The sequence below is a fragment of the Dermacentor variabilis genome, chromosome 8 (genome assembly GCF_050947875.1).
Source record: "Dermacentor variabilis isolate Ectoservices chromosome 8, ASM5094787v1, whole genome shotgun sequence".
In the NCBI taxonomy this organism is placed as follows: Eukaryota; Metazoa; Arthropoda; class Arachnida; order Ixodida; family Ixodidae; genus Dermacentor; species Dermacentor variabilis.
The window spans coordinates 76,147,027-76,267,718 of NC_134575.1; the positions used below are offsets into that span (position 1 = coordinate 76,147,027).

Sequence of the window (120,692 nt, forward strand, 5' to 3'; positions counted from 1 at the left end):
ACATTAAAGAGACAAGAACAGGGGGAGACACGGGATCATTTGCTGCTAGTGGGTAGGCCAAAAACAGTACTGGAATAGCTGTTAGCAGTGAGCAAATTTTATGAAATTGTTTTGCACGAAACTGGATTTTGGTGTCTCCGTATTGTAGGCCGATGAGTCGTGAACGCGTAAACGTTTTGCCACCTGCGTAATTGAGGGCCACCAACACGCATAGCGCAAGTAAAGAACTGCTCAGCACTGGGATTCGAACATGCCATCAGTAAGCGAATATGCACACTTCCGCAGTTACACGGGGCTTCCTCTTTTTTTGTGGGATTATTTCCACACCCCTTGTAGCAATCAGCCATGTGACGACAACCTTCGTGACGAGACGAGATGCACTGAACGTCCCCTGAATAATTCTTAACTGCCCGTTTGGGTAGCCAACCGGGCGAGATCTTCGTTATCATCCGTGCCTTTCCTTCTGGGTTATCTCTCTCGCTTAACTGTCAGGTTGCACGAATATATAGTGTTCCTGTTTATTTAGCAGTTATCACTGTTCTTGCAATTTACGCTGCTCTATTCTGCTCCTGTTCCTCCTCTTCCTGGAGCCTTCTCCATAAGCTTTCTCAAATTGATACTGGGGTACCTCTCCACACTTTATATGCTATTTTTTTGGCCTCAAATGTATCAGTGTCATGGAAGCGTTACAGCATATCAATAAGGCAATGTCAAATAGAAGTCACTCATGTAAAAAGATTTGCCTCTATTACACTAGTGTCTGCAATATACGTAGTACTTAGCAATTAGTATTCACTATGACTGTGCTTGAGATTGATGAAGCCAGAGAATAGCGTTAAAATTACAATTATTTTATATTGTAGTCCTCTCCGTATGTGCATCCTTAATAAGTCTGAGGAATATAAATCCCATCTGTGAACTGCTGAAACAGGGGCCCCGTACTGTAAAGCTATGCCATTCTGACATTTTTTTTTCTGATTTCCGGACGTCAAATTTACGTAATCGCCAATGAAAGCATCGGCTGGTTACCCGCAGTGCTGTTCGAACAGGCCTACAAAACGCTCTTCTCGTTTATAGAGGTCACTTTCGTTTCCTTTCAAAGATTATAGCATTTCGTATCTAGACAGTTGCTTGGCTGACTAGAGGCAGGTAGCAAGCATAAGTGGAGAAGATTTCGATGGGGCTGGGCAACACCGCTGGGACAGGCCGAGCTAGCGCAGTGTAAGTAGATAACCGGGTTAAGAGAGTGGGTGACGGCGTCTGGCGATTGGTGTTTGACCCTTTGCTTTGCTTTCAGTGGCTGGTCAAAAACCGTGGTGGTGTGAAACGGTGACCCGTAAACGACACTAAAACGGATCTTCACCTAAGAACTGTTGGCAAAGGTAGGACGTACACGTGCCTCACAGGTTCGACAACGTTTCGCTGCGGCACACAATTCGTATTATATGCAAATAAATTCATTTTCGCCAGTGGATGCGCGTAGCCAGTTCCAGACTGGTCGGGGGGCAGTCATCTATTGTTCGTTTTGGAACGGGCAGTCTTTCAGGCTATTACATAAGTTTTCTTCGCCACATTGTTCCAGCTTTACTGCGTACACTTCAATTGGTGGGCTGAGTCTTTTGTTGTATTGTGACGTCACATGACAGAGAGGCGAAGCGGGTGGAACTCGAAATATCTTTTGGAAGAGCCGAGAGCTCATTTTGAAAAAAGGTTAGAATCGGAAATAATTTGTTTATTTTGTTTGGCCTAATCATGCATAATTAGTCTCCACACGTCATATCAGATAGATAATTTTCGCAGTTGTAGCGACATCGTCTGTCAGGCTGGCGAAGTGGCCCGGGCCCGGAAATTTGTGATCAATCCGGAAGGCAGAACGGCACAAACAGAGTAGAAACAGATTGGAATAGCTTTACTTTATAGCACACAAGGTTACGAAAATGTATCTGATTTTATAAGCATGTAAGCAGTCATGGTACCTCAACTATGCAGTTGCTATGCAGCTTAGGGAAATAGTGAGTCACAGCGCAACGAAGCAAAACATATTTTCGCAACCAAAAGGAAGTACTGCTAATACGAGGCTGCGTTTTTTATTATCTGAATCAATCCAAGAAGAATGGTGGCAGTGCTCTATTGTTGAATAGGAATGACCTGCAGTGTGAAGTGTTAAGTGTTATTCCTAATATAATTGCTGATTTTGAACTTTGGACTGTTTTTCATGTTCGTATCATTTGTTTTTTGTTGTATTGACCACCAAAAGGAAATGTGGTTAGTTTTATAAGTACATTGATAACCAGTCATCCAGTGTTAACGCTAACGAATTCATTTTAGTTTTGGGTGACAATATACATAAAAACATGTTGCACGATAGCGCACTTCGCAGGGACGTATTGTGCAAAGTTGAAGAAAGTGCGTGTATTAGTACAATTACTAGCCCTACTCGTATTCAAATTGTCTGAGAAAGTTTATTCGATGTTGTCATCGTGAATTTCGACGCACGATACATTGAGTCAGGTTTAGTCACTACTAACGCCAGTGATCACTAAACTATTTTTACTTACTATAATCAGTGTTCTTGTAGATATTATTCATTCATATTTCAACACATTAGCCCATTAAACTTTATAAATTTTGCTATAAAATATGTCGGATAAACCGGCAAAATGTGTATGACATCAAATACTGTCACAAGGCATATGAGTGTTTTTATCAAGCTTTAAACGCTCTTACGCAGTTTTTTAAACGCAAGAAAAAAATGAAAGAAAGAATCCTTGGATAACTCACAATACGTTGAATTTGGTAAAAAGAAAAAATGCTTTTGTAAAAGCCAAATTGAGGCACATGGGATGCAATGAATTTAGCATATTTTTAAAAAATTCGCGAATTAAGTTAATAGCCTTCTAAAGCTTGTAGAAACGCAGTATATTGAGAAGTTATTAATTGTGTAAATGATTATACGAAGCGATAATATTTTGAAAATCTAAAGTTTGCTTGGCTTTAGTAAGCAGCCTGGGGGAGCTTAAAAGTTAGTAATAATTAATGATTAAGCCTTTATCAGGCGATCATCGCATCGAGTCTGGCATGTGTGCTACGCAGGATAAGCGGACAGAACGTTTCACGACATTTTTCTGTATTGTAGTGTAGTAACCGCCCATCATAGCAGTGTCCCCGCTTCTCGGAAAGCCGGTTCCTCTTGCATTGGGGGTCATTTCCTTCTGCTCTTTCTTGGGACTGAGGCAGCTCCCCCGCTAGCAAGCATACACAGCCACTCGGCAAACCTACTTTTGTTCTTGATTACAGCAAGTCGACTCCCCATTCTCAAGCTGTCAAAACATGTATTCTTTGCCTACGTTATCCCAACAAGTGGTAACACAGGGCATTTACATTTTCTTTCGAACACTAGCCATGGACGACGCTGCGCGTACTCCTTCAGACAGAGAGGACGCCCCGATTACGTCTCTTGTAATCATCGCAGAGCTTCAGCTTCCCAGCTTTTGGCCCAAGGATCGGAGAATTTCGTTTATGCAAGTAGAGGCCTGTTTTCAATTCTGGTTCATCACTCCACAGACAGCAAATTACGCCCACGTAGTCGCCACGCTACGTTACGACATCATCAATGGTATAGGCGACTTGCTAGCGGACGACGTGAAACGCACGGTCCTGCAGCGTCTCAAGCCTTGGAATAGAGTTGGCTCCAATAGCTCCTCTCTGAGGAAATCGGCGACCAATGACCGTCAGAACTCCTACACCGGTTGCCTCAGTTACTGGGTGAGCACTCCGCAAACGAGAGTCAGCTTCCAATTTCGCACGAGTTGTTCATGCAACGGCTCCCACAGTCCGCGCGCATGGTACCAGCGGCTTCCGACGAGATGGAGTCTTGATCGGCTAGCTGCACTCGCTTACCACATTTGCGACTGTTTGCCTCGGACACAGCTACCTAGCGCCGTTGCGAGAACCTCAAAGCCAGGAGAACGACTTTCGCGCCTGCAGAAAAGAGTCGACTGCCCTACCAGTGCACTATTATTGTTACCAAAACAAAAGGTGTGCTTTTTCAGTAAAATAACAAGAACCATAGCATCGATATGCATATCAAAGTAGAAACTTCCATGGTTGAGATAATAGCATCAAATAAAAGCTTAGATGTAATTTTACAAGGGAACATGTTTGAAGCTCGCTGGAGTTTGAAGGTTTTATTGAAAAATATTTGGATACAGGAAAGCATATGGTAAATATTAGTACAGAAGTAGGTCCCAGAGTTTTAACTGCCCAGGGAACCTCCTGTGCTAAGTACAAGAAATAACAGAATACAGACAGGCAGTGGTGTTGCATATCAGTGAAACAGTATTAGCAAAACATAAAAACGAGAATACATAACTTCATTAGAACATCATTATACAGAGAAATATACATAAAACAAATTAAGTACCAGACGGTGACGCCTAATGTAAAGTATAAAATGCAAAACACGGTTCGTTGTGAATAAAGGTCATTTATTACTAACAGACAGTTGAACACAACTGAATTTTCAATTCTTTATGAAATAAGTGCTCAGCATGGACGCACTTGATGAACATGGGCAATGAATTCCAAAATATTATTCCCGAAAAGAGTGCTGCCTTCTTGCCGTAATTTTTGCGTCCTTTATGTAATAACATATTATTTTGTTCCGAGAATCTTGTAATATTACGATTGAGTAGTTGGGGGGCCGAAATATTATTAATGCCAGTACCTTGACTTCGGATGCGATAAATTAAAACACCAAGTTTCAGCGGTAACCAGTAAGTGAGCGGAAGGATCTTTATTTTCTGGTGAACTGGATGAAAAGTGTTGGAATAATAACAAGACTACGCTTCCTGTTGCCATTAAAAGTAAAGCTCATACTTCATATTTGTCTTTTTTATTTCCTGTACAGTATTGTCATCTCGTATGGAGCAACCGTCTAACGACAACATTCTTTTTTATTGGAAATAGAAAGCCGTCCACGCAATGCCAAACTGTTTATTCGAAGCACCCACTGATCCTCTATTTTGTAGATTACATATAATGCTGATAAAGTTGTTCTATTTTACAATTTTAAATAAATTTCTTTAACAGCAAGAACAAGCAGCGTTAGTTCTCTCGAGTACCTGTGAAAACTAACGTCAAATACAAACAGTCACAATGCAAGGCACGTAGGGACTTTGCATGTTCCACATTCACGAACAAGCTATGGAAATCAATATCTTCAGCATGCTTCAATATCATTATTAACCAGATTGGCTATGCTTTGAATTATGTATCCTGACTTGTGAATTCTTTTATTTGCGTGAGTGCTCTTGCGTTTTTGCTTGTGTTTTGTTTTATGAACGTGGATGTTCAGCTGTGACTGCACCTCCGTTTAAACGAAAAGTGATTTTTATTTTGTATTTACGTGTTTTTTCTGCAACTTGCATGAAACGCGTGTATCTGAATTGATGTCAGTGTTGACTACTGTGCGAAAATTACGTTAAACATGCAAATTTGTTTAATACACATATTTTATAAGCAATAACATTAAATTATGGGGTTTTAGTGCCGAAACCGCGATTTGATTATGAGGCACGCCGTAGGGGGGACTCCGCAAATTTAGACCACCTGGGGCTTTTTCATGTGCACCTAAATCTACCTACACGGGTGTTCTCGCATTTGTTCAATTCTTTAATTTTGTATTAAAGTAGCCGCCTTTTCCTAAGGGACTACTTGCTCGTACAACCAAACATCATTCGCGGCATCAATGTAACATGTTATGCTAGATAGCACAAAACTAAGCTCGATTTTCGAAGGAAGCAGAAAAACAGAAATAGCAAGCGAAAGGTGGAGCAAGAACATGGCGCCATGACTGACCGCACAGCATTTATTTAAATTTGCACGTATAACCGTGACACCTATATTCTTTGTTCAAATTGCCAAGTCAACAAGGGACACAAAGTAGTGGATTGTGAAGGAACGATTCCACGAAAAAGTAATATGCAACCCACTAAGAAAGTGTCTAAGCTCGAAAACAGGAATATTTTCGTGATACCTATTGGCTGTTCCACGTTCTAGAAAGTCGGCTGCTCCGCGCACAAGGTTCGCTTTTAAGCAGAATGGACACAGGTGTCCGCGCGGACTTCGAACTTATGCGCATTGCTTACGGGCAATCACTAAAAAAAGCAAACCGAAGCGCGCGGGGAAAGTCTGTTTCACATGATGCGATTCTCGTCGCACCGGAAGTGCGATTTCCGTCGTTTGCGACGAAAATTGTGGTCGCAGTGCCGACCCCCCGATTTTCGGCTGTGACCAAGCGGTTAGTCGCACATTCGCACCGTCGCAGCAATTGCTGCGATTTTCCGTCAAAATTGCGCGGAGAGCTATCATGAAGCTATTTTGCCGGTTTGTTTTTGAAAATGCCGTATCGCACAACAGGTGCAATGCGCGAAGACGTGAATTGCCGAATTCTGTACGCACGCGAAGGGAGAATAAAAAAAACTTGTAACGCAGATTCCATTCTCCGATTTCTATGCGTTTGTGGACGCGCTATACAGCAAATGAAGTGCATTTTCACGTTTGCTTCGTACGCCTTTGCGAGTTGGCATTACTAGGTGTTCGATCCCCACCAGACGAAGAGGTAGTTACAATTTTCTTTTGTTGAGTAGCATGCAAAAATTGCGCTTACGGAGCAGCTTGAATTATTTCAACGTCGGCAAGGCCAAATGACCAGACAGCAAAGTACCCGAAGTTTCAACGTTGTTCATGAATGAATAGAAATATGTGCAGGAAGGTAAATAAGTATAGAGTTAATTATCATGTTAATGCAAATTTTTCATTTAAGAATTTTCGATTGCTCGTAGAAGTCTACGCCATCTATTAATGCTTATCAAGGGTAAGAATTATCGTATCTGCCGCAGGCACTTTCTCTTTTATTTGCTGCATGTGAAAGAATTCACCAATATATTGAGAGAAACGACAAGAAATTGCGAGATCATCAAGAGAGACTGAGAGACTGAGAGAGATAAAGGCAAAGAAAAAATGGGGTGACTAAGTAGAGAAAATCTCCGGTTGGTCACCTTGTACCAGGGAAGAAGGAAATGGGTGTGAAAGACGAAAGAATATTTAGAAAATAAAAAAAACATATACAAAAAACTTTGCAGCCACAGTCTCAGTCTGCCAAGGGGATACATAGTCATACACAGGGACTACGTTCCATTAATACATTTCACATCACAGAGAGCACAGTGCACATTCACAACTTGACAGACAGTCCGGCATCTCTTGAATAAAGCAAGAACGCTTTTACAGCGTCTCCTGCTGATGTTCCTGTAGGCCAGTTTCCAAGGGCTTTAATATTCAGGAGTGGGTATTGTCCAGCTTGTATAGTGTGGCTGAGAGAGCCTGCTCTTTGTAGCTTGAAACGAGGGCACTCGCGAAGTAGGTGCGCGATCGTTTCGTTGCGGCTGCAGAATTCAAGAAGTGGGCTATAGGCCATTTCAATTATAATGCAGTACTCATTTGAAAATGCAAACTCGAAGTAATTAGCGGGCTTGAAGTGTGCAGTCACGACGGACAGAATGCGGAGGTTTAAGCTAGGATTCAGGGTATGAAGTCGGGCACTTATGAAGTCGGACGAACTCCGTTGGTCTACTGTTACGTTACGCGCAAGTGTGTGAAGTATTCTGTGGGCGTACTCGCTCAAAATAGGAATGGCAACGCAGTTGCCTTTCCTCTAGGTAGATCGGGCAGCTGCGTCCGATTGATCATCGCGATGTATCCCGCAATGACTAGGCAGCTCTTGAAATCTAACACGCGCTATTTGATCGCGCACATGCGTGATCATTGCGATGATCTTCTCACGTGATCCATGACGTAGTGCGGAGAGTGTACTCTACAGGGCTGCCTTGGAGTCACAGAAGATTGACCATGAATGGAGTGGCTTCTCCTGAATGAAACGGACAGCCGTACGGACGGCTACCAGTTCAGCAGCTTTCTTTATTATTTCATGTTACGCTTTACGCCTTTATTTTGACGGATCCTGCTCGAATCACCACCACGGCAGCTGAACTTGTATGCGTGACTGGTCCATCGGTGTAAACATGCACGTGGTCACTGTGCCCCTCTTATAAAAGTCCTAATGCGGCCCGTTTGAGGGCAAACGATGGAAATTTGCCTTTCTTTGTGATTCCTGGGAGGGTGAGGCCTAGTTCTGGTCTGTGCAGGGCACCAAAAAGGCGAGGATGGTCTTACTGCAAGTATGTAGTTTGATGGTAACCAGGTACAATTGGCCGATGTTAGACGACTGAACATTGTGTGTGGGCTTAAACCAGATGGTGATATGATAGTCGGAAAGAATGTAATATGCGCCCAGGGTATGTCGGCGGCTATGGTATCGCGTGATCTCGTTCTACGACAATCATTGCCGCTGTAAGCGCACACTTTGCAAGACCAAGACACATCCTCAAGGCCTGAGCTTGCATTCTCTGAAATGAAGGCAACTTTTGTTTAGCAGGTGTACACTGGAAAGGGTTCTAGCAAAACCGAAAACGAAAGAATTTTAAAGCTGCAACACGGACGGTACCGATCAGGCCATGATTTTCTGCCGGGAAATTTAAGTACGTGCGTTATAGTAGACAACTTACTCTTTAAAGATATGAAACCTGCGGACTCCATGATAGGTCGCGGTAAGTAATTAACCCTAAAAGGCGGTGTTCCCATGGCCTTGCAATGCTTGCCCATTCACATGTACATGGTTAGGCCTCATTACCTTGCGTGATAATAAAACAAGACAGCATTTCTCTGAAGACGGGTTAATCTTGTGGCATGAATGCCCCTTGGTGTCCAGATATTTGCTATCGCAATAATTTAAGAGCAATCGGCGACTGAGCTTCCCGCAGCTCATTACTTTCTGCAAAAGAAGTAACAAAATCAAACTTTCACTATGCGACAATTCGTTGCGCCGCAACAATGTCTTTTCTTCTTTTGTGGGGCGGGGGCACCGAATTGAACATACCCGAAAGAAAGCATGTTGGTCAGAATCGAATGCCTACTTCAAGCACCTAATTTGGCTACCGAAGGAATATCGAAGAAAACGGGAGACGCTTGGTCCACAGAGAACCATACGCATACTGCTCGATATCCTGCACCGGTAAGACGGGACTTTCTGGAGAGGTTGCGCTCAAGCGAGCTTGTTGCAATCCGTTTTGTCCCCACAGTGATGGCGGCGAGCGGCCATTGCTCCCTTTTGTCGTACCCTAGCCGAAAAGCGTCTAAAACTCTGCCAGGTGAGAATCCACTCGGCCAGAGAAAACTGAACGCGCACCAAAGTGGCCGCGTGGTGGTCGGGGCAAGACGAGGAAAATGTATGCGCTCTTGCTGTCTTTGACAGCCCGCTGGTAGCGAGAACAAGAAAATTGAAGAGGCTCAATGTTGTCCTCGCAAATAAAAGTCAAACTACAAAAAATAATAAGAACGTAGTTACCTTTGCTGGCTTTAGTGTCTTGACATGGATGCTTTGGCGTAGGTGAAAAAAATATTGATATTCTTTTCTGTGACACGACGGCACAAATGAGCCACCGCAACGCTTCGTCTCATCGGACCTCGCTGAGTGCTTTTGTCAATTTGTCTGATAGTGTGTTGATTTGGCTTGTCTCTTTGTATGGTACGATGTACGACTTTCGAAAACTCAATGCACTTTTGGCGTGAAATGTGTATGAAGACATTAAAGCCGCAAAGTTCGGGAATTTAAAATCTAAAGCACGACTTTGGAAATGTGAATGCGCCTTTTACATCAAAAACCACATTTAAAAAATGCTTGACTGTACTCCCTTGATCCCACATTAAGCCTTCGAGTGCCATCACAGCTTTGCCGTGGAGACGCGCCGCTTTTGTATCGACTGTGGTTGGGCGTTGCTTTTACCAAAGACTATGCGTTCCGCTTTCCGATCGCTCAAGGTTGCTCTTGAGCGATCGAAAGCGCGTTTTCCACCCTTGGCCGGCGGAGAGGGGAGATTTCGTTCCGGCCGCGAAGCTCTCTACATCTCAGTAAGGTGCCTGGTGGTGGTCTCGTGCTGACGATGCCCTCTCAGTGAGCGCATATTTCCCCCCTCATCTTTTAAGAGATTCAATACATACAAGCTTTTGTCTCGCAAACCAGATTTATTTCAAGGGAATTTTCCACGTCTCAATAATTTCTCTCGTCGTATACGAGTGCTGATTGCCGTGTTATAGTTTGTTAACGAAGCTTCCCCTCAAGTCTAAATATTTTAAGGCAGTTTTCCTAGTCTATAAAGCCGCTCGAGTTCACGCTGCTCCTCTGGCGGCCATTTTTCCAAGAAATTATGCCTTCCAACCACTCAGAATGCCGGTGACAACTTCACGTTTGATCAATTCTGGATATTGTAAATAGTAAACAGCTACTTTTGCTTACATGATCGGCCATGACATTGAAATTGCTGATACAACGGAAAGCATTGCACCGGATGCACGTATATAGAGCTGTGTATGTTGAGTGAGATAAGAGCTGCACAATAGGCATCGCAGGCAGTTTTAATTGGAGGCAAACTTGGCAAGTGCGCCTCGAATGATAAATTGCTTTGTCTAAACCGAAACAGCGCGAATTGGTAGGCTGCATGAAAGAGAGACATTTTTATTGAATGACAGGAAGTTATTCGGCATATATCTGGCGATCACTCAGGAAATGGTTGTTGTGGAACGACGAGTCAGTTCTGATGTACGTCGCTATAAAAACGCGCGAGATAGTGTCGAGCAGCCTATATTGGCTTTTGTGTGTGTATATATATATCAATTCTAAATATTGTAAGGCAGTTTGTCGTGTGCGTATCATGGACACGCATGCTTATATCGCCTTCCGTTTCCCTACCACGGTTGCGCTGTCGACTGTCGCGGACATCATCAGTCCCTTTCCACATAAGTATGAGGCTTGGAGCAGGAGCTTTGGCGCTTGAAAGTAACCGTTGGCTTGACGAACCAACCGACTGAGCTACCTTTCCGGGCAACATTGAAGGATCACGAGTTCAAATCACATGTTATGTTCCTTTTTTTCCCTTTTTTTCTTTCTTTTAATGTATTTTCCTTCCTTTTATCACTGTACGGAAACCCTCCTAAAAAAATTATATATCCTCAATTATGTGTGGCCACACATGTGCAGGTCATAAATACCAGGTTCACTAGCCGAGTGCCATCCATGCGGTATAACCGAGCTCAGATTGGTCCACCTTGACTGATCAAATAGGGCACCACTGTAGGTTAAATGAGGCGTACAACTCCTGCGGGACCCGCTGTGGTTGCTCAGTGGTTATGCTGTTAGACTGCTGAGCACGAGGTCGCGGGATCGGACCCCGGCCACGGCGGCCGCATTTCGATGGGGGCGAAATGCGAAAACACCCGTGTACTTAGAATTTGGTGCACGTTAAAGTACCCCAGGTGGTCGAAATTTTCGGAGTCCTCCACTACGGCGTGCATAATCAGAAAGTGGTTTTTGTCACGCAAAACACCATAATTCAATCTTTAATTTAACTCCTGCGGGGACGGTAGAGTATCCGTCTCCAGTGCAAGAGGACCGTGATTCAAATCCCGGTGTCGCGCAATTCTCCACCGGAAAATACAAAAAAAAACCGTGTGTTGAGAAAATTGCACAAACAGGCCTGGAGTGCGGCCTGATCCCGGTGACCAGAACCGGTAACGCACTCTCTCACCAGAGCAGCATTGGCCACCCTGGTGCAGTACTTGGCCACAACCTCCTATATGAATACAACAATCAAACCCCGGCCCTCAGTCCCCAGCAGCCGCGAAGCAACTGACCACGGCGGCGGTCAGATCTGTGACGCTGCAGAGGGTGCTAAGAATACCTGGCTACGGACAGGCCGCCATTGGAATCTGAACCTGGCAACGTTTAACGTTAGAACGCTATCTAGTGAGGCGAGTCTAGCAGTGTTATTGGAGGAATTAGAGGGTAGTAAATGGGATATAATAGGGCTCAGTGAGGTTAGGAGGACAAAAGAAGCATATACAGTGCTATAAAGCGGGCATGTACTGTGTTACCGGGGCTTAGCGGAGAGACGAGAACTAGGAGTCGGATTCCTGATTAATAAGGAAAGAGCTGGTAACATACAGGAATTCTATAGCAATAACCAGAGGGTAGCATTTCTTGTTGTGAAACTCAATAAGAGGTACAAAATGAAGGTTGTACAGGTCTATGCCCCCACATGCAGTCATGATGACCAGGAAGTCGAAAGCTTTTATGAAGACGTGGTATCGGCGATGGGTAAAGTCAAAACAAAATACACTATACTGATGGGCGACTTCAATGCCAGGGTAGGCAAGAAGCAGGCTGGAGACAAGTCAGTGGGGGAATATGGCATAGGCTCTAGGAATAGCAGAGGAGAATTATTAGTAGAGTTTGCAGAACAGAATAATATGCGGATAATGAACACCTTTTTCCGCAAGCGGGTTAGTCGAAAGTGGACGTGGAGGAGCCCGAATGGTGAGACTAGAAATGAAATCGACTTCATACTCTGCGCGAACCCTGGCATCATACAAGATGTAGACGTGCTCGGCAAGGTACGCTGCAGTGACCATAGGATGGTAAGAACTCGAATTAGCCTAGACTTGAGGAGGGAACGGAAGAAACTGGTACACAAGAAGCCAATCAATGAGTTAGCGGTAAGAGGGAAACTAGAGGAATTCCGGATCAAGCTACAGGACAGGTATTCGGCTTTAACTCAGGAAGAGGACCTTAGTGTTGAAGCAATGAACGACTATCTCATGGGCACCATTAAGGAGTGCGCAATAGAAGTCGGTGGTAACTCCGTTAGACAGGAAACCAGTAAGCTATCGCAGGAGACGAAAGATCTTATCGAGAAACGGCAATGTATGAAAGCCTCTAACCCTACAGCTAGAATAGAACTGGCAGAACTTTCTAAGTTAATCAACAAGCGTAAGACAGCGGACATCAGGAACTATAATATGGATAGAATTGAACAGGCTCTCAGGAACGGAGGAAGCCTAAGAACAGTGAAGAAGAAACTAGGAATAGGCAAGAATCAGATGTGTGCGTTAAGAGACAAAGCCGGCAATATCGTTACTAATATGGATGAGATAGTTCAAGTGGCTGAGGGGTTCTATAGAGATTTATACAGTACCAGTGGCACCCACGACGATAGTGGAAGAGAGAATAGCCTAGAGGAATTCGAAATCCCACAGGTAAGGCCAGAAGAAGTAAAGAAAGCCTTAGGAGCTATGCAAAGGGGGAAGGCAGCTGGGGAGGATCAGGTAACAGCAGATTTGTTGAAGGATGGTGGTCAGATTGTTCTAGAGAAACTGGCCACCCTGTATACGCAATGCCTCATAACCTCGAGCGTACCGGAATCTTGGAAGAACGCTAACATAATCCTAATCCATAAGAAAGGGGACGCCAAAGACTTGAAAAATTATAGACCGATCAGCTTACTGTCCGTTGCCTACAAGGTATTTACTAAGGTAATCGCAAATTGAATCAGGAACACCTTAGACTTCTGTCAACCAAAGGACCAGGCAGGATTCCGTAAAGGCTACTCAACAGTAGACCATATTCACACTATCAATCAAGTGATAGAGATATGCGCAGAATATAACCAACCCTTATATATAGCTTTCATTGATTACGAGAAAGCGTTTGATTCAGTCGAAACCTCAGCAGTCATGGAGGCATTACGGAATCATGGTGTAGATGAGCCATATGTAAAGATACTGGAAGATATCTATAGCGGCTCCACAGCCACCGTAGTCCAAAGAAAGCAACACAATCCCTATAAAGAAAGGCGTCAGAGAGGGAGATACGATATCTCCAATGCTATTCACAGCATGTTTACAGGAGGTATTCAGAGGCCTGGAGTAGGAAGAATTGGGGATAAAAGTTGATTGAGAATACCTTAGCAACTTGCGATTCGCTGATGATATTGCCTTGCTTAGTAACTCAGGAGACCAATTGCAATGCATGCTCACTGACCTGGAGAGGCAAAGCAGAAGGGTGGGTCTGAAAATTAATCTGCAGAAAACTAAAGTATATTTTAACAGGCTCGGAAAAGAACAGCAGTTTACGATAGGTAGCGAAGCACTGGAAGGGGTAAAGGAATACATCTACTTAGGGCAGGTAGTGACCACGGATCCGGATCATGAGACTGAAATATCCAGAAGAATAAGAATGGGCTGGGGTGCGTTTGGCAGGCATTCTCAAATCATGAACAGCAGGTTGCCACTATACCTCAAAAGGAAAGTGTATAACAGCTGTGTGTTACCAGTACTCACATATGGGGCAGAAACCTGGAGGCTTACGAAAAGGGTTCTGCTGAAATTGAGGTCGACGCAACGAGCTATGGAAAGAAGAATGATGGGTGTGACGTTAAGGGATAAGAAAAGAGCAGATTGGGTGAGGCAACAAACGCGGGTAAACGAAATCTTAGTTGAAATCAAGGAAAAGAAATGGGCATGGGCCGGACATGTAATGAGGAGGGAAGATAACCGATGGTCACTAAGGGTTACGGACTGGATTCTAAGGGAAGGGATGCGTAGCAGGGGGCGGCAGAAAGTTAGGTGGGCGGATGACATTAAGACGTTTGCAGGGACAACATGGCCACAATTAGTACATGACCGGGGTAGTTGGAGAAGTATGGGAGAGGCCTTTGCCCTGCAGTGGGCGTAACTAGGCTGATGATGATGATCATGATGCGTTCCGCATGGGCATGACCGATACCGCAACCTATGACCACTGCGGTCATGACGAATCGATTGACCATATTTTGTGCGCCTGCCCGCACTACAGTCCATAGAGGGAATGCCTTCGCCACGAACTCGACCAGCTGGACGAACAACCACTATCGAAAAACAATTCTGCACCATAGAAAGGACCTAACGTCACAGAAGAAGGCCGTGCAAGCGCTAGTGCGCATTTTGCTATCTACTGGCCTTTGTCAACGTCTTTAACTGGAACGCCTTTTGTGTGTCTGTGTCTCCGTGTGTGCGTTTTTTTAACGCTTTCATCTCTGTCCTCTTTCTAACCCCTATCTGCCATCTCCAGCGTAGGGCAGCAAACTGGAGACTGATATCTGGTTGACCTCCCTGCATTCCCACTACATCTCTATCTATCTCTATCTCTACAACAGGGCTAAGGTAACTGCTTTTTGTAGCCTTGCTCGAACCTCGTGTCTTGTCAAGGAAGACGTTCGCAAATGTCATTAGCATGGCTCGATAATTAGACTGTGTTGAGCAAGCATCGGACAAGGTTTAATGGTGTGGTACTCAATACAGCACCTTGGGGTTGTGCACGGTATGTTTTGTAGCAAGTCGTGGCGCCATCCTCGGTCTTCACAAAGAAATGTCTGTCAATCGAATCCCTGTATAGCCACTGAAAAGTACCGCCACCGATTCCGCCTTTAATGAGAGTCTGCAAAATGGCAAAATGCGCTACATTGTCGCTACACCTTGTATTCAAAAACAATGCAGCAGTGAGTCATTTGAGATGTTTTTGATTGTGAACAAACACGACCAGATTGTTTACATTATCTATGATTGAACCCCCACGCTGGATGCCAGCCGTTGCATCTGGATAGACGTTGTCACTTTCCGGGTACCATTTCAAATGGGTCAGCACTCTTTTCATTATCTTTTTATATATCTGCCAAAACGGTGGGGTTCTATGATGATCTAGCGGCATTTTACAAGGTATAGAACATAAACGAAGCGGCTGCCATTTTCGTTCACGTCGAAACAAACCGTTGGGTGAAGACTCGTTGTACTGGTTCTGAAGCACGTGTCGTGCTTTCTGCCCAAGATTGCCGCGAACCGCACAAGTAATTCCGTCACCCCCGGGTGACAACTAACGAGTGCGAATCACCAGCGCCGCTTGAAGCCCCTTCACAGAAGACATTGGATCCATACGTTAGTCCTGTGACACAAGAGTCACACGTGGTGTCAGTGCGCGTTGGGACTGCAAGCCAGGAAGCCTTGAAAAAATTCCTCAGCAATCTCAATCTCTCGTTCACCTTGGTGCAGAGCGAGACGTTTGCAAGGAACACGCTATTTCTTGGAAGCCCAAAGACTACATGCGGTTCTCCACATCTCGGGTAAGCGTTGACGCGGATTCAACTCACAGCATTGTTTCCATGTTTCAGATTGTTGCGCACCCATGCTGCGCTGAATGTTTTGCGTCCGTGTTGCCTCTGAGACCACGAATTAATTTAGTAAACCTTTACGTTCTCACAGCCTGCCACCGAAAAACTCGTAGTCGCTGCAGTTCAGCTTCAATGTCTTCAACTTTCAGGAAAACTTGAGCACTTTGCTTTCTACAAATACTTGTCTTTTTCTTTCTTCGTCTCTTGTGTTAGCGCTGTGTATTGTTTGCCATGTACTGAAGGCACTGGTCATGGTGCTAGTGAATAGAAAGACGACGAGGAGTGCTTGCTTCCCCGTTTCGATATAGCGCCGACCTGTTTAAGCCTACCGCTGCAACCTAGAACTAGTGCTGCTGGGCGAACACCCCCGTTGCATTTGGTGGAGCTGCTGGGTTTCTCTTAGACATGCTGGAACTCCGCAGTCGGACGCTACCACAAGCTGTTGCAATGGATGAACCGAACCAGGCGGCTGCTCCCGTGCCCCAGGCCATCGTCGGCTCTGGCGTCATCCGCCAGTGCGATCCGGCTATATTTAGCGGCACAGACGACCATGACGTGGAAGACTGGCTCGCAGAATATGACCGCGTAAGCGCCTATAATAAGTGAAATGACCGCGCCAAGATAACAAATATCATATTTTACTTGACTGACGTGGTCTACCTATAGTTCCGCAATCATGAAGCCGATTTTACCACCTGGTCGGCATTCACGACAACTTTGGCTGAGGTCTTAGGCCGTTCGGCAGTTCGCGGGCTTCGCGCGGAGCAGCGCTTGCGTGGTCGAGTTCAACGCCAGGACGAGACCTTCACAGCTATATTAAAGACGTGCTCTCGCTCTGCAAGCGCGTCAACTCATCTATGGACGAAGCTGACAGGATCAAACACGTCATGAAAGGCATCGATGTCCATGCCTTCCAAATGCTCGTCGCGAAGAGTCTCCGGACAATTGCCGAGGTCATACAGCTTTGTCAGCAGTACGACGAGCTGCGCCAAGCAGCGTGCATCAACACGCGCTGCTCAGCCGGACACTGCGGATCTATCTCCGTTGGACATCTCTACTTTATAGCCGGAGATACAGCAGTTCATCCGTCAGGAAGTCGCACGCCAAATCTCTCTGGCGAATAGCGCACCCGAGCCGTCAACAACCCTGGCTCCTTCGCTTCGTCACGTCATTCAGACGCAAGTTGCCGCGGCGCTGCCATCTGCCCCTCCTCCGCAGCCTGCAGCTGGACCGCTGACGTACGCTGACGTTGTCGCCCGGCCTTACGATCCTCCGGCTCCTGATGCCTACCGGGCCACCGGCACCTTCCATGTGCCACCGCCACCTTCGCGTCCGATTGTCGTCCTTTACTCGACCGCTGGAGCCCTTGTCCTCAACCCCTGCCGAACACCTGATAATCTGCAAATATGTTATCCGTACCATTCTCTGGGCCACGTAGCACGATTTTCCGCCGTCGCAGCCCCCGTTTACCTGACAGTGGGGGCGCGTCAAGCTACTGGCCTGCTCGACTTCCGCGTCAGGACCAATCTAACCTTCCTCCGGACTCGCCTTACAGTCGCCACCCCTTCGATTCACGCTGGTCGCCTTCCCCACGTCCCCGATCCATTTCTCTGATGGTTAGCCCACCTAGCCCAGCCCGAGAGGAAAACTCACAGTCGCAGTTCCAGAAGCAAGAACTGTGTTTACGTCGAATATTTCAAGTTCTCATTCTGCACCGGCGAATGAAATTGAACTTTCCCTGGACGGCGTCACCGTACACGCATTTATCGACACCGGAGCCGCCGTTTCTATTATTAGTAAGAAGCTCTGCCGCAATTTGAACAAAGTGACCATTCCCCTTACCCAACTTTCGCTGGGTACGGCAACCTCGCATCGCAGTCAGCCTTCAGCGTTGTGCAGAGCCCGGGTTATCATTCAAAGCGTTAAGCATATTATCGAATTTGTCGTCCTACCTCGTTCCTCGCACGACGTTATTCTTGGATGGAATTTCCTATCTGTCAATCAAGCTCTTATCGACCGCGCTCATTGCGAACTCACGTTATCAGTGCCGTGTTTTGACCCTGATGACCATTATTCTCCTGAAGTTGTTGCCGCCTCTGACATCGACATCGCACATTTCTCCGCCGCTCTGGTTCCTGTGTTATGTAGCTCTGCTGCGAACTCATCTGTTCTATTTAAGGCGTCGGCCGCTTGTGCGCGCCTCCGGAACTTTCTGCTTCTGTTGGCTGTCGTCACTTTTTGCGATGGTTCTGCTGCTCTTAACGTGTGCAGTCCGTCCGCCTGCCTATCATCCCTACTCCACGGCGAATGCCTCGGTACCTCAGAAGCTTTCGATTGCGTTCTCCCGGCAACGACGTCTGGTGATACCGCATCACTTCCGATTTGTGCCGTCACTCCTCCCGCCACGACCAATGCCCCTGTAGACGTCTTCGCTCGTGCCGTCGACGCAGAACTCACAGCTGCGCAGCACACCGAAATCATCAAGCTCCTCCAGCGTTTTCGTGCCACATTTGCCATTGGTCAACCATCCTTGCTTGTAGGCAACGGCTTACTGTCCGTTGCCTACAAAGTATTTACTAAGGTAATTGCAAATAGAATCAAGAACACCTTAGATTTCCGTCAACCAAAGGACCAGGCAGGATTCCATAAAGGCCACTCAACAATAGGCCATATTCACACTATCAGTCAGGTGATAGAAAAATTTGCGGAATACAACCAACCTTCATATATAGCTTTCAATGATTACGAGAAAGCATTTCATTCAGTCGAAACCTCAGCAGTCATAGAGGCATTGCGGAATCAGGGTGTAGACGAGCCATATGAAAAAACACTGAAAGATATCTATAGCGGCTCCACAGCTACCGTAGTCCTTCATAAAGAAAGCAACAATATCACAATAAGGAAAGGCGTCAGGGAGGCAGATACGATCTCTTCATTGCTATTCACAGCGTGTTTACAGGTGGTATTCAGAGACCTGGATTGGGAAGAATTGGCGATAAGATATAATGGAGAATACCTTAGTAACTTGTGATTCGCTGATGATATTGCCTTGCGTAGTAACTCAGGGGACCAACTGCAATGCATGCTCACTGACCTGGAGAGGCAAAGCCGAAGGGTGGGTCTAAAAATTAAAACTAAAGTAATGTTTAGTTTTAATTTAAGTTTAGAAAACTAAAGTAATGTTTAACAGTCTCGGAAGAGAACATCAGTTTACGGTAGGTAGTGAGGTACTGGAAGTGGTAAGGGAATACATTTACTTAGGACAGGTAGTGACAGCGGATCCGGATCATGAGACTAAATAATCAGAATAAGAATGGGCTGGGGTGCGTTTGGCAGGCATTCTAAGATCATGAACAGCAGTTTGCCATCATCCCTCAAGAGAAAAGCTTATAAGAGCTGTGTCTTACCAGTAATCACGTACGGAGCAGAAACCTGGAGGCTTACGAAAAGGGTTCTACTTAAATTGAGGACGACGCAACGAGCTATGGAAAGAAGAATGATAGGTGTAAAGTTAAGGGATAAGAAAAGAGCAGATTGGGTGAGGGAACAAACGCGAGTTAATGATATCTTACTTGAAATCAAGAAAAAGAAATGGGGGGGCATGGGCAGGACACGTAATGAGGAGGGAAGATAACCGATGGTCATTAACAGTTACGGAATGGATTCCAAGGGAAGGGAAGCGTAGCAGAGGGCGGCAAAAAGTTAGGTGGGCGGATGAGATTAAGAAGTGTGCAGGGACAACATGGCCACAATTAGCACATTGCCGGGGTAGTTGGAGAAGTATGGGAGAGGCCTTTGCCCTACAGTGGGAGTAACCAGGCTGATGATGATGATGATGAACCATCCTTGGGCCCGGCGTCCGCAGTCGTTCACCGTGTCGACACCGGCGAACAAACACCATTGCGCCAGCGTCCGTATCGTGTGTCGGCCGCTGAACGCCATGTCATCGACCAGCACGTTGACGACATGCTGGAGCGTGGCATCATCCAGCCCTCTAACAGTCCCTGGGCATCTCCGGTTGTCCTCGTTAAAAAAATATGGCTCCATTCGGTTCTGCGTCGAGTATCGCCGCCTTAACCGAATAACGCGCATAGATGTCTATCCTCTGCCGCACATCGACGATGCCTTGGACAGTCTGCAGGGAGCGGAATTCTTTTCCTCGCTGGATCTACGCTCCGGGTACTGGCAAGTGCCAGTGGCAGAGGCCGATCACCAAAAGACAGCCTTTGTAACTGCTGATGGACTATATGAATTCACCGTCATGCCGTTCGGCCTCTGCAACGCGCCTGCCACTTTCGAGCGAATGATGGATACCATCCTTCGAGGGCTGAAGTGGAAAACGTGCCTCTGTTATTTAGATGACATTGTGGTTTTTTCCACTGACTTTTCGTCGCACCTCAGCCGCTTCGAGCAAGTCATTGCGTGCCTCTCCACTGCAGCACTGCAACTAAATTTTAAGAAATCCCACTTCGGCGCTCGCACGCTTACTATTCTCGGCCATGTAGTTTCAAAAGAAGGTATCCTCCCGGACCCCACAAAATTTAGCGCCGTATGCGAGTTCCCTAAACCAACCACCATGAATGAGCTTCGCAGTTTCATCGGCTTGTGCTCATATTTCCTACGCTTCATCCGTAACTTTGCCTCTATCATCGCTTCCTTGACACAGCTTCTCACCGGCAGTTCTGACCTATCAGCCTGGTCCCCAGCGTGCGACGACACACACCAAGAAGTGCGACGCGTTCTCACCTCTCCTCCAGTACTGCGACACTTCGATCCCTCTGCACCAACTGAGATCCATACGGACGCTAGCGGTGTCGGGCTCGGCGCTGTTCTTGCACAACGCAAGGATGGCTTCGAAGAGTACGTCGTCGCGTATGCCAGCCTCACCCTTACCATAGCCGAGGCGAACTACTCGGTTACTGAGAAGGAATGTCTGGCCATCATTTGGACAATCGGAAAATTTCGTCCTTATGTGTACGGGCGTCGATTTGATATCGGGACCGACTATCATGCCCTATGCTGGTTATCTTCATTAGGACATCCAACTGGTCGGGTCGCCCGTTGGGCATTGCGTCTATAAGAGTACGACATCCGCGTTGTTTATCGCTCCGGCCGAAAGCATTCAGACGCAGACGCTCTATTCCGGTCACCCCTGCTCTCCGGTCGTGTCCACAAGTCTATTTCGACCTATTGAGCCTTCGCCCTCAACATTTCCGACATGCCATCAGAGCAGCGCAAAGATCCATGGATCTCTTCGCTTATTGACTTCCTGTCTAGGCAGTCGCCAGCGCCGATTTCTCGGACGCTCCGTCGTCAATCCGCGCACTTTCATTCGCGCGCATCATTCGGGATAACCTGCTGTACCGCCGCAACTACAATTCGAGCGGTCGCAAGTGGTTGCTTGTTATACCCCCACACCTGCGCCCCGACATCTGCGCCACGTTCCACGACGACCCCCAATGCGGCCACGCTGGTGTATTAAAGATATATTCACGCCTCCAGCTTCGGTACTACTGGCGCGGTATGTATCGCTTATCGTATCGCTGTATCGTATGACGCAAGACGCCACCTCAACATGCTACCGGCCCCTTGCAACCTTTACCATGCCCCGCGCGCGTGTTCGACCGCGTCGGCATTGACCTATACAGTCCACTTCCCAACACTCCAAGCGGCAACCACTGGGTTATTGTTGCTATCGACCACTTCACGCGGTACGCCGAAACTTCAGCCCTAGCATCTGGCACAGCAAAAGACGTCGCCAGTTTTATCCTCCAAAACCTGATTTTACGCCATGGAGCACCTCGAGAATAAGTGAGCGACCGCGGTCGCGTTTTTCTCTCAGACGTCATTGCAGCGTGTTTAAAGGAGTGTCGCGTCCTTCACCTCACTACCACGGCATATCATCCTCAAACTAATGGGATGACAGAGCGTTTCAACCGCACCCTTGGCGACATGTTGGCCATGTATGTTTCCTCTGACCACTTGAATTGGAATCGCATCCTGCCTTTCGTCACCTACGCTTGCAATATCGCCACGCAAAGTACCACTGGGTTCTCCCCTTTCTTTCTCCTTTACGGACACGAACCTTCATGCGCTATGGACACGATTCTGCCTTACCGACCAGATGCTTCGGAGTGCACGACTGTTTCTACAGCTGCTGCTTACGCCGAAGAATGTCGCCAGCTCGCTCGTTCGTTCACATCCCAGGACCAGTGGCGCCAAAAGCATCGCCACGATTCATCTACTGCGGCTACGTGCTTTGCTCCTGGCTCGCTGGTCTGGTTGTGGGTGCCGTCTACTCCTCCAGGCCCTTCCTCTAAGCTGCTCTCCAAGCACCACAGTCCTTATCGGGTACTGAAACAAACGTCCGCGGTCAACTACCTCATCGAGCCAACGGAAGCGCCTTCCGACCAGTATCGTCGCGGCCAGGAAATTGTCCACGTCTCCCGGCTCAACCTGTGCCACGACCCCCCTGTGTTTTCCTGTGCTTAGGTCGCCAGGATGGCTACTCTTTCGGTGGGGAGTGATTGAACTGAAGGCACTGGGCAGTGGTGGGCATAGTGCTAGTGAATGAGAAGACGACGAGGAGTGCTTGCTTCCCCGTTTCAATATAACGCCGACCTGTTTAAGCCTACCGCTGCAACCTAGAACTAGTGCTGCTAGGCGAACGCCCCCTTTGCAGCCATAAGGAATACCCCCCCCCCCCTCCCGCTAGTCTAATTTCCAGTCCTGTCATGTTCCACCGAAGCCACTGAAAACTGCTCTGCAAGCTTTATTGCTACAATGCAACTACACCTGAACTGACAGCGTCACTGTTATTACCATTTCCCTTGATTTCTCTCGTTAATAACCTAGAAGAAGCATTGACAGACAATGCCTGCTCTACAAATATAGTTCTCCATTCCGGAGTTCAGAATACATCTTTTTGACGCCCTTCACAAATTTCTTCGCGCATGGATCACCACCTTAGGTCCAAGTACCAAGTTATCCCACAAACATATTCGCCAGCTTATATGTGCATGTGACTGCCTCTGACTGGAACATATTCCCGCATTCACTGCCAGCAATACTCACCAAGTTTCTTTGAACCCGCTATTGCGATTATTCTATAATTTGCATGTACGTTGTATGGGACTATTTTTACCGTTCATAACCACCCTATATGTTATGTCAAGAAGACCAGACCGTATTTAAATAAATAAATAAATTATGCTGCGCCTGTTAGAGCGTGATCAGTGTCCTGCGTGTGAACTCGCCGGCTATTTCCTTGGCAGAAAAATTCGTTTCATGTTAGTGGGCGCGCGTTAAATCGCGGACCACAAGTGCTAAACGCACCTGCATTTTACTCTACGGCCGTAGAATTTTACCGCCACATACAACAGGTATGTCCGTTCTCGGAAACCATGTCGTAGGTATGCCGCGCACGTTCCAATAATGTATCGTGGGGTGCACTAACGGCGTCATTTCTCACTGGCCACCTAACGCGAACTCATGTGGCGTCTAGTGTGGCAAGCGCTGCGACCGTGTGACAGGATAGAGCGGTGGGCCACAGTCCATATTCGCTGTTTCGCAAGTGCCCCCTTCAAGAATACAATAAACATGTGCTGCTTCAAAGCGTCGGTGCCACGGTATTTTGGAAGGCCGTGCATGCTGCTTTCCGTGGCTTTAGAGTTATCTGCGTTATTACACCTGGTCGCTGCTCACGTGGCCGCTTTGCCCAATTTTTAATTGCTGGGATGCCTTTATTTGTCTATGACCTAACCGGTGCGGGGCAGTTGCCGCGGGAGATCGTCGCCGCGGTCTTTTTCCACTTTTGGAGAGGCTCTACTCTGAGCTACTGTTCTTTTTGTTCGAGAAGTTGTTCTTACATTAGGGAAGAAGAGTTCCTTCGAAAGTGGTCATGCCGTTTCCTGTCTGTGGCTGATGGACGCGCCTAGCTTAATTTTCGACCAGCCTGGTCATTGTAGCCAGACCATCAAAAGTGCATTAGGTAGGCCTATTTTCCAAGAGCTGCAGGAAATCTGGGAGAGGCACAGTTGATGTCGATCTAATCAAACACGGCAAGAACTGCCGTGTAACGTAGATTGGGTGCAGGTTAAAAAACCTCAAGGGATTCAAATTTATGCGGACCTTACAATAAAGCAGCGAGCCTCATAATAATGTTGCGTCTTAAGCACATAAAACATAAAAATAAATAAATATAGCACGAGTTTGAATCATGTGATCTGAAAATAGACTTAATGCTGGTTTTCTCCCAATTTTATGCAATGCTTAACGTGTGTAGTGGGGGCTGTGCGGTTTTCTCAGTGAACTGTGCTAGACGGGCTGTTTATATTTCCATATAGAGGAAACATGTTATCGGTGACATTTGACAATGATTATTTCTTGTGAAATATTTGCCAGCTTTGTAAAAAGTAGTATTCTGTTGTTCGAAAGCGTCGTACTGTAGTTATCAGCATTGTTTTCGAGAGCTCTAAAATAACTAACTATATATGGCTCGAAATTTCTTTAGAAGAAAGAAAAAATTGTCATCCGTCCGACTCCAGCGCGAAGCTACAAGGGAAGCTTGCACGAATCTCTTAGATATACCCTGAAGAGGACAAATTTTCCTTTAGTTGGAAAGTTCACTTTTTGATAAACCCGTACAGGTTTTTTTGTAGCTTTCGCCGTAGAGTCGGAGCAGGAAAACGAAAGAAGATCGGAGAACAACAAGAAATAATGATGTCTTCGATTGTAGTGCCTTGTACAATAAAGATACACTAAATACACTAAGATACACTAAAACCTTCCAGTAGCCAAATAGAGCTGCCGTAAAGCTGTACCATAACTATGAAAAGGCACTGTAAGATAATATTGTTTTTTTTTCATAAGCGGAGATCCGAAACGGTAGAGACAACTCGACCATTTGAAAAATCATTGCCATTGACACAGATGCGTGCACAATACTACTTCGAGCTACAATAAAACAAGCCACAGAAAAGAGGTTTTTGGTTCAGACTAGAAAGGGCTGCGCAAAATAGTGTGCATTGTCAGCGACCTCAGTTTCAGGAAATATGCATGTTCGCTTCTATTTTGTAGCCAAAATGTACATAACACCGTACACTCAAAGCATGTGCGCCTGTGAGCTGAACGATGAACAATACTAAGAAGAAGAGATTTACGTAAGTCGCAGCAGAACGGTGAGAGTTGAGCTAGAGAAATGAACATATAGGTCACGGCCAGAGAAATGCAGCGCAAAGGATTATAAGTAGCGAAGAAAATTTCAATACTGCGCGAATGAAGAACACATTTCACGAAATTTCAAATGAAAAAAAAAATGCCTCAACAATTTCTAAATACAGAAAAAGCAACAGGAGACTTGAAAAAACAAAGACCGACAAGCGCCAGTACTGGCTGCCGGTGGTGAATTTCTTTTTGCTGAGCTATGCTGAATAAAAAACAACGTTAAATTCCTGTAGTGTTTTAGCGCTGAGTATACCGTATACAATCCGTTGCTCACCTACAAACATTATTGCCCTCTTGTGGCGTATCCATTTCGATGATTGAGGTATTACCATGTGCATTTTATTTCGTTGTTAAGACAGAAGATTTACAGCGGAAAACAAAGCTAAGGTACCTCATTCTTCTTGCTCGTCATGCTACATTGCACGGCTACTTCATGCTTAAATTTCTGGCTGTAGCTTACTGAAGGACTTAGAGGTTTCGCAAAGACATTTTTGCAATCACTAGTTTATAGAAAGTAGCCGTTATATTTTTAGGGCTAAATATTTCCCGAAAGCTAGGCTCTTGCCTGTGGTTCTCTTGCGATTATCGATAGAGGATCGCGGTTTTCAGCGAATTTTTTTACGCAATTATGGCTGCCGAGAAATCACCTTCTCGTGGAATGTGCTCAAAGACCTCTAGATCTCTAACGATCTCTACACCAGCGTATTTTTCTGTATGTTCATCTAGGTTGATACATTGCTAATTTTACTTCACTGCAAGTTTATCCTTGAATACTGCTGTCTCGTATACGCCTATACACACTTCCTTCGGCTAGGTTTATATTTAATTTCGTGTCTTTCTATATTAAGGTACCTGAATATGGCCACAGGTTTCTTTGTATTAAAGTGGTTTATAGTTGTTACTTCCGCTTGGGTCGACATCGTTTATTAATGTCTGTTTGTGGATTCTTGGATAATGCTTGCTTCTGTTTAGGTAAGCTCATAATACGCACCAGAAGAAGCAGAGACACTGAATAACTTTGTAAGGTGTTGGCAATTCGCAATGAGCGCTTGCCTCGCACAGACTACGTCGCTTTTTGTGAGGTGCCTACGCCACTAACGTTTCAGGAAGCCTTTAGTGGGCTTTCTCAAGAACCATGTGACAATTTCTAAGAAATTTCTCATGGCCTCAACTTTAGTTCTGTACGGACTCCTTAAAATTCAACTCAGCCTAACTAACGCGGACTGAAACCCACCCAAAATTCTAATAAAGCGGAGCTTGCTGTGACTCACATTTAGCGAAATTCCACGAAGCCAAACTTGCTCTGGCTCATATTCACCAAAGTTCTACTCAGCCTAGCTTGCTTCCCATCATATTCACCAAAAATCCATCAAAATTCCACCCAGCCGAGCTTGCACTGACTCATATACATCAAACTTCTACTCAGCCGAGCTTGATCTTATATTCACCAAAATTCTAGTCGTACTGGCTCACACGGACTAAGCTGTACGCGTAGGTTCAAGTAGCGAGCTGACGTTTGAGTGAGTTCACCTGGCTATGTATATGTTACATTACCTTAAACGTGTGACCTGTGTGGTGCATAGGAAAATATTGCGCAGCATACCGTGTTGCATCGGGATGAAAATCAAGACAATTCTACACATTGCAGTTTATATCATAAAATTTAATTGAGTGCTGCGTGAAAGCCTCCCCTCATGCCGATTCCAACAAGTGCGATGGTTCTGCAAGATATTTTTGCCTGTGCTGATGGCTGTCTCGGCCCTTACTCAGTGATCACTTTTTGTGCATTCCAATAAAAACTTCAACAAATGCCTGTGGTGTAATACATTTAACGCTTAAACCACTACAAGTACCACAATCAGAACACAATAGAAATACATGCTCATAATTCGGAAAACGCGAATTCTAGGGCTCCATAACGTAAAGCAATTCCAAAATTTTCTATTCCAATTCTGCAATCAGCCCTCCTTTATTGATCGAAAACTTTTTTGGACCACTCCCACTTTGCCTGTCTGTCACGCGGTGTCACGAGGACCGAGATATGTCCCCATCTGATATGACGTGTACACACTGATTATGCATGATTTGACCGAACAAAAAAAATTATTATTTCTGATTCGACGCCTTTTCAACATTAGCCCTCGGCTATTTGTAAAGAGTTTTCAAGCTGCACCCACTTCATCTGCCTGTCACGCGACGCCACCAAACCGCAAAAACTCACCGCGTCAAAGTGACGTGTACGTGTTAAGGATGCATTATTATGCCGAACAAAACTGAATATTCTTCTGAATGGCCGCAGGCTGCCCCTTTCCGAAAGCAATTAAAGGTGGCTGCCGCGAATCCCTCAGGCACTGGCTACTTGCACCTGCCGAAGAGCACGTGTTTATTTGCGTGTAAAAATACTTTTTGCGTGGCCGTGTAACGTTTTCGAGCACTTTCGGCACGTTTACGACCTCGTTCTGCCAACGCTTCTTTGTTGAGGATCCGTTGTAGTGTCATTCTGAAGCTTCCGTTGCATGCCGCCGCAATTTTCTACCAGCCACCGCAAACTAAGTGAGGGAAAGCGGACCAATCGCAGGCACCGGCGCCACCGTCTTCACTCGGTTATCGATTTTCAGTGCAGTGGCTCGGCCCCATCCAATCCCTCTCCTCTTTGGACTGCACCTCGTCTCTCGTCAGCCAATTAGGTACGACAAGCCGCTCAATGTAGGCAATGTTATTCGTTTTTCAAGCAAACAAAAGGGACCTCCTATGATCGAGGAGAGCGTTTGATTGGTCTGTTCGGACAACACTGTGGGTCACTGCCCTATGCTTGCGTCGGCAGTTACGCAAGTTTGACGTCAGGAGATTGAAAAAAAAAGCATATTGGAATAGTTTTACGTTATAGGGCCCCTATACACATGTACAGACGGAATCGCACATCGGCCACATTGGCCGCCATCTATTAAAAAAAAGAGAGCAAAGGCGAACACTGCATTCCGACCACACATGATCATACCGTTTGCCGAGTTCATGAGCCTTGGGAGAAACATACGTGGAACCTAGCAGATACCTCGAGTTAGCAACTACGGATGCTGTTGCAATGTGCAGCCTCCCACTCAACCATTCAAACGCGTTAAGCCTGTACTTCTACTTAGGCGCACTTTTATTGTATACATTTAAAACATTTAATGTAGAGTGTCCTCAAATAGTCTACACTGTTTAGATTCAGAAACGTGCAATGACAAAAAGTTTCACTTAATTGTTGTTCATGCTCATTAAGCGCTTAGAGATATTGTCAACATTGAAAATTTCTCTCGGAGCAATGTGTACTCTGATACTGGCATTCTAGCAGCTTTTCAGCAGGAAAAAAGAAAGAAATCGGTTCTCCGCTGTTCTTGAGCATTGAGCTAAAGCAGTCAATTCACTCAGTCATAAATTTTGCAAATACAAACGGTTGTAGAATACCAGATTACATTTCACCTTGACGCTTTGCGCTTTCTTATTTTGGCTCAGTAGTCTATTTGGAAATGGCTGCTATTAACATGCACTAATATTGGTTCAATACAGCTTAAGCACATGAATTCTTGATTTAATTTCTAGTGAATGAACCGTAACACCTGCTCTAGTTGCATAGGCTTTTGTTGTGTTTCAGGACCCATTTGAAGATAGTGTGCTGAACAAGGTTGAATCACAAGCATGTCAAAGAGATCGGCCGATAGATAGACTAGCTTCCTAATTCACGCTTGCCACTACGAATACAAAACTACAGCGCTTGATTGTATTATAAAACAAACAAATATACTTCTAGCAATGTATTAAGTGCTTGCTGTGGGGCTATTCCGCCGCTCTACGTACTGCAGCTTATTGATTTAAGCTTCTTTATGCAGATTCACAAAGGCTAACAGCCCGAGACGCAGGACGAGAAAGTGGACGACACCCATGCCTGTTCGAATGCTACGATGATGCGTACACAGGTGACTGCGCCTCCTAAAAGATTGTGGTTTTGGCGTTTACGCCTTTCGAAATACTCAGAAGACTTCTATATACAATTACAGCACACGCGCCACGATGGATAAGCCAGCCTAGTGCTAAGAATAAAATTCACAATACAAATTCTAACGCACATTCAGCAATCACACATGGATCATTTGAGGCTTCCTTCAGGGCCAGATGTGAGCTTTCGGGTTGGTGACTGCTGCTAATTTTGGTGCAACAATATGGCTACGAGAAGGAACTGCTTGTGAACAATTACGAGCAGTATACGCACATGCTTTGTTCAGAAGCTGACGTTAAACACGGGTGGCGCGAGGGTGTCTAAGCCCTGACATGACTACTTCGTTGCAGCCGAATTCTGAATATTGCTATGCGATGAGGATAGCTATAGGGGGTTGTTGATAGGTCCTCTTGTAATTTCTTGTAGCGCAGGCAGAAGAACGCTCACACTGAAGGCAGACGTGACAACACACATCACTGAACGAGCAGTTGCGAACAGCTGTTTACGCGAACCTTATCTCCTTGCACTTCAGAAACCACTGTTGCGCACTACTAAACAAACATAAACTTCGAAGGGTACTTAAATTGCAAAACAGGCGTATTATTTTCTCATAATAAAGAGTGGTCGACAGTATTTTAACGAACAGGTTCTACAGCGAAGCTGTTAGCCTCTAGTTCGTTGCGATTTTTCGTGGGGTCCCGCCTAGCGGCCGCAACCACTCAGGCAACCTCAAACGGCTTTGTGTTGAAGTGTCCACGAAACAAAATTATGTTCCCGGCAACTGAAGTACAATGTCGCATAACCGAGTTACAAACCCATGCTACCGTGTCTACAGGTTGTGCCGTACTTTACGAACTTTCTGATGCACATTACTTTCAGAAATACAGTTAAGTCAAGAGAAAAGGATGCATAGAAAGGCAGGGAGGTTAACGAGAGGCAGTTCCAATCTACTTGCGCTAGGCGGAAGGCCCACAAAAATGAGGATGCATGCTTTGCTTCCCCAAACGTGCGCGCACGCGTGACGAAAGCATGCACACAATGTAGCTATCCATGATGCTTGGGTGCTCTGCCCATTCCATCTGTCGCAGAGCTTGTGCTGCGACCGTAACGGACATTATGCCAAACACTGTCCAAGATAGAGTGCTGCAGCTAGTGGCCGCGGCCACTGAGACACACATAAAACGGCAGCTGGAAAAGGGTTTGTCTTTCAGTTCCCGCTAAAAAATATATCTTTTCTAGCATATTCGTATTGAGATCCTCGGCTATCACGTCTGCAGCTGATATGTACGACGCACTTCGCGCATTTTTCTAAGCAATTTATTTTTAAACATTCATTAGCAAAACTAGAACAAGGTAAAAGCGGGAGCCGGCGTTTCCACAAGTGGACCCCCTTGCCTTTGAGAAAAGACAAGTCCTCTTGGATCTCGCATCGTGTTGAATTTTCATCTCCCGTCTTCCTCGTGTTTTCCCTGCATTTAGTTCTGTAAGTCAGGTGTTTTTGGTTAGAGGGCCTGGAAGAATGGGGATAAAGGCTGCACTGCCACACACGTGCGTGCGCCCGTGACGCATGCCGCTTGTGATGGTGGTCCTTGTGTGACGTTGTCTAACGTCAATTGGGGTGGCGGTGCTTCTGTAACATCGATTGTGTTTGTCTCACGTCGGCAACAGCTTCGCTGTACATCCCCTATCATAAGGTGAAATGAAGGGATAATTTTTTTTCATTACATTTGAAAAAATTATGCGGGGTGTGCCACAAAATCTGGCACCAAGCAACCCTGGACATTGCTCCAGCCGCGTTGTTGAAATCGCGGTCGTGTAAAATGGGTCCTATGAAAAATCGTATTAGGGTGAGCGCGATCATGCCGATAATTTATTTCCGCTCCAGTCGCAGCACATGCAACAGCCGTCACCAGGCTCACTATATTTGTAAATACCTACCAAGGTTGGGAAGCACCTACCTCTCGGTCTGTGCTGGTCTTCAATGAATTCACTTGATGCCAACTTCCCTCACGGGGTATGTGCCAGAAGGTGTGTGCTGCTCTTGAATGGACGTTTTTGACGCCAACTTGTGCAACGAGGTAGTAACCGCTGGAATTGTTCCCCTCTACAGTGACGAAAAAAAATCCCTAAATTTATCCGATGCTGAACGGAATCGAGCCCACTTTACAAGGGTTTCTCAAAGGCGGTAACCCGATGCCTCAACAGGCACCGCCACCCTTGTACTGAGTATGCGCTGCTTTTCAATAAACCCTTTTTGCGTCAATGCTCTAGCGAGAATCGCCATGAACTTACTACGTGCGTGCCGTTTTTTAGTGAACCTCTCGCCTAGTTGGGTCACTGAGTAAGAGTCATTGGTTTTGCTGCAAGCGACGAAACAATTCTGAACGTTCGCAGGCACCGGCGGGCCACGTTTCTCGTCTCGTAGATCACGCGTGGTCTACTAGACAGCGCCACTAGATGGCGCAGCGTGTATACCAAAAAACGAGACAGGACCCCACTTGCTGCATGACGCATTTGTAAACGTTCGCGCAAACCAGCGTGCCATGCATTTCGGATGCTACGCGCAGGCTTCGCGGTGGCGACGTTAGATGATGTTGTTTGTTAAGGAAGCGCGAAAGAAGAGTGCCACTGCAGTATACGCCTCATACGGTACTAGTTTTGGTGGTGTAAATACGTGATGTTGCTATGTTGATTCGATGCTAAACGCATTACCGTCTGGACAACCAGCGTGAGAAGGGCTCTGCCGAATCTTTCTTAATGAGAATGCACAGCTTGTAGAAAACGTGCATACATAAGTGTAACGCAGAATCAATCATCTCCTCAAGAATTCGTCTTTCTCAAATGGCTATCCATTTCAAACCAGGGTAAGCACGGGGAAGGCAGTAGATCAAAATTCAAGAAGATGATCAAAACGAGAACAATGTAAAAACGGGAGCCAACGTTTCGACAAGTGGACTTGGCAAAACGTTGGCGCGCGCTTTTACCTTGATCTCGTTTTGCTTATTGTCCATTTAAAAAATCTTTATGATGAATGTGACAATACACCTGATTGATACCGCATCTCGATCAGGTGCTTATCCTTGCCTGCCGTCTAGTGAAGAGTATTATTTTGAAGAGCACCTCGGAAGTGTGAACATGGTGTTTCTTTTTGACACTTAAGGGTGTGTAATAATATCTAGTGCGCTTTCTTCGAGTAGTTCCCACATGAGGGGATGGCATCATTCTGTCATAGTATTGATAAATATGGATATCAGTAGTTTCTGTATGAGGTGATGCTTCTTCATGACACTGTGTAACTGTAACAAATACGAAAAAAAAGAATCGTTTCTGACCTAATAGAGCATCGGGCAGCTGCGCTGGCGTGCAGCGTTAAAATCCCACCGTCGGATTCGGTTCTGTCTGTCTTAAAGAGTGACATTCAAGTTACTCGACAGGAACTCGACCATTGACAAACCGACCTAGGCGAAACAATGGGATGGTTGCCAAACAATGTTCCGCTTTAATAAAAGGTTCCGACATAATCGTTAGAGCAATGGGCTGAGGTGTTTGGGGCCGAGGTTGAAAAACCGTGGCTGGACGTTCTTTCTTTTTCTTTTTTTAATGCTAAGGAGCAAGTTTCTAAGCGAAAACCCACTCAGTGAGAGACCGACCAAGCAGCCTCGGAGGAACGACAGGATGGTACGCATAGAAAGCTTCGCTTTAAAATAAAAAAAAAATAACTACAACGTAATCTGATGGTTGTCGCATTTCGTTACATGGGAACGGGAGACCATATGCGCACGCGTACGTTTCCTGTAAGCCAGAGACGCAGCAATGACATATGCAAGTTCACAGCATTTCATTACCTACTTTACGAAAGTTTTGCTTCACAGATTCTGCATTATCTTTCTGGGAAGAAAATTTGCGAATATTCACGGGGCCACTTCGCTGTTATTTTTTCCATAGGCATTGGCGTCTAGTAAGAAATGTGCACCTGTGCAGAATGTACAATGCAATAAATTTTTCTTTTCTCGCTGTTTTCTTGTTTTTCATTTGTGTTCGCTCGTCCTGCCCATCCAACAATAGCCGGCCTACCCTATATATTACCGCTTGCACAGAAGATGCATTCCATAAATATTATTCGTGGCACTAAGCATACACGGTGCAAGGTTTTCCTGATGAGAAGTACCAGGTGCGTGGTGTTCCTCATGTCTATTGCCCTGAGTTACTTTCTTCGTTCCATATTATTATTCAAAGATTACTCACGACAAGGTCCACATATACAGTTCCTAATCAAAGGAATCTCTAAACGCGGATCTCATAATATATTAGTACAGTATTTTCGGGCTTCTGATATTTGTCTAAATGACATATTTCGGCTAGCCCAATCTTTAGTACATCTCGGTCTGAGCTGCTGGAATTTGGCGGTCGCGGAAGCGAGACGAGATAGATGCATCAGATGCGAAGAGAATTCAGATTCGCCTTTTCTTTATTGGTTTTCAGCCCCAGCCTTCTTCTTTCTCACCTCTGTCGGACTTTTTAATGTCCTTGCCTTGTCACTGTATACCGTGCAACTTAAGACTCGTCTCGCTATAAATCTTCGAAATGCTTGCAAGAATGCCTGTGTTGTCTTGTTCGCAACTTCGAGATGTAGAGCTCGCGTATTAGCATATACAAATATTGTAACAAGCTGTCTTGTAGTGCCTTTCATCGCGTCTTTTATAAGCACCAGATCCGCTAAATCCACACGGAGCAGTTCAAATTGCTGTCGCTCGTTGACTCTGTAAGCAGAAACTGGGGCTGTTTCTTGGTGCAGCAGTTCTGCATCAAATAGTTGGCTATTTAGACATCCATGAAATACATTCTTCCCCAGCTGTCTTCCTTCTATTATCCGGTACTTAGTTCGAAGTTGCGCTAATGTGGCGCTTTTTATTTCCTCCATGATGACTGCATTGGTGAATATGGCGTACGAACAGCTTTGTACCATTCGTGCTATTTTGTAGCACAATAGAATGTCTTTCGTTTTATGTTGATATGTTTTCAAATAGGCTAACTTTGGATCTTATGAGACCTCGCGCGTCTTCAAGGACATTCGTAGCATGAAGAAACATACTTGATGTATTTGTGGGATATGTTCTCGCACGTGTTCTTCCAGATTTATCATTGTCGTCTCTGCATTCTTCCCTTTCTCAAAACTCAGGTCTCCGATGATCCGCCTCTATTTTGGTGTAGGGCAGATGTACATGAGAGCCCAAGCTGTCACTCTGGGTAATCTTATGTATGTGCCATTTCTCCGCATCAATCAATGCCACAGTTAACGTGCATGTATTAGCGTGCATAACTTTCACCCATCTCGGTATCGTCCCCTTCGGATTACTCTGTCGTTTTCTTTTTCACAACAAACCATTTTGGAACGTGCCACCAAGTTATGAATGTATCAAACGCTCGGCGCTCACAATTCTAGTCGTCAAATCAGCTGGGTTTTCTTCAATTTGCAACGCATTTCCAGCCTCACAGTTTGCTTTTCCTTGTATGGTCTTCACTATGTTTTTGGCAAAGATGGCTCGTTTCTTTTTTCCGCGTGAAGAACGTAGAACAACGATCGAGTCTGTCCAATATCTTATGTCATTTCGTTTTCTTATAAATCCACTGATAATTCATTTTGAGAGCAGTGCAGATAGCGTTGCAGCCATAAGCTAGAGTTTTAGCAACGACATTTATTTCATTCGAGCTATCCGTCTTCTTGCGATGAGTAGCTCAGCGTGCTTTTGGTTCTCGTAGGTATTTATCAAGTAGGCTGCTGCCTCGTAGCGTATGGGCTTGCAACGGAAAGTAAATGAAGGTGCCACAGGGAAGCGTACTCAGCCCCTTCCTTTTTAACTGCGTCATGGCTGATTTAACGCGAAGACTGCCATCACAGTTAAAGTTTTCTCTGTATGCAGATGATGTGTGTATTTGGACATCTGGATCTAATGCTCAGCTACTCCAGATGGCATTGCAAGACGGCATAAATATCATCAACCAATTTTTGAGAGAAAGAGGAATGGTACTATCACACGCAAAGACTGCTGTATTGCCCTTCACTCGGAGGCAGTTAAAAAATTTCACTCTTAATCTGGAAGGACACCCTCTAATGATTGTCACGCAGCATCGATTTCTTGGCATAATACTTGATAGGCAGCTATCCTGGGCACCCCACATAAAAAAACTCGAAAACGAGGTCAATGCCACAGTGACTGTACTTCGCAGACTTGCAGGCACATCATGGGGCGGATCAGTCTCGTCCATGCTGACTGTTTACAATGCATTAATACGACAAAAAATTGCATATTCCGCGCCCATCTTACACGGACTTTCCCACACGTCAGAAGAGAGACTTCAAAGACTTTTAGCTAGAGGACTACGCCTATGTCTAGGAGTTCCACGAGCGACTTCGAGTTCTCTTGTAATAGCTGAGGCTCGCCAAACACCATTTCCAGTTATGCGAACTACAGAAACATGCCGGCATTATTTCCGTCTTCAAACCCAGCATAAAAACCACCCATTGGCTCTAGACATAATGAAACGAGATAGAAGTTATGTTCATATCGAAATTCAAAAAAATCTTCACATATTGCCAGGAAATGAATTTTGGAACTCAGAAATTGAATATCCTCCATGGCTGCTTACAGTTCCAAAAATCGAATTGTCAGTAGAAGGAATATTCAGCAAAAGAGACATGTTCATTCAAGCTGCTCAACAACTAGCACTATACCAGATATATATGCGGTATTCAGGATACACACACGTCTATACAGACGGCTCCAGTACAGCAACCTCTTCAACTTCATCATTCATTATACCGCACCTCAACAAACAAGAATCATTTAAGTTATCTCGTGCGACTTCGTCCACAACGGCTGAACTGTTCGCAATCCTATGTGCGGTAAAATTTATATTGTCAGTAACAGAAGCGCAAAATTGGGTAATTTTCAGCGATTCACAGGCGGCTCTAACATCACTCTGCAGCACAAAGGGGAAAACATTCAGCGACGGTATCATATATGAAACACTTAAAAACCTCACAAAGGCAAGGGAAGCGAAACATGCAATAGCATTCCAGTGGATACCAGGGCATTGCAACATTCCTGGCAACACAGCAGCCGATGAAGCAGCACGACAAGCGCACCTGAAAGATGATACGGCTGCGCTCCCAATATCAAAAAATGAATTACGCTGCATGATAAGGACAACGTCTTTCAACATGTCTAGAAACACTTGGTTTGACCAGAATTCTAAGAGCTCTGACTTATATCATATTGATCCATTTATTGAATTCAAATTTTCATTGTCATTAGATAGAACTATGGAAACGCTTATTCATCGATTAAGGCTAGGCACTGCCTACACAAAGCATTTCTTACACAGAATTGGCCGAGCGGAAACCCTCGAATGTGATTGTGGATTTGTAGATGAAGATATATATCACCTCCTTCTAGATTGCCCACATTACGACACACCAAGATGCCGACTTAAATCAGCGCTAAGTAAATTAGACCGCAGACCTTTCAGTTTAAGGAAACTTTTGGGCCCTTAGCCAACAACGGCCTTGCAGAAGAGCGCTTTAAAAGCACTAAAGACTTTTTTTGAAGACAGCGGCATCGTTGGACGTTATTAGTGCTTTCATTGTTCTGTTCATTTGAATGTCACTCTATCTATCCATCTGTTTGGGAATTATGTTATGTTGACTGCTTTGTTGTGACTGTATGTGCTAATATATTTACACGATGTATATACCACCCGCTGACTTGACAATGTGTTATTAGGTGACGGTATCGTTTGTACTTTTGAGACTTTCGACTACATAAGTGTGGAGACATTTGCCATGTATATTGTATTGTATGTACCCGCTGACCCGCTGATTAGAAAATGTGCTATTAGGTGACAGTATCGTATGTACTTTTGAGACTTTCGACTACATAAGTGTGGAGACATGTAGAACCCTCAATGATGTATGACGGAACCACCCCAGAGACTTTCGACTACATAAGTGTGGAGACATGTAGAACCCTCAATGATGTATGACGGAACCACCCAAGAGATAAGGAGTAGCCGGCGCCTTAAATTGCGCGCCAACATCTCCTTATATCATATCAATAAAAAAAAAGGTCCATGTAAGAGGCTGGTTGCCCTCGTTTTTATAAAACCATCTATGTATGCTGAATTGTTGAATAAATTATATCTCTTGAAGACAGTTCCTCCAAGACGTCGCTTCATATCCTAGTGGCAGTGAGTCGTTCTAAGATATTCGCTTCCTTCACATGTTTTGTATTTATCGCTTAGCTGTCACTGAAAGGAGGGACGGCATGTGGATTCTATATTCCTGGTGTAAGCTGTAGCATTTGCTTCTTCATAATTTTACAGCTCGTATCTAGATCTTTTATGGGAAAAACTGAAAGTACACCGTATGTTCATTGAAATTTCATTTGATGCTAAGCCATGAGGCTTCTATGCCTGTTTTTCTCTCTTGTACGGTTATGGCTTGCTGTAATCAATGTTCCTTCGTCTTGAACTTCCTAATTTTCATTAACGCCTCTTAAAAGTATCTTTTGGCTGTTTATAACGCTTTTCGGCTTCTTCTGGTGAGTCGGTTCCAAGTATCACATCTGGAAGTGCGGGAAGGTGCCGCGACCAGGGTTACGGCTACTCCAGTTCCGACAGGCCAGAGTCCACTAGGACGATGGACTCGCCACTGAAAACGGATGAGATGAGGCCCAGGAGCGAACATACGGGACATCGACAGCAATGAGCAGCACGGACACAGAGGGGGCTTAAGCCACGAATGACGTCTAACAGCTAGAATATGTACGCGCTCACCGGTTTCCGCAGTGATTCTAGACGACTAGCGAGTTTATTTTGAAGAAGCGTAGGAAGCTGGAGACGCAAATAACAATCCTAGTGAGCGATGCAGACAAGAAACTGGAACAGAATGAAGATCCTACAGCGATATCGCTGACAACCACCCATAATAAAGGCATTGCAGATGGGCTAAAGAAAATGAACAAGGGGATGGAGCAGTTCATAAAAAACCGAAAGAGCTGACTCAAAGTTTGCAAAAATAATTAAGATTTCAAGGCAAGTGCTCTGCACAGCATAAACGCATACTTTTCTAGGCGAGAAGTGCGGGAAAAATCGAGGGAGCAACCGAACGTTAATGATGAAGGTAGACAACCACAGCAAGCAACAATAGTGAAGCGACCAAAGCTAGAAATAACGAACTTTTTTTTTATTTCTTGATACTGCTACCTTTTACAGCCGTTGAGAACAGCAAAGAGAATTCCCCAAGAAGTCATAAATCAAGTCATAAATAAATCATACGTCGAAATAAATTAATTGAAATGCAAAAATATAAGGCACAAATGCAACAGAAGGATATAATGTAGTACAAAAGATGTGAGGAAACTAGAGTTGAGTTTCAAACATTTGTAGTGGCGTTTGCGATACTGCATCATTATTAATATTATTCCAATATGTTATCGTTCATGGGAAATAGGAATGCTTATAAACGCTAATTCTTGCGTTTATGGGTGTCACTGCAAAATCGTGCCGTTGTCTTGTGCTATGTCCAGAGGAGTGCGATGTAATGTTGGATGTGCTAGAATTGTATGGACCATTGATTAATTCGAAAAAAAAAGAATTTTAAACAACAGATGTGGTTTCTATGGGAGGCAGGAATATTAAGTAGATGAGTGACAGATGAAAGGCGATATGATTTATAAGTAAAGCGTACTGCATTCTTCTGAACTCTCTCGAATTTAGCAGTAACGGCGATAAAACAAGATGGCAGAGATTTTGACGGGAATCTTAAAGAGTTGTAGACAAAAGAGCCTACTTGAACGCAAAAAAAAATTAATGCGCCTACCGTCTATCATAACTAACCAGAAAAGTGGCAGCTGCCATGCATGGAGTACAATTTTCTTGGGGCAACTATTGGAAAGGCATTGATCTACTCTCGCAGCTGTACGGAAAAATTAGGTGCTGGTAGAAATGCACATGGAAACGTTAACTAACTTGAATACAGTAGCAAGCTGCAAGGACTATGACGGTTTAAGAAAACTGTCAGAAAAGTTGCAAGGGCACCTATGGGGATTGGAAACCCTAGGCTTGACGAACGACTCCTATGCATCGATGTCACTTCCGATCCTGAAGAGTTTTGCCAGTGGATACATACGTTACATTCTAGTTCAAATAAAGAGAATTGATCAATAGAGCTTCAACAAAAAATCACGACATGGCTTCAAGTCAAGAAGATACCTTTAAGCGTTTGATAAAATATATAGATGAATTAGATTCCTCAGAAGAATTTTCGACAGAAAGGAAAGAACGCTTCAGCTACAGATCGAGAGTAAGCAATAGACATGAAAGGGTAATTTTCAATGTAATGCCGCAAACTTGTGCATATTTTGTGAGAATAGTACTCACTATGCTGAAGATTGTAGAAAAACGATACCTCATGGAGACAAGAAAACTAAGCTTAAAGTGGCAAATATTTCCACTGTAGTAGAGCCCGCCATACTGCGAAAATATGTATAGCAAGCGTTAGATGCAAAATATGTCTTAAATGGCTTGCAACGGCTATGTGTGGAAGCAAAGGATTGACAGCACTTTGTACAGGAGCTGCTCCTGGTGAAAGTGGCAACAAGAGAAAATGTCTAGTTGCCAGGATCGGTTGTTTTTCCACAAAATACAGTTGCATTAGGACAAGGTAGAAAGCGATCATGCTATTGTCCTGTTCTGTTAGATAGTGGCAGCTAAAGGTCATTCATTTTCAAAAAGCTTGTATGAAAAACGTGGCTGTAAAGTTAGAGAGAGAAAAAGACCTACGATAGACTTGTTCAGAAGCGGTCAAAAAATAGTCATGAATTCGTTTGAAGTTAAACTGAAGAGCGCTAACGGTAGTGAAGACCTGTTATTGGAAGCACAGGAGGCTGATAAATATTCAAAAGAAAGAACGGCGTTACTTCCTATCTCATTAAAAAGTATGAAGTTCATGGAGTCAAGCTGTGTGCAGCTTTTTAAGTAGAAGCACCACCTCCACAGAAGTCGGAATACTTATTGGATCAGACATGTACTGGCAAGTAACGACAGGTGATATCCGAAAACTAGGAGAGGTAGGCAGCCGCAGAAACCTAATCTGCTGGACAGTACAAGGTGGAGCGGGGATATCCGCAACAATGATGGAGATGTCAACCATAACGGTACTTCACGTTAACGTAGGAATTTCTGACAGAGACAAAACAAACACATCGTAGCAGCAAGGTGAAGCAGCATCTGCAACAAAACCACTGACACTTCATGCGCATAGGGAGAAAGCGGATAGTGTCAGCACATGGCAACAGCAACAAGCCAACGTCTGGCACAACACCACGCACACTTCTTTCGCACAAGGAAAAGGCGGAAAGTGTCAGCACATGGCAGCAGCAGGGAGGCAGCGTCTTGCACAAAACCACGCACGTTTTTAAAGCAGAAGGACGAGGCGGCACGTATCGGCACATGTGATTGGAAAGGTGAGGCACCGTCTGCCACAAAACCACGCCCATTTCTAGAGCATAAGAACAAGGCAGAAAATGTCAGCACATGGCAGCAGTAGGGAGGGAGCGTTTGGCACAAAAGATCGCACACTTCTTGTGCATAAGGACAAGGTGAAAAATGTCAGCACATGACAGCAGCAGGGAGGCAGGGTAAAACCATGCACATTCTAGCGCAGAAGGGAAGACGGCAAGTTTCAGCACATGATAACAGCAAGGAGGCAGTGTCTGGCGCCAAGCGACGCATACTTCAAGAGAAGAAGGATAAGATGGCACGTGTCAGCAGTTGGAATCAGCAAGTTCCGGCAGCGTCTACCACAAACCCGCACATACTTGCAGCGCACATGGATATGGCAGCAAGTGTCTAGACAAGGCAGCAGCAATGAGGCAACCTCTGGCACAAAAGCACGTACATTTCTGGAGCAGAAATATAAGGCGTAATGTGTCAGCACATGGCAGGAGCAGGAAGACAGCCTCTTGCACAAAACCATGCACAGTTCTAGCGCAGAAGGAGAGACGGCGAGTGTCCACAATTGGCAACAGCAAGGAGGCAGTGTCTCGCACCAAACCATTTACACTTCTAGAGCAGAAGGACAAAGCGGTGAGTATCAGCACATAGGATCAGAAAGGTGACATAGCGGCTGCCACAAAGCCACACATTTCTAGCACACAAAGACAAGGGAGCAACAGTCGGGACAAGGAATTAGCAAGGAGGTAGCTTCTAGCACAAGACCGAGCGCGCTTTTTGCGCAGAAGGACAAGGCGGGAAGTGCCAGCACATAGCAGCACCAGGGAGGCACCGTCTGCCACATAACCACGTACATTTCTAGCGCTCAAGGACAAGTCGTCAAATGTCAGAACATTTCAGCAGTGCGGATGCAGCGTCGGGTTAAAACCCTCGTGCACATCTAGCGCAGGAGGACAAGGCGACACGTGCCAACACGTGGGAGTAGGTAGGTGAGGCAGCGTCTGCCACAAAACCACACACACTTCTAAGAAAGAAGAAGAAGGCGACAAGTGTTAGCGCATGGCAGAAGCAAGTAGGCAGTGTCTACACAAAGCTACGCATACTTTTAGCGCGGAAGGACAAGGCCGAACGTGCCATGACATGGAAGTAGCAAGGTGAGGCCGTGTCTACAGCAAAACCACAAAGTTCTAGCACAGGACAAGGTGGGAAATACCATTACCTGGCAGCAGCAAGGAGTCAGCGTCTGCTTCAAAACTACACAGACTTCTAGCGCAGAAGGGTAGATTGCAACTGACAGCAAATGGCAGAAGCATGAAGAGGCAGCGTCTGGCACAAACCCACGCACACTTCTAGCGCTCAAGGACAAGGCAGCACGTGCTAGCAGCCAGGAGAGCTAGAATTTGGCACGAAATCACGCTCAGTTGTAGCACAGAAGCACAGGTCGACATGTGTCAGCACATGGTCGCAGCAAAAAAGGGGCTGCCTATGGCATGAAACCACGCATACTGCTAGAACAGAAGAACAAGGTGGTACGTGCCAGCACATGGCGGCCGCATGGTGAGGCAGCGTATGTTACAAATTCCTGCCAGTAGCAGCACAATGATATTGCCACCTGGTGTTTTGAGCCAGCGTTGCGTGCCCAGCAAAGACGGTGATTGAAGACGACGAAAACAAAGATCTCGCGCCAGCTGGAGAACCATCCTTTTGTGTCTGACATTTTCGTGTCTGGCTGCTGATACTGCTGCTTACTCTCGCCTCAGCGCGTGACAAACTGGTGGAGGTGCTGGTTAATCTAATCTATGCACCAAACCCCTCCGGGCAGCAGGAGCTCCAGCCTCGTACCAGTGGTTTCGCCTGTACACCGCGCCAGCAGAAGGATCCGTGGACAAGCCCCTGAGTTTGGACTCCTCCCAGAGAAAATGGCAGCTCCGACCACCCCAACCGGTATGGAAGGCACAACGCTACTATATCCGCGAACGCCGAATCCCTTCCACGGCGCCATACATGAGGACGTTGAAGGTTGGCTGGGGCACTATGAACGTGTTGCCGCGTTCGACAAGTGGGATGACGCAGACAAACTGAAAAACGTATATTTCAGCCTTAACGATGGTGCACGTGTTTCGTATGAGAACCGTGCAGATGCCCTAAATTCTTGTGCAGAATTGTGCATGACGCGTCTCTTTCGACGAGCGGACCCCAGCATGTCGGAAGAAAAGCAGGTGTGGTATCTGATGCGCGGAGTGAAAGAGCAGCTGTTCGGGGGTCTCGTGCGCAGTCCTCACAAGACTGTGTTAGAATTTCTTTCCGAGGCCATCACCATTGAGCAGACTCTTCGCCAGCGGACACCATCATACGAACGCCAAGTGAACACTGCCTCACCTACGGACTTCTTCGGAGCTCTCGGGGGTCACGTCAATTTCTTTCGAGAGCTCATTCGTTCCGTGATCCGCGAAGAACTCCACAACCTGCCGGTACCTTCACAGGCGACGCTCAGCTCCTTGTCCAACGTTTTCCGTGACCAAGTCCAGCATGCGCTAAGAGAACCACCCTTCGACACAGAAGTTCGACCGCTAAGAACTGACAGCCCCCGTATGCCCTATTCGCAAGCCTTGAGGCAACCTGCCCCACCTCCCTCCCCGCTTCGCGCCGCGCGCCCGGCCATGCTAGAGCCCGTCCAAGCTGCCTCATGTTACCAGGACCCCCGACAGGCCCCAAGGAAATCAGACGTGTGGCTGGTACCTGATCGCCGTCCCCTTTGTTTTCACTGTGGCGAAGCTGGGCATGTCTACCGACAGTGCTCCTATCGAGAGCTCGGACTACGCGGATTCTCAGCGAATTCGCCGCGACCTGGGTTCGGCCAGCGTCTTCCTGAAATTGAAGAGTCCGTTGCCCAGCAGCGCGGATCTCCATCAGGTCGACAACAGCCACGCTCCCCTTCGCCGCGGCGGTTTTCTCCGACTCGCCGTACGTATTCAAGCGTGGTGCAGGGTCGGTCGCCCAGCCCAGGACAGGAAAATTGACCACAGCGAACTTTGGGGGCGAGGCCGCTCAGTCTGGACGTGCTCAAGGACCCCTACTGACGCGTACGCGGACCGACGATACACCGACGACGACAGTACCTGCTGATTACGGAAGAAGAATTTCTTTGGACATTCCTGTACTGCTCGACGGACGTGGATTGACTGTTTTAGTGGACACTGGAGCGGATTATTCTATAATCAGCGAAAAACTGGCCACCCTTCTGAAGAAAGGGACCACGCCTTGGAATCAAACGCCAGTTCGTTCAGCTGGCGGGCACATCGTCACACCACTCGGCATGTGCAGGTCACAAATACAGATTCGCGGCTCTACGTTTGTTGCCAGTTTGAGCATTCTCCCTCAGTGCTCTCGAGACCTAATCATCGGCATGGACTTTCTCAGGCAGCACGGAGCTCTCATCAACATTCGACAACGCCTCGTCACTTTCCCGACAAAGAGCGCCACAGCGATGACCAACACCATCCACCCTCGAGCATCTCTTCGTGTCATCGATGACGCTGTCACGTTACCACCGCGTGCAAGTGTCGTGGTTCAAGTGGCATGTGACAGGCTCATACACGGTGAAGCGGTCGCAGAAAGCAATCGCTCTCTCCTGCTTTCTCATGGAATTTGCGTAGCAAGAAGCCTTGTCGATCTCCACGATGGCCACTGTGAGGTCCTTGTCACCAACTTCAGCTACGAAAACCGGCACCTTTGCCCCGGTACTGTCACCGCCTACGCCGACCCGATCGCCGATGTCACTGAGTGTTTTGTTTCCAAGGCAATCGGCACTGCTGAAGCACCTCTACGCAACGTCGACATTAGTCCAACGCTTCCTGAAAAGAACAGACAACCCCTGCGCGAGTTGTTGCTTGAGTTCCACTCTTTCTTCGCACGGTCGTCGAAGATACGTCAAACATCGATTACGAAACACCGTATCATCACCTATGACGACGTGCCCCCCATACGGCAACAGCCTTATCGTGTTTCCCCGACCGAGTGACATGCGATTCAAACGCAGGTAAAGGAAATGCCTTCATGCAGTCCCTGGTCATCGCCAGTCATTCTTGTTAAAAAGAAATATGGCACGCTTCGATTTTGTGTTGACTACCGGAAGCTAAACAACGTCACAAAGAAAGACGTGTACCCGTTGCCTCGTGTCGACGATTCTCTGGACAGACTAAGGCACGCGAAGTATTTCTCCTCTATCGATCTGAAAAGTGGCTTCTGGCAAATTGAAGTCGATGAGCGTGACCGCGATAAAACTGCTTTCGTAACTCCGGACGGCCTTTACGTATTTAGAGTACTCCCTTTCGGCCTCTGTTTCGCTCCAGCCACATTCCAGCGAATGATGGATACCGTTCTCGCTGACCTCAAATGAAAAATCTGCCTCGTCTATCTCGATGATGTCGTTGTCTTTTCGGAAACTTTTGACGAGCACCTTCGACGCCTTCGGAATGCACTCGAAGGAATTCGATCGGCCGACCTTACACTCAAGCCAGAGAAATGCCATTTCGGTTACGAGGAACTGAAGTTTCTTGGTCACGTCGAAAGCGCTGCAGGTGTTCGGCCGGATCCCGAGAAGACTGCTGCCGTAGCAGCTTTTCCCGCTCCAACCGATAAGAAAAGTGTCCGACGATTTTTGGGCTTGTGTGCATATTATCGACGCTTCATAGAAAACTTTTCGAAGATTGCAGATCCGCTATTTCGCCTTACGCGTGACGACACGCCATTCCTCTGGACTGATAAACAACAGACTGCCTTTGCGAAGCTACAACGTCGATTGTCTTCTCCTCCCGTGCTCGGTCATTTTGATGAGGATGCTGACACAGAAGTACGCACTGACGCCAGCAATATCGCTCTCGGAGCTATCCTGGTGCAACGGCAAGACGGGACTGAACGAGTTATCGCCTACGCGAGCCGCACTCTGTCACGCACAGAGTCCAATTATTCCACCACAGAGAAGGAGTGCCTCGCGGTTATTTGGGCTACCACAAAGTTTTGGCCGTATCTCTACGGGCGTCCATTTAAAGTTGTGACCGACCCCTTCTGGACAATTGGCACGTTGGAGTCCGAGACTCCAGGAATTTAACATCACCATCGTGTACAAGTCAGGCAGAAAACATGAAGATGCTGACACGTTATCACGAGCACCTGTTGAATCTCGGAATCCTGACGAGGAAGACGACAGCGCCTTTCTGGGAGCCCTCAGCGGGCCGGATCTGCTCGCTAAACAGCGATCGGACGCTGAGTTAAGATCCATCATCGATCACTTAGAAGGCGGCATCGCGTCCATTCCTCGCCCTATTTCGCGACAGTTGTCGTCATTTTGCCTACGAGGGGGCATCTTATACAAAAGAAACACAGGTGCCGGCGACAAACCACATCTTCTAGTAGTACCTCAAGCCTTTCGCGACGACTTCCTATTAGCCTGCCACGACGAGCCGACATCTGGTCACTTGGGCTACTCAAGGACTCTGGACAGGGTACGGCTACTGTACTACTGGCCTAGACTGACTGCTTGTGTCAAACGCTACGTGAACGGATGCCGCGAATGCCAGCGCCACAAGTCACCACCCTTCGAGCCTGCAGGCCTTCTACAACCCATCGACCCTCCGCGTACGCCGTTTCATCAAGTTGGAATGGACCTTCTTGGACTATTTCCCTTGTTTTCCTCCGGCAATAAGTGGATCATTGTCGCAACTGACTACTTGACGCGTTACGCTGAGACGAAGGCACTACCACGCGGGACAGCATCTGAAGTTGCCCAGTTTTTTATGCATCACATTGTGCTTCGGCATGGCGCACCATCATTCATCATCCCTGACCGAGGGGCGGCATTTACGGCGAACCTTCAGGACGACATCTTCAAGCTGAGTTACACGAGTCATCGAAAGGCCACTGCATACCACGCTCAGACTAACGGCTTGACAGAAAGACTAAACAAAACACTGGCAGACATGATCGCTATGTACGTGGATGTGCAGCACAAAACGTGGGACGAAATCCTACCGTACGTAACGTTTGCGTACAACACTGCCACGCAGGAAGCTACACGCTTCACGCCATTCCGCCTCGTTTATGGTCGAGATGCCCAAACTATGCTAGACGTCATGATCCCGTATAAAGGTACCAACCAGCTCGACCAGTTAGCTCCTGACGTCGAGGAGTACATTCAGCGCGGCGAGGAAGCGCGTCAACTGGCCCGTGTGCACATAAGACAGCAGCAGTGTACAGATGCAATAAGGTACAATCTTCACCATCGACAAGTTACCTATGAGCCTGGTGACCAAGTTTGGGTTTGGACACCCATTAGACGGCGAGGCCTCAGCGAGAAACTCCTGAGCAAGTACTTCGCACCATACACAGTACTAAGGCGTGTAAGCGACGTGAACTATGAAGTGATTCCGGACAGAGAACTGCCATAGCCCAAGCGTCGTTTACCACGCGCAGAGACTGTAGATATCGTCCGCCTCAAGCCGTATTTCACACGGTGAAGTGTACTAGTGAAACAACCATTCTTTTTTGCTGTCGTCGCGTCGTCCTCCAAAGAACTGCGACGCGTTTTTTTTTTGTTCCCGACCAAAGAACACATTTTTCCGTGTGCATTTCCGTATGTGTGCTAGCGCGTTTCCTTTCTTTTTTGTCTGACTTAACTTGTGTAGTTACCATGTACACTATCAATCATGTGATAGAAGAATGTGCGGAATATAACCAACCTTTATATATAGCTTTCATTGATTACGAGAAAGCGTTTGATTCAGTTGAAACCTCAGCACTCATGGAAGCATTGCGCAATCAGGGTGTAGACGAGCCGTATGTAAAACTACTGAAAGATATCTATAGCGGCTCCACAGCCACCGTAGTCCTCCATAAAGAAAGCAACAAAATCCCAATAAAGAAAGGCGTCAGGCAGGGAGATACAATCTCTCAGATGCTATTCACAGCGTGTTTACAGGAGGTATTCAGAGACCTTGATTGGGAAGAATTGGGGATAAGAGTTAATGGAGAATACCTTAGTAACTTGCGATTCGCTAATGATATTGCCTTGCTTAGTAACTCAGGGGACCAACTGCAATGCATGCTCACTGACCTGGAGAGGCAAAGCCGAAGGGTGGGTCTAAAAATTAATCTGCAGAAAACTAAAGTAATGTTTAACAGTCTCGGAAGAGAACAGCAGTTTACGATAGGTAGTGAGGCACTGGATGTGGTAAGGGAATACATCTACTTAGGACAGGTAGTGACTGCGGATCCGGATCATGAAACTGAAATAATCAGAAGAATAAGAATGGGCTGGGGTGCGTTTGGCAGGCATTCTCAGATCATGAACAGCAGATTGCCATTATCCCTCAAGAGAAAAGTATATAACAGCTGTGTCTTACCAGCACTCACGTACGGGGCAGAAACCTGGAGGCTTACGAAAAGGGTTCTACTTAAATTGAGGACGACGCAACGAGCTATGGAAATAAGAATGATAGGTGTAACGTTAAGGGATAAGAAAAGGGCAGATTGGGTGAGGGAACAAACGCGAGTTAATGATATCTTAGTTGAAATCAAGAAAAATAAATGGGCGTGGGCAGGACACCTAATGAGGAGAGAAGATAACCGATGGTCATTAAGAGTTACGGAATGGATTCCAAGGGAAGGGAAGCGTAGCAGAGGGTGGCAGGAAGTTAGGTGGGCGGATAGGATTAAGAAGTTTGCAGGGACAACATGGCCACAATTAGTACATGACCGGGGTAGTTGGAGAAGTATGGGAGAGGCCTTTGCCCTGCAATGGGCATAACCAGGCTGATGATGATGATGATGATGATGATGATGATGATGATGATGATGATGATGATGATGATGATGATGATGATGATGATGATGTACGTTTTGTGTTTGAGCATCGAGTCGATGCTCCATTGGGAGGGGGAATAATGCCACCTGGTGTTTAGAGCCAGCGTTGCGTGCCCAGCAAAAACGGCGATTGAAGACAACGAAGACAAAGATCTCGCGCCAGCTGGAGAACCATGCTTTTGTGTCTTACATTTTCGTGTCTGGCTGCTGATACTGCTGCTTACTCTCGCCTTAGTGCGTGACAATATGTAGCACAGAAACACATGGGAGCAGCGGGTATATACATGTGTCATCAAATACTACCCTAAATACTGTGAAAGCATAGCGTGGAAGGCGACGTTTATAATAAATGGGTCTTTCTATGTGCTCTAGGTGCCGCTTGTCAGCAACAGAAAGTATAGGAATTTGTCATGCATTTGCACTTTCACCGCAAATATTGTGGCCGCATAGGCCGAAGTGTTACCAAATACGATCCTGGGCTGCTGGAGGCATGCGGGCGCTCGCCGCCGCCGCTGTCGTGGTCGTCGTTGTCCGAGCAGAACTGGCTCGCAGACGGCTCATCGCTGCTAAGGTACAGATGGTGCAGTGCTGCATATGCTGCCACAATTGTTCCTGCTTTTTAGAACGATAGCTATACTACTCCAGGTACAAACCTAGCCAACGCCTGGTTCCGTAAATCTGATCTTCAAGCTCAGCTCTGGTCAGACTGGGACTACGGTTGCCAGTACCGACGGCTGCTGCGTACGCCGCGTGGGCGCCATATCTTTAATGTGATCGGCGATGTGGATAAAGTGCGCGGTCAAACGAGCCTCATCTTCAAAGCGTTCTGCGATGTGTACAAAATGCGCCTAGTGCTGGCAGCTTTGTAAGCGCTCTGCTTTCCACGGTTAGCTTGCATTGAAGGCAGACGCCGCATGAATGTCAATTCGCTCGCTGCTGCTGCCGCGCCGAGCAGCGTCTGTGTGTACTTTTAAGGTGCAACTGTAGATCCGGTAGTTGGTGAGAGCATCGATTAACGCCTCTCTTTTTCCGAAAGCAAGCGAAACCGAGCTATCTCGCAAGAAAAAAAAAACTTGGTTTAACCGCGTTCAAGCACGGCAAGTTTTGGAGCGCGGTAATGCAATGCTCGTAGACACTGCAGGAATTGGAACCGACTCTTCAAGACGCTAATGCAGCGCTCTATCACTGACCTTGTTGAAGCATGGGCGCCGGTATAATGCCCCCTCCCCCTGTGTCCCCCTGGGGTATAACGCCCTTCCTCTGGCTGAGTGGCGGGCACAGGCGTCATGAGCCCTGGCTCAAGTGGGTAAGTGCTGTCGCCTGCACACACACAAATGGCATGTAACACAATACAGGTTAACACGCACAGCCACCGCGCATTCTTTCGTTCTCGTAGCGATTTTTCTTACTGCACACCCAGCAGGTACTCCGCTTCTCCAAAGACAATGCGGGCGGTCATGAAGCGCCATGGAAGCGGCGCGTTTAGGCTCCCGTGAGCGTTCTGTCATTAGCCAGCGAAGCGGGGCTCAATGTGGATGACTCGCATGTAGAGTCGCACACCTGGGAAAGTCTTTATAGTAAAAGTGATGGTGATGCCCATGGCTGTGAATCAATTGTTGCTTCGTTATCAGATTAGTTTATCTTAAAGCTAACCACCATTCTACTGAGAGCGAATAGACCTTGCGGCATCAGTACGCTACCTTCTGCAATAAGGGAGCTTCTGGGAGACAATTTCAATGAATGTGTTGTCAACACACAAAATAATACCGCCGTGGTTGCGGTGCTGCAAGAAACCTTGCTTGTTGACGGTTCGACCATTTACGGTGCGTGGAAAGGCCACCCATAGGCGCGACTTCCCATTGAACACCAATGGCCTGTGCGACTTTTTCAGATGCGCCTGCTCACAGACGGCTGAGACAAGTAAATTGTCGCCTCGCTGCCCACTGATGACTTAAAGCTGCCTTAAGCAAAGAACCTGTGCGCAAAGAACTTGCTCCTAAATGCTCAAGTCCCGAAGTCCAGGCGCTTCAGCATGTGTACAAGCTCACTGCAAAACTGCCGAACAGAACTGTTCGTCATGCGGGAATGCCGTCGAAAAGGTTCTCCTGTTATGGCTAAAGGGTCGATGCTGGGGCGGGCATGTCGTTTCCGCCAGTGTGCGCGGAATCACGGGAGATGCGTGGTGTTCGTGGTGTTCGTGGTGCGTGTTCGTGGTGCCGCTATCGAGTTCTGTAAGACACTGTAACCGAAAACTGGCGCTTAGAAAGCGCAACACGATCCACTAGCCAATGAACACTCTACAAATTTTCCTGCTCAAATCTAAGTGCAAACTGCCTTCAAAAAGTACTATTAAGTGCCATCTTCACCACCAACCGACAGCGAAAAGGTGCATGTGTTTATTCCAAATGTGTCGGGAGCACCGAACACCGTGACGTAAAATTGAGGCAGACGGGAAATACTGGACAGCCCTATTCATTTTGCGGTCTTGGTATAACAGCCTTTAGATGCGATTCTGATGACCGAGACAATTGAATCACTGAAAGTGATCGTAGTAGAATATGTCCTCAGGATGGACTCCAGATTTACTGATGACGTGGCTCAATAACAGAAGCTCATCGTAAGGGGACCGACACTTTCCCAGCTTCAGATTTAGCTCTGATCGCTAGATGGCCTCTAGCACTGTGCGAAACTGCCTGAGGTGGTCGTGGATATTCCCGGCAAAGACAACCACGTCGATAGAGCAGACGAGACAAGTCTGCCACTTGTAGCTGGCTAACACCGTCTGCATAACGCGCTGGAACGCTGCAGCAGGTGCGAGCACAGTATGAATGGACTCATCTTGAACTCTTATAGGTAGGCCGTCCGACGTCTACAATCTTGCGGTATCGCGATCCTTTTTGTCGACATCTATTTGCCAGTAGACATTCTTTAGATTCATAGAAGAGAAATACTTAGCGTTGGAGAGCCAGTCCAATGCGTCGTCTATCCGTGGGAGCGGCTATACGTTCTTCTTTTGAATATTATTTAGCTAACAATTTTCCACGAGGAAAACGCAGGATTCCTTCATTTTCTTCACCAAGACTAGAAGAGGTGCCTACGGGCTCGGTGGCGACTCGATGATTTCGGCTCGTAGCATTGCATGGGCTTGTTGCTTTATGATTTCTCGTTCCCGCATTGAAAATTCGTATGGGCTTTAACGTAGGGGTCGAGCGCATTCTTCGGTTATTATGTGATGCTAAGAAGCTGCTGTTTGTCGAATCCTAGATGACATCGACCAATAAGCAGTCTTTGTATTATCGAATAAAAGCTTTGAGCCGTTTCTGCTTACTCCCGGGAAACTCGGATTGAAGTCGAAGGCTGGTTCGGGTACTAATCTCGTCGAGGTAGATGCGGCAGACTCCGAGAGGACAAACGCATGGCTGATTTCCAGAATTTCGTCAACGCAAGCGATCGTCCTTCCCTTGCTGAGGCGTCTCTGTATTCTTGGCGGAACTTTGTGAGCCTTACTTTCGTTTTTTCCTAAATGCAGTCGCGCGATTCCTCTAGCGGCGCAAACTTCGTGATCTAGCAGAAGATATTGGTGGTCCTCGATCACGCCTTCTATGTCTGCCGGTGTTCTTGGTTCGGAAGAAAATAATGATACTCGCGCAAGACAGGACGTTGACTTGGTCTTCGAGCACACTCATGGCGTGGAGACTCAGAATTCTCCGGCGGCATCGCTTAGGTTTCAGATACCAGTAAAAACTTGCACTCCAGGTGTACGATCACACCATGTTGGTTCAAAAAGTACATACTGAGAATAGCGTCTTACAAGCACTATTGGAGGATAACAAAGATCGCAGGGTAAGCTTGAGCAGTAATTCTTGCTCCACAGATTTCAATTGGTGTTATCAGCTGTCCTTCAGATGTCCGTATTTGAAGGCTTTCGCATGCAGTTTTTCTTAAACTTTCAACTGGGCAGCGAAGGGTCCACTCATGACGGAGTAGTCGGCTCCTGTATCCGGAAAAGCGGTGACTGCGTGACCTTCGAGAAGTACGTCGTAGTTGGTGGTTTTCGGTCTTGCATTACCCTTAGGCCACGGCGTCGGTTGACGGCTGCGTCTTCTTGTCCCAGTGACAATACGTTGGGTCGTCAGGTCTAGTTTAGGCGGCGCTTTTTTGGCTTCGAGGCTTAATTCGTGTCGCGTCATGTTGTAGCTACATCGTCGAGATCGTCTTTTCGCCATACTCGTCAGCGGCGGAGTATCTTCGAAATTTCGACGAACAGCAACTCTACCTCCATCTATTTCTGCTTTCCAGGTACGGCGGCTTTATGGATAGGTGAAAGGAACGGCCAGTGTACGGCAGACGCTATGGGGGTAGGCAGCATCCAGGTTAGGGCGGACGGGAAGGACGTCGGTGTCTTCAGTGACTGGCTGAGACGTAGCCCACGATGCCAAGAGGTCGTCAGCGTAGCTGTGAGTTCGACGCCTTTATGGGGAACCCTAGTATTCCCATTTCAAGGTACAGGTACTAGGGGTAGATGTGGCCTGCTTCTCCACAGTGGTAGCAGATCGGGTGGTGTTTGAGGCCGCGCCAAACGTCACTCTTCCTTGAAAGGATGTGCAGGGCGACGGGTTGGCGTGCTCGCGGCGGCGGCGCTGGATGACGGATCGGTGTTACGGGCTCTGGCGTGGGCGTAGAGGGGTAACATGGTGGTCGGCTACCCAGGCGTAGCTCATAGTTTCTGGTTGAGGATGTCGTGGGTGAGCAACTCGCACTGATAGCTAGGCCTCTTGGCAGACCATGCCAGCAAGTGAATCAATCTGGGGCCTAATCGCGGGGAATGTCTTTAGTAGTTCTTTGCGCACAGCTTGGAATATTGTCACCCGCTGGTCGTCGGAGCAGATGCTTTGTACTTCAGCAGAGTATGCGATCTAGCGGTGATTAAATTGTCTAGTACACATTTCCGGCGTCCCCTAAGTTGTCATGGCCTCTGACTCAAGCTCTTCTACGGTTGTCGGTGGGTTGCGCATCAATCCGGCGAAGGATTCTTGTTTTATACTGTACATAAGATACGTACTTTCTTTTCCTGAGACATTTCCGTGTCTGCGTAATGCAAACGGCAAGTCCTCTATTACTTGAATACAGCGACGTTCCAATTAGCAAGCTGCACTCGGGGTTACAGTAGATGTTCCGCCCTTTCTCTTTTGAAAATGCTTGTTATAGACGCCAGGAACTCGCTACAGAACATATGACTTGTCGCTAACGAGGACTCGATTTTCGAACCATGTTCTGGCTGTGGTTTTCCAATGAAAGAAAACGTGACGCAGCTTGTCTTCAGGGTTCCACTTGTGGGTTGACACTCTCTCAAACGCATCGAGCGAGGTCTCCGAGTCTTCAATTGAAGCTCCATGGAAGAGTGGTGGCTCACTGGGCTCTTGAAGCGTGACGGTTGATGGCGACACTGGTGATGTCATCATTGTTGCTGACTTGGCGTTGGTCTTTATCGTCTGCTCGGGTAGAAGTCCATGCTCCGAAGGCAAGTATTGTAATCTGCGGTTTGTTCCAAGGTCCGGAGTGGCGTTGAGCTGCCTTTGTGGTTCGTGCTTGGATCGTGGCTTTGCGGAGGCATCCGGCACATCAATGAACAAGCACCTCAACAAGATGTCACGTTGTAGTGACGGTGAAGAAAACACTAGCAAAATTGTGAATTAAGAAAGAACTCCTTATTTTGCAACCTGAGCCCGCAAAAACAAGTGACACTAGAAGCACGATAGCGGCGAGTCCAGTCGGCGATCGTGGAAATTTTATCAGCGGGTGAAGCTCGTCGGCTTTTATACGTCACTACTCGATGGTTCGCGCGTGATTACTGGTGCACATTTGCCTTCACGAAAGTATTACCCAATCCGCGTCGCGCATACAACCAATGTACGCAAGGTTCGGTGACAACAGACTAGGGACAGAACCATTCATACCATTTGTGAAACTTCCGTTACATACAAGTGCATCCTAGGCGGATTTGCTAGTCGGTGAAAATGCGGTCACTCGAAAAAGAATAAATAAGTAAACATGTCGATATGCTACTGCGACTTAAACGAAAATTGTCAACATAAAAAATGATGATCTAAAAAAGTAAAGAATCCGGTATCCATTTTTTTCTTATTGAATGTTTCTTTCGAATACAATACCAAGAAACATCACGAATTCATCCAAGGGAAGAGTGATTGTGTTCGAACAAAGATAGAAAATGTAAATGCAATAAGCATTGCAACCTAATGTAGTGGCTGAGACCACGCACGTTTGCTCCAAAAAAGAATGCAATTTATTTGGGCTCTACTTCATCAAGGATACTTCGTCTAATACAGGAAGCAAGCTTCCGAAAGGAATAGTCAGCTAGGAATATCGAATTGTAGTTCAGTTCTCTATTAGCGGGCGCTTAAGGTAGTTAACAGTCAGTGGGAAAGCGCGTGATTTATTCCCAGCAAATATTTATTGTGTATTTAGTGCACTTCAGTACCACAAAAAAGTAAACGAACCGATGATTCCCCCTTAGTCAGAACTTGTCGAGGCTCTCCAGTGAGAAGCTTCCGTATCCTACTGTGAGCTGCCCTCTGCTACACTGCCACAACTACCAATATTTGCTTGGTACATGACAAACGACTCCACAAAGCAATGCTTGAAGTCATCGACGAGACAAGCCTTACAGTACCGATAGAATAAATTACAAACAATATTCCTATTTGAAAGGCTTTAATTTTGGCAAAATATTTATTATACCGTTTCAGGTTTGGTTTACAACCGGGAAAGCAGACGATGATCTTGCTGGTCTTGACACTTATCCTTACGACACAACATTCATTATCAGAAATTCCTGCGCTGACATTTAAGGATGGTAAGTTCGATATCTACGTTGTCCTAATGGCTTTGAAAACACAATTTTTTCATCGAGTATGACAATCTATCTTTTTTGAGTTTAGTTGGTTGTTGGTGGTTTAGTATGCGGTTCCACACGCTGGAGGCACTTCGACTAAATGAAATTCTCCATTTGTGCTTACACTACTACAGAGAACTGAATTTCTATTTATTATAGTGACTTGGATAAAACTCACGCATATAGAGCGAAGGAAGAAATATCTCCATCGCATTAAGTATAGCTACTGCGCCGTTTTTCGCTGCTAATTGAGTTCAGTCAGAATTTCTGTCTGATTCGAGTCGCCAGTTTTTATATTCGAAATGTCGCAGTAACACACAGAGGCTTCCCAGGGCCATTGTAGCGATATGAGGCCCGATGCGAACAAATTTGAGTGACTGTGCTTGAAGAAGACGCATCGTTACCTAAATATAAATTGGCCTCCACTACTCAATTTTTCGTTACTGCCTTCCTCTAGAATCGTGCAGTCATCCCTCTGCCCCTATTGCGCCACTCCTGGGGAGAAGAGAATAAAGGCGGCGGCCAGATCTGCAATTCAGCTGTGGGTGCTAATAATATAATGAACAAAATAGGCGACCACTGAAGACTGAACGTGACTACCTTCCACACCCGAACCCTTCTGAATGAGGCTAGTTTCGCTGGGCCTCTAGATACATAAACACGGGTTACCTAGGGTATCCTCGGGCTAATAGTTAGGCGAGCTCGTGAGGCAAGAACTCACTAGCACGCACGTCTCCTGCGACAAAGACATTCGAGATGAAAGAGAACACACGGTCAGACTTTCAATTCATCAGGGCATAGCCGTAATGTTGAGAAATTTTAAAGCATAAGCAAAACAGTGGCATGCACATATTATAACAGAGATATACAGTCGATTCCCGCTCATTTGGCTTCAGTTAATTCGCCTTGTTCACTTCGGTCGCACAGAAAAGTCCATGCAAGAAACCACAGAATGCTACGGAAAAAATTGGCTGCGGCTTAGCTCACCTAACCCTGGCTCTGGTCCTGGTATCACTTGATTAACCTTTGATTTAACTGTAATTATTATACCAAAGTATATAATCATCGTTAAGCCAGGCATGCGACTGTGCCTAGGTCGGTGGCTAGACATGACTGTGATTAGGCTTGGGTAGTCACACATCTTTCGATAGTGCGACGCCTGTTGTGCCACAGAGAAAGCGCAAGTACTAGACATGCAAAGAGACGCTGCGAACATGCGCAGCATCGAAGCACAAATGAACAGGGTGCGAGTGCGGTCGCTGCCTCATTGATTTCGACGGTGCGACGCCTATTGCATTCCGGGTCTTCTCCAGTGAAGCAGTTCGCCGGGCGATATCTGCGAGGTGGTTAGACGATGGCTAAAAGCCTAGCGCGCCCGCGCTGCGCTCAGAAAAGACGGCCCAGTGTCGCTTTCATCCATGGCAAAACTCCTCTCATCCATGGCGTCGCTCCTCTTAGCCAGGTGCGCGGTGAGTCACGTGGTCAGGCGGTGACCCAGCTGCAGAGAGCGCATGCGCCAAGCCCGCAGCGGCGGCGGGGACCTGTGGTGGAGCCTACGACGCAGCTTCGGTCAAATGAAGGTCAAATAGTTGGCGGCGGCGAAACTGGGCTCAATGCGGTTAGTAAACCTTTCGCTTTAAAACAAAACTCGTCCATTTGAGCCCGATAGCATGCCGCTTCGGGTAATTTGATCTTCACTTATCCCTAATTGTGTCCCCTCAGGCGTGCAGTGGTTATTATAGCTTGAAAACAGAATATGCATAAACTTGATGAGTGATAATGTTTTCAGAAAACCCTGACAATGAGCACATAACCTTTCTGAGTGCACATAGTCGCATTAATGGCTTCACCATAAAAGGACAGAATAGTAGAATTCAGGAGAAATCTGGAGAAATTTCGGCTACTGCCCACGAAGAAAATATGAGCCAGTAGAAATGGAGAATATGAACAACACAGTTCGAATAAATACTACAATAATAAGTTATACGCCGTAAAAAAGGTGTGTACGAAGTAATAAAATCTCTAATCCTTTTAAACGTGATGTGCACATTTGCAAGCACAATTTTTCTTGTGAGATAACCAAGTAGTCGAAAGATACTTACTAACATTCTGGTGTGGGTCAATTGAACTCCTAGTTTACAAGTGTGACGCCGATTACACTCACTCTGCAGAGTATTGCTACATAGGACGACTTTCCTACAGGCACCACGATGCTTGACGGCATGCACAACTTGCCATGTTTTGTCTGCAGTGGTTAATGAATAAGTTTTCTAGCCCTCTAATATTTGTAGCCCATAATTAATCTGTACATCTTCTGTAAGGCAATAGTTCAAAACTATTTTCATACGCGGTGACTACGAGGAGTCACTACGAAAAAGCAAAATGCATCATTTTAAAATGTTTGTTTGCTTCTTATCCAATGTGAAGTACCTCGCAATATATTTATGTGCGTTCGCCCCGACCGCACCGATGCAACGAATCTCATCTGTGTCTACTGTTGTTGGCAGGTACATTCACGAAAGCTCATTCCACGCTAAAGCCTGATATTCCTGCATGGGATGCCTGCGGCTGGGAAAACATGGACACCCTACTGTACCCCCGCACTGAATTTGACACACAACTGCAAGCAATGTCTAATGCATATAGGGGATCAGATGACCGCTGACTAATCATACTACTGCAACACTGTCCCCACCAATCATTGGCCCAGAAGGCAGTGTAGGCACTTTGTGCTTGGAAACGGCTGGCTTGTGCGAGTGCGTTTCACTGTATTGTTCTGTCTGCGCAGGTGCACACATTCATCGCGTTCCCTCTCTCTTTCTCTGTGTCTGTCTCTCTCTCTCTTCTCTCTCTTCTCTCTCTCTGTCTCTCCGTTACTTATATTCCCATTTTCTCTTCCCCCAGTGTAGGGTAGCCAACAAGACATTTTTCCTGTTAACGTTCCTATCTTCTCTCTTTCATTCTTCTGTTTCTTGGCATCTTAATTGACAGTTCTTCATACTCCGTGCCCGAGGAGTTTAACGAATAAGCTTACACATTAGGTTGAATTAGGTCACTTTGAAACCTATAAAGAAGAGTAAACTAACTGGAGCTCGAATATATCCCGTTACAATACGTGAGCAATAATTAAGAAGGCATAAAATATGGAGCCAGCACCCAAGAAATTTTGCGCTGGCAGAAACAAAATTATTGCAAGAGGTGTTATATTTCTTTTGCGGTGAATTCATGTTCTTTTCCAGCAACTTTATTCAGCGTTGGTTTTATTAACCTGGAATGAAATCGATTTCAACTTGGCTTTTCCGGAATCTGCGTGCGATCTGCACGCATCGTGCGTAGGACATTGACCTGCTCCCGTAGTTGTCTACTTTTGGTCTTGTGAGAAGAAACAGTTTCACGAAGCTCGTTTCTCGGAGGCTGCCTCATATTAGGAACATACCTGGTGCATTGCTTGTTTCTCGCCGTAACCTTGGTGATGTGATGTGACCAGCTTCAAAAATCCACACTGGGATATGTGGGCACCTGAGCAGGTATTTCTATATTATTGGATATTAACTAGCTTATAGCATCTGCGCAATAGAACAGGCCAAAGTGCTCTTATTAAAAGACGGACTTTATTTTGAAAATCCAGAATCAGCGTCAGCATTCACCATTGTGAAAACAACGACAGCTTTCAAAGGCGTAATATAATAATACTTTCTGCGCTTTTACGAACAAAAGCCATGACCAGACTATGAGGCATACTGTAGTTCCAGATTCCAGGTTAATATTGAGCGCTTCGGTTTCTTTACCGTGCAGCCAGGTCTTCTTCTTTTTTGCATTCCCGTTCCATCTAAGTATGGCCACCGTGTTCGGGAAATGAACTCGCCCAGCTTTTGAACGATAGAAACACGAGCGAAGGTACTAGACAATTTCTTGTTTAGTTTAGAGATTTTTCTTTTAACTGTTGCTTGGAGCTTATGAGTCAATTCGGCTGGACAAGTAGATTAGCGGAAAAGGTGGAAATACTGCGCGCAGAGCATTGCAACGCGTAATAAGGTTAAAAAATAGTCAATATTTACTATTCAAATTACTTATTTTTCAACGTGATAGCATTGTAACATGAAAGACAAAAAGTAATGAAGTGTTGTCACCGTAGAATAAGTCCTAAAGCTATGCCTACCTTCGAAATATCTCCCATATAGTCAGTACAAACTACATTGCTATTCCAGTTAGGCTTGTCCCAAATTGCTTTACACTACTGATAGCTTCTGTTTCGCAGTTGCATGCGCTCTAAAGAGAGCACTTAAAATGCTCCATTAGAATTCTTATTCACTAGGTTGCTCTACGTTGCGAATACTCATTGGTGTAACTTCTGCTTCTTGCAGAAGTTCCCTACAGAAATCAAATAGCGCAATCTCTCAAAAGAAATAAAGATATATTTGAGCTAAATAAGAAATATTGGTGTGCTAATATAGAACGCATGGCGCCCCTTCTGCCTTTAACGAGTGCAGCGTAAACGTTTGAGCTGAAGTGCGGTAAAAGAGGGCATTTTGCGTGATATGTAAAACGTAATGAAAAGGGTAAAAAATATGCACCTGCCACTTATCAAGGAAACTAAGCAACGCTTCTACCTTTATTTGCCCTTTATTCATGCTTATATGCATTGTATAGTACGATATATTCGTAAATATCAATGCATGTCTATTGATCGGCATTCCCTCCCTTGGCTGTTGTCACGTCATCTGCGTGCAGATGCTCCTAAAGGGGCCATGAGCTGGCACGTCAGAAGAGACGATGTGCAATTCACGAAGGCGCAAACTGTCGCGCAAAGCTATAAAAACAAGATAAATGGGATGATATAGGTCAGTGCCTTTATTACTTTAGGTTTGGAGAAAGATCTTGCCATCTAACAAGGCGGATGGCACTGAATTCTGTCCGAAATTTATTTTTCGCATCGTAGTTACATTTTATGACTTACACTTCCATCGGTAAACTTATTTATTTATTTATTTGTGACGCTCTTAAGGTACATATTTGTACAACGCAGACGGGACGCGCGATAATACCCTGCAAGAGTAAAAAAAATAGTTCTGCTTGCTGGGCTATGCTGTTTATACCAAGGACCAAGAACGAGACAGGCACTTTAGGTTTGAAATGTACTGTAGGACAATCAGGTGTAGTGGTATTCAATAAAAACAGTGAAAAGACAGTGGCGATACAGGGCCAGGAAATATCTCTGGTGACAGAATATAAATACCTTGGTTTACGGATAAACCAAGGCAATAGATATATGGAAACAGACGAAAAAACAACAGCAGTTAAGAGGAAGAGAAACGCAGCCATAAAGAAGCACAGTGCGCTATTGGGATAGAATAGGCGCAAGGTGCTTCGAGGTATTTGGAAAGGTGTAATAGTTATAGGACTTAATTTTGGAAATGCGGCTGTTTGTTTTAAATCAGGGGTGCAATCAGGACTCGACGGGAGCCAAAGGTCAGTGGGTCGCCAAGAAATGGGCGCTCACGGGAAGACTACAAATGAAGCTGTCCAGGGTAATATTGGCTGGACTAGTTTTGAAGTGACGGAAGCTCCAAGTAAAATTCAGTACGAAGAACGACTGAGAAATACGGAAGAAAGTAAATGGGCTGGTAGAGTGTTGAGGTATTTTTACTGGAATACATTGACTCACAGTGGAGGAAGAGAACTAAGAAGCTTACCAGCAAATATGCGGCCTGTAGGGTGGGCAGCACAGCAACAAGGAACGTCAAGCGGAGAGTGAGCGAGGCTGAAATAATCCCACGGGTGGCGGCAATGAAAAAGAAACCTGCCATGAGTAACTACTTAAGAGGAAAAAACGAAATGAGGAAAGAAACATTTTATGATAACTCGAAAGGAAGCTCATTACTTTTCGAGGCGAGATCGGCATGCCTTAGAAGACGCTGCTATAAAGCGAGATACAAGAAGGAAGAAGACGAATGTGCTTGCTGCAGTAAAGCTGGGGAAACTATGGAGCATGTTTTATTAGAATGTGAAGACCTCTACCCAGCGGTCGATTTAGGCATCACTGGCCTCCTTGAAGCCCTTGGGCTCACCGAGAGCAGTGGAAAAGTAAACATGTTCGCTATAGGGATTAGTAAGAGGCGATCGGAGGATTGGTGGAAGAAAAGTAGGGAAACGACAAAAAAACGGAGATGTACAAAAGCACAGTTCGCAATAGGGGATCAGAAAATTTGATTGTGGAAGTTCACCATCTTTTCTTTTCTTTTCTTTTTTTATTGTTGAACTTAGGACATTAGCTAGTATAATAGCAAGAGCTTGGTGGCGCCACCCACTGCCCCATTCGTAAGGGGAAGCTCGTAACATCCATCCATCAATTCCATCCATCCATCGAAAATGAGACATCCAGCGAATCGTAGCAATTTCTACAAAGGAAGAAAAGCCTCGCAGTGGAAGAAATATTCGTCCTGGTCCGGGACTCGAAACCTGGACCATCGCCTTTATGGGGCAGCCGCTCTACCATATGAGCTAACCAGGCGGCTAGTAGGTGGGAGGGTGAAATCAAATTTATCGATAACTCGAAGCGAAGGCAAGAGTTTGACGTAATAGTTCCGCGTAAACCAGCAAGGTGGAGGGAAGTAAGTAATAAAGGGAAAATGAGACATCCACCCAATTGTAGCAATTGCTACAAAGGAAACACATACGGATTCCTCAAAAGAAAAGCCTTGCAGTTGAAGAAAAATCCATCCTGGTCCGGGACTCGAACCCGGGACCACCGCCCTTCCGGGGCAGCCAGGTTTTCTTTGTAGGAATTGCTACGATCGGGTGGATGTCTCATTTTCCCTTTATTAATTTAGTACCCTTTATTGCAGATGAGCAGGCTGGGGCAGCTTTTCTGTAAGTAGACCATTTAGCCTGGCTTTGTATCCGCCTATTTGTGCGAAAAAGACGTTTCTTTTTCTGTTAGGCGTTTCAACGGTTTAGAATACTACGAAGCATTGTTATCCGATTAAATGTGCATCGTCGGTATGAACTTGTTGACAAGATCTTTAATTCTTCCTTTGAATATATTTCAATTAGTTTCTATTGAGCACTCGGCAACCTTAGGCAGGAACGTGTCAAGAAAGAGAGCAAGTTCGTTGTTGATAGAGGTGAAGTTGCCGTTTTTATAGTCACGAATGGTTTTAAAACTGTTTTGGGACAGTAAGATTGTGAGGCTAATAGAAAAATTCCAGTAGTTGTGAAACTTAAGCCGTGTGAGTGTGTAATCTTAGGTATGATATATTGTAAGCACTACTAACGTAATTCGTAATTTTCATTTGTACATAGCCTTCATCATCTTCCCTCTTCTTCTACTTCTTCGCACATGAGCGGGGGCGTTACCTTTTATGGGATAAAAAGTGCTGGCCAGCTTGGTCGGTCTTAGGGGCACTTCACGACGGCATATCGCCTGGCCACTTAGCCTTCCACAAGACTTACGACCGCATCAAGACCCGCTGTTTCTGGCCTCGCCTATCCACAACGGTGGCCAAACACATTGCCTCCTGTGCGTCATGTCAGCACCGCAAACGCTCGACATCCCCTCCTGCCGGTTTACTGCAACCTCTCCCTAGCCTGGAGGCACCTAGTGAATTTGTTGACATTGATATATATTGTCCCTTGCCTTTGACAGCCCCCGGTCACCGTTGGATTGTCACTTCGGTCGACCATCTAACAAGATATGCCGAGACTGCCCCTGTGCGATTCCGTAACACTTCTGGAACGCTGACGTTTTCTTGTGCTCCATCGTCTTGCGCCACGGGGCTCCTCGCGTTCTTCTCAGTGACCGTGGCAAGGCGTTTATTTCCCAAGTTCTCGAGGAAGTTCCTCCGGACGCTGATACCGTCCACAGTTCTATTTCTACCTATGAGCTGCCAACCAATGGCCTTACTGAGCGCTTCGACCGTTTCCTGTCTGACATGATTTCCATGTACATCCACCCTGACCACACTGACTGGGATAAAATTCTTATTTTTGTGACATTCGCATATAATACTGCTATTCAACGGACGGCCGGCTACAGCCCTTTCTTCCTTGTGTATTCACGATCTCTTTCCACCATATTCGACAGAGAATTCTTTTTGGCACCTTCTTCGCCTAACGTGTTCCTTCCACAAGATTTTGCTGCCCGAGTTGAACACTGCCGTCAAATCGACCGGCAAAGCACAGAAGCTACCCAAGCTGAGCGCAAACGTCGCGGCGACAACAAACGCCGTGACCTCTGTTTTACCCTGCAGACCAAGTCATGATTTGAACTCCAGTCCACACACCAGGCCTCTGCGAGAAGTTCCTTGAACGCTACATTTGCCCATAGACCGTTGTGCAGCAAACATCTACAGTGAACTGTCTCGTCCGCCCAGTACACTCCGTCACCAACCGTCGCCGCCAGATTGCCGAAATTGTTCACGTTTCCCTAATGAAGCCCTTCATTCCCCGTTTAGATTATCTCTAATCTGCGGCCAGGCTAGCCGCTTGCATGACAGGAGGAAGTTAGTGTAAGTACTATTAACATACTTCTTCGTTTTCATTTGTACATAGCCATCATCATCTTCCCTGTTCTTCTACTTCGCGCATGATCTGGGGCGTGGCCTTTTTTGGAATAAAAAGCGCTGGACAGCTTGGTCGGTCTCGTTCTTATATGTTGGTGACGTTAGAACAAGGTCTAATAGAGAGGACATGGTGTTCGTTACCCGTGTAGGAGAAGAAACAACCTGGACCAAATTGAAACATGCGCACATCTTGATGAAACGCTTCGATTCAGCGGAAGTTCTATTTAATAAAGGACACGTGCCCAACCAGTAACGTTAGGAAGGTAAAATCACGCATAAATAAGTTTTGTGCTCCGAGGAAACGAACGCTTATCTGGCATAAATAATTGTACACGATAATCACAAATAGTCGGGGCAGATGAGGGTTCTTGGTAAAAAGCACCGATCACAACCTTCGTGAAAACATTGAAGGACGCTTAAGTTTTGCCTTTAAGTGTGCAACCCAATAGCATTCAAAGATCCCTGACTGCTTTTCACGCTTCCCGGTCATTGCAGCGTATGTAAGCGTAAAGTTTGCCGGGAAACACGGACGGTGAAGGCTATACAGGAAGGCGGTCTTTCTGGTAAAACGCCCGCGCCTCTTGCGTGGTCCACGATGGAAAGATGGATGGATGTTACGAGGGTCTTTGGAGCGGGGCGGTGAGTTGTGTCAGGAAGCTCTTGCTATTATACTGCCTAATGCCATGCCTAGGTAAAAAAAAAACAAAAAAGAAAAAAAGCCCACGATGAATTGTCACAACCAAATTTCCTGACCCCCTATTACGAACTTTGTTTTTGTACATCTCCGTTTTCTGTTGGTTCCCTACTTACACCAATTTCCCCATCACCTTTTACTAACCTCTACTGAGGACGTGTTTACTTTGCCCCTGTTCTCGTTGAACCCAAGGGCTTCAAGAAGGCCAGTGCTGCCTAAATCGACTGCTGGGCAAATATCTTCACATTCTAATAAAACATGCTCCATCGTATCCCTAGCTACACTGCTGCAAGCACATGCTTCTTCTTCCTTCTTATATCTCGCTTTATAGGTGCTTGTTCTAAGGCATCCGGATGTCGCTCCGTAAAGCAATGCGCTTCCCTTTGAGTTATTATAAATTGTTTCTTTCCTGATTTCGTTTTTTTCTTCCTAAGTAGTTACTCATGGCAGGTTTCTTTTCCATTACCGCCACCCATGAGATTATTTTAGCCTGTCTGACTTTATGCTTGATGTTCTTTGTTGCTGTGTTGCCTAGTCTACAGGCCGCATACTTGCTGGTAAGCTTTCTAGATCTATTCCTCCACTCTGAATCAATGTTCTTCCTGTACAGATATCAGAACACTCTCCAAGCCCATTTACTTTCTTCCATATTCCTCAGCCGTTCTTCATACTCAGTTCTCCCAAAATGCCATTATTCTCTGCCCATGCTTGCAGCTTTAATTTGATTGCCTGCATTGCTAGCCTGTATATTACCGCTGTAATGTTCAACGGTCCATACGAGTGAATTCTATCTTTCTCCCCATTGCCTTTATAAATTAAATTCATTCTAGTTTGTCACGAACTGTCTGGTATTCGTCTATCTTACATTTAAAGTTTTTTTTCCCCTGCTTTCACCAGAGCTTCCTTATTTCTGGTCCTAGTTCATTAATCAGGCTAGCGGGAACCTCGTCTAGCCCTGTAGCTATGCGCTTAGGAATTTGCACTGCGGCTTTCTTCCAGTTGAAATTTGCCAGCACCAACTCCTTTTCCACCTGGTTCTCTTTCATGCTTTCTTTTTTTCTTCAAGTACAACCTCCTCACTGCCTTGGAAAGATTCGGCTGTGATTTTTTGGATGTAATTTAATGCCGATTCCCCTTCCAGTTTGTTGCCATCTTCGTCTAGGATATGCTGTTGTAATGTTGTCCACTTTCTGCCTAATAATTTTCTCTGGTTCCAAAATATTCTACGTTGAGCCTTCATTTTCTCACGTATTTCTGACAACCAACGTTGTATTTCACCTTTTATCTTTGCTTGCACCTGTATTTGCACCAAAGACGTTTTCTCCCGGTATATTTCTAATTTACTGGCTACTTCATCCTGCGGCAAGTGTGCCTTCTTTGCCTGCCTGTGCTTTTGGGATGCTCTCTGTCGTTCGGCGATCGCTTCTCATATCTCCCTGTTCCACCGGCTTTTCGGTTTCTTTTTTTTCTTTCCAACGAACCATGATGCTTCTTTTTTCCGATTTACGTCGTTATTCCACTTTGAAACTCACTATATTCTCACTCTTGGCCATTTCCAAAGTTCTTCCTCGACCCTTGTAACTATATTTGTTATTTTTTCACCGTTCAAATTTGCACTGGTCATTTCGCACTTCTTTCTCTCTTTCTGAACTACATATCCCATTTTCAGAATGATGCGTTTATGGTCGTCCCTATACTGCTATACTCTTCCTCGTCAATTACCATTTCTCTCAACTTGTAAATTCCTTCTGTCATCAGACAGTTATCAATGGCCGATTGCGGTTTCCCACACCATCTGCCCTTCACATTTAGGCCCTGTATTCTCGATAACGAGGCTATGTTGGTCACAGAGATCTAGCATTGACTTCCCGTTGTTGTCGCTATAGTCATCTAGATCTTGTATGTGGGCATTCATGTCAACTATTAGGATAATTTGGGCATCATTCCACAAACCCCTAATAACAGCACTTAGGCATCCCACTAACTCCTGATTCTTCTCTGTGCATGTATTTCTGGTCCAGAAATGCGTTACGCGAAGCCAAGCTTTTTTTCCCACTCATTACACCTGATAACCAAAGAGGCTCTAGAAATTTTGAATTTACTCTTTTCCATTTGGCTCCCTGATGGTTGAGCATTCCGACTCCCCCTTCCTGTCTTTCCGACTTAGTTCTGTTGCACACTTCACAAAATAATTATCAATCACTGGCGGCGCTTCCGAGTCTGTAAGGTGCGTTTTGTAATCGCATACACCCCTATTTGTTCTCTATCTAACTGTTCCTGTACATCTGCCCACTTTTCCTTTCTTCTGCCGCCCAGCATGTTTATTTAGCCTATTGCACGGCGAGCTCTTTTTCTTGTTTTCCTCTTTTTTCTGTTTATGGCGATGCTATTCTGAGGTTCCACTAGAGGACCTTCATTACTACCTACTCTGGCTTCCTGAGGGCCCGGTGGCTCCCTGGAAAAACAACAGCGCGACCAGCAAGTCGCCAGCCCACGTCTCGTCCAAACTTGTAATTGAAGTGGATCCCATCTCATTCACAACCACCACACTTTCTCACTTCCCTGTTTACTTCTACAACCTCGAACCCTTTCTCTCGGCTCATTTTCCATATTGCCTCATTAGCAACCACTACGGCTCTTTGTACGTGACTGTCACGTACAGGCACCCCCGGCACCGTGCAAACCCCGATCTGCACCTGAGGGGGCAGCTCACGCAAGTCGTCCGCCCCCTTTGCCAACCGCTGGGCTGGTCCTGTCCGTTTCCTCTTTAGGACGTCATTTAGCCCACATGCTACTATGACAAGGCTGGGAACGTGGGCTCCGTGCGATGCGGTGGAGGCGAGCGACATCTGTAGATGATACAACGAACCTTGCGCGGTGCTCCGTGATACTCGTGCGCGGGCCGGCGCAAATGGCGGACGCTGTGGCCTGTCTATAAATGGTAGAAACGCTGGAAAAGGGGTTTGTTTGAGTTTGCGCGCAACAGAATTATGTTTTCTCATAAATTTAAATTACAGTCCGAGGCTACCATTTCTGTAGCTAGTGTGCAAGTGGTGCTTTAGAACTTTTCTAAGTGTTTTAGCTTGAGAAAGACAATTAGTTCAGTAATTCGTTGCGCCACATGGAGGACCTTGGTATGTGTGGCTCGAAATTCGTGCCATGCCCTCCCACGCCGACACCGGATTTTCTGTGACACAGGGCCGGTAACGCTGTCGCGTTAATATACGCAAACGCTGCACTACACACATGCGATGTCACATGTTATTGCTACAGGCAAAGAGTCAATGCATTCATTAATAGCAATTAAAACACCACCACTTAGTGTGTTAGTGTGACCGGTACGGTAGGCATTATATTTTATATTACAACGGAATAACTCACAGTTTGTTACTTTACTCCTCAACCATGTTTTGGTTAATGCAGTTATGTCGGCGTCACAGTCATTTATTAGGCTGCACAGGTCATCTTTTTTAGGTAAGACTTTACTAGATTTAGGTGCACGTTAAAGAACCCCAGGTGGCCCAAATTTCCGGAGTTCCTCACTACGGCGTGCCTCACAATCACATCGTGGTTTTGGCGCGTAAAACCCTTCAGTTTTTTTTTGTTAACAGGCTATGAATATCAGTAAAAAGAACCGGTAGTCGAGATATTTTAGGATCGGGGTTCCTACCCTTCACTTTATCCTGTCAGTGCACCGTTGGAACATTGCGGCGTGATCTTCAGGATCGAACAGACGCCGCGGCATCATCTTGGGTACTTAACGGCTTCCTTTCATAGACCTTTTGTTCAGTGTCGTCGTATCCGTTGGATTTCGTACAAAGTAGTAGCTTTCTATATATTAATTCAAATGGTACATTCAGACTTTTTCCACTTTGTATAAGGGCTTCTCTGGTGTGACATGTAGTGGGACTGAAATTGCCACTAACAGTGATACTGATTTCTTTTGTCATTGGACGATTTCATAGAACTTATTCTTAGGTTTGATAGGCAGCAAAATTTACAATCGATGAACGTGCTTTTCCTTGAGTGGACCGACGAGTGCGATGTCCACGTGATATGATATCACTAGTTATTCTGCGAGTGTGTTAGTTAGAATGTCCATTATTTTTTGCTCTGATTGAACAGCGGACTAGGTGACAATATCAGTTAAACCTTAAAAAAATTTAATTTTCCTACGAGAGCAGTCTTACGCATCATACGTTCAGGAGGGTAGGAATGCAGCGTCTCTTGCTATACTTCCAACCGCCTCACGCCCGTCACCGATCACTTGCGTGGCGCTCTTTGACCATACCTGGCCCTTGCGCCAATAAAAACAGCACATTCATTCATTATTGCACGTCACCATGTTCGTGCTGGATTTTTTCAAAATTAACCGTGTGAACTTCTGCGGCCGTAAGACTTGCTTTAATTTCAGATATAGCAGCCACCACCGTTTCCTGATGCGCTTTCAAATGAATAATAGTGTCCAGCATTGCTTTTTGGTAATCCTCATTCTTTTAGACCTTTCATTCAAATCGGCTGAAGTTTTCAGAACTCCATTATTGTATCCCATGTTTGTTCCCTTCTGAGGCCTGGGATTACTTTCAATGCCGCCGCACAAAGCAATAAGAAAGAAAAAAAAAGGACCAAGCACTGCTTCTGGGCATGGAAGCATGATTATCGATGGATCGCGAAATTTTAGTTGATATAGAAACACACCAAACCTGTGGAATGAACGAAAAAATGTGTGAGGCCATCATTCCTGTCGTACGTCCCTGCCCACTGAAGACACGTTTGGAGCGCCGGCTTTAAAATGACTCGCTATTGGCGTAGTTGATGTCGTGAAAAATGCGCAGTGAATGTCAGGTAACATGTGATCTGTGACGCAACTGCCCTGCCATAGGAGCTTAGAAGCGCAAGATAACAGGAAAGCCGGAAAAGCACCCGCAATTGCAGCTTCGTCGCAGGGGTCGTCGCCAACTATGCCATTGCTGGTGCAGCACTTGTCGACAAGTAGAATCTCTGTTGGGGCCAAGCAACAATTGCCAGGATAAAGGGAGGCATATATATCTTAAAAACTTGCTTCTGTGGTGACCGAAACGTTGCAGCGTACGCCACTATGACGAGAGACACCACGCCAGGCAAGGACCAGGACACCGAACAAATGTAGAATGAACAAAAACACGTGCGGGGCCATCATATTTGTCATGCGTTCATGGCCAAATGGAACAAATAACCATGCCACTAATTAATCAACCAGGGGAGAAGCACTTAGGCACGGTACTGCAATGAACGTGAGTTGAACTGCCTGATTTGAAAACGTCACCAACAAAAAACGGCCAACGAGTATTGTTCCTGGAAAGCTGTGGTTATTACGTGGCTAGGCAAACAAAGGTTAGGCGGGCAAAGAAGGCGTTCGCTACACACCAACAACAGCAGGGTAGAGGCAGCGACCCGGGGCGCAGTAGTTTGCTTTGAGGCACCTCTTCGTCGACCGTGTATTTGCAAGCACTTGTGCTTAACTCAAATGTAGGTTTTACCATTGGGAGGGAACTGATAAATGGCAATTATAGACTACCGAACAAGTACACAAATGGTTCGTTCTTTCGTTCTTTATATCTGTTGCATCCTATGAAATTTCTGCCTCGGCCGAGCACTTGTGTTTCTGGTAACGGCCATTGGCTGTTACCCTCCGCATGTTGAATGATGCTAGGCTCTTTTGTGTGTGTGTATATATATATATATATATATATATATATATATATATATATATATATATATTTCAAGCAGATTAGAAACCAAAGAAATTTCGATTTATTATTGAATTATATTACCCGATTTGCAAAAACCTACAAATGACCTCCTAGCTAACACAAAAATATTTGAACATACATGCACCTCTATAAGGATGTTAGCAATTTAACTAAATCCGCCTCTTTCGTTTGCTAGAGCAAATTCAAAGGGTACGAAAATCCCCGTGCTTGGTTGATGTCTAGTGGCTGGCATACAGGATTTTGATGTCATGGAACTGGTTCACTTGCAGGTCGCTGCCAGTACGACGATCGTTCGCTGAGTGAAGGAGGGTCTTTACGCCTTGGCGAACCATGCGTGAGGTTGCGTTGCAAGGTCAGCAAAAAGAGATTAGTGGTCAACGGGTAAGAACTTCTCTTGAATTAAACGGTTATGGAACTGCTGGCACAAAGGAATATTAGCGTAATTTAAATGTGCAAAGGCTTGACGCCTAAGGCCACTTATTTCAGAGTCTTTGTAACTTCGTGTTGTGGCTCAGTGATCAGCAAAGTATAACATACTTTGATAGAGACGTAATGAACATTTGTAGACAAAATTTATCTTATTGAAGGGTCAAGAAATAAACAGAATATTTTGCTAAACTTAATAGTCTACGGTAGCAATTGTAGTCATTGTTCGTTAATGAAAATTTCATGGTCATAAGAGTAAGTTAAACGTGATCGTTTATAGTGTCGTATTTATCACAGCAGTAAGTCGCTTGTCATAGCGACTTACTGTTGTCATAGCTGCCTTCAATGTTGGCCAAAATGCATTGTCAATACACCACAATTGCCATCACCCTGCGTGATTATTGTCGAAGTTGTCTTCGGATCTTCTTCATTGTCCTGATGTCATCACTCTCATTCTATCATTAATATCACTTGCGTAAGAAGTAAACAAGAGAGAACAATATTGCATGATTTATTGCTCGGAATTGAAACTGAATAGGCAGGTCAAATATATTCATCTTATTGTTGTTACTAGAACGAACAAACAGATTTACAGAAATATGCGCATGAGTAACGCATATTAAAAAAAATCCATTCTCTTATGCGGTTTCGATGCTGATTCCAGTATTTATATTGGACGAGCACAGTCCGACAAACTATTCCACTTTGAACGTCATTATCGTTGGGAAGTATCTAGTTGAATTATTTGCTGTAACAAACAATCATAAATTTTCTAACGAAATTGCTGATGTGTAGGCGTCTGTATGCCAGGGAAGTACAAAGTTGCCACTACTTTCCTCCTTACAGGTAACTTATTTTCTAGAAGTGTAATCAGTACTGGTAACATAAGATGCTTCCGTTTGAATACAGCAACAACGCTATTTGTTAGCTATGAGCGTAGATCAAACGCAGATGTGATTATCAATTTCGCATTTTATTTATTTACAATTAGTACGTAATAAACCAAGTCTTCAATACTTTATGCACACTTTCCTGTTCTATAATTGTTTTTTCCCAGCATATCGGTAGTTTTTACGTCTAGTGTTCATAAAATTAATTGGATTTTGTCATCGGCTATTTGCGCCCTTACTCATTTGCATCGTCGTCATCGAAGCACTCGCTTCCTCGAGCGTCTATGAGTCGCTCAAAGAGGTGAAAGTCACAGAGTGACAAATCAGGATTATAGGGGCAGCGACCCAGTGTTGTCCAACCGGTTTTCATTATATTGCATTTGAGAAAGTTGCACTGTGGGTTATGGGTTTGTCATCGAGATGAAGGACTGTACTTGTTGGTTGGTCAGGCATCCTTTTGCAAACAGCACTTATAGCTACTTACGTGCCTGCGAATTTTCCAACTTCAGTTATGCAACCAAAAGGCGTGGCACTCACCTTAGAGACAATTTAGGGTGTTCTAGGTCCTCTGTGATCATTATTGGAGCGCTTCGATAACATATGTACTTCTCGGATCAAATACGGAGAATACTTAAAGATTGGTGGCTCTTCAGAAAGCTACAAATAACTTCAACATTCTTTTCCGTAATACTCGTCCATGTGCGAGGATCATAGTTATCTTTTTTTGACCAGCTCCACGGCATTCTATAAATTTTTATGCCAGGCAAACACATGCGACCTTGACATTCTTTGATCGCTGACTTATGCCGTAACTCTGTAGTTATTCGGTCAGTTTTACGCCAAACAGGGCAAGATACTTTAGAATATTACGTTGAGAAATTGAAGGGCTTACCTCTTTCTCAGACATTGTGTGACAGAATACTGAATGAATCTAGCGAGAACAGCGAGCTGCTCAGGCGACTCCTTATTAATCTACCTAATGCGCCTTTAAGCGCTAACGCGCTAATATATAGAACGCGCTCTACAACAAAAGGCTCCTTTGTGTGTGATCCACCGTGTGTTTTCTCAATATTGTTATGTGCTGGCAGGCAGTGCATCAGTAGCGTTGCTAAAGCTTTAAGAAAGTTTCCTACAGTAGTAGCCGTGCATGGAGGCTGGACGGATTTGTTGTGTTATTACTAAGTACAAATTTGCTTGTTTAATTCCAGGCCGATGAATGTGTTACGATCACTACGTACAAAATTAGGTCCGCGCTAAAGAATACTCAATGCTAAAACTCCATACGCAGCCCCCCCCCCCCCCCACGTGCCTCGTTTTCATTCCAGCACCTCTCATTGCTTCTCTTGCCTTCTGAGCGTAGAATTCCTTATAATTTTTTTTTAGTTGCGCAGTCAGGTATACTGCTACAAGCTGCTGAATGTGAGTAGCGTATTGGCACTTAAAAACTAAGTTCTTCCACCTAATGTTCCAAACGCAGCATGCGATTATGGGGCGCACTGTAACAGGAGTGGGGGAGGGGTGCTTAGAATATTTCTGACCACCTACGTTTCAACAAAGAACTGCCAATGCACGGTAGGCCAGCACGTTTACTTCGGAAAGCTGAGACCGCGGCCAGGTGCGAACACGTGATCTCGTGCTTGACACCCAATGCCACAGCTACTAGTCTACCCCTGCGGATGCTGTACTGGCATGGCTACTGCTTTGTAAACCCGACAATTTTTGCAAGCCGGCCATGAGACAGCTTAAATGCTGTTAGCAGTGCATCTGAGCAATATAGCGTGCGAATATTATTGGCAAGGGCAATTTGGCACGCTACGGCAAGCCTCCAAGTGTTTTAAGGGTTTGCGGATTTTCTATGTTTCAAAGCACTACGACTTTCATTTCGTTCCTGATAGGCAAGTTGTTGACTTATAATGTAACTCGCTGGTCGGCGGTAAAGATGTAAAATGCGTATTTACCGAAAATACTGACCGCTACTGGGCTTGTTTAGAAAAGGTTATGCCGATCAAACGTACACTTCTTAGAAGGTATGTAACGTTTTTATGTACGTTGTGAGTATTGTGTTAATATTTGCTATAAAACTGTTTGTATTCAGCACCGCCTTTTTAAATAACGATTACGTGGCGGCCTCAGTGCGATGATATATACGTAGAGGAAACGGGGACAACTTTTGGTGTCATAAGCACCCGTCTGATGCAGAAGCAGAGATAAAACCTATCAGGCTAGTTTTCAAATTTATGCGTTTATTACTTTTTTGCAGCTATTTACTGCGCCAGTGGATTGTAGGAAGTCAAAATAAATTTTGTTTTTGCATGTTACAATGCTAGTTATTCGCAGTTTCGCGCGAAAGGTGGAGCACTTACAATTATAGCTATGTTGAGCATTGTGGTGCTACTCCTCGAATGCTCTTTTAAGCTTGCGCCTGTGCGACATATTGGTGTGGTACAGCATGCAGGACAACACATTCTGGGCACAACGAGCAGCCAACTGCCAGCTACTAGGCTTCTCAGAATGCTGGCGTTGCACCTCGAAGCTGCATGAGACGAGACTGACTCGGAACCGTCGGAATTAGTCAGCGTGCCATGAAATGTTACATACTAGCTTCACGTTTATTGATCAGCCCAGGACATGCAAACAGCGACTTAGCAAGAACGATAGTGTGTCTATATTGCGCGTGCGTGCAACACTCATCCTAACAGCAGAAGGCATAACGGATCATAGAGATTCGTGCAATATTTGGCGCTAGCGTCTACAGAAGCTGGAAGCATGGAGCTTCAGCCAGCGTGAGAATGATGCATTTGCCTAAACTTCTTCTTATTAGCTTTAAACAATATGGTTAGTTTGCAAACGAATAATTTTCAACAAAACACTGCGTAATAAATAATACGAATCAGCAAATAAAATCGTGCGACGGCCGGGTTCGATAAGGGGACCTCTACCCGGAAGCCATCTACTGAAGCCTATAAGCCAAAAACTATTTCTCGTGGGCAAGCCAGCACAATGAGAACGTTGGCACGTTTCCGTGTGGCCACCTCGACACGCAGAACCGGGGCAATTATTAGCGATTGTGCATGTTCGTAGAGTATTCGTATTGCCTTCTGCATTTAGAAAAGTAGGGATTGCTTTGAAATTTAGGCCATCCAAGGCAGATTGAGTGTAATAAACAATGCCACAAGAACGTCTGAAGCCTCAACCTTGAAGATCCGACAAATCAACCATTCCCACGATAACTATAATGCCGCAGCGTTAGAGCATACTCTAGTAATTTTGGTAGGGCAACTCTTTGAAACGGAGCATTCACCCAATAACCGTGGCGACTGCGCGCAGCGTACACGGTAGCTCCGAATCAGTTCATCGTTTTTCCAGTAAAATGCACTACACATATCTGGAGACACTGTAACTCTCCGGGAGCGATTCGTGCATGCGCTATGAGATTGAAAGCACAACAACGTCGGTAGTGGCAAAGACAGTGTGAATGCGCCTCCAGCATTGGTATTATTACGGTCGCAATGCAATAATTTAACTGGGTAACGACATCAGGATTATTTTCTGAATTCTATATGCCAATTTCAGTCGGCATAAATAGTTGAAGCTCCAAAACATCATACACACTTGATAGCTTGAGGACGCATTACAGGCCATGTGGTGGCATCGCGGCAGCGCCTGCGCGCTCCTCGTAAACAGCACTGGGGCTGGTGCCAGTGAAGTTATATTACTGACACCCTACTAATGAACGAGAAGAAAGGGGGTTAACCGAGGGGCCCGATTTTTATTAGTCATATCATAAGAAGCCAACAAACACTGACACCAAGGACAACATAGGGGAAATTACTTGTGCTTAATAAATGAAATAAAGAAACGATAAAGTAATGGAAATTAGAGTGGATGAAAAAAACAACTTGCCGCAGGTGGGAACCGAACCCACAACCTTCGCATTTCGCGTGCGATGCTCTACCAATTGAGCTACCGCAGCGTCGTTTTCCCATGCACTTTCTTGGGTATTTATGTGTCCTAGTAGAACCCTGGGAGTGTTAGCCAGCGCCACCACTCACAGACCTTGGCTCACAGACCTTGGCTCACAGACCTTGGCTCACCTTGGCTCACAAACCAGTGGTGGCGCTGGCTAACACTCCCAGGGTTCTACTAGGACACATAAATACCCAAGAAAGTGGATTGAAAAACGACGCCGCGGTAGCTCAATTGGTAGAGCATCGCACGCGAAATGCGAAGGTTGTGGGTTCGGTTCCCACCTGCGGCAAGTTGTTTTTTCATCCACTCTAATTTCCATTACTTTATCATTTCTTTATTTCAGTTATTAAGCACAAGTAATTTCCCCTATGTTGTCCTTGGTGTCAGTGTTTGTTGGCTTCTTATGATATGACTAATAAAAATCGGGCCCCTCGGTTAACCCCCTTTCTTCTCGTTCATTACATAACGAGGGTCTCGAATCCGGCAACATTGATGCCTTCAGGTAGCATATGTGGGTTTATTGACCAGTTGCCGTCACCCTAAAAGATCACGTTCTCGTGACGCCTGCGGGAAAAAAGACTTTCCACGTCCGCCGCCAAGGTCTGTGAGTGGTGGCGCTGGCTAACGCTCCCAGGGTTCTACTAGGACACATAAATACCCAAGAAAGTGGATGGGAAAACGACGCCGCGGTAGCTCAATTGGTAGATCATCGCACGCGAAATGCGAAGGTTGTGGGTTCGGTTCCCACCTGCGGCAAGTTGTTTCTTCATCCACTCTAATTTCCATTACTTTATCGTTTCTGTATTTCATTTATTAAGCAAAAGTAATTTCCTCTATGTTGTCCTTGGTGTCAGTGTTTGTTGGCTTCTTATGATATGACACCCTACTAGTAATTTGCAATCTTTTCCTCGAGAAAATTTAAGATAGAACGCATACACAGAGAAAGAAATGACTGATACATCTCCTTTGTGAGCTGCACTTGCCGCAAATTGGGAGAAAGATTGCAGTCAACACTAGAAAGCCTTCTGAGAAAAGTTGTGGCATTTAAATAATGAAACATCTATCAAGCATATCCAAAAATTATAAGCTGTATTACCATACCTAATGACTTCTCAGTAGATGTACTGCTTTTCTTAGTAGTATAGTGGTTCGAGGATAAAAGGAAAAATCTACGGATTTCTATAGCTGAAAGTGTAATCTTGGTAATTATTGGTGTCGTAAGTAAGGCGGGCCAGTATGGGCTTTTGAGAGCTGCTCTGCTAAGAGGCAGGTGTAAGCATAGCGTTGCTCCTGTGCGAGGAGATGCATGGTTTCCAAGATTTGAAGCGTGAGAAGACGCGGCAACTAACCCCGTTTTTAATGTCGGAGGAAATTGTAGAGCGCACTCTAGTATTTCATGAAGAGGTTGTGTGGCGCACCAAAATCGGCATCAGTCATTCATCTCTGGTTGTGCGGGTTGGTGGTTCAGTCATCCAGCGTAGTTCATTTATGTACCAAGAAGTGTGAGTTCAACTCGGACAGTGAACTTTGTGCCTCACCGATCCCAAATAAGAAGTATGTACAGAAGTACAAAGTTGAGTGGGAGAAAGACCTGCAGATTCAAAGTTGCGTCTCCAAGAGGGCGAAAGGTAGGGGTTTTGCTTTTTTCAAGTCATGTTATGTTCATTTAGCTGCTGGGAAACTTGAACTAGAAAAAAATGTGGATACCAAGAAGCATTTGTCTAATGCAAGAAAACTTGTTTTCGAGCAAACGCTTTAAGCATGGCATCTACGAGCCAAATAACATAAGAAGGCGAAGTTATCAATGAGGGTGAAATCAGATTGGCTGTATTTCTTGCGGAGCATTATTTGCCATTGACAGTCACGGAAGACATGCCGAAGCTCTTGGAAGTGGTATGCCCTGATTAAACTATTACTAAGAAGATTGCATGTTGTCGGACAAAAGCCGCGGCCATTGTGAAGAATGTCAGCGGGCTTGCAAGTAAGAAGGAGGTTTGTAATCTTATCAGGAAAAGGAATTTCTCGTTCATTGTCGATGAGGCAACAGACTGAAGCTACTGCAAGCATCTCTGCTTGCTGACGCAAGTGTTTGACTGCGACCGTGTTGTGGATGCGTTCTTCGACCTAATTCCGCTTCAGTATGCAACTACACAGGCTGTGCACGACCACATCGTCAAGCCTTTGCAAACTGGCAGGTGCCCTACAAGGAAAATATGATAGGGTTTGTAGCTGACGGCGCCAGTGTTAAGAAGGCAACGAGGAACTCACTCATGATACTTCTACGAAGACATCCCTAATCTGTTCGTCATCAAGCGCATCTGCCACTCATTTCACTTCTACGCTCATATGCTTCTGAGAAGCTGCTACGGGTCGTTGAAGATGAAGTTGGAGACATCAAATTATTTTCATTCACGGCCTAAACGGCAAGGAAGAGTAAAAATTTTTCAAGCGTTTCTTGACCGCCAGTCTCACAAGATTCTACGGGCAAGTCAGACCAGATGGCTGTACCTTCATTTTGTTGTTGAGAGAGTGCTCTAATAGTACGAGCTATTGAATTGCCTTTCTTAGAGAAAACGTGGCTGAATCTCGCATTTTGGCACCACAAACAATTGCCACAAAGGCCAGTAGTTAGAATGTATTTGGAATTTCTTGAATTTGTTCTTTCACTTTTCACTAAACTGAACAAGCAGATGCAGTTGGAAGTTACTCAAATTTCCAAGCTGATGAAATCAGTTTGTGATGCTCCTACGACCATCTTTTACTGCTAAATTATTTCATACTTAAGGTCTACACCACCTGAAGAAGTAGAGTTCAGGAATGAAAGTCATTTCCTTAAGTTGGAAGAAGCGTATCTTGGAGCTAACATAGCGTGCTCGCTTCTCGCTTAAGACAGCATGTTGAAGGCTTCCGTATGCAGTTTGTGGACTTTTACATCAAAGTGAACAGCAGATACAATGCAGGTTTTCATTCAAGGATGAAGCTGTCAAGGTTCTTGAAGTGCTTGATCCTTGTAATATATTGGAAAAGAAGACACAGTCTGTTGCTGCTCTCGCTGCGTGCCTCGCTGACAGTGTAGATTCAAAGTATCTAGAACTCCTTGACATTGAGTGGCCTGTATGTTGAAGCATTGAACATGAAGTGTCTGCAGTAGTGGATCTAGAAATGTATTGGAGGGCATCCCTGAAAATAAGGCACGGTGATGGCACTCTAGCTTTTCCGAACTTGTCAAGATTTATGTTTTCTTTGCTTAGTTTGCCACACTCTAGTGCCGCAGTGGAAATAATATTTTCATTCAAGTATCGCAGTTCTTAAACTAAGTGGGAAAAGTTGAGCGCGACAACACTTGCCGGCATCCTTCATACCAGACGCTTGACTCATTTGTCGGCTTGTTCCTTGTTTGAAGTAGCCAGAGAATTGTTAAAGATGGTGAACCGCTCAATGTACGAACAAGTAGATGAGGAGTGAAGAAGACAGGGCTCCTCCTAAACAAGACCCTTCGGACTTTGTGCTTTTGTTTTCTGATTTACGTCGAATCTTCGCGAGTAACGAGAGCCTTCTGACGTTGCTACTTTTTTATCCTACACATTTGGGTTCATTAACAAATACATTGTTTGATGTTCTGTATTGCATATTTTATTGCATAGACTCCTCTTGACATAGATTAGTTCGCGTGTCCACCACGAGAGAAAAATTACGGTGACCACGGGAGGAGATGCACCCTCCCCACCCACCGAACAACAACGTTTTCTTTCTGGTTTCCGAATGGCGTTCACGAAATGTTATACGCACTTCCGCAAACAGTTCAGTTCAGCAAATAAAGCCCAATGTTTATGTATTATCGATAGATAAAACATTAGCAATTAAATTTTAGTCTTATTACAAACACTATTTTAGCTATAATGGGGTAACCTTACGTCAAGCATGCTGATCCTTGCGGCAAAGATAGGTGGAAGAAAAGAGGGCGTACAATCATCTGTCCTACGTTGACATCTCAACAAGCTGCTTGTATTTTAGGACTATTTCTAAATATTCGGAACTAGCAGTACGTGCTTATTATTTAAACAATGCTTTTTTGACACCTTAGTGGTTTTATTTGATACACTGATTTTGGAAGAGATTTACTTATTTTTAGGTCTAGCTACTGACTTTACTTCTGGCCATCTGGCAACGCTGATTATAAGGACCGCCTCGCTAACTCCGATGGCGGTGACGGGAGGCAAAATTTTGTCTCGTGCGACCATATAGCTCCTGCCGCAGTAAAATAACGTAACAAAATACGGGCGGACTGCTAAACTTATCGAGCCAACTAAGGGCAATCTGTAATAAATGCGGCATGGCTGCCCCATCTTCCCGGTTGTGCTTCTGCTTGAGATGAACCACATCCACAGTTCTTCTATCATGGTGGTGGTATCGCTAATTTTAACACTAGGCATTTCCGCACTACACGTCTCTGCACTACATAATCTTGCAAATGCCCGGACAAAGGTAATTGCAACACAGGCCCTATGGCTGAACTAGGGAGCCCACATGCAAAATCGTGCTTGCACCTAAACTTCCTTGGCTCAAACGCCGCCCAGTTCCTTCTAACAGCTTCGAGGGGAAGCTAGACGATGGAACACATGGATAGAATTTGGAGCACGCTGGCTGGCGCTGACAGTTTTTACTTCCTTGACTCTTTGTTTAGGTATTGCTGGGGTGCTGTTCACAGTTTTGGCGGTTGAACACTCACCGGCGGTTTGGTAGGGATAGCATGGTTACAACAAACAGTTCCCACTTATTTCGCACGTATTACATATGCCCTCATGACACAAGCTATTGTAGGTGCTCTTGGGGTGGGCTGATAAATTGTTAGCAAAAAAATGCATGCGCCCATTGAGAAAGAAAAAAGCACGAGATCCAGCGAGTTAAAATCTTTATACAGTGAAGCATTGTGTGAGTGTACAAAGAGCCGAAACAGTAGTCTGTGTTTTTCTGGTTCATTTATTTTCACCCGCACGGCCACCGCTGCTGCTATGAGGAGGCGAGCGCCATCTGGTGATGCTTCAAAGAACCCAGAGGCAGTGGCTTCGCTTGCGTGTGTTCTGCTTCTTTTATTTTCATTCCCCCGCACGGCTGCCTCCATCGCTGCAGTGGATGAATGGATGGATGAACGTTATAAGCATCCCTTTTCGAACGGGGCGTTTGGTAGCGCCACCATGTTCTTGTTATTTTATTACCTAATTTTCTGCTCATGTGGAAAAAAGGAAAAGGAAAAAAAAGAAGGCACGATGAATTTCCATAACCAACGTTTCTGCACCCCTGTTGTGAACTTTGTTTTTGTACGCCTCCGTTGTTTGTCGTTTCCCTATTTTTCTTCCACCACTCTTCCAATCGCTTCTTACTAACCTCTATTGCAGACATGTTTACTTCCCCCTGCTCTCCCTGAACCCAAAGGCTTCAAGGAGGGCAGTGTTTCCTATATCCATCACTGGCCAGATATCTTCACATTCTAATGAAGCATGCTCCATTGTTTCCCTAGCTTTATCGTAGCAAGCACATACTTCTTCCTTCTTATATCTCACTTGATAAGTGCATGTTATAAGGCATCCCGATCTCGCTTCGAAAAGTAATGAGCTTCCCTTTGCGTTATCACAAATTCTTTCTTTCATGTTTATCCTATCATCAAAACTTGTCCAGCCAATATCACCCAGCCAGCAATGTCCAGTCAAGTTCACGGAGGCGAGCGCCCTCTGGCGGTGGTGCAAAAAACCTAGAGGCTCTGACGTCGCATGTGCCCTCTGCTGTGATTCGTTGGCCTACTCGGCAAGAGAACAGCCATGCACCACCCACGGTCACAAAAACTATGAGAGGTTCGCAAAGAAAAGCTTCGATTTCAATAATATTGTTACGGAGCAACCAACAGTGGCGGCAGTCAGAACACAATTTGACGTGTAGAGGTGGAATCGGTCTCGACAGCCATAGTTTTTTATCTAATGTTGCCTCTCTTTTAACTATTGTAAATACATCTTTATGTGACTTCTGCAACGTAACAAATTGGCGAGAGTTGCGGGGTACCCACAAGAAGCAACAGCGGCGCTCCGCAGTGGTCGTCACCTCGGACTGGACAACATGACGAACTTAACAGGACCCGACATGGCGCCGCCCACATCAACGCCTACAACCCCGACGGTTGTGCTGATTGAGCTGTGGCATCCAGGAAAGTTCTGCAGCACCAACCACCTCGACGTGGAAGACTGTATCGCCACGTATGAGAGTGTAAGTGCCAACCACAAATGGGATGCGACGATTACGCTGGCTGACTTGGTCTTCAACCTACAAGGCACGGCGAAGGTGTGGTATGACAATTGCGACAAAGAGCTTAATGACTGAGACACATGCAAACAGAAACAGAGGGACTTGTTAGGCCATCCCGCCGGGCGGAAGCGCACCGCTGAGAAAGAACGAACGACCCGCGCCGTCCACAGAATCATACGCAGCTAACATCCAGGACGTGCTGGCTCTGTGCCGTAAGGCTGACGCCAATATGGCTGAGTCAGACAAGGCTGGGCATGTACTGAAGGTGATCGCTAACGATGCTTTCAACCTGCTCATATGCAAAATTTGCGAAACGGTACAGGACGTCATGGAAGAGCTTATCCTCTATCACACATGGAGGATAAGCTTTTTATACAGAAGAAAGGTGTGTGCACCGGTTCATGTATAGCCCCTGTTATTAGCGTCATTTTATTAGCCAGATATGACCACAATCTTGCAATTAAGCTCAGCCAGACAAGCACTGTAAAAGTGATGCGATACGTCGATGACTTTAATTTTTTACAATACTAACACTACTGACCCGCAGCCTGCTGCTATAATATTTGACCTGTTCCGCATAGTTTTGCATTCCTTTGAATTGGCGAAGGAGCATCTGTCAGAGAACAAGCTCCGTTTCTTAGACTTGGAGCTATCGCTTTCAAACAATTATATATGTTGGGGTTACGCTCCTCGGTCTCATAAGAGGCTTCTCCCCTTTTCCTCCGTGCGCTCAAAGATAGTCAAGTGCGGTATTGCAAGATCTTGCAGAAAGATGGCCCTCATCAGGTCTTGTGACCACCAAGTGGATGCAAGCTTCGAAAGGCAAGTAGCCAGGCTAAAGCTCGCAGGTTTCGCGGTACCGCTTTTAACCATCATCGCTGAAAGCCTCGCAACAAGCCTTAAAAGAAAGGAATCGGCAGCAGCTCAATCTCAGAATCGCTCACGGCAAATGGTTGCGGTTATCCCATATGTGCTCCTGGTTGCGCATAATCTGAAAAAAGGTTGTCAGCAGGGCAGGCGTTAGGTTGCTGTTCACTGCCAGGAATAAGTTAGGTGGCCTGTGCCATCAAGTCAATCGTGTGACCGAGAACAACAAAAAGACAGAAGTTTGTTGGTGACTGTTGTGACTGTTGTGACTGTGTGGTGTATAAGATTCTCCTTTCATGCAAGTGTTTTTATATCGGCCGAACGGGGTGGTGCATCAATGACCGCATGTGCGAGCACTCAGACAAAGTTCAAGAACCAACTAAATATAGTCAGTTCTCACTGCATTGCAATGAATGTGGCTGCAAGCAGTTTTATAAGATGTGACCTACCCGGTGAAAATACCGCTATGACCGCAGACGTCTTATTTCCGAAGCTTTCCACATTCATGTTAGCGGCGGTGCATGTGTAAGCGTTCCCTCCATTTCTGTTCTTCCGAAGGAGATTAACTTCCTATCGCATTGATTGCAATTTTGCCCCCTGCGCGTGCTCAATTGTGTTGATTATGTGGTTTGAGATAGCGGCGGAGTATATATATGCTGACTGAAAGAATAAGGACACTTTAGTTTTTAGTCAGCGCTGTTCTCTGTGTCCCTCTGCTTGTTCTGTGTTCAGCGCTGTTTTATTGCTCGTAATGCATGGGTTAACTACATTCAGGCAATGACTTGTGGATGTCAACTTGTTTTCTAATTAATAATAAACTGTAATTACTCATTCTCCTATTATTTTACTGCATATTGATTTTTTTTCCGAAAGTGAGCTCTGCCTGTTCGCGTAACGGACATGGAAATGATAAATCGCGGTGTTTTCTGCATGTGAATATAAAAAAATTGCATTCTGTGTTCCGTAAATAGATTCTCGCCAGTAACGTATGCAGTAGCAGTAATTTCTTTCTTTCTATTTTTTTCCGCTCTCCTCTGCAGATGTCCTCCTCCGACGAAATCTGAAGATCCAGATGATCCACCAAACGTGCTGTACTGGCCCTACTGTTGCAAAACGAAATAGTGGATAGCACCCGAACTGAGAAGTGCATCTTTGGTATATCGCTATATACGTTGTGTAACTAATATTTCTGTGAATGGTTGAAACAACTAAATTACATTATTTTTATCATGCCGACTGAGCTACAAAATGGCGTTCGTGATCGCTTCTGTTAACTTTTCGGCAGTTCAGGCATTTTGATTGCGTTGTGACATCAAGTGAAATGAATATTGATCAACGGGAGAAGTTCATAATGCAGCGGACTTTCTTCTTAGCGCCAATAAATGTTTATACGAAAAAAATATACCTTCTACCAAAGAAGTTATGATTCTTTTTGTTTTGTGAAGCCTGCTATATTCCGCTATTGTCTGAGTAGAGACTAGCAGTATTGTAGATAAAAAGAAATTTAAACGAGTGGTCTCACTAGGAAAGTCCATAAATATTTTTCAGTAACAACGAAAAATATCAAGAACAGTATTCTAAGAAGCTGTTACCAGGATGTGCACCTGTTCTATAACGCAGGCTGTAAAAGATCCCTGCATGAAACAATTATACGATCTCTTTAATAATTTCAATATTATTGAAATTATTATTATCATTATTACTATAGCACATGCAGCACGTGCCGCCCCGGCAGTGCAGCACGTGCTTCACGCAGAACTCTATCCGAGTGGTGAGTGCGGTGTTTGTGCGGTAGGTCCGGCGGACCAATGGCACATCCTCTGGGACTGTGCCAGGTTCCCGACCCAAGCTACCTTCAGGACATACCTGGCCGAACTTTAAAGTGCAATGCAGTCTACATACAAGGACACTCAACTATGGACCATCCAGCGGGCCTGGGGTGCATTCGAACAGCACAAGCATCACGACCCACCACAAACGGGCGAACTGGGCTAGTGCAGAGTAGAGCATAGCCCCGCGTCGACGCTTGGCCAACTTCACGACGCATTTTACCATCGGTTGCCCGCATGTTAATAAAGTTATTCCTATTCCTATCTATAACTAGCTAGTGATGTGACTCAAGTGGAATTCTTTTTCTCTAAAGTCAAAGCTGAAATGTCAGCAGGCAAAAACATTCCGCAGAGACACTTAAGACCGCTTACTTGTGGTAAAACGAAAGCATTACAGTCCTTTTGGTGAAATGTCATCTTTCCGCGCGTTCATTGTCCTCGCGTGCTCTCACCTACGTTGTAACTGCGCCTTGGAAAGGTCAAACACAACGCGCCAATCGTCTCAACACGATCGTTTGCCTGCGAGGAGTTCATAACTCGAAGGAGCGCGCAGTGGCGTTCAAACACTATTAAGTTTTTTTTATTATTTTCGATGACCTGATGACGTCACACGACCTCCTTCGCATTGGCTGTGCCATCATGTGCCCAATGACGCATGCACTAAACCTCCTTTTCGACATGACGTGTGCAATGACGTGCATGTACCCGGTAGAGCCGCCGTTGAGTATGAGAAGCGTGCTCATCTCGTATCCAGGAGGCCTGCGCTAGAATTCCATCGAGCCAGAAGTTTACCAAATTCTATCTTTAACGCCATCGATTTATTTGTTTAAAAACTGACCAGAGAAATCTGACATTAATACGCCTAATTGTCACCTGTTTTTACACCTTGCGCTGTCAGCCATTTACAGTACCATCGTTCGTTGGCGAAGCAGACGACGGCGCGTTATCGCCCAATGGGGGATATCATGCTTTCGCATCAATAAAGATAAACAGAAGGCAGTTTCGGTCTCACTCCACCTTACGTACACATGCCTTCAATGCAATGCAGAAAGATTTCCGAACTTTTGCGCCTCTTTGTCGGTATTTCGCAGAACGTGCGTGCTCATAAGAAAATGACCGAGCCGTACACCCTTCCACAGAACTTCATCACGAATATTACTCGGAACCATTCTGAGCGCAAATAAAGTAAATATCAGAGCAGGAATGTCTCAGCAATTATTGATGTGAACTGTTGGCCACAAATGGAGCGAAATAATGTACCTGGTAACGACGGTGTCAAAAACAAGAAATGCTCCTAAGAGTGTTCAGAGAATCTTTAAATATTCCATTTGTGTGGCGTCAACAGATAGATTTGCTGCGGAATTCAGGCAATATTCTTCGCAGCCCTTCATTGACTAGCGCAGAAGAGCGTCCTGGTTACATCGTGCAGGCATTCTTGTGCAAAAAGTACATGAATTCAGAAGTAGACACTCACACACTCCGTCCTTCACTTTCCCATACGTTATTATCAATGTCCTTATTGCAAAGATGCTACAATAAGTTGTAAGTGGTATCTAGATAACCACGAACTGAAATACAAACAAAAGCCCTTCGGGTTTGTTCATCGCAAGGATTTCGAGAGAAGCATAAGAAAATCGACACTTGCTGCAGATATGAGAGGATTGCCGGTTGATCGCTCTGACCAAACCAAACACTGGGAAAAATTGGTGCAGTATCAGGTATATCATGTCGTATTTCATTTATGGGTGACGTTCCAGAAAATACAGGAAAACTATCGAACGCTATGCTTGGCAAACTCATATAGTTTCGACCATTCTTCAGCTGTCATTGTCGAAAACGTATTTTTCTCTCCAGACAAGGTACTCGTTACTATGAAAGGTTCTATGACCTTCAATGAAAATCCTGGAGGTGATGCCGGTTACGCAATTAGACAGCTTTGCTTCTCTTAATGCATTAGCTTGCTTAGGGTATTGCATGCTCTTTTCGGGGACTATCTATCTATACAACTAAATATGTTTTTGTCAAACCATTTTTCCTCTTTGGTCATTTGCTAGTCCATGGTCGAATGTGTTGTGCATGGGGTTGCTGTGCTCAGAGCTGCGTTCGATACCTACCGTCGGCCAAAGTTGGGTCAAGGGTGTGTCAACTTCTACTTATGGGCAAGCTCTACCACGAATCGCTTTCCCGTAGACGTGGGTCCCTCTAGATTTCAGACACCAAAGGTTCCGTTGATTAATGAAACCTCTTTGTCGCCAACATGACCGACTGGGTACGTGCCCGTAAATCGGTGCCACTCTTCAATGAACGTCCTTGGCACCAACTAGGGACTCTAGTGATGAGTCGCGGAGAAGGTGCGGCTGTGCCGTTACATAAAGATCCTTTAAATTTATGCGATGCTGAGCGTAATCAAAGCTACTTAACAGGGGTTGCTCATGGGCATCAACCCAACGCTTTAGCAAGGTGCGCCACAATGTACTGTGTATGGGTCTTTTTTCAATGAAAGTCCCTCACGAGAACGCTTTAGTCCACTGCGGTATAATAAATAATAAACGGTATCATAAATAAAAAATCACAAAAAACATTACCTAATTTTTTCTCGCACTAGATTATCTGACCTTCGCGGGGCAAACATGTTAAATTGAAACTTTATCGTAGTCGGTGAGGCTTCGAAAAATTTTGCTCAGGTGTTTGAAAAGAAGGACCTAGAGAAAAACCTGTGTCCTTCTACAGTGTTTACGCCTGGTGTTCAAAAACCTGAGATTCAGGCTATAGTGTTATCAATGAATGAAAAGGGCGCTTCTGAGCGCAGATGACGTCAAAGTGAAGCGCCGAAAAGCTGTAATCAAAGTTGTAAATGCTCCCCTCGCAGCTATCTGTAACCGTATTATTTTCCCCGGCATCTATCCGTAACAAAAGAACCTAGCTCGAATGACAGTTATCCGCAAGGAACTTACAGTAAATGAACAAAACAATTTCCGACGTATGGCTGTTCTACATGTCTTTTCCAGGATAGTGGGGCACATATTAAATATTTGAATGAGCTACTTTCTAACTGCTCATCAAATTATAGCTCGGGGTCAATGCGGCTTCAGAAAAAAAGAACCCTGCGGACATGTATTATTTTAAATAAAGGAACAAATACAAGATAGCCTCGAAAACAATATGTTCACGATGAGTACACAGGTTCCTAATAAAAAGGCTTTTGATGGCATGCAAGAACACATCTTTTTCGCTAAATTCTCTTTTTGTGGAATACGTGGTAAATAGTCATCGTTAAAAAAAGCTGTTTTAGTTCTCGGTAACAGTTCACAAGGATAAATGGTGCGACTCTAAACAACTACATAATGAAGTGCGGTAAGGGTTGATTGTAGCAGCTGTTTTTTTCTTGTGTGCGTAAACAATATTATGAATAAAGCAGCTTATTCTAAGACAATTTCATATGGAAAAGAAACGTGTTTTTCTCTGCTGCAGGACTGCATCTTCTTCCTGAATGAAATAACTCCTCGTTGAATAAGTTAAACTCGAGATTGAATGCAAACAAGCTCGAGTTAAATAGAAGGAAAGCACAGTGCCTAATGTTTTCAAGAAATAGGGATAAAATACCCACAGAGCTCCATTTAAAATTTCCCTATTTAGCAGTCGTCACCGGCGAAATTCCCAGAGATCATAATGTAAATATCTGTGTCTCTAACGGCACATAGACATTCTGAACGTAGGATATTTAGGGCCATGAGTATTTCAGATAGGTTGCCACATCTCCCACAGAACTTGAATTAAAATATTTACTTCGGGCTAATGCAGTGCTCATTCACGTACTGTTCCTTGTTGCTGTCGACAACACACACAGCTGATGAACTGTTGCAACGCTGTGATATCCAACGCGTGGTGTTCCCTCATTTTTCTGTTTTTTTCTGTAACATCACTCAACAATAATATAGCACTTGTTGCCAATCATACGTGGTCCATTTCTTTACATTGTTTGGTTCGGTTTGCTTGCTCAGGCGTCATTGTTCTGATGTTTGCGGCAAGTGTGAATTATCTTATCCTTATCTCAGCATCGTTGCAATGGCGCACGCGACGCACTTTGTTTCGTGTTTCAATGGGTGGTTATATCAACATTTTTCGTCATTTATTGCCGCCGCCTTGTAAATAAGATGTCCATCAAGAGATATGCAGAGTACCGCAGTCTGTGTGGCACCTTCATCTTCTGCATTCACGTATTTCTTGCCCAAATACGTTCAAACGACGTTCACAGCAAGCTCTCCTGCGCTGCTGAATGAAAGAATTAAATTATCATGCAGAAGGCGAGCAGCAGAAATGTCTGTCAAAGTCATACAATTAGAATCTTTTAAGGGTCTCCTAGCTCCGTCATGAGAGAATTATATCATCACGTTGCATTAGCGGTGAAGAACACAGTAGTAAAACTGAATCACGGGACTAACTCTGCCGCCGTGGTGGCGAGGCTGCTTTGGTGTTGCGCTACTAAGCACGACACCACGCGATGAAATCCCGGCCGCGGCGGCCGCATTCCGATGGGGGCAAAATACAAAAACGCCAGTGTCCCATGCAATGAAGGTGCGTTAAATAAATCCGGGTGCTCAGAATTGTACCGGAGTCCCTCAATAAGAAGTGACTTACAATCAAATAGAGGTTTTGGCATCAAAACTCCGGAATTCAGTTCAATTCGAACTAACCCCTTAGTGGGCGAACCTGTGCCCACAAAAACAGGTTGCACTCAAAGTATAACACAGCATCGAGCACAGTCAGCGATCGTCGAACTCTGATTAGCGCATCAAGCTCGTCAGATTTTATACATGACTCCTTGAATGTTCCAGCGTCAACGCTGGTACCCGCGTGTCTTCCAGAAAGTACAACATAATTCGCCACGCGCATTCAGTCGCATTACAAAAACTTTGGTGAAGACAGACAGTCGAATTTCGCTAACATTCCAGAAGCTTGCAGGCGTGTCCTGCGCCCAGTGCTACTGTTTAAGCTTTGGTAACCGGCTAAATGCGGTCAACAGAGAAAGTTGAAGTACACCTGTCAGTATATTTGTGCGCCGCCTTCGACATAGGCCTAAACGCTAAAAATTCGTTTATGTTATTTCTAGCGAACGGTTGACGTCAATTATTCCCAGTGACATTCCTGCTAGAAAACACGTTATATGTACGGCTGCTTCTGTTTAATAAGGGCAACACACAAGAATGTTGGGTACAGCATGCTATTTTTTCGGCGTTTTTCTCTGAGAGTGAGTGCGTGACTTGCACTGAACTTTACCCAAGGCTTTATAAACCACATAAACACCACCGCATGCACCCTTCCGAGCTCATTACGGTTTCTGCAAGTTCTGCTGGCACTAGTAAGGTACGCTTGCTAGAAGGCCGGACTGGTAGTTGCTTTTCAAGTCACAGAAGTACGTGCTTTCCAACGCTATATGAAATTTACATTACTGTAGTTCACTCACATTTCTTTACTTTTGCCAATGGGTCTTAAGCCATTGGTTTTCATGTCTTTGCTGCGAAATAACGTCTTGTGGTGCAATGTCATCACATTGTTTTCCACGCAGTCACTCGTGAATGTGTCAATTGCCCTAAGTTTATTCATGCCGGGCTCCGACATGGAATATCAATTTTGTGAAGTTTTGCAGCTGTTTAGAAATAAAGTCGTATTATTATTTGTCGCTCTTTTACGTTGTGACTGGTGACAAAATAGCCATCTTCACGCATTTTTGCGTATCATGTGTCTACCATTCATTGCTAGGCACATTCATTAAGTAGTGCACTCACATGAAAGCTGCGACTCTGATCCTTAGTTACATTCAGTGAATGTGGTTGGTCTAAGTGAAGACAAGAAAGAATAATATACACAAACGCTGGCGACTATTTAAGTAATAAATTGCGGTGACATCCGCTTTCAATACTTTTGGGAACTTCGCCGTTGAGAAAAAAGTAATCGCAAAGTTTTTTTTTGCCAAAGAAAAGCCGTGGTTGGAATATAGACCTCGCTTCAGCACTTTCTTTCTGCACGGTATATAACCCAAGCTTCTATTGCACATTATCTTTTCGTGAACTGGGTTCATTGTGACCTGCTGTCTGTACTTTACCTGCTTCAAGAGGTTCTTGCCCTCTTGTCAGGAGTTTTTCTTTAATTGCTAGGCTATTTCAAACTAAGTGACCGGAGCTTAAAGCCTATCGTTCCACTTTGCCAGTTCAGATGATCATGTATATGATAAAATATACCTCTGATTTATGCTAGGTTATCAATTGCAGACCGCACGTTGATGGTATATCAACCAACCTCAATACTTTATGGTATTAAGTGAATAACAGTGTAGCAAAGTTTCACATCGCATATGACCCTCTAATGAAACGGTACTGGCCTGTACTTCTGGTGAAGAATTAGTGTAGGTATAGTGCTCATAGACAAAAAAACCGCTTTATCAAGGGCGATGCTTTTTCACCGTCGCTGTGAAATGCCTCGTAACTACTGGAACATTCTTAAGGGGAGGAAAAGATGTACATTTACAGGTTATACAGAGAGGGACGCTTCTTGCTGCCTTCTACTCCATTGTTTCATTGTTCGCCTAAAGAGAATGATTTACGCGTATTAAAGGGAGAGCTATCACAACTGCGGGGGAAGTGTACGTTTATAAAGCCCAGCATCAGTCTGAATTGCACTAACCAGGCGGGCTATAACGTAAAGCTATTCCAAACATGTCTATTCCAATTCTGCAATCAGCTCTACGCTATTGGTCAAACTTTTTGGACCAACCCCACTTCGCCTATGTCACGCGATGTCGCGAAAACCGTAATGGCTCCTCACCTGATATGACGTGTACATGCTCATTATCCATGATTGGGACCAACAAAAGACAAATACTTATTTCTCATTCGACGCCTTTATCGTCATTAACCCTCTGCTATTGGTCAAAAGATTTCGGCCTGTTCTCAGTTCACCTGCCTGTCACGCGACGTTAAAAACAGCGAAAACACACTGCCTCAAAGTGACCTGTACACGGTAAAGACGCATTAATATTCGAACAAAACTGATTTTTTTTTCAAAATAGCCGTGGCCCCATTCCGAAATGTGTAAAGGATGGCTGCCACCGAGCGCTCAGGCACTGGCTACCCGCACCTGCCATGCAGCATGGGTTTCTTTGTGCATAATAAAACTTTCTTCGTGGCCGTAAGGCTTTCGAGCACTTTCGGCACCTTTACGACCTTGCTCTACCAACTCTTCCTTGCTGAGGAACCGTTTTAGCGGTATTGTTAACCTTCCGTTGCACGCCGCCGCTATTTCCGACCAGCCACCGCAAACTAAGTCAGGGAAAGCGGACCAATCGCAGGCGGCGGTACCACCCTCTCACTCCGCTTATCTATTTTCAGTGCGCTGGCTCGACCCCATCAAGACCCTCTCCACTTGAACGTACTCCCCACCTCCTGGCAGCCAATTACAAACGAAAAACTACTCAATGTAGGCAATGTTATTCGTTTTGAAAGCAAGGAAACGTGACCACGTGTAAACTAAGAGAGCGTTTGATTGGGCTGTGAAGGCAACACTGTGGGTCACCGCCCGATGCCTGCGTTGGCGGTTACGCAAATTTGGCGTCAGGATATTGTAATGAAAACATATTGGAAAAGTTTTACGTTATAGGGCCCCAGATTCGGCTACGAACGGCAAATTTGGCTTTTTGATTGTGGGTCCGTTCCTGAGCACAAATTACGCGTAACCGCGCAGTACGACATCCTACTTAAAATCACCTAGTTGAGCTATTGTAGCATGTTTAAACAGCAACATTCAGAAGATTCGGTAGCGGTTTTATTACAGTACAAAACGAAAGGAAAATACGCTGCCGGCCGCGGTATTGCTATCTCAGGTTTTGCGCACACAAGCTGCGGCCAGCAAAAATAAAAGGCATAGGGAGAAGATGGCAAGGGGAGGGACTGAGGATGGCGAGCAAAGACAGGGAGGAGCTTTGAGCGTTCTTTAACTAGTACAAAAAAAAGTTTGCACCATTGCACGTAAGTGTTCACGCACAGTTCTGATTTTTACCGCGGGCGAGTGACCGTTGCAAACACCTGCAATAACACACCTCATACACAAAGCTGCAGGCACAATTCTCAATTGTACTACGTATGAGCGACTGATCGCAACATCCGCAATAACACTCTGCATATACAAAGATGCGCGCGTGCACTGTTCTCTCGTGAACTAGGAAGCCGTACTACGACTACGCAGTTTCATCGCTCGCACCACCTACGACAAAACAGCACGTAAATAACAGCTAGAACACATTACTGACACGTTTCTCTTCTTGTCGGTACCTAACTCATTTACCACGTTTCTTTACTGCCTCTCACAGCAAAGCCGTTAGAAAGAACAAGGCGCCTGACGCGAGCCGCAAGGCGAAGCGTGGTAGGAGAGGAGGAAATTGCGGCTACTTGACAAAAGCCGATCTAGGGATGTTACCAAGAGCATTACCGAGCGTCGCCACCTTCTCTCTACATAATCACCGCTGACAGCGCCTCGTAGTCTGACCTCCGCCGGCGAAGGCGCCGTCCCGGTGCTTGGTGGCTCCAAGAGATATACCTTTCTTTTTGTGATGTGGACAATGTCAGAGGCAGACCGCGCCATTGTAACATCGAGAGTTTCGATTCCTTATCTGACGTCGTTTATATTGCGCAAGACACGATACGGGCCCGAATATGGCGAAATCAACTTCTCACAAAGACCAACACGTGGTGATGGTGTTCAGACTAGGACCATGTCACCAGAGTTGAAGTGGCATAGCGGTGGCAGGCGTCATAGACACATCGTTGCTTATCCTGCGATACGTTGAGACGCCAGCGGTTAATTTCGCTCCATCTGTAGCTCTAGAGATTACACCACGCTTGTATTATAACGTCGTGTGAAGAGTTGTGGGAAAGAGGGTGTCGAAAGAAAGGGCGGAGTTATGAATTTAAAAAGAAATAGAGACACCTGCACAATCATGCGGGGACGTGTTTCAGGCAATTGTTACAAAAGGGAGGGCGGCGTCCCAGTCCTTATGGTCAGCGGACACGTACATGGTGAGCATGTCTGTGATAGTTCTATTAAGACGCTCTGTCAGCCCGTTCGTATGGGGCTGGTACGCCGTTGTAAATTTGTGCTGTATAGGGCAGGAGTGTAAGGTGTCCTCAACAACTTGTGATAGAAAGTATCGTCCTCGGTCGGTAAGTCGAGGAGCGCTGTGGTGAAGTGTTATATCTTGGATGAGGAAGTAAGCCTCGTCGTTTGCACAGCTGCTAGGGAGAGCGCATGTAATTTCATAACGCGTTGTGTAGTCCATAGCAAGTGCTTTTCCTCTCCAATAACCGGGAGATGAATAGGGCCAAGAAGGTCAAGACCAACGCAGAAGAATTGTTCTGCTGGCATTTCAATAGACTTAAGGCGCCCAGCTGGAAGAGCGGCTGGTTTTTTGCGGTGTTGACAGGATTTTCCGGAAGCGACGTAGCGAGAAACAGAACGGCGAATTCCGGGATGGGAGAGCGACGTCGAACACGGTCATAGGTCTTTGAAACTCCTACAGGACCAGCTGTGGGAATATTGTGCAACTTGGCAAGGACGGTCTGACGCAGGCGCCTAGGAAGGACAAGAAACACTTCAGGTCCTTCATGGAGCATGTTGTTTTGCCTAGTGCGGGCATCATTCGCGTCACTGTCTCCGTCACTGCATCTGAAGTGTCACTTACTCTTCGAATTTCATCGGCGCCATGTATACTGTGATGCACTCTTGACATCGACGGATGAGTGCATAAAATTAGCTCTGCATAGTGCGTGCGTCATTGCATACGTCACGTCGCTGGCTGACGCGTGTCATTTGCTCTTCGAGTTTCATCGGCGCTTTGTCTGCTGTCATGCACTCCAAAGCGTCTACCTCAGCTGCGGCTGTGAACCGTGGTCGCCCACGGAAGCTCGTATCGGAAGAAGAAGCAAGGCCACAGGAAATAAGAAGACATAGTAAAGATCGACCTACATAAGGCACAAAATAAAATTCATCGTTCTGCAGCAGAATGGTCCACATGTTTGCAGCCTGTGGCCAACGTATGCGCGAACAACGATACCGATTTAACAGAAAGAAGTTTAATGCATGTCGAAAACATCGAAAACATTTGACCTGAGCTATTATAATGCTTTCCCCTTGGCGCACGTAACTGTCTTAAGGGTCTCTGCTGAATATATTGAGAAACATTTTAGACTTCATATTAGTCCAACTCACCACACACACACACGCACACAAAAACAACTCTTCCTAATACTCATCTACATTTCCAGCAGCCTCACTGCAACAATGTTTGAGGAAAACAAAAAGCGTGAAGCGACTGTATTGAAGCACCCACAACTTAACAGCCTTAATAATCTCCTCATATTATTTCTCGTCTTTTCTATATTCAGCAAGGCCTACCCTTGTTTCAAAGACGCATATGCAAAGTTTGGCACAACGGAGCGAACTAATTTCCTGCGAGTGTAAGGCACGACTGCTCGGTGACCCATACAATTCCGCTTGTACGTGCGTAAAATAGGACACACGTAATTCGTTACGTTGTGTCATCTTCGTTTGGAAAAAAAATTCTAAACGTAATAAATAGAAAGCGAACTCAAGCTCAGTGGGGAGCTGTTTCTGCATCTACAGCATTTTAGGCCTTTTGAGGAAAGGTTCTCGCACTTGAATTAGACTTCCTTATTACTGAAAATGCAATAGGGCACCCATTTCAGCACTCCGTGTCAGGCTCGGCCACACGTTATTTTGGCTGGACGAGTTTTGAAAACAAACCTTACTAGCCATGTGGGGGCCACACACTAAACATGGCACCACTCTGCAGTTTATGCAGTTGCTGATCCAAAAAAAGCCGTTTGAGTGATGTATGTTTCGTGTTGCTCTCACAGGGCTCAAAAGGTTTTGTGTTTACGCGGACATTCTTTTGTGGTTTCTGCTTCTCGGACGTTCTTTTAGTCACTTGCGCAAATGGGACTTACTTTTCATGAACAAGTGAACAGGGAAAAGAACACAAGCATGATTGCGCTTCTGCTGGTGGTTTCTGTTTTATTAGACATACCAAACACCTTGGCTTATAGAGGCGCAACTTTTTCAAAAGGGGAGTAAAGCAAGAAGAACTTGTACAACAAAATGATGTTAATAACATATCTGTTTTATCATTTCTAGTATTGTGTATTTGCAGGTAAACGCTAATCTCTCACTTCGTGCGGTAAACGTTACCAGTGAAATAGGCCGATTAGTACTAAGACGCTGCTTAATACTGCACTAGACTGGAAAACTTTATTATGATTTTGCAAGACGAGCTTAGCGCATAGCGGGCGTCACCCACATGGGGAACGACAGAGAATACCTGACGGCCGCTTCGCGGGCCTGCTGGACGGCCCATTGCTGGCCGGCGAGTAGTGAGCTTCTAAGGGGCATCTCCCACTCGTCCATGGTAGAGTCAGGATGAGCGTTTCTACACTCCCGGAGCATGTGTACGAGTTTCGCCGTGTCTCCGCATGAGAGGCACGTGTCGGTGAGGTATGCGTGAAGACGGAAAACGCGTAATTTGGTAGGGCTTGGGTACATGTGCGCCTGTAGTTGGCGTAGTGCTAGCGCCTGCGGCATGTTCTATTTGGGGTGGGGTGACGGAAAGATGCGGTGCCCGAAGTAGAAGTATTTTGTAATTTCGCTGTACGTAATTAGCGCGTCGCTGTTCTCTGCTAGCTCGAAGAGATGGGGTTGCCCGGGGTTGGTAAGCGCGCACGCTGCGTCGTGGGCGATCATGTCGACGGGGCGCCCGGCACTTGACCGATATGTTCGGGTGCCGGGCAGGGAGCCAGATCACAGTATCGTGCTTGAGGGTGCTCGGATCCGCGCCACGGAGGATGCGCAACGCCTGGTTGGAAACGACGGTACGATCGGAAGTTTTGACGGCCAGGATGGAGTCGCTGTATATCACTTCCCGCTTGCCGTCGAGCATGGCTAGGGCAATGGCTACTTGATCCACCATCTCGGGGTCTCGGGTGAGGATCGTGGCGGAGTTGAGGGTCAGCTGCGTGTGTGAGACCGCGACTGCGGCGAAGGCTCCGTTTTTTTTTTTTGGCAGGCGGCCGCGTCCACGAACATGACGTCGTCCGCTTTCTTGCCTATGCGCTGGAGAAGGGCGGTCGCCGTGGCAAGGCGCCTGCCTCTGTGGTGGTCAGCATGTACGTTTCGCGGAATAAAAGTGATCGTGATGAAGCTTTTGGATCTCGCGGTTTACCGGCATCAACATCGGTGGATCCCTGGTCGTCGAAGAAAATAAGCCGAGCTCGCGCAGAATGTGGCGGCCCGCTTTGAGGGTTGTGAGTCGGATCACCTGCGTTCGCTCCTGAGCCATGTCGATCTCTTCTAGCGCATTGTGCACGCTGAGGTCGAGTAGTTTCTGCATGGAAGTGGTGATCTGAAGGCCGAGGGCCCGTTTCCCTACCTTTCGAACGAGGGCGTTGAGTTTATTGGCCTCAGTACGTAGCCAATTGTGCATGTCAGCGACGTAGGTGCAGTGGCAGAGAACGAACACTTGTACGAGACGTAGCAGGTTGTCTTCTATGAGGCCTTGGTAACAGTTAGGTACTCTACGTACGAGTAGTATGGCGTCCTCCGTTTTGGTTCTGAGCTTCTGCTTCGTTGGGTGTTGGTTCCGCGGGACTACACGATCGTGCCCAGGAACCTGATGGAGTCTAGCTTGGGGACCGTACGGCCGTCCGTGGGGCTGAGGGTGACGTTGCATTCGACCAGAGGTTTCTACCCTCTGGGCTTGGCACCGCGGCATTTGGGTGAGTAAACCCACAGTTCCAACTTGCTGGGAGAGCACTTGAGCACAGTGTCTTCGAGGTGGCACTCGGTGGTTTCGACGGCCTCCTGCAGGGCGGATTCTCTGAAGCCATCCGACGCTTCGGAGCACCAGGTGGCTATGTCGTCCGCGTAAATGGTGTGGTTTAGCCCGTCTATCTTCGAGAGTCGTTCCGAGAGCCCGATCATCACGAGATTGAAAAACGTCGGCGAGAGGATTGATGCCTGGGGGGTGCCCCGCTGTCCGAGCTCGACTGCTTCCGACACAAGGTGTCCGGCGCGTAGGACAGCCCTGCGGCGGGTAAAGAAGGAGTGATTTTTATTAATCATATTGCCGCGAGACAGAAGAAGTGTGTCGCATTAGGCCAGAATCGATCAAGAAGACGTAGACGTGGCTCCTCGCCATATTGGCTGCTGTGACTCCTGTGCTGTTCGCCTTACTTGTAAATATTTCTAAAAATACGGTTCTTGTGCAACATTTCTGGTGGAGGCGCTGGGTACGCTGCTGTTCATCACCATCATCCCAGCACGGAACTGCGATATGCCCGCTGCATTCTTCCCTCGGCGATGGCCACTGAAGCACCCACCGCGCCGGCACTTACCGCGCCGCAGCCTTCCCTACCGTCTGTCGTCTTATCGCTTCCAAAAGATCCAGGCACCTTCTGTGGCACAGATGACGTGGACGTTGAAGATTGGATTTCATGGTACAAGCGTTTCAGCAAACAGAACAGGTGCGACGATACCCTTATGCTGAAAAACGTGGTATTTCATCTTAAGCGAACTGGACGCGTCTGGTACCAGACTCACGAGCACGATCTCACCAGCTGTGACCTATGCAAAGAAATACTTAACGACTAGTTCGGCAAGCCTTTGGGTCGTCAGCTAGCCGTTAAAAAAGAACTTGGCTCTCGCGCGCACTCATCTACTGAATCATGCATTTCGTATATTCAGGATATTCCAGCACTTGGCCGCAAAGTTGAGGGTAACACATCCGAAGCGGATAAGATCGGGCACATACTCAAAGATATCGCTGACGACGCATTCAATCTCTTGCTATTCAAGAACTGTGCTACCGGGGATGCCATCGTAAAAAAGTGTCGGCGATTCGCATAAGCAATATCCCGCCGTATTGCCCAGCAATTCACCAGGCTCGCTAATACTGCCGCACCGTCATCATGCGAAGAACCGCCACTGACTTTACAATCACTTGCTTCGAACATTTTGCCACGTATCGTTCGTCATGAAACAGAAGCAATGTCACCAGCCCCTCTTGTACCCGATGTCCCGACTCCTAACCAGCCTATGGTTTTCTTAATTCAAGCCGTGGTTCGACACGACATTGCTAATTTGCGACTCTCCTCTGTCTGCACCGTGCACGTTCCCCCCAGTTCCACCAGTCACACCATCAGTTCCACCACTCCCACAGAGGGGTCAGCCCTATTATTCGTGATACCGCAATCCCGCTGAGTGGAGGACACAAGATGATTGCCCAATATGTTTCGCGTGCTCTCGAGTTAGGCATACTACGCGGCAGTGCTGGAGCCGTTGGACGTCGCCAACTGGCTGAAGCACCTAGACCGCTCTTCCTGAAGACAATTCCCGTACAATATCGTCGCGCTCTCTACCGAATGACGCGCCCGATGTCGACACTCGCACCAATGTGAATAACAGGTCACCATCAACGCGCGACCACCAATCTCGCTCGCCGCAAGCCCGCCGATTCTCTACGCCTACTCCGCGAGCCCGCCGTTTCACGTGGCCTGCCGACCCTGGACACTACCTACCGGAAAACTAACGAGTGCAGCGCCCGGAGTTGACGCTACATTCTTGACCCGGCTTTGAAGTCCTCGTCATACTATCTCTACCCGCTCTAATTATCTTGAAGTCCAAGTGAATGGTGTTACTTTTACGGCCCTTAGACACCGGTGCGCAAATCTCGGTGATGAGTGCTAGTCTTCGTGAGAAGCTGGACAAACTCCTGCCACCTGCCGTGCAACGTGCAGTAAGAGTCGCCGATGGAAGCACACCTACCGTTCTTGGAACATGTAATGTCCGCGTCACTATATCTGGCCATCGGACAAGTGCTCTGTTTCTTGTGCTTCAGCAGCGCTCATACCACGTGATCTTGGGCATTTACTTTTGTCCACACATTCAGCTCTTGTCGATTGTCGCACCGGTGTCCTTCAACTTTAACTCCCTTCTGTTCCTGAGACTATTGCTACTCGGCCTACGCAATTGTGTATTTTCGAGCCTGTAGGACTGCCGCCACAATCCACTACTTATGTTCTTTTGACGCCATCTCCTTCTGTCGCTGACGGGGATTGCGTTGAATCCCCTATTATTGATGTTTTCTTGGCACACAATGGAACCCTAACACACGTGGTTGTCGAAATTGTCAAGAATGAAGCTTATCTCCCTGTGCTCAACTTCGGCTTATCTGCCTACGTTCTGCCTTCCGAAATTTTGCTTGGAACGTTGTCATCTCTAAATCACTGTAAGATTTCTACGCTAACATCTGAAACCCCTTCACGTCCTACAAAAGCAGCAGGATCCATCAGCTTACTCACCATTAAGCTCTACTGGCATTCTTTGCTGAAATATCCTACAGGCCGTTTTGGGCGCTGGGCTCGGACGCTGGGTACGTTTTGGGCGCTACGTACTCGTTTTCCGTCGTGCACAACTATGGCCGATTACATCAGGATGTGGACTGCCTTTTCCGATATCCCGTTGATCCACCCGCCCATATCAACCCTGACACTGATGCTTGTGTTCTTTCTATCTCGGATTTTTTTTACGTCATTGATGCACAACGGCATGATCCGGCGTTATGTTCCATCATCTACCATCTCAGCTTCGGGGCTTCGGACGAGTTGCTCCGAATGTTCACCTTATATAGTGGAACCTTATATCGCCACAGTGTGTAGCCCGAAGGCCCAGAGCACTTGCGTTCCACTGTCCTTTAGTAGCTTCACGACGAACCCACAGCAGGTCACCTTGGTGTAACGCGCACTTATGATCGTATGCAGCGTCGTTTCCTTTGGGCTGGGCTTTATCGCTCTGAAAGACGTATGTTGGCAGCTGCGAGCTGAGTCAACGACGCAAGAGGCCACCGACGCTTCCTGCTGGCCTTCTTCAGCTTACCGATGTCCCAGTAGAGCCATTCATCCGCGTCGGCCTCGATCTCATCCTCGATCTGACGTTTCCCTACATCAGCATCAGGGAACAAAGGGGTCGCTGTCGCGACAGACTATGCCACGAGCTGCGCTATTACACATGCGCTTCCAACCGACTGTTCTACCGATTTTGGCGACTTCCTTCTCCACAAAGAGACTCTGCATCACGCAGCTGCTCACCGATCGCGGTCCTTACATCTTTTTCTGTCATCGATGACCTCCTCCGCTCACGTTCCACAAAACAAAAGGTCACCACCGCCTATCATGACGCAGACAAACGGTCTCGCTGAATGACTGAATCGCACAATAACCCACATGCTCTCCATGTACGTTGGCACCCACCACCGCGACTGTGATGTACATTACCTGTGTTACATTCGCCTATAATACTTCACGCCACGATACTGCAGGTTGTTCTCCGTTTTATCTTCTTTTTGGCTGTGAACCGACACTCCCCATTGATACATTGCTCACATCCGCTTCACAACAGCCATCGGAGTACGCTCAAGATGACATCGCAAGGGCGAACGCTGCACGTAATATCACGCGTGACCACCTTACTATGTTGTAGGCATCACAGAAGTTGCGTTATGACTGTCGTCATTAGAATCTACATTACGCTCCAGAATCCTTCGTGTTCCTCTGGTCGCCGATTCGACGAGTACGTCTGTCAGCGAAGCTTCTACCAGGTTACAACGGTCCTTATCACGTTCTGCGACACGTTATCGACGTGATGTATGAGATTGCCCCTGCAAAGCCAATACTCCTTCCTACGCCGGTCAAGAGTGAAGTAGTTCACGTTGCTCGGCTAAAGGTGTATAACGCGTCCGTTGATGTTGCACTCTAGCCTACACGGATGGTGCAAGTATTGTCGCCCCGGGGGGGGGGGGGGGGCAATGCCGCGAGACAGAAGAAGTCTGTCCCATTAGGCCGGCATCGATGAAGAAGACGTAGAGGTGGCTCCTCGCCATATTGGCTGCTGTGACTCCTGTGCTGCTCGCCTTACTTGTAAATATATGTAACTATACGTTTTTTCTGCAACAATATCACCAGAAGCCAACAAAGACACCAAGGACCACACAAGGGGAATTACTTGTACTTACTAATTGAAATAAAAGAATCATAAATCAACGGAATTGAAAGTAGATGAAAGAACTTGCCACAGGTGGGGAACGATCCTACGTCTACGCAAGGAAACGGCGCCGCGCTAGCTCAATTGGTTAGAGCATCGCAAGCGTAATGCGTAATAGTGTCTTTGTTGGCTTCTTATGATACTTTCATGCGTTGTCGTTTCTTTCTTCATTTATTTATTTAAAATGTCATTACAGGCCTCGTATGATGCATAGGGTAAGGGGGCGTTACAGAAGGATTAAAAAGAGTATATAGGGCATATAACAAAACATAATAGACATAGATTATTAATAGACAGGGAAAAATATATACACATCTTATACAACCATTAAAACATTATACAAAAATAACAGGGTCGGTAATGTACATATTAAAAGAAAGACAAACGATACAGTTCTTTCAATAAACAATCAGAAAAAGAAATGTAGCCGCTCCAGTACAAATGCAAAACAATAATAAAAAATACAAGTATAATAAGCAAAATAATGAGCTCATAAACAAGAAAGTACACAACAGGAAACATAAGAAAAAGCATCATGCACCTTATTGAAGTTAGGCGGTGGAATATGAACTGATGAGCTGACTGAATTTATCGGTATTAGATTCGGAGACGATGAAATCAGGAAGACCATTCCACAATGGAATGGCAAGAGGAAGCGCCCACTAATTGAATGCATGAGTGTTCCCGTAGATGCAGGTGAAGCTGAGGCGATTATATAATCTGCGAGATATGAAACGTGCGACTTGAAGCGGTAAAGAAGATTTCCCATCCGCATGAACGTACTCGTGAAATAATGATGTGAGCACAAAATCAGTTCGAGTCCTTAGTGGCTGAAATGAAATATCAAGTTTTATTTGTGAGATGCTTGAATTATAGGGTTAGTTATATGAGGTAAACCTGAACGCTCTATTTTGAACTGATTCTAATAAGCTGATTAGGTTGTTATGATGGGGTGACCAGATTGGAGAGGAAAATTCGAGCTGGGGGCGAACAAACGTCTGATAAGCTAGCTTGCGGATATTTGAGGGCGAATTAGGTAGGTTTCGGCGTAAGTACCCGAGTGATTTTGAAGCATTAGCACATATACAGTAAGGTAAAAGCTTCAGGAAACACTTGGTGCAAGATTAATGCCTAAGCATCTGTAGGAAGTAGCTGCAGAAACTGGTTTATTATTTACGTTATATTGGAAATAAGAAGTTGGGTGTTTACGAGTGACGGACATTACTTTGCATTTAGACGAATTAAGAGTCATTAACCAACTGTTACACCAATCAAAAATAAGCTGAAGGTCGTTTTGAAGAATGAGGTGGTCATCAGGGCTCATTATAGGGCGGTAAAGAATGCAGCAGTCTGCGAATATTCGTACTCGGTATCCTAAGTTATTAGGAAGATCCTTAATGTATATTAAGAATAGTCGCGGCCCAAAAACACTACCTTGTAGCACGCCGGTAGCGACATAGGAAAGCGGCGAAGAACGCTTATTAGCGATTGTAAATTATGAAGGATTACAGAGAAACTTCCGGAGCCAAGTTAGTGTCAGTGAATTCAATCTTAGTGCGTTTAACCTTGAAATCAGGCGACAATGGGCTATGCGATCAAACGCCTTGGAAAAGCCAAGGAATATCCTATCAATCTGTACATTATGGTCAATGTCTAAATTCAGGTCAGTGGTGAATTCTAAAAGCTGGTTCTCACATGCCAAACCCTTCCTGAACCCGTGCTGATATGTGAAATAAAAGTTGTTCGATTTGAGGTAGTTGTACGTATGTGAGCAGCAATTATATGCTCGAGCATTTCACAACAAATACACGCTAGTGAGATTGGCCGGAAGTTATCTGGTGAGTATCTGTCACCGTTTTTGAATACGGGAACTACATTCGCAGTCTACCAATCTGACGGGAGCGCTCCTGAAGTTAGTTACTGTCTGGCAATATGATATAATATTTCGCTAGAAGTCATAACGGTGTTCTTTAGTACTTTAGAAATAATCTCATCAGAGCACAAGAATTAGATAGCTTAAAATTTTTTATTAGGCATACAATGCCGTCGATAATAATGTCGATGGGCGTCATGTACTGATAGTCCAAATCGGGAACGTCAGGTAGGGTGGAGTGATCCTCAGTACTAAATATAGATGAAAAATATGTGTTGAAGCATGAAGGACACTCATGGTCGGGAAGAGGCACGTGGTCGCTACCATGTAAAAAATGTGATTATTGTCGTGGTTCGGAGAGATAATCTGCCAGAACTTTTTAGGGTTGGTTTTGAGGAGATGGAAGGTCATGTGAAAAATATTTATCTTTAGCAGCGGATAAAGCGGAGTTGTAGTTTTTCCAACACTGATTGTATATTTCCCAAGCTGATGGGGTGTCCAATCGTTTAGCACAACTGTATAAGCGCTTCTTTTTGTTTCGAAGACGCCGAAGGAAACAGGTGAACCACGGGTTCGATTTATCATTCGATATTGGGATTACTGGGATATACTTGTTTATAATGAACGTAATTTGTTTTTAAATAGTACCCAGTTTTCGTCGACGGTTATACTCTAAAAGGAAGAGACAAATGTATTGTTCGAAAAAATCTAGGTCAGCATTAATGGTAGTATTGTCACCCTTGTTATAGTTTCGAATTCCTTTTTTTTACTATACGCCTAATGCTAACGGAATATTAAGGGTTCAGCAGGTCCTTTTGTAATTTGGAGAATTTGCCTAGTTGTTGCTTTGTTATGCGACCTTCAACTTCAGTTGCTGCTTCAGAAATTAGCCTCGCTACGGTTTCATTCATTACTTCTACGTTATCTTCACCTTGCTTTGCTAGATTCTAAAGCTGCTTAATTGTTGGCAAGCCCCAGCCGAAATTCCACTCGCAGAAATTAAATTGCACTATATATATGTGTGTCTGTATATATATATATATATATATATATATATATATATATATATACAGCTGAAGTAAAGAAGTTTAACATGGATAGAATTGAACATGCTCTCAGGAAACGGAGGAAGCCTAAAAGCAGGGAAGAAGAATCTAGGAATAGGAAAAAATCAGATGTATGCGCTAAGAGACAAAGCCGGCAATATCATTACTAATATGGATCAGATAGTTCAAGTGGCTGAGGAGTTCTGTTGAGGTTTATAGAGTACCAGCGGCATCCACGACGATAATACAAGAGAGAATAGTCTAGAGGAATTTGAAATCCCGCAAGTAACGCCGGAAGAAGTAACGAAAGCCTTGGGAGCTACGCAAAGGGGGGAAGGCCGCTGGGGAGGATCAGGTAACAGGAGATTTGTTGAAGGATGGTGGGCAGATTGTTCTAGAAAAACTGGCCGCCTTGTATAAGCAATGCCTCATGACCTCGGGCGTACCGGAATCTCGGAAGAACGCTAACATAATCCTAATCCATAAGAAAGGGGATGCGAGAGATTTGAAAAATTATAGACCGATAAGCTTACTGTACGTTGCCTACAAAGTATTTACTATGGTAATCGCAAATAGAATCAGGAACACCTTAGACTTCTGTCAACCAAAGAACCAGGCAGGATTCCGTAAAGGGTACTCAACAATAGACCATATTCACACTATAAATCAGGTGATAGAGAAATCTGCGGAATATAACACTCCCCTAATATATAGCTTTCATTGATTACGAGAAAGCGTTTCATTCAATCGAAACCTCAGCAGTCGTGAAGACATTGCGGAATCAGGATGTAGACGAGCGATATGTAAAAATACTGAATGATATCTATAGCGGCTACACATCCGCCATAGTCCTCCATAAGGAAAGCAAAAAAATCCAATAAAGAAAGGCGTCAGGCAGGGAGATACGATCCCTCCCATGCTATTCACAGCGTTGTTTACAGGAGGTATTGAGATACCTGGATTGTTAAGCATTAGGGATAACAGTAACTCAGTAACTTGCAATTCGCTGATGATATTGTCTTGCTCAGGAACTCAAGGGACCAATTGCAACGCATGCTCACTGACCTGGAGAGACAAAGCAGAAAAGTGGGTCTAAAAATTAATCTGAAGAAAAGTAATGTTTAACAGTCTCGGAAGAGATTTTTTTCTTTTTTTCGTTTGATTTATTTTTTTAATCATGTTATTTTTTAACATGTTCCAAATCTCTCTTTTCCAAAGTTCCGCTTTTTTTTTGTTGCGCTGGACATTGCCGTTATATTCTGAGTAGAATTGTTGGTATTTTTAAAGTGTACTTTTTCAGATGTTGCTTGTGATTTGTGCATGATCGTTTTTCCTCCACTTTTTCTGGATACAGATCTATGCCTACATGTACAGATGCAAATATGTATAATACTGGCTTGGTGTAGACACGCATGTGAATATATGTATATAGATATTATAACTCTTCTGATATGAATATCAATGTCTGTATAATATGAAATTGTTGGTACATATGTAACAGATTCTCTTTCTGAATATGCTGCAACTGTTCGTCAAAGACAGGGGACAGGAGCCCCGTCAAGCTGCGATTGTGCAGCCTTTTGTTCCTGCCCTTGCATTTTCTTTTGCTGTAAAAAGGAAAATGCGAAATAAAGTTTCAAAGTTTCAAAGAACAGCAGTTTACGATAGGTAGCAAGGCACTGGAAGTGGTAAAGCAATACATCTACTTAGGGCAGGTAGTGACCGGTGATCCTGATCATGAGAATGAAATAATAAAAAGAATAAGAATGGGCTGGGGTGCGTTTGGCAGGCATTCTCAGATCATGAACAGCAGGGTGCCATTATGCCTCAAAAGAAAAGTGTATAACCGCTGTACAGTTCGTACATACAGGACGTACTGGGTCTTTGTCGAAAAGCTGACGCCAAAATCACCGAAGGTGACAAGATTTCGCCCATACTGAACGGCATCGCCGACGAAGCGCTTAACCTACTTGTATTTAAGGACTGTTCGACGGTGGACGCTATAGTTAAGGACTGCCAAGGTTTCGAAGAAGCGAAGAGCCACCGCATCACCTGGCCTTGCCTTCAGTTGCCTGACATTGCCGCCGCGTCATCATGGGAAGCCCCACCCCAGCGTTTTCCATTCAAGGCGCTCGCGCTTTTCCAAGGGCGGCAAGACATCGATGTTGCAGAAGACTTTTGTGCGCGGATGGCAGACCAAGCGACACGTCCAGACCCTCCAGCCCGAGATGACGTCCCCCATTTCCGTGATTGCCGCATGGACCTTCCTTTTTATATGGAGGAGCTCGAGGCGGCACTAGCTCTCTGCAGGCGCTCATCATCTCCGGGCCCAGATGGTATATCATACCGAGCCTTGTGCTATCGCTGAGAATCCGCACGGATAGCACTATTGAGTCTCTACAACACCTCATGGCAGGAGGGAAATGTTCCTGACGAATGAAAAGTGAGCCGCCTGGTGCCAATCTTGAAGCAGGGCAAATACCCGCTAGAGCTCACCTCTTACCGCCCAATAGCGTTGGCCAGCTGTGTAGGAAAGATAATGGAACGGATGATCCCTGGCCGCCTGGAATGGTACCTTGAATACTACAAGATTTATCCGAATTCCATGGCTGGTTTGCGACGTGACCGCTCTTCCATAGACAATGTAGTTGATATCGTTTCATATGTCCAGCACGAAAGGTCCCGTAAACGTTTATCTGCAGCTTTATTCTAGGATGTGAAAGGGGCATATGATAACGTATTACATGAGGCGATTCTCGACGCTCTTGTGACGGTTGGCCTAGGTGGTCGAGTATTTTGTGGATTGCAAGTTACCTTTCTGCAAGATCTTTCTATGTGTTAACTGACGATGGCCCAACTACGTGACGCTACACAAGCAGGATCGTTCCTCAAGGCGGTGCTCTCAGCCCGACGCTATTCAACCTCGCTCTTATTGGGCTTGCTGAACACTTGCCAACTACCACCTAAATTTCAATATACGCAGATGACATCTGTGTCTGAACTTCGGCAGTCACACGTCCTCAGATACGTGCACGGCTTCAACGAGCGGCTACTTTGACAGCGAGCTACTTGTGGAAACAAGGTCTGAGCATATCGCCAGAAAAATGCGCCCTAGTGGCATTTACTCGCAAACCAATGACGCCTTATGTCATCTCATGGCTGGTTTGCGACGTGACCGCTCTTCCATAGACAATGTAGTTGATATCGTTTCATATGTCCAGCACGAAAGGTCCCGTAAACGCCTCATGTAATACGCCTTATGTCTCTTATGTCATCAATGGGCTGACCATTTCATATGTCAGAACCCACAAATTTCTTGGCGTAATTATCGACCGAGACCTCAGTTGGAGCCCGCACGTAGCCTACATGAAACGGCGCCTGACAGCAACCTCCCAGTTGTTTAAATACTTCACAGGAAAGACATGGGGGATGTCAGTAGACGCCATGCTGAGACTCTACAGAGCTCTCTTTCTCGGTTTTTTAAGATACAGTCTACCTGTACTGAACAACACCTGCAAGACAAATATTCGTGTTCTGCAGGCAGCACAGGCTCAAGCACTCAGAGTTTGTCTTCGTTTGCCCAGATGCACGTCAACTGAGGCAACTATTGCGATTGCTCGGGACCATCCAATGCAAACTCACATCAAGGTCGAAGCCCTGAGAAGGCATATCAGACAATTTGCACGTGCTCCCTATCACCACCTTGCAACACTACCTTCAGACAGGCACCAAGCATCATTCTCTAAAACTATCGTCAAGTACAACGACAAACTTCCTTCGGGCTTCACCGCTGCATCTAAACCATCGATACCCCCTTGGTGCCTTGTCAGCCCCACAGTCCATCTCAGCGTACCAGGAATCGGGAAAAAGTCTGATTTGTCGTCGCCTGTGCTGAAACAACTGTCTCTCCTTCTTCTGCACGAGAGGTACGCGGACAGTGCACATATTTATACAGATGGTTCCACAAACATCCAGTGTTCGTCTGGTGCTGTGGTCGTCTCAGCAAGAGGTATTATCATCAGCTTTAGGACTGACCACCCAACGACATCTACATCTGCGGAACTAGCTGCTCTTCGCGCTGCACTCTGTTTCGTCAATCGGGAACCACCTCGACAATGGTCAATTTTCAGTGACTCAAAAGCAGCCCTACAATCTGTGCTATCAGCTCTGCGTCGCGGGCCATTCGAACAGCTCGTGCTCGATATTAGACGCCTACTTCATACATCACATGAGAAAGGACGTCACGTGACGTTTCAGTGGCTGCCAAGTCACTGCGGCGTCATTGGAAATGAAGACGTCAATAAAGCCGCAAGGACAGCTCTTGAAGACACAGAGGAAGAAGCCACACCACTTTCACAGTCCGACGCAGCCAGAAGCCTTCAAGTGCTTGCACGGGAGATCACGCTCTCTCTATGGTGCACACCAAGCAGCCAGACCAACCGCAGCAATCATCAACACGACCTGCCCTCATTGATGCATCTGTGTATGCCAACTGGACTCCGCCGAAGTGAGGCCTCCCTGCTTTATCGCTTATGGCTAGGGGTAGTCTTCACGAAATCCTACTCGTTTCGCATTAGAATGGCCGACAACGCTCTCTGCAATGCCTGTCTTTGCGAGGAGACGCTGGAACACATTCTGTGCGACTGTCCTGAATATAATGTTCCGAGACAGTTCATGGCGTCCGTTCTAGCGCACCTGGACAATAGACCATTGTCAGTTGCAACCATTTTCACATATCGCCGAAAGAAGACATCGCACCTGAAGGCGACGAAGGGACTACTTCGACTTATGAAGGATACGGGCTTGGACAAGCGGCTGTGACAGTGATGTCACACTGTCACAAGAGTGACAGACTGTAAGTGTGACGGACTGTAACTGACGCTGTGCTTGCTGTGTTATGTGCTCTCTCTCTCTCTCTCCTTCCATCTTTCATCCCCCCCATCCCGCTACCATGTATAGGGTAGCAAACCGGTTAGGCTACTATGGTTAACCTCCCTGCCTTCCTTCTCCACTTTTTCCTTCCTTCCTTCCTTGCACGTAATCCTGGAAGTGTCACTTGGAACCAGGTCTATCCTTCGCGCTACAAAAAGCCGGCTGACTGGAGAACGGCACATGACCGATCCATATGTTTGAACTGATCGCACGTTGGACACATTGCCCGTCACGCCGCAATAGCTGGTCACCGCCTTCATACTGGACCAGTGAATCTTGGCGTCGTCTTGGACGCAACATGCGACGGCCTTCCTCTCGTTCTGATCCACATGCTTCCGATGCCAACGTTCCACACTGCAAATTCAGCCGCTCAACATCCCCAGAAGGCCGTCGATCTCTATCACTACGACCATGCCGATCTTCCTCCCCTGCCCGGCCTGGAACCTACACTCCAAAAAATTAAGCTGTACAGCTTTTGGAGCTGACGCTGCATCGGTGACCCGGTATAAAAATCATCTGTTGACTACACCTACGCGCCTAAACTTTCTGGACATTCAAGTGGACAAGGTTACAGTTACGGCCCACGTAGACACCGGAACGCAGATTTCAATAATGAGCGCTGCTCTCCTTAGTTAGCTCCGCAAACATATTACGCCGGCTATTTAGAGTACAGTGCGGTTTGCGTCTGCTGTTTTGTAATGTGCACTGCCCGAGTATGCAATCCTGGACACCAGACCATTCTTTTGTTTGGCGTGCTTGCGCAGTATCCTCACGACGTGATCCTCGGCCTAGATTTTCTCTTGACGCACTCTGCCTTTATCGACCACTCTTCAGGTGTGCTTCAATTGAAACTTTCTTTTGACGTCTACTTATGTCCAACACTCCCAACCGCTTGTGCTCTGAGAGTTGCTTCATCTGCCACTGCAATACGCTACGTACGTCCCATTACATGCCTCTCCTCCTGTGTGCGATGGTTAATACGTTGTCTCCCCGAATCTCGACGTGGTCATGACGCACTCTGTCGTCCTCCCGTACACTGCGGTCACCGTACGCGAGAACAAATCCTGCTGCCCTCTTTTGAATTTTGCACTCTCTACCCAGGGGCTATCTGCCGGTATCGCGCTTGCCACCGTGTCGCTGCTGCAGGAACGCGATATTTCTGTGTTTGCCGTCGACGGTCCTCGGAGTGTTTCCAGCTCTCATAGCCATAATGTCGCCATGTCCCGATTTCGAAAAAAAAAACTAAATCTGCAGATTTCCCGCTTACGCATGTAGACGATCTTCCTCGGGTCTTGCTCGAAAATCGGCCTTTAGGCCAAACATCCGTGATTTAGCACATAATTAAATCAGACAATGCTAAACCGGTTCGCCGGCACCCTTATCGCGTTTACACTGCAGAACGCGCCATAATCTAAAACGAAGTCGACAAAATGCAGGCCGAGGACATAATCAAACCGTCCTACAGCCGTTCCTGTAGTGCTGGTCTAAAAGAAGAACTACACTTGGCGCTTTTGTGTTCATTATTGACACCTCAATAAGATAACGAAGAAAGACGTTTATCCCTTGCCCTGTATTGACGATACACTCGACTATCTTCACGGCACCCAATATATCTCGTCTATAGACTTACGCTAAGGCTATTGGCAGATTGCTGTTGGCTCACTGGACCGCGAAAAAACCGCACTCGTCACTCCAGATGGCCTCTGCCAATTTAAAGGCATGTCTTTCGGTATTTGCCATGTGCTGGCCACATTCGAGGGCAAGATGGATTGACTACTTCGTGGCTTGAAATGATCCGCGTGCTTGTGCGACCTTGACGATGTCAACGTTTTTCGCCAACATTTGACAGTCATCTTCGGCGCCTCTCGGCAATTCTTGAGGTATTTCCGTATGCCATCCTCCAGCTGAACACCTCAAAATGTCATTTCGGATGCCGTGAAATAACCGTAATTGCAATCTCGTCAACGCGGCGGGTGTACCGTTCGATCTTGAAAAAGTTCGCGCGGCGAATATTCCTGTCCTTTGTTCGACTAAAGACGTAGGAAGCTTTATTGGATTGTGCTATTATTTCAGCCGTTTCATCTGTAATTTCGCCGACATTGCGCGTACCCTTACTGCGCTCCTCGAAAAAGACGTTGCTTTTACATGGGGCTCGTCCCAAGCTGCTTCCTTTTCGACGCTTATCGATCCCATCACGACTTCTCCTATTTTAGCACATTTTTATCCGATTGCGCCGACAGAACTTCGCACAGATGCCAGCGCCCATGGAATAAGAGCCATCTTCGCCCAGCGTCAGGGCGGACACGACTGCGTTATTGCTTACGCTAGCCACCTACTGTCTTCTCCGGAGAAGAATTACGGCATCACAGAACGAGAGTGCCTTGCTGTTGTCTCGGCTGCACCCAAATTTCGTCCCTACCTGTTTGGCACCACCTTTGGCGTCGTGAGAAGACGAAGAAGACGAGTTCTTGATCTGCTGCTAGTCCTGCTTCGCTCTGGGTTTTCAGTTAAATTTGTGCGTACCAACGCCCCCGTGGTGGGTACGGTACCAAAAGCAATGACGGACGTTCCGCACTCTCTGCCGCCAAGGTTCGGGGCTGGTCGCCAAGCTGCAAGTTGGTCTGCTGCGCCCGACTCTATTAAGGCGACTCTGCCAAGGTCATCGAGCTGCTCAGACGTCGACGAAATGGATTCTGACGCGGATATACCGAAGCCACTAATCGTCGCTTAAATATGAAACTTCGTAGCACATCAAGCGTGAGTAAGCTTAACTACAATAAGCCGCCTTCACAGCAAGCGTACACAATCGCCTACATCCCCGTTGCTGCTACAGGCAACCTCAATTCCCTCAATAGGCAAACTCTCACTGCCTATCCGAGAACCTGGCTCCACCTAAAATCGGAGAGACCGAATTAATCCCAGAAGAAACATATTTACCGTTGATGTTACTACACGAACCAACCTCGACACTTTGAAAGCTGTAACTCAGCTAGGAAATAAACTTGTCCACTCATTCATCGTACATCGCGGCAGAACTATCGTCCGTGTTATCTACGACGTGGATACAGATATTGATAATGGTGATCTACCATCACTAATCTCCTCAACTCTCCATATCACAGACATACACCGTTTTGGACTGTCGAGGTGCATAAAGCTCATTTTTGAGGGAGACCTTACCAACACATGTAAAAGTGGCTTCTGTGAAGCATCCTGTCCGTCCATACATCTCTAGGCCATTGCAGTGCCGTAAATGCCAGGAAATCGGCCATGTAGGTGCTGTGTGCGTGAACCAAATGACATGTCCCTGCTGTGGTGGTGATCACGGTGAGTTGACGTGTGGTGGCTCTGACTTGAAGTGCCCTAACTGCGATGGGCCGCACGAGGCAACGTCGAAGGAGTGTCCAAAATTAAAGACTGAAATGTCCGTGCTAAGGAAAATGGTACGAGATCAATCTAAACACAGAAGCGGCTACCAAGGCACACAGCCACCAAATGCGCTCACGCAATCGCAGACGGAGATCATCATCGACAACAGGACAACCTGTGCTCCCTGAAAAGTCTGCACCTGCTCCTACTATTCCTCAAGCGCCAAGGCCAGCTTTAAGCACGTCTACTCTTCTGAACACCAAGGACACTAATGGCCTTCCTTGCCGTCTCGGAATACAGAAGTGCAGCCGGAACGGCAGCGTCAACATGAACCTTCATCGTCGGATGGACAAATGAAGGCAATGCTTGCACAGTTGATTCGTTCCTTGCGAATGCTGGTCATAGGAGTTAAGACGCCCGTTGCCAAGGCCGCAGTGCAAATTTTCGACGCGCTGGAACCAGCGCTTGTTGCTGTACAAAAGCTAGCAAACGCCATGGCATCATCAACTTCAAGGTTGTCACTGCAGGAAAGGATAAGCTGTTCCGTAATATTTCCGTGGAACGCACGAGGTACACGGGGTCGCCTGGGAGATTTTAAACAGAGATTGCCCAAGCATACATTTCCAGTTATCGGGATATGCGAGCCGAATATGGCATCGCCATTTAGACTCTCTGGATAGGAACAATTCGCGTCTGAGACAAGTGGAAATTCTAGCAGACTTTTACTATGTGTGCGAGGTGACCTCACGTATTCGCTAAACCATGTTCCGGTGCATAACAGCAACGAGCACGTTTCTATAACGCTGAAGCTAAAGCGCGGGATAATCTCTACCATCGGTGGCTACATTTATCCCAGGGGAAGATTTGACTCTGGACACCTGAAACTTGTTCTTCACTTCATCCAAGGACCTCATAATATTGTACGTGACTTCAACGCGCACCACCACCTTTGGGGAATATTCGAGGAAGACAACTTCTTAACTTCACAAGCAGCAATGTTCTTCACATCCTGAACGACGGATTACCAACATTTTTTCGTGGCACGACGTACAGCAGCAGTCTCGATATAACTATCGCTTCACGATGCCTTTCCTCTTCTGCTGCCTGGTGCACAGATGCTGATACGTATGGCAGTGATAACCTACATACTTAGGTTCAACTGAGATGGTTTACAAGACTACCAGTTTTTCATACGCGACGCACTGACTGGGATGCTTTTCAAAACAATCTGGAAGAATCCTGCAACTGTATAAGTTCACCGGAAGAGATTGAAAAGTGCATTACAGTAACGGTGCATGCAACAACACCCATCATCTAAACCTCACGTTCAAGAACATCGGTTGATCTTATATATGAAGAGCAGTGGGCAGTGCGACGTCACGCCGAGAGGAAATGCAGGCGAACTAAATTGATATCAGATTTGAGGACGTCTCGCCGTGTGCAAAAGAAAATTCAAAGGTACTTAGACAAGCTCGACAGACAACGTTGGAGGTCCTTTTGCACCAGCCTCGACCCAAGAAAACCGATGTCCACATTATGCCATGTTGTACGAGCACTACCATCTTCTCCACAACTACGTCCCTCCCGAGCTTTGGCTATCATTCAGACGCGCAGTGGGAAGGAAATCGCGGAAGATTCCTACATGCACATCTCCGGATCTACAACAGCGGTAGCTTCGCTATTGAGAAGTGCTCCTCCAACAATGGACTGTCGTCTCGACCTCCCATTCACATTGCAAGAGCTACGTGCAGTGATTTCCTCTTCAAGACACTGAAGTGCGCCTGGGCCTGATGTCATTGCCTATTCTACCTTGCGCGATCTAGGCCCTCGAGCGACTGAAGAGCTTCAGGCTTTATGCGATCTCTCTTGATCCTCGGAAACTATGTCTGCACACTGGAAGGCAAGCAAAATCGTGGCATTATTGAAACCAAGCAAGACACCCCATGCTAAGCTTTCCTACAGACCTGTGGCGCTTGCCATTTGCATAGGTAAAACCATGGAACACATGGTTTCGACATGCCTGGGGGGGTTTTTGGAGAAGCGTAATATATATCCCGACGCAATGACAGGTTTGAGAAAAGGCAGGTCGGCAATAGACAGCGTCATCGATCCAGCAATAACTGTTGAACATCAGAAACATCACCGTCGATTAATCGCTGCTGTCTTTCTTAATATATCAAGGGTGCTTTTGACAACATCCTACATGATGCAATTTTATATATCCTAGAAGAATGTGGCATCGGTGGCCCTATGCATCAGTGGATAGGCAGCTATCTTCAAGAGAGAACCATATTCACTACAACTTCAGACGGTGAAACAAGGAACCACCCCGTCTATCGTGGGGTGCCTCAAGGAGGTGTACTGAGCCCAACTTTATTTAATGTCGTTCTCATTGGACTGGTCAAAGAACACGCAGGCACTGTCTCGGTCTCTGTGTACGCAAATGACATCTGTATATGGACCACAAGCTTAACGCTCTTGTAAGAGCAAACGAAGCTGCAGCGCACGGAGTCAATAACGTCGACATACCTTAACAGCCCTGGAATGCAGCTCTCACCGACAAAAAGTGTAACCATGGTATTTACACGGAGGTCAATGTCCTGCTACCCTGTTATGATTGATGGGAAGATTATAACTTCAGTAACCCACTACAAGTTTCTCGGAGCGATCAACGACCATGACTTATCTTGGTCGAAACACATCTCTGCATTAAGAAAAAAACTGGACAGCTTTACTCAAAAGATTAGACACATCTCTGGAAAACTATGGGAGCCATGCAAATCATCTGAAAAATGCCAAACCAGGCACTTTTTGTTGGCTACCTCCGCTACAGTGCGCCTGTACTCTCTCGTGTTTCTACAACTGAGGTATGCACACTTGAAAGCGCTCAGGCTTGCGCACTGAGAATTTTGCCTAGGACTACCATGATGCGCGTCTACTTGCAGCACTATTGCAGAGGCACGTGCGTGCCCAGCTCGAGTTTATTTAAAACATGAGCCACTGTGAGTGCATCTAAGGCTTACTGACTAGACACAGGAACCATCCACTGATGAACGTCACAAACATACAGCCTGTCGCGGCCTACTCAGACGCCGTGTTGTCGCAGCAAGACTTATTGCCGTCGGACTTCGAACCACATGACATACCCGAAGTTCCACTCTGGACGATGGCAAAGCCAACGGTGACACTCTCAATGCGTGGAATAAAAAAGAAGTCGAGAATGCTGCTTGCTGGGCTCAAGCATTTCGCGTTATCATACATTGCTTATCTGTATGGATACACCGAACATGTTTTACAGACGGTTCCGTGACACAGACCTCTTCCGCAGTGGCTTACACGGTACCTGGAATGGCGATCGCACAACGGTTCAAGATAGGACACAGAACGTCATCCACAGCAGCTGAGTTGACCGGAGTTCGAGAAGCAATTCGCTGCATACTGCAACAAAGCCTCGAGAAATGGGTGGTGTTCTGTGACTCAAAACCAGCACTGCAATTCACCAACAATTATATGAATGACAGAACCGCATATATTCCTCTGGTTTATGATATCATGTGTCTGCTTGCTGACACGCCTCATTCTGGGCACACCATAGTGCTGCAGTGGATTCCTAGCCATTATGGAATAGCTGGAAATGAACACGCTGACGCGGAAGCAAGAAAGGCGCACACTGAAGGAAACACTATGAAAATTCATTTTTCCGGGTAGGACATCAACGCCTTGCTCCATAACTCTCAAACTTCTATGGCACGACATTGGGACAAAGCCTAAACATTAGCAATAGTACCTCCATAGACATGACGCTGGCTTTCACTCCGGTTGCGGAGAGGCCAGGAAACACTCTTCATCAGTTACGGCTGGGTGTGGCATACACCCACTGATACCTTCACAAGATCGGACAACCACGGGACCTTGACTGTAGCGTCTGTCACACTCCCGAGGCAATAGCTCTCGTAGTTTGCGTGTACCCTCAATATGCCGCCGAATGAAGAACACTCAAGACTATTGTTGACTGCTTGGACTCCCGCCCCTTTTCGCAAAAAAGCTTTTGGGTGCGTGGAGCAGTTTTCACTAGGATCAACATGCCATAAAACCTTTTTTGAACTTTCTAAGGGAGACTGGCTTAGACGATCGCTTCTAGAACCTATGAGACGTCCAGTCAGTACGAAATATGTTTGCGCGATAACTTTTTGCGGGAGGATTACTTTTTGTGTGGACAAGATTACTCTGCGCGTCCGCATAATGGACAACGTGTATATAGTACCTCGAACACATAGGAATGGATTTACTTGGACCATTTCCCATTTCGACCAAAGGAAAGCGGTAGATCGTGGTAGCAACCGATCATCTGACCCGGTATGATGAGACCTCCTCTCTTTCAAAAAGAACCGCCATTGAAGTTGCTCAGTTTTTGTCACACACATAGTGTTACGACATGGCGCACCTAAGGTACTCATAATAGACAAAGGGACAGCTTTTGTGGCCCGTTTGATGCAGTCTGTTATGAAGCTAACACATACTGCTCATAGAAAAACCACAGCATACCATCCGCAAACAAACGGCCTGACTGAATGGCTCAATAGAACGCTCGCTGACATGATCTCAATATACATGGACGTCGAGCATCGGACATGGGACAGTATTCCACCAGATGCCACATTTGTGTATAATACTGCAGTACAAGAGACGATACATTTTACGCCATTTGAACTTGTTTACGGTCGGACAGTAACAAAGACACTAGACGCGATGTTACCTGTAAACAACAGCCCCGACGACGACCCTAACGTTAGTGATTACATAGAAAGGGCACAAGAAGCACGGCAGTTAGCAAGGCACCGAGGCACTTATCGTATCGTATCGTACAACAGCAATAAGTCGACGCAAACCGGTACAACCTAGGGCGAAGAGAGGTACAGTACAACGCCGGATACAAAGTGTGGGTATGGATGCCTATACGTACGCCCTGTCTTTCGGAGAAGTTACTGCGCCGTTACTTTGGCCCCAACAGAGTAATTCGCCGGTTAAGTCCCTTAAATTACGAGGTAACTCCTGGAGGCCAGGTCTGCTCCACACGACGCAGGACTCGCACAGGGGTCGTACACTTAGTACGGCTGAAACCGCACCATGAAAGGCATTAACAAAAGTTGCGCGTACGATCAAGCCTAGCACCGGTCATCCTCTGACCACTGTCCTTTTAAAGCAGTTGACCCCTCTTGGCCTTTTCCACGCATCGGAACGATGCTTCCTCGGAGGGGGCTAATGCCGCCAGCATTGCGAGAAGAAAAAGACGATCGACACATCCCAACTGCGTTTCAAAGAGCCGCCACACCACGAGCGTCAAGGAAAGCACTGCAAGGCAACGCTGGGCCAGTGCTGACAGACCGCCGTCTCGTGCGCGAGAATCGGATGGTTGGCGCGCGACAGGAGGCGACAAAGAGGAGAACAACGTTCGAAGAAGCGAAGCTCGAGGAACGTTTTTGTTGTTGTTGTTGAGTATTTTGTAGGTGTCTGTTGACAGGCGCAGATTCGCCCAGAATGAATTATTTCCGTAGAAACGGCTGTCGTAACTGTGGGTATAATACCTATCTGTCTATCTATATATATATATATATATATATATATATATATATATATATATATATATATATATATATATATATATATATATACTAAGTAACCGTGGTAGTGTTAGCCAGCCTTGGTGTCATTGTTCGGTGCCTTCATATATATATATATATATATATATATATATATATATATATATATATATATATATATATATATATATAGTTGTAGTAGAGAAACGTAAATACCCCAGAAGGTGGATAGGAAAACGGCACCGCGGCAGCTTAATTGGTAAGAGCATCGCACGCGCAGTGGAAGGACGTAAGTTCGTATCCCACCTCCGGCCAGTTGTTTCCTCGTCCACTTTCATTTCCACTAAGTTATTATTGCCTTAATTTACTTAATAAGCACAAATAATTTTCTCCCACCCTTCGCTGTATTTGGTCTCTTCGTGGGCTTCTTCTCATATCACTAATAAAAATCGAGCCCCTCGGTATTCCCTCCGTCTCGTTCATATATCTGAGAACGACTCAGATAGCTTGTGGTGCCCCCCCGCTCGAGAAAATGTTTGTACTCCACTGAGCTAAGCCTACCGCGTCCGCCATCAGTGCTCCGGCCGACGCTGGCTGTGCGGCTTTCAAGCCACCATACTGCGCTCAACAACAGCAGCTGCGCGTGACGCATGCAAGCGCGCTGCAAAGTAATAAACTTCCCTCATTAGCTCCCTGCTCTATAAGGGCAGTTTTCCATCTAAAAGGGCGCCTCGCTTTGAACGAAGCAATGACGCAGCCACGCATGCAAGATCTGCAAATCCCCGCCGTTGGCCGGGACCTAGGAGATCTGCCCCTCCGAATTCACCCGACGACTAACACCTTCACGGTCGCTAGCCCTCACGACACAACCACCCTTCACTACGTCCAACTCAAGCATGTGGTTCTCCAAGAGACCTGTCGCCGCCTATACATAGCACGGCCCCCCGATGCTGTGCTCGGAGTCCCCTCGCGAGCCTACTGGGTGAAAACCCCGGAGCATACGGCTTTTTTTTTTCGCGAGAAAACAGGATCAAAATAGATTTTTGTTGTTCGGTATTCTTCGTCCCGTTTTCTAAGACGCACTCAGAAATAGCCATGATATTCCTTTCATGCGATCCCCTTCGGACATGCTGCTTTACAGAGCAAAGAGGAAATGCTGAAGCACGAATTTTACATGTATCATGCTTATTTACCAAACGCCGTAATCACTGTGCCTCATTGCCCTGTGCTGTGCCTCGTTAGCCTCATTGAGGAGGCTAACGCAGTCATGGCATTGGGATTTAAGGTCTACTATAATTTAAATGCGTGAAAACGGTGCCGCTGGCTAATGGTAATATTTTATAACGATTGGCGCTTTGAAGTTTCGCGTTTGCACTCGGTCGGTCATACACGAGCAATCTCATGTTTTTGTTTTTACGCCAAACGATGTGAAAGTAAGAAGATATTGCAATTCACGCCCACATTTCACAAACGCCGCTGATTTTCATCAAGTAAAGAAACTGATCCAGCCAATATAATTCCCAAAATACACACACGCACACCGTGGTTGACGCGCGCGTCACATGATCGCACAGCCAGCAGAAATTAACGCGTAATGTAGTTACCGCTTCAACGAAAGGCTACACAATGGTTCTTCAACGACGTCCTATGAATTTACGTGACGTAAATTTGACGCAGAATGATCTATAAAACATCTACATGTTGTTCCATAGCACGCGACGGCAAAAAATTCAAGCAGCGCCGCGTTGGCTCGCACAAGCCACAGAGAAGGAAATGTCGCCGGTCGCCCT

General features: G+C 45.9%; 1 protein-coding gene across 1 annotated transcript; it reads left to right on the top strand.

The window, feature by feature from the left end:
• Positions 1-33,483: 33,483 nt before the first annotated feature.
• Positions 33,484-84,468, top strand: LOC142591117 (uncharacterized). The gene is made up of 4 exons (XM_075703501.1): positions 33,484-33,526; positions 55,497-55,603; positions 70,920-71,031; positions 84,137-84,468. The coding sequence occupies exons 1-4, from the start codon at positions 33,513-33,515 to the stop codon at positions 84,216-84,218; spliced, it is 315 nt and encodes a 104-aa protein (XP_075559616.1). The 5' UTR covers positions 33,484-33,512; the 3' UTR covers positions 84,219-84,468.
• The last annotated feature ends 36,224 nt before the right edge of the window (positions 84,469-120,692 follow it).

Coding starts and splice junctions, on each gene's coding strand:
- LOC142591117 (XM_075703501.1), top strand. Junction 55,604..70,919: donor TGCGCTGACATTTAAGGATG/GTAAGTTCGATA, acceptor GTTCACTTGCAG/GTCGCTGCCAGTACGACGAT. Junction 71,032..84,136: donor AAGAGATTAGTGGTCAACGG/GTAAGAACTTCT, acceptor TCTCCTCTGCAG/ATGTCCTCCTCCGACGAAAT.